This window comes from Tachyglossus aculeatus, chromosome X2 (assembly GCF_015852505.1).
Source record: "Tachyglossus aculeatus isolate mTacAcu1 chromosome X2, mTacAcu1.pri, whole genome shotgun sequence".
Lineage (NCBI taxonomy): Eukaryota > Metazoa > Chordata > Mammalia > Monotremata > Tachyglossidae > Tachyglossus > Tachyglossus aculeatus.
The window spans coordinates 1,582,139-1,718,996 of record NC_052100.1 but is presented as its reverse complement, the minus strand read 5'-3'; the positions used below and the strand labels follow the sequence as shown (position 1 = coordinate 1,718,996).

The 136,858-nt window shown below is 52.0% G+C and overlaps 2 protein-coding genes across 3 annotated transcripts; one reads left to right on the top strand and one right to left on the bottom strand.

The window, feature by feature from the left end:
• The first annotated feature begins 46,022 nt into the window (after positions 1–46,022).
• DELE1 (DAP3 binding cell death enhancer 1) lies at positions 46,023–95,388 on the top strand. Of its 2 annotated transcripts, none has more exons than XM_038771252.1 (12): positions 46,023–46,094; positions 91,197–91,299; positions 91,407–91,500; positions 91,937–92,084; positions 92,287–92,430; positions 92,563–92,651; positions 92,774–92,867; positions 93,505–93,647; positions 93,729–93,887; positions 94,369–94,461; positions 94,708–94,867; positions 95,081–95,388. In XM_038771252.1, the coding sequence occupies exons 1-12, from the start codon at positions 46,085–46,087 to the stop codon at positions 95,299–95,301; spliced, it is 1,458 nt and encodes a 485-aa protein (XP_038627180.1). In that variant the 5' UTR covers positions 46,023–46,084; the 3' UTR covers positions 95,302–95,388. The 2 variants fall into 2 exon arrangements, with proteins under 2 accessions (XP_038627180.1, XP_038627179.1); XM_038771251.1 differs by lacking the exon at positions 46,023–46,094 and adding an exon at positions 89,075–89,148.
• Positions 95,389–99,116: 3,728 nt separating this feature from the next.
• PCDH12 (protocadherin 12) lies at positions 99,117–108,491 on the bottom strand. Its single transcript, XM_038770551.1, has 4 exons — positions 105,602–108,491; positions 103,923–104,020; positions 101,015–101,166; positions 99,117–99,716 (listed from the first exon to the last, which is right to left on the bottom strand). The coding sequence occupies exons 1-4, from the start codon at positions 108,341–108,343 to the stop codon at positions 99,352–99,354; spliced, it is 3,357 nt and encodes a 1,118-aa protein (XP_038626479.1). The 5' UTR covers positions 108,344–108,491; the 3' UTR covers positions 99,117–99,351.
• Positions 108,492–136,858: the final 28,367 nt, after the last annotated feature.

Here is a 136,858-nt window from a genome sequence, read left to right as displayed (position 1 = left end):
GGGGCCGCGGAGAAGGGCGTGCGAGGCCCTCAGAGGAGATTTGGTGGTGGGGGAGAGTGTCCTCCTCGCCCCCCTCCCCACTTCCTTCCCCCCTCTCTCTTTTCCTCCCTCCCATTTAATAATAATAATGGTATTTGTTAAGCGCTTACTATGTGCAAAGCACTGTTCTAAGCGCTGGGGAGGTTACAAAGTGATCAGGTTGCTCTTCCTCCCTCCTCGCAGCCCTAGTCCCTATCCCCTAGGCAGGATATCGAGACCTTCCCCCCCGCCCCCCCCCAAGGCCCCCAGGCCTGCCCTTCCCACAGTCCACACCCAGGCAAGGGAAAGTGAGGCACAAAGAGGGGGAGATGGGAACAGAAAGGGGAAGCAGGAGTCCCAGTTCCCAGCCCCTTAGCCTCGGGGAGGTGGGAACGGGAATAGAGGACGTGGGCTCTAATCCCTGCTCCTTCACCTGTTTGCTGTGTGACCGTAGACAAGCTGCTTGGCTTCTCTGTGCCTCAATTACTTCATCTGTAAAATGGGGATTAAGACTGTGAGCCCCACGTGGGACAACCTGATTACCTCTTATCTATCCCAGCGCTTAGAACGGTGTTTGGCACTTAGTAAGTGCTTAACAAATAGCGCAATTATTATTATTATAATTATTGCCCACGTACAAGGGGGCAAAAGGGAGGACCCGGGAAACAGGGAGCTGTAGGGGACGGGTCAGAGGAGGGCCGGGGTCGTGCTTGGTGGGGACGATCCCTAGCTGTCTCATTCGGTCTGGTCGGGGAGACCTCCACCCTCGGTGGGGTGCAGACAACCGAATGGACATAACCTCCCCCATGGAGATCTCCCGCAGCCTCTACAGGACGGTGCACTTGACGGGGGCGCAGAAGAGCCGGAATGGGTGAGTGGGTAGGGGGCAATTTTTGCTTCGAGGGCATGGGGGAAGCGAAGGCGGGGGCCTTCCTGCACTATCCCCTAACCCCCTCTGCATTTGGGGAATAAGCAGGTGGAGGAAGGCAATTGTGTCTGCATGTTGCACAGATCCTCAGAGTCCAGGTAGCCTTGTAGGCCTGAATTGTGTGCATGTATGGGTGAATGGGGCAAGGTTTGTGCCTGTATGTGAGCATGTCTTTGTATGTTATGTCCCCACATGTGTGTGTCTGGGGGGCTCGGTGTGTATAAGTGTTTCCACAGGGGATCTGCCTTGTTAGGGGTGGGCCTGTGTGTACCTTTGTGCGCATTCGTGTCCTTCACACTAATAGTCTTGTACATGAGTTTCCTTCAATTAATTAACAATCAGTGGTATTTATTGAGCACTTACTGTACACAGAGCCCTGCACTTAAGCGCTCATGCCTCCACCACTTGTCAGCCGTGTGACTTTGGGCAAGTCACTTAACTTCTCTGTGCCTCAGTTCCCTCATCTGTAAAATGGGGATGAAGACTGTGAGCCCACTGTGGGACAACCTGATCACCTTGTAACCTCCCCAGCGCTTAGAACAGTGCTTTGCGCATAGTGAGTGCTTAATAAATGCCGTCATTATTATTATTAATTAGCAGGCATGTTCCCTGCCCATATCCAGTTTACAGTCGAGTTTCCTTGTACACATGCTTCCTTGTATACGATCCCTGCCATGATGAGTTTACAGTCAATAGTTTCCTGGTACAAGGGCCTCCTTATACACATACTTCCTTGTATACAGGGTCCTTGCAGTCAGATCTGATGCTAATCGGACCACGAAGGGTTAAAGCGGCTCCAGCCACGGGGTCGTTGGGGAGGGGGTTGCTTTCCCGCAGGAAGCAGCTTCTCCCAGGAGGATTTTCCCGGGGAGGGGGTGGGGAAGGAGAACTTGGGGAGAGTAGAAGGAATTGGAGGGGCGGGGGTGACAGCAGAGGCTGTTTCTCAGCTCCATTTCCCAGGCTCTCGGGTTCCCCAGGGATCTTCTGCCAGGCCGGCTTCAAGCCAAAGAGACCAGACCTCTGCCCTCCCCCCGAGTCCCACCCACCCCCCAGGCCGGGGGAAGGCCTAGGATGCAGACTCCAAGCTCCATGTGCTGGGGAAGACGGACCCCCCCACCTCCTCTCCTCCCAGTTTCCCACATTGGATTGATTCCTACCCTGCCGCACCCCCTCCAGCGCCCCCAACACCCCTATCCTGGGCCCGCTTCCGTGCAAGCGAGGGCGGAGGAGCAAACGGTTTCAACCCGGTGGCTGATTTGTCTAAAAATAAGAGTGGGATTCGACCGGCGACTCCTGATATGCACAGTTTGGCCTAGGAATTTTCTGGGAGACACTCAAGGACCCTCGCCCCCAGGGAACCCAGCTCCCCTCCCCTGACCCTTCCCACCCCCTAGTTCCCACCCTGCCCACTCTGGATTCCTCTCGGGAGCCGGGACAAGAATCCCAGAGAGTCCGGAGTCAGGAGTTGTGATGTCCTGGAGTGGAGTTGGAGGAGGGATTGCAGGGGAAGGGGATTGAGAGAAACTGGTTGTCCTGTAGGAGGGGGTCTGTACTATCCAGGAAAACGGGTGCTCTCTGTAGATAGTCGATGACCAGATTCCCAAGCCAATTACAGCACCTTTCTCTGATTCGTTCACTCATTGATACTTAACGAGTGCCCTGTCAATCAATTAATCGGTCATTTGTATTTATTGAATGCTTACTGTGTGCAGAGCACTGTACTAAGTGCTTGGTATATAACGGACTTGGTAGACACGTTTCCTGCCCACAATGAGATACTGGTCTTGCCTGCAAGAATGCTCTTCTGGGTGCCTGACTCCACAGAACGTTGTACTGGGGGCCTGAAAGTATATAACTGAAGGGGGAGACATGGTTGAATGGTACTATCTATTCCCTCTGCCTTGCCTTTGCACTTAATAATAATAATAATAGTGGCATTTTTATTAAGCACTTACTATGTGCAAGGCACTGTTCTAAGCACTGGGGAGGTTACAAGGTGATCAGGTTGTCCCACGGGGGGGCTCACAGTCTTAATCCCCATTTTACAGATGAGGTAACTGAGGCACAGAGAAGTGAAGTGACTTGCCCAAAGTCACAGCTGACAGTTGGCGGAGCGGGATTTGAACCCATGACCTGGGACTCCAGAGCCCGGGCTTTTTCCACTGAGCCACGCTGCTTCTCAGACAGTAAAAATTCTAGACGGTAAAACTCGGTAAAACACTAACTCCTCCCACCATGTCCCCTGGCCCCTCAGCAGTGATGATGTGTACTAAGCATCACTCTCCCCACCTTCGAAGCTTTTTTAAAGGTACATCTCCTCCAGGAGGCTGTCCCATTCAGTTCATTCATTCAGTCGTATTTATTGGGCACTTACTGGATGCAGAGCACTGGACTAAGCTCTTGGGAGAATATAACATATGAGTAAGCAGATACTTTCCCTCCCCACATCCAGTTTACAATCTAGAGGGGAAGACAGGCATTAATATAAGTAAATAAACTAAAGATAATAATAATTCACAAATATAATAAATAAATTACAGGAATGCCCTCATTTCCCTAAGCCCTCATTTCCTCTTCTCCCACTTCCTTCTGCCTCACCCTATCACTTGAATTTGCATCCTCTATTCACCCCTCCCTAAGCTCCTCAGCACTTATGTACATATATGTAATTTACTTATTTATATTAATGTCTGTCCCCACCCTCTAGAAGGTAAACAATGTGGGCAGAGAATGTGTCTACCAAGTCTGCTATATTGTACTCTCCCAAGCACTTAGTTCAGTGCTTTGTACTCATTAAGCATTCAATAAATCCAACTGATTGATCAATAGATTGACTGGTATGACCCCGACCCACAAGGAGCTCCTTCTCTAGCCCCTGTCAGTTCGGACCTTCTGCTGGGACCACTCCCACGACTGATCCCACCTCTGCTGCCACTACCATGTTCTTTGCCGAATATCAGTACCCTCTGTTAATGTCCTTCCCCAGCACGGGACCCCGGCCCCCGTGACATCCCCATCCCTGCTGCAGCAGGGAGGGGAGCAGCATTGCATTTGACGTTCAGCTTTTGACCTCCCACCACTGACAGACAATCTGGCAGATCTCCTCCCAAACCACATCCAGTATCATGCCACTGCCCATGATGGAGTGACCACCCACCTCATCCCTATGGATTTCCTATGGCTGATGGGGATGATTTGGGCAGACCAGGAGTCAGCCACTGGTCAGTCCTGCTGATGTGGCACCTTCGGACCCCTGGATCAGGCCCCAGTTCTGACTCGGCATACTCATCTATCTTGGACGGGAGGGGCAAAGAGTCTTCTTCTGTTCTGCAGGGTGAATCACCTCTCACTATCTCTTCCCCCCGAAAGGAACCAAAAGTCCTGCCTCTGCTACTGGGTCAGCTCTGGAACCAAAAAACTCCACCCAGACTAATTCCTGGTTACCCATCGTTTCCTCCAGTTCTTTGCCAGGGGATGCACTGACAGACAAAGAATTGAGATGGAGGAGGGTGGAGAAATTGTCCGGGCAGAGTGTCAGAAGAACTGAGGTGCAGGCAGTGGGAGTGTCTGTCTGTCCCCAGACCCCAGACCGAGGGTGAAGCAGGAGCAGAGAGAGATCAGTTATGCCCATAGGCAATGTCCGCAGGAAGCTGGGTACCCAGATGGCTGGAGTTGGACTGCCGTTAGCGTGAGAAAGGGCAGACGTAGGACACACCCAATTTTCCATTCATCCCTGGCTTCCAGAGTCCAGTCTGTGTTTATCCTTACTGACCCAGCCCTCCTCACTCCAGGAGTTGTCCCCAGTGACCCCCCACCCCCACCCCGCCAACCCAGTGTGGGCATAGTTAACCCCCTATGGGCAGAAACTCCGTTGTGTAGGGACAGGTTGGGTTGGGGGAGCAGGGTCTTGGTTCCCCCCACCCCCCCGGCAATTCTGAAGTTCTAAAATGGCTCCTTAATGATGTTCTGACTCAGGGCTCCCCCAACCCTCTATTCTGGGTCTAGATTAGCTCTTCCAACCCCCAAATCCAGCCTTCGCTGCAGGGATCTGGTCTTTGGACTCCTCGCTGCTCCAGGGAGATCCACGTCACCTCCATCTTTCCAATTTAAAACTGAGTCCCAGGGCTGCTTCTCAATCAGTGGAATTTATTGAGCACTTAATGTGTGCTGAGCACTGTACTGAGCGCTTGGGAAAGTACAGTAACAACAGAGTTGGTGATGCAATCCCTGACCACAAGGAGCTAGCTGTCTCAGGGGGGAGACAGATATTAAAATAAATTACTGAAAGAGGAAATAGAGCATGTATCTAAGTGAGAAGCAGCATGGCCTAGTGGAGAGAGGATGGGGCCCAGGAATCAGAGGGACTTGGGTTCTAATCCTGACCCTGCCACTTGTCTCCTTTGTCACGTTGGGCAAATCACATTTCTTCTCTGGGCCTCAGTTACTTCATTTATAAAATGGGGATTAAGACTGACAGCCCTATGTGGGACAGGGACTGTCTCTGACCTGATTAACTTCTGTTGACCCCAGCACTTAGTACACTGGCTGGCACATAGTAAATGCTTAACAAATATCATAAAAAAATTAAAAAGTGCCTGGACTCCTCTTGAGGGGGGCTTCTCTTCCTCCCCTACTACCAGTGCCCCGGGAGAATTGGGGAGGAGCTCCTTGCTGTGTGTTGCCCTGACCTAAATGTTGTCCATCTGCCTACCTGCCTACTACATGTATTGTACTCTCTCAGGCACTTAGTACATCACTTAGCACAAAAGTAAGTGCTCAGTAAATACTTTGCCTGCAGGTGGTCACAGGTTCTGGCTAGCTCCAGGGAGGAGTTCCTGGTCCAGGACCCATTCGGGGTCGGGGGGCTGGATCCTGACGGTCTGCATATCTGTTCATTCAATCATATTTATTGAGTGCTTACTGTGTGCAGAGCACTGTACTAAGCACTTCAGAGAGTACAGTACAACAGTAAACTCCCCCTGCTCCTCTACCCCGGAGTGGCTTCCCCTGACCCCATCTCTGCTGTGGGATGAACCCCAACTCCAGGGTTGGCCAGCTATTCCTGGTTTCCTCTGGGGCTCCAGGCTTGTGGGTGAGGAAGGGAGGACCAGATCCAATAAGGATATGGATAAAGGTGAAGTGGGAAACCAGATTCCCGGAAGGAGAGAGGCTTAATGAATGCCGCAGTTATTATGATTGTTATTATTAGGGAGGGGCTGAGAGACAGAGGGCAGGGCCCTAGCCCCACCCCTAGTATTGTCCATGAGAGGTGCCCAATCCCCAGACGTCTAGTCTGGAAGCTCCACTTGGCTCCTGGCAGTCAAGGAAGTGGGGGTTGCCCATCTCTTGAGGGCTGCAGTCCTCTAGACTGTAAGCTCATCGTGGGCAGGGAACATGTCTACCAGCTCTGTCATTTCGTACTCTCCCAAGTGCTTAGTACAGTGCTCTGCACACAGTAAGTGCTCAATAAATACCGTTGATGGATTGTTTGAGGAGCTATGGGCATGATGGGAAACACTAGGCTGCCTCCCTCCCACCCTCCCAGCCCTCTGGGGAAGGGGCAGGGACCAAGCCTCCAAGACCAAAGGGTGGATTCTAGCTGCACTGGGGTAACAGAGAGAGGTTTGATAGGTGTCCCCCCTGAGACAAGCCCCCTGGATTTCCCCCCAGACTCCTCCATTGTGCCTCCCGCCTCTCCCTGCCTCCTCTCCTTCCCTGGTCCTGTTTCTTTGTCTGTTTATCCGCCTTTCCCTTCTTCCTGCCCTTAGGTTCTGTGGCTATAATCAAATCATAACTTTTATTAAATTTGAGATTACTTTTTAATGGAATCAATTTCTTGTGTGGAGCCTCTCGTCTTGCCCCAGGGCTCTGGCATTCTCTCCAGTTCAGCATCCACCCCACCCCCACCCCCAACCCTCCACCCCCAGATTGTCTCTTCTTCGCTGTTGGCCAGCAATGCTAGCTGTGCAGTTGTGGAGTGGCGAGGGTGAGGGGACCCTGGGGAAGGAAGGGCCAGGGAGTGGGGAGAGCCCAGCTACTTTCCCTAAACACACACACACACCCCTCTACCCGGACACACACACAGTCACACACAGAATCATACATCATGGACACACACACACCAAGAGTCTCTCATACACACCCATTGTCTCTCTCTGTCTCTCACACACAGATCCTCCCTGACCCCACTCAGAATCATACACTCACACACCCAGTGCCATATACACCAAGGGTCACACACATGGATACACACACATCCAGAATTACACACAAACATATAGTCACACTCTCAGATTCATACACACATACATACAGCCAGTGCCACACATATTCACACACACACACATATAGTGTCTCATGCACACAAACTCAGAGTCACATCCATGGACACACAAACATACAAACACACACACACACATGCACACAATGGAAAAATAGGAGGAAGAGAGGAGGGACAAGGTTCAGACCAGAGGGAGGACTTGGTGCAGAATAGAGAGACACGGTGGTAGGCCCAGAAATAAAAAAGGGTAAATCATAAAGAGACCAGGAAGATGAGAAGCAAAGCCAGAGAGACACACATAAAATGGGAGAGAGAGAGAGAAAGGAAGAGAGAGGAAGAGAAAGGGAGAGGGGGAGAGAGGGGGAGAGGGAAGGAGAGGGAGAGGGAGGGAGGGAGGGAGGGAGAGCGCAAGAGATGGAGAAAGACTAACACATTTATCTCACCATCCTGTTTCCGAGCAGCTGAAACAAGCGTCCTCGGGGCCTCCCCTCCCCCACCTTGCTGCCTGGGAGGGGAGAGACGGGGAGAGGGAGCGGAATCGGAAAGCCATCCAAGGCTCCCACTTCCCCAACCCACCCGCCCAAAGCTCGCAAGGACCATGGCTCGCCCATTTCTCCATCCGATGGGTGGCTGCCTGATGGGCGGGGGTGGCTGCCAGGCTGCACCCAGGCTGCACTTATGTGACTTCATCCAGCAGGCCCTGGCAAGGAAAAGGAGGGAGAGGGAGAGGGACAGGCCTGGAAAAAAGGAAAGTGCCAGGGCCCGGCCTACAGGGGAGAGGGGAAAGACCAAGCCCAGTAGGGAGAAGAGGGACAAGGTCGGGCCTAGGGTGAGAGGGGCCAGGTTGGGGCAAATAGGGAGAAGAGGCCAGAACCAGGCCTCAGGGTAGAGGGGCAGGGCTGAATTGGGAGACACTGCTCTGAAAACTGTTTGATTCACCCAGGGCCCCAGTGCAGATCCTGGAAGTGAAGCGGGAATAAGCCGGCAGCTTGGGGGAGGAGGTGGGGTCTCAGTGCAGGAGGAGCCTGGCCCGTTCCAAGGTCTCCGGTTCTTGGGGCTCTGTCCCCGAGCCGGGCCCCTCTCCCTCTACCCCCCCAGCTTGAGTCAGCAGGTCCTGCCCCAATTCTCCCTCCACCTGTGGCTGCGGCTCCTTGAGCCCAGGCGGCATGACGGTTTTCCCGCAATCAGAGCATAGGTCGGAGCCCAGGCCTGGATGGTCAGCTCCGTGGTGGGTTGGGGAAGGATTATGGTGGTCATTTCTGGAAAGCCTCACACTGTCTAGGGTTCTGGGTTTGGGGACGATGGGGTGGTGTCCCCGGGTTCTGGCTGTGGGAGTGATGGGGTTGAGGTCCCTGGGTCCCAGCTGTGGGAGGGATGGGGATGGTGTCCCTGAGATTCCAGGCGTGGGAACGATGCAACCGGTGTCCCCAGGTTTCAGCTGTGAGGACCAAGAAGAGAAGCTCCATGCCATTTTAATTGATTTTTCTTGGGGCATGCTGGAAAGTGTGAGGTGGCTCTCATTCATTCAATCGTATTTATTGATCGCTTACTGTGTGCAAAGCACTGTAAGGGAGGTGACCCCCCAAACTGCTGGCTGCCCCCCACATGCAGAGACTTCATAAAGATTTAATGAGTAGATGGTGGGGAGTGACTTCCAACTCTAACCTCTTCTCATTCAGGGAGTGTTGATGGGCCCCAGGACAAGATTCTGCTCCTTCCGCTCCCCTTGTCCCCCAGCCCCAGCTCCAGGCTGCTTCCCTCACCCTCCGAAACTGGCTTAGAAACAACTGGGGGACTGGGGACCCAGAAAACCCACTGGCCAGGCCCCTCCTCCATCTCACCTAAAGGCAGCTGCTCCTCCCCATGTTCCCAGATCCCCCCAAATCTGTGGGTACCCAGTCTTCTTTCTGCCCCATTGTGTCTGGCTGTGGTTGGTTTTCTGGGCAGGAGGCCCAGTTCGGTTTAATTTTTGTTTATTTCTATGTACAGATTCTCCTTTTCTGTTTTGAGAAGAGCAATTTGTAAATTATTATTATTTATATAATAAAGAACAAATCATCCCAAACAGGAGAAGAAACAAAACAAAATACCACCGCCCTATCTTTTCTCAGGAAATTTACTGAATTAGTGAATTGGAAGGCATTTCCTGAAACCATCAGGTTCGTGATTGACTGCAAATTTGTGAGGGAAGGCGGTCTTCTCACCCCCACACACCCTCTTCTGGGCCCTGAGGTTGTAGGGAGCAAGGTCGGGGAAGAAGAGCAGTGCTTCCATCCACTCTGGGACTGTCCATCCACTCAGTGGATGGGACTTCCATCCACTCAGAGCCCAGTGGGAGCAGATGATTGATATTCATTGGGGAATAAGCCAAAGGGAGTTGGGTGTGGACTGGTGATCATTTAATTAGTCAATCAATCAATGATATTTATTGACTACGTACTGTAAGCAGAGCACTGTACTAAGTGCTTGGGAGAGTCCAAAACAATAGAATTGGGGGACACGATCCCTACCTGCAAGGAGCTTACGGTCTAGAGGGGGAGGCACTGAAACAAATAATAGACAGCGGAAATGGCAGAGTGTGAGGATGGGGATGTAAGCGCTCTGTGCCTGGGGGTGGGGTGAATATCAAGTGCTTGAAGGGTTACAGATCCAAGTGCATAGGCCATGCAAAAGGGAGAGGGTGGAGGGGAAATGAGGGCTTAGTTGGTGAAGATCTCTTGGTGGAAATATGATTTTAGGAGGGCTTTGAAGATGGGGAGAGCGGTGGACTGTTAAATTCATTCATTCATTCAATCGCATTTATTGAGCACTTACTGTGTACAGAGCACTGTACTAAGCGCTTGGGAAGTACAAGTTGGAAATGTGAAGGGGGTCGGGTGGCGGTGGGGGCAGTTCCAGGACAGAGACAGGGTTCAACAACAAGAGTGAGATCTAGGTACAGGGAGTAGGTTGGTGTTAGCAGATGGACAGCGTGGGCCAAAGAGGGGGCCAGGCCAGAAGCATTGATCTCTCTCCCCTGTCTGGTCATCCTTAGAGGTCTTCTTGGTCCAGTACATTTTCGGCCTTCTGCATATGGTTCACTAAGTGTTCGGCCATGACCGGTTTGGTGGCGGGGGGTGGGATGGAGGTAGAGGAGGGGGAAGTTCCCCGGAAACCCAGCTCTCGGCACCCCGCAGCCCCAACCACACCGATCGATCCAACCCGATCGATCCTTGGGGCCCGTGGACAATTTCCCTCTCATCTTTGATTAAGCCAACAGTCGGCGGGTCCATCTCCGCCATCCACCTCCTGCCAGCGTGGGCATCCCGGTGACCAATCGGACCCCGATATGCAAAATGCTCGGTGGGGAAGGGTATTGATTAGCTAGATTGCTTTTGATGTCACAAAGCCACCGCGCGCCGTGGAGCTGAATTGGGCTTCGGTGGGCTGGCCCTGAAGTGGGAACGGACCATGCAGGGACCGGACCGCTGACCCCTCCCCTAGAGGTCCCGCCTCCAGGCCACAGTCCAGTGGTCTCTGGGGCTGGATACGCCCCCACATTTCTGGTTAAGAAGCAAATCAGATCCCCGGGCATTGCGGGCATTGCCGAGGGTGGTGGTGGTGGTGGCCGGGTGCGGGATGCGGTGGAATGGACGATTACGTGTATTTTATGCAGAAAGTTTGCTGACCAGTCTTTCATCCCTCTGGGAGCAGTGGCGGTGGGAGGGAGAGTGGCGGTGGGACGGAAGGGAGGAAGTTGAAATCCATGACCATTCTGTGAATTCTGAAGGCCGGTTCAGGGCTATTGTGGTTATTGTTCCTGGGAACAATGCTGTTTGCTCGGCTGAACCGCATCCACCCAGACAGGGGCTCCTGGCGGAGATGGGGGTGGGGAAACGGTCCTGGAAAGAAGGGGGACACCTGGTGGGGATGGAGAGGGTGCCCCCCCCCCCCAAAGCTAGCAAGCTGCTAATTTCTTGTCTTGGTGGCGTTGTGGATGGACTGCGAAGCAGCATGGCCTAGTGGAAAGAGCACGGGCCTGCGAGTCCCCTGACTTGGGTTCTAATCCTCTAATCTGGAATGGGCCGGGCCCCTGTCCCACGCAAGGTTCACAATCTAAGATGGAGGGTGAGGAGTCAACTCTGTTTCACGGATGAGGAAGCTGAGGCCCAGAAAGTTTAAATGACTTGCTTAAGATCACAGACCAGGTAGAAAAGGGACTAGATATCTGGGGGAGACTGGACCACAGACCCTGTATGGTTCCCTTAATCCCCCCCCCCCCCAACCCCACCACTGGAGTCCCTGACAAAGGAGCCCCAAGCTGGGGAAGGAGCGTTCCTGACCCCCTACTCTCTCTTACACACACACACACACACACACACACACACACACACACACACACACACACACAGAGAGGAAGCTGTGCTGTGGAAGCCCCCCACCCATCTGCACCAGATCACTGCAGTGTTTCCCCCCAGACCTGAGGGGCGGAGAAGCAAAGTTGAGGAAGCCAAGATCCTATCCCGGCTGAAGGTTAGAGGGTCTGGGGGACTTGGGGGAAGGTGAGGTTGTGAAATTGTGAGGTTGTGAGATGAGGGAGGAAGGCCTGGTGGGGAGGGAGGAGAGAGGGGCCTTGAGGGTCTCTGACCATCTGTAGTGCCAGGGCAATCTGATAACAAGTCTGCAAGCCCAGCAACAATCCTGCTGACCTGGATTTGGGGAGGGGGGCTACCGGCCCCTCCACAGTCCTCCCCACTGAGGAGGAGATGGCTTCTACAGTCCTGCTCATTCCAGAGTCCTTCAGGGGCGAGGCAGAAGGGCAACCCTAGGTAGGAGGGCAGAGGGGCCTTGGCTCAGCTCCTCCCCAGGGTTCCTCTGGGCAGTTGAAAGCTTTGTCTTCTCTAGTTTGGGGAGGGGGCACTCAAGACCCGAGGCTATGACTGCCCCCAGCCACCTAGGTTAACGTGGCCAGGTGGCCCCATCCTGTCACCAGAGAACAGTGTGCCAGCGAGCAGTGGTCTGGACCACTTCCACAATCCAAAAGCGACCCTCCTCCTCTCTCCAAATCCAGCTGCCCCCCAAGACCCTCCTGGGGTAGGGAGAGCCCAAACCCTTTTGGAACTCAGAGTCCTGGAGGTGAAGCATGCACACTGGGCGGGAGGGTGCTCCTTGGGCATCCCAAAGAGTAGGTTCTGAACTTTGGCCACCTGCGCCAGGCAGTGGTCAGTATTGCCCCATGCCTCTTTGCCAGGAAAGAGAGAGAGGAAGAAATGTCTATCCCTCAATGAGGACTCATCCCCAGGAAGGGTGTTTTCTGTTTGTTCCCTGTGCTCTGGGGAAGCTGCAGGCCTGGGGAAGGGGACACCCATGTGCCTACCCTTGCTAAGTGGCTGTCACAGCCCAGCCAGCTTCCGTGCTCCTTGTCCATTTTGGATGCACACCAACTTATATGGGTATGTGCGTGTAAGTGGGAAGGGGAAAGGCAGAGGCCAACGGGGTCCATCCCCTCACCAGGGCAGAAAAGGATTTCAGACTTTATTGAAAGAACCTCCCCTCCTTCAAACCCTGCCCATCGTTCTCTCTCGCCAGCTACTAAGAGTCTTTTTCTGCACCGGGAGACTCCAAGGGGTCCATGGGAAAAGCGGGAGAGAAGGGTCCTCGGTGAGGCTGCCCTTCTCAGGTCCAGAGGTCGGTCTATTCATTCATTCAATCATATTTATTGAGCGCTTATTGTGTGCAGAGCACTGTACTAAGGGCTTGGGAGAGTACAGTACAACAATATACAGACACATTCCCTACCCACAACGAGTTTGCAGTCTAGAGGGGCAGACACCATATAAATAAATTAATTACGGATATGTACATAAGTGTTGTGGAGCTGGGAGGGGGGAGTGAATTAAGGGTGACGCAGAAGGGAGTGGGAGAAGAGGAAAGAAGGGCTTTTCATTCATTCAATCGTATTTATTGAGTGCTTACTGTGTGCAGAGCACTGTGCTAAGCACTTGGGAAGTACAAGTCGGCAACATTAACAAGTCGGCTTTGTCAAGGAAGGCCTCTTGGAGGAGTTAGGCTTTCAGTAAGGCTCCGACGGGGGAGGGAGTCGAATTTGAGGAGGGAGGGCATTCCAGGTCTATGGTCCTCCTGGCTGGAGCTCTCAGGCAGGGTGCATTGGGCCGAAATCTATGGGTTTTCTCCCCCCATCGCCATCCATCCATCCATCCATCCTCCCGCCCCGCTGGAGACGAGATGTCATGTTGGAGCGCGGCTCCACGAGGAGGCTCCAAAGCCCGAGATGCTGCGTGCACACGTCGCTGTCTCCCCGCTGATTGGCCGGGTGCACTGTTTCCATGGTGATTCCAGGCAAAAACCTGTAGTCCTCGCATCCCCCTCTCCCGCCCCCCGGCTCTATTCAGTGGCAGCGGCAACAGGCAGGTTGATAAAAACCGGAGCCAGGGCCCACCGTGCCCGGGGATGGAACCCGCTGTCCTGGACAGAGCCCCCTCGCCTCCCAGATGCCACCCACCCACCCAGCTAGGCAGAGGCTGGGGGTCCTGAGCCAGGGGGAGGGCAATTTCCATTACTGGGGCCAAGCAGAGCCCATGATCAGGACCAATCTGATTGGCTCAGTCCAGGCCGGGCAGGGATTGGGCACACGGGACCGGATCCCTCTCAGCACGGGTCCTGGCCCTCCCACCCGCCCTTGGCTTCTGTCCGGGCCCTGCTTGAAGCCCATTGGACTCTGGGGCCCAAGAGAGGCTGCAACCAGGACCCCGGATTCACCTGAACCAACCGCCAGAGGAATCGGGAAGTCAAAGTGGGTTGAGGGGGCAGAGGAGCAACAGCAGTAGAACAGCTGCTGCTGGTCGCCTCGATGCCGGCCCGGCTCAGCTGGGCCTTGTCATGCTCAGCCTCTGCCCACACTCCTTCCGGGCCTGGGGCTCAGCTGATGGTCGTTCTGGCAGAGTAGGGCTGAGGCAGGGGGAGGAGCTGGACTCCGGATAGAGGAATAGAGGGAGCTGAGGGGGTATCTGGGAGGGGAGCGTGAGTAGGGAGCTGCTCAGGACTACAGGGTGGCTTGGAAAGTCCAGGGTGTAGGCCTAGGATGCCCATCTGTGGAAGTGATCGAGCAGACTTCCTATCCTGTCTCGGAATGAGGCAGGCCCCTTCCCCGCAGGCTCCGGCTCAGCGTTTTTAGAGAAGTGCACCCCAAAGGCCAGGGTGGAGAACCTACTCTTGCCCTTCCTGCTGTCTTGCCGTGGGACCCCGGCCCCATCCCCTCTTCCTCAGGACCTCTGACTTCCCCCCACCCATGGAGTCAGGGGAAAGAACTCGGGCCTGGAATTCAGAGGACCTGGGTTCTAATCCCTGCTCTACCTCTGACCTGCTGAGTGAGACCTTGGGTAAGTCACTTAACTGCTCTGGGCGGGGCAGGGACTGTGACTGACCCAACTGGGCCGGATTTACCCCAGGGCTTAGTACAGCACTCGTCACACAGTAAGTGCTTAACAGAACCACAGTTCTCATCTCTGTGTCTGGGCACCGAACAGGGGTTTGGGAGTAGGGATGGACTCAATCAATCAATCGTATTTGCTGGGTGGTGGGCAGAGCTTTTGGGGTGTCTTTGGGGGTGTCAATAGCCCCTCCAGACCCCTGATTTTGGGCAGAAAAGTCAAGGCTCCGAAGGGGCGCCCCCTGCTGGCGGGCTCGGGGATGTGCGCGAGGAGATCCCTTGGCCCGTTCCCCTCTACTGGCGCCCTCTAGCGGCCCGGCCCGGCGGTCGCCGTTGGAGAGCCGCCACCGGCTGGAGGACCGTGGGAACGCGGCTCTCCGAGGCCCGAGGCCGCCGCAGAAACCGGAGCCCTCTCTAGGCCATTAATTGTTAATAAACGGCAGCCGGTGCATTATTTAAGAATGATGGTGCTTTCTGTTCCATTATAGATTAAAACACAGGCCTGTTCTTATTAATCCTGCATTTCAAAAGCTTGTAACTCCAACCAGGGCCGGGGAGATGAAAGCCGGCGCACAGGAATTCTCTCTGACTCTGACAATCGCACTCCGGCTGGGAGGGAGGCAGGGTGTGTGTGTGTGTGTGTGTGTGTGTGTGTGTTGTGTCGCTTCCCTCCCACCCACCCAATCTCCCAGACATCTCAGCCCTCACCCTGACACTGATGTTGCTAGGGTTTCTGCGGCCACTATTGTGATTCCAACACATACACACACACTTCCGCCCGCAGCAGATGCTCTGACTTTGAATGCGTGTACACGGGGCTCTCTGTCTCTCTTCCCCACCCCCTGCACACATACACATGAGCACACGCCGGTACTGAGGTTCGTAAGACCCTGACACCGGGGTCCCACCCGCCCCAGGACTAAATCTTCAATTCCACCTCTTAGGATCCATCTCTTTCTATCGCTGTGTCTCTCCATTCCTCGAATGTGTCTCCCCAACCGTGTGATGGCTAGTTCCCCAGAGCGCCTCCTAAACTCTGTGAGCAGAGACTCTCCTTCCCAGATTTTAGAGAAGCAGCGTGGCTCAGTGGAAAGAGCCCGGGCTTGGGAATCAGAGGTTATGGGTCCTAATCCCTGCTCTGCCACTTGTCAGCTGTGTGACTTTGGGCAAGTCACTCAACTTCTCTGGGCCTCAGTTCCCTCATCTGTAAAATGGGGATGAAGACTGTGAGCCTCAGGTGGGACAACCTTGATTACTTTGTATCCCCCCCGCCAGCGCTTAGAACAGTGCTTGGCACATAGTAAGCGCCTAACAAATACCACCATTATTATTATTATTATCTTACGGACTGGGATCTGGGACCTTCCATTCTGACGGGGTCGGAAGCCCAGGGGTGGAGAGCAGGGTACGGAATAATAAAAATAATCGTGGTATTTAAGGGCTTACTATGTGCCAAGCACTGTACTTAGCGCTGGGGTGGATACAAGCAAATCGAGCTGGACACGGTCCCTGTCCCTCTTGAGGCTCATGGACTCAATCCCCATTTTATAGATGGGGTAACTGAGGCCCAGTGAAGTGATATTCTCAAGGCCACACAGCAGATGAGTGGTGAGAAGGATTAGAACTCATGGCCTTCTGACATCAGGCCCTGAACTGGCTTCAGAGCTCAGGGGGTGGTGAGAGAGGGTTTTTTTTGTGGTGGGGAGGGGGCTTGCTGGCAAAGCCCTAACGGAAGTGCCTTTCTGAAGCAGGGAGTAGGAGGCCTGTTGATTCATTGCTCATTTATTAGAACAATTGTTTATTTTAGAGAAGCAGCATGGCTTAGTGGAAAGAACACGGGTTTGAGAGTCAGAGGACATGGGTTCCAATTCTGCTTCACCACTTGTCTGCTGTGTGACCTTGGGCAAGTCACTTAACTTCTCTGTGCCTAGGTTACTTAATCTGTAAAATGGGGATTAAAAGTGTGAGCCCCACGTGGGACAACCTGATTACCCTGTATCCACCCCAGCGCTTAGAACAGTGCTTGGCGCGTAGTAAGTGCTTAACAAATACCATCATTTTCATTATTACTTATGCTGTGATTGGGAGAATTACCAGGAATGTGGGCCTTGTCTTTGACCTTTGGTGTGCTTGGCAATTTATCTCACTCTTTAGATGGAAAGCTTCTAGAGGGTAGAGACCTTCTTTTACTCTGCTGTTTCTTTAGTTCAAGGTGCTGCAGACAGTAGAAAAAGAGGGGGTGGGAGAAGGGGCAGCAGAGATGGAAAAAATGGAGTGAAGGGAAGGAGGTGATGGCTGAGGGTTGGTAGTATGGAAGGAGATGGAGGGGATGTTATTGAGGGAAGGGGTAGTGGGAATGGAGGGGGTTTCAGGGAGGGAGGGGTTGGGGTAATGGAAGCTGATGGAGGGGGGTGTCAGTGAGGGAGGGGGTGGTACAGAAGGTATCACCATGCTCATTTCTCAAACATCCATTGTTGGGGAATCGAATCCTTTCTCAAAGACAGATGTCAAGATGGTTTTCTCAGAGAAATTCTTGCTCATTTTTGGCTTTGATAAGCATTTTCTTCACCAGAAAAGTGTCTCTGGTTGGTGCTTAATGAGGATTTCTTTGCCTTGCCTAAAGTAATGCCGGGTAATCTTCCAAAAATATGGGACTAATATTGGCGAGTTTGGGGTGGGTTATTTTTGCATCTTTGTCATTTTGGAGTTCTGGGCTCCCCTGGCCAACAGAATAAAGCAGCAGCTCTCTTGTGTCCTGAGCCATGGCTTTTAATTTGATCAAAGCAAGTTCTTCTTGTGCTTAGTATGCATTATTTAGCTCTTTTAGGTTAAATGTCTCAATAGGAAGACAGAATGACTTTTCAGTGTATTTTCTTCCAGGATTTTAATCTACTCCTGTAAAGTTGTGTCTGTCTCTTGTGTGTCTCTGTCCCTCAACCTCCACCGCCTCCCCCCACCCCTGTCTATCTCAGTCTGCCTGCCTGTCCCTCTCAATTCACTTGGTATTTGCTGATCACCTACTGAACACAGAGCACTGTACTGAACATTTGAAGCTAGCCATATGTTCTCTATCTTCAAGAAGCAGACATTCTAATTGGGGCAAGCAGACAGGCAAAACTTATTTACACAGTGGTATGAGACAGAACCAGGATAAAATAGGCCTTTCACTGTCTCTACCTCTCTGTCCAGTTGTCTCTCTTGCTTTCTTTGCCTGGGGTAGAGCAGAGATGGGTGTGAGAAGAAATCAATTGTAGGTATTGTGCGCTGTGTACAGAAAACAACAGGTTTGGTAGACACATTCCCTGCCCACAACGAGCTTAGGGTCATCATCAATTGTATTTATTGAGCGCTGTGTGCAGAGCACTGTACTAAGCGCTTAGGGTCTGGAGAAAGACATTAACATAAATAAATTACGGGTATTTACATAAGGAGAAAAGAGATTATCAAAGTACTGGGGAACTTCAGCCTTTGCCTGACCCTGTGGAGAGAGGATCTGGCCATCCCAATTCCAAAGATCTCTGGCCTCGCCCCTCTCCCTCTGCCTGGAGGCAGGAGGAAGTCGGGAGATGTAGGGCACAGAGAAGGGCAGACATTTTCCCGACGTCACACAGCCAGCCAAGCTGGAACGTGCCCCCCGTCCCGCCCTAGCATCCTCCACTTACTCCGTTCCTGAGAAAAAGCAGAAACGAAGCGGGTTTGCTCTGGGAGCCTCGTTCCCCATCCCACTGTGTTTACATTGCTTCCAGCCACGCACCCGCTGCAATTCCCGGTGGGAATTGCCTTTCCCCTTACTTTGGTAATATACAGTAATTAACAAACGGCTACGATTAACTGAAACACCTCGGAAATTAAAATACAAACACCGCTGAGCCCTGGAGCCCTCGGTTCAATAAATGATACTCTGCTCGGCACCCCCCGACCAGGCATGTGGCCCCTGGTCACCCTTTCTCCCCACCCTGACCCTCTTCTCCCCCCCTCAGGCCCTGGCCTGGGGAGTCTTGCAAGGAGGTGGGGTTGCCGAGACGGAAACGCCAGCTGTGTATTCAGTTGTACTTCCAGTTATTCAGTTCTTTCATCCTGACTCATGTGTGCTATTTCCTCGTTCCACTATTTGTAAATAATTTGCGTCTGGCCCTCTCCCCGGTTAGATGGTGAGCAGTGAGGGCCTGGGTTCATTCTCTTTGTCTCTGCTAAGCACTGTGTTCTGTGTTTTGCACTGGGCAGGCATTCAGTGCATATTATTGATTGATCGATAAGCACTGACCAACTGTTTCAAGCCTTTGCTATTTCTTCCGAGCTAACCCTCTCCTCCCAGCAGTCTCCTCACTGCCTCCCTTCTCCATTGCTCCCTGAAACTCCTTACTCTCCCCACCTTAGTTTTACCAAACCTTTCTAATAATAATAATTATGGTATTGAGAAGCAGCATGGCCTAGTGGTAAAGCATGGGCTTGGGAATCAGGAGGACCTGGGTTCTAATCCTGACAGCCACTTGTCAGCTGTGTGACCTTGGGCCAATCACTTCGCTTCATCTTTGCCTCAGTGACCTTATCTGCAAGATAGGGATTAATCGTACATATCGATTCTATTTATTTTATTTTGTTACTATGTTTGGTTTTGTTCTCTGTCTCCCCCTTTTAGACTGTGAGCCCACTGTTGGGTAGGGACTGTCTCTATATGTTGCCAATTTGTACTTCCCAAGCGCTTAGTACAGTGCTCTGCACATAGTAAGCGCTCAATAAATACGATTGATTGATTGATTAAGACTATGAGCCCCACTTGGGACCCGAACTGTATCCAACCTGATTAGCTTGAATCTACTCTGTGCTTAGTACAGAGCCTGGCATAAATTAAATGCTTAACAATAATAATAATGGAATTTGTTAAGCGTTTACTATGTGCAAAGCACTGTTCTAAGCGCTGGGGAGGTTACAAGGTGATCAGGTTGTCCCACGGGGGGGCTCACAGTTTTAATCTCCATTTAACAGATGAGGTAACTGAGGCACAGAGAAGTTAAGTGACTTGCCCAAAGTCACACAGCTGATAATTGGTAGTCTTAACAAATCCCATTTAAAAAATCAATTAATCAGTAGCACTCATTGAGTTCTGACTCTGTGCAGAGCACTCTAGTAACTGCTTGGTCCAAGTAAATGTGATTCCTGTCCTCAAGGAGTTTACAGTCTTCAGATGCCACCAATCCTTATGGAAGCACCATTTAGTGGTTTCTCTTAACCTCGTTCCCTTTGATATCACAAAGGATGCTACCAATCCCCCGAAGCCCCACCCCTGAGACATTTCCCCTGCAGAAAAGTGTCCCTTTCACTCTCCCTCCCCAACCCAGGACACTGGTTCTGGTGCTGGTCCGGTGAAGATTCTGGGTCTCGGAGGAGCGGCAGGAAGCTCTAGAAGGCCGTAAGGCCGGGAAGGATTTTTTCTGGTTTGTGCATAATCAAGATTCCAGGCGTTCTCTCAGGACCAGGCCGTTTTGTATCTTTTATTAAAGTATTAAATAATGGAGCCAGTGCGAACACTAAACTATTTATGTTTTTAAAAATTCAACAGTAGAAGCAACTAGGTCAGAAGGGTCTCCCCAAGGCAGTGTGGCACAAGATGTCCCTGCCTCTCTTTTTTTAGGGTACGTCAACTTCCCATTCAGCCACAGTAGACACCCCCTCACCTCTTGGCTGGCCGTCCCGAAGGAGTCAGGGCTCTGTTTCCTAGGGCACTGTGGTGGTGGAGGATTGGGTACATGGTGGTACCCCAGCTGCAGAAAGTGCTAGATTGTAGTAGTAATAATAATAATAATAGTACTTGTTAAGCACTCGCTATGTGCAAGGCACTTTTCTAAGCCCTGGGGGAGATACAGGTTAATCAGGTTGGACACAGTCTCTGTCTTACATGAGGCTCACAGTCTTAACCCCCATTTTACAGACGAAGTAACTGAGGCCCAGTGAAGTGACTTGCCCAAGGTCACAGAGCAGACTAGTGGTGGAGCTGGGATTAGAACCCACATCCTTCTGACGCCCAGGCTCTATCCACTAAGCCAAGTTGCTTCTCCTGGCTTCTTGTAAACTCATCGAGGGCAACCATTTTGTCTACTCAATTGTCTTCTCCCCAAGAGCTTTGAACAATGTTCTGCCCTCAGTTGTGGTTCAATAAATACTACTGATTGGTTAATTGGGGGTTGGTGAGCCCCCTCTTCCTCCTGCTTTTCTTGAGCTGTTTTTTTATGGTATTTAAGTATTTACTATGTTCCAGGCACTGATCTAAGCACTGGGGTAGATACAAGTTAATTAGGTTGGACACAATCCCTGTCCCATGTAGGGCTCACAATAAACCCCATTTTACAGATGAAGCACAGTGAAGTGACTTGCCTAAGGTCACACAGCAGACTAGTGGTGGAGCTGGGATTAGAATCCACGTCCTTCTGACTCCCAGGCCCAAGCTCTAACCATTAGACCACACTGCCTCTCATTTCCTGAGCTGGCCTGAGGAAATCCCAGCTCTGCCACTTGCATGCTGTGCGACCTTGGGAAAGCCACTTTGCTTCTCAGTGTCTTTGATTCCTCATCTGTGAAATGGGGAGAAAATACCTGTTCTCCGTCCCTCTTACAATAAACCCTGTGTGGACTGAGTCTAATCTGTCTTTCCTGGACCTGAGGAGCAGCGTGGCTTAATGGAAAGAGCCCGGGCTTGGGAGTCAGAGGTCATGGGTTCTAGTCCCAGCTCCACCACTTGTCAGCTGTGTGACCTTGGGCAAGTCACTTAATTTCTCTGGGCCTCAGTTACCACATCTGTAAAATGGGGATGAAGACTGTGGGCCCCACGTGGGACAACCTGATTACCTTGTACCTACTCCAGCGCTTAGAACAGTGCTTGGCACATAGTAAGCACTTAACAAATACCAACATTATTATTATTAGTATTACTCCAGTGTTTAGCATCCTGCTTGGCACATAGTAAGTGCTTAACAAGTACTACAGTTTTTTAACTACCGGTCTCCTCCCCAACCGCTGGGTCACAGTGAGCCGCCAGGGATGGTTAGAAACGGAAACCCGCTGTGGTTTTGTGGGCGTCTTTGTGGCCAGGGCCGCGGTGTAGTCGGGGAAGGGGTCCCCGCCCACTCCAAGCCACCCAGTGAGCAGGGAGGTAGCCCGACTCCGTCGAAGGCTTTTATTGCTCACAACAATGAGGTCCTTTGATCCTCCCGAAATCCCTGGGAGGCTGGGAGAAACACTGGCTCTCCTCCCAGTTTACAGAAGCTGTGAGGTTGAGAATTTTTCCACCCCCAGAGGTCACACGGCAGGCCAGAGGCAGAGTCAGGACTCGAACCCAGGGCTCTTCATCCTAGAAGGATGCTCTCTCCACTAGATCACGTTGACTCAGAGAGACAGGGGGAAAGACAGAGCAGAGGTGATGAGAGATAAAAGTGGAGACAGAGATGGAGTGAGAGATAGGAACGGAGAGAAGAGAAGAAAGAGAGAAAGAGGTGGAGACTGACAGAGGAGGGAGAGAAACCAAGATGAAGAAAATGAGAAATGGAAAAAAACGTTAAGAAGGAGATATGGAGATGGAAAGAGAAAGAAAGGGAGAGATGGAGAGATGAAGACAAAGGGAGAGACAGAGCTGTAGCCAGGGAGAGAGGGAAAAAAATAATGAGATGGAGACAGAGGTTGACAGAAAAAGGGAGAAACAAAGGCATGGAGACTGACAGGAAAGGAGAAAAAGATGGAAGCGGAGAAACAGTAAGCTATGAAGATGGAGGTAGAGACAAAGACATGAAGTCTGAAAGAGGAACTGCAGAGAGGGAGAAGGAGGTAAAGTAGAAAGTAGTATGAGTTTCTATGGATAACATCAGGTGAGCCAGAACACCGAGTTGGATGTCAGTGGTAGAGGACAAACGACAGTCTTTATATAATCCATCAGCCAATGGCCTTTACTGAACACTTAGAGGGCTGATTCCTGTGCTAAGCACTTGGGAGGGCATTAGAAGGTCCCCTAAAACACTGGTTGAAGATGGTGGGGGAGGAAAACAAGAAACCCTTGCGCATCTTGGCAAAGATGGATGTTTTAAGGGCCCATCTTACGTCTTTCATCTCAGGAGAAGGATCCTGGCTCTGGTCACTGAAGCTTTCCCAATTAACAAAGGATCTTGGAGCCTTTTTTGGGGGGGTCTCTCTCCCTGCTGGTTTGTGACAAGACTTCCTCCCCTTTGTCAATTTCTCTGGCCCTCCAGGCTCTGTGTTCTCCTTTCTCCCCTGACTCCTTTCCCCGTCTCTCTAACCTTCAGTTAGAGTATGCATTTAGGACTTGCTGAAAGCCAAGCACTGTGCTGAGCATTGGGTTCAGAACTAAATCATCAGACGTGATACTGATCAGGGCATGTACATGGCTGAGCTACAGTGTAGATGTGCAAACCACTTGCCAGCAGGGTGTTTATTCAGTGTTCATAGTACATGTGCAGATCTGAGAAGCAGTGACAGCATGTGTATAGTGTGTGACTGCAGCATGTATGGTTACAGTGCTTGATTGCAGTATGTGTGTAGAACTGAGCTGCAGTGGAGGTGTATACACAGTGCATGACTGCAGTGTTTGTGTAGAGCTGCTGCAATGCAGTCATGTGCACAGTGCTTGACTGCAGTAAATGTGCTGAGCTGCAGTGCAGTCGTGTGCACAGGGCTTGACTGCAGGGTGCAGATGCACAGGGCTTGACTGCAGGGTGTGTGGGCATGGATGACTGAAGCATGCATACAGGGTTGTGACATCACTGTAGTCTGTAGGTGTGTTTGGAGGAGTCAGCTGCCAAGTGTGTGAGTACAGTAGGTGATTGTAGCAGGTGTGAGTACAATGACTGCAGTGTGTGTGAGGTCTGACTGCAATGTGCATTTGTGTGTGTGTGTGTGTGTGTGTGTGTGTGTGTGTGTGTGTAACTCAGGCTGAGAGTCTGGGCCTCTTTGTGTGTCCATGGGGGCAGAGGGCCCTGGGCTGGGATTTCTTTGGTTCAGTCATCTGCCTGGTCTCCAGTCACTCTGGACTCCTGTCCTGGGGGGCTGGGCCCCTTACCCTGACTCAAATGCCCAGAAGCACCCCAACCCCAAGGGTGGGACACCCAAAGGCTCAGACCCCCAGGGGAGCCCAGGTGGGCCAAGATTCTTTCACAGTTTAGGGGGCCCTGTAGGATCCCTTGAGCCTCCTCTCTTTCATGGGGACCCCGTCTGGGTCACAGAGCCAATACCCTCTCAGTCTACAGCAAGACCCACAAGGGACTGACTTCCACCCTAAGGGTGAGGGGTGGGTGAGGGGGTCACCCGGTAGCTGGGTACTGGGGTCCAGGGGAGAGGGGTCGCTAAGTGGGATGAGGTTTACCTGGCAAAAATATTCACCTGTGCTGAGCACAGGACACAGGGACACCAGTTTGGTGCTAACCTTCTTATTATGCCTCGATCTTGCCAATTCAGCACTGACCCCTAGCCCACATCCTGCCCCTAGCCTGGAATGCCCTCCTTCCTCAAATCTGACAGACATTTACTCTCTCCTCCATTCAAAACCTAATTGAAAGCACATCTCCTCCAAGAGGCCTTCCCAAATTAAGCCCTCCCACTTCCTCTTCTCCAACTCTTCTGTGTCACCCTGACTTTTTCTCTTTGCTCTTCATTCATTCAATCATTTATTATTAAATCTTCCCCCTCCCAGCCCCACACCACTTATGTACATACCTGTAATTTATTTATTTGTATTGATATCTGTCGCTCCACCTCTAGACTGTAAGCTCCTTATGGGAAGGGAATGTATGTTTATTGTTGTATTCTACTCTTCCAAGTGCTTAGTACAGCTCTGCACACAGTAAGTGCTCAGTAAGTATAATTGAACCCCAGTGGTCCCCCCGGTCCCCATAGAAGGAGAACCCTGACTCTGCCCCCTCACCCCCCACCCGCCCAGCTTCCCCTTCATTCCCTCTCAGAGGACCCAGGTCCTTTGGTGGCTCCCAATTGAGCACTTAGTACAGTGTTCTGCACACAGTAAGCACTCAATAAATATGATTGAATGAATGAACTAGGGAGGGGTTGGGGGTTGCAGAACAGTGCTTGACACATAGAAGGGCTTAACAAGTACATCATTAATTAATTAACCATCCCCCAAGCTAGTCTGTCTGTTTTGCAAGGTTCCTGGCGTTTGGACCACTGTCCTACCTTGGGCAGTTTCCCTGTTGCCATGGACACCATATGACTTCTCACTGGTCACCAGCCGCTGTGCCATGACCTGGTGTCTGAAGGCAGGGTCTCCTCCAGCCAGTAGGATCTGGTCCCAGGGAGACCCTAATCCTCTTCCTGGTCATCATTTAGTTTCTCCCCACTAGATTGTAAGCTCCGTGAAAGCAGGAGTACTGTCTACTAACTGTACTCTCCCAAGAACTCAATACAGTGCTTTGCACTCAAGACTGTAAGCAGCTTGAGGGCAGGGATTGTGTCTACTAACTAGTATACTCTTCCAAGGGCTCAGTACAGTGATCTGCTCACTGTAGACTGTAAGCTCTCTAAAGGCAGGGATCATGTCTTCTAATATTACTCTACCTTTCCATGTGCTCAGCACAGTGCTCTGCACACAGACTGTAAACTCCTTGAGGCAGGGATCATGTCAACTAACTCCATTGTATTCTCCCCAGGACTCAGTCCAATGCCCTGCAAAGTGTCCAATCAATACTATCGACTGACCAATTAATTGGCAGCGGACAAGCCGCATGTTGAGTTCCAGAGATGGGGAAGCACTGAGACGTTTATTAGTCCTGGCCTTGGAGCTCGAGATCTCATGGTCAGGAGGGTGGACGCCTCGGGAGAGAATCAGGGGCAAACTGGGCAAACGTCGGTGTGGCAGCTGCCCACCGCAGCCAGCAGGGACCAAGCCCTGGGCTCCCCAGTGCCCCGATGCAGGGCTACCCTAGGGTCAGACTTCCCCCTCCTTCCCTTCGACCTGCTGGTTTGTCAGCGTGGCTATTGCCTGGACCCCTGTGGCCGAAGCATGACACGAGCCCGCTCGGTCAGAGATGGTCACCCCATTAGCCGCCCTGTGCCTTTGTGTGTTTATCAGCCTGTTCCTTGTTCTCCATTTGGCATATGTTGACTGGGCTCTGCTTGCCTTTTTTCCTTTGAGTATTACCTGCATTTTCCTCTTGTTCCCACTGAAGGTACAGGAGCTGTGGCTGAGTGTCTTTCCCCCATTAGATGGGAAGCTCCTTGAGGGCCAGGGACCTTACCTTCTACTCTTAGTATAACGTTCAGGGGCGCAATACAGTCTTTTGTCTGCAGTAAGCACCCAGGATAGTGCTCTGCATAAAGCAGGTGCCTAGTTTCAACACTCTCCAGAGAGTGGGCATTCATACAGTGCCATGGCCAAAGTTGGTGTTCAAAAAATACAACCAGTTCTGCTAGAAGGCTAGGTTTGTGTTTTTGTAGAACTTCACTTTCATGAAATCCCTCATGGAGAGCAAATCCAATTGAATGTTTGAACGTATATTCAGATATGGCCATGCGATGTTGAGGATGATGGGGGAGGGTGTGATCCTAACCCTCTGGTTGCCCCTTGAAGACCCCAGAGCCTCAATGGAAAGAGGAACCCAGACTGCACCTGCTGCCCCCTCCCCCCACCATGTATGTGAGCTTGGGCTGAACGCGGGAAGAGTGAATCTTGGAAAATCCTGTGGACCTCTCTTCCCAGACAACAATAATGAATAATAATTGTATTGATTAAGCATTTACTACATGCCAAGGTCAGTTCGATGCCGGGGAATCAGATCAGACATGGCTTCTGTCCCCCATGAGGCTGGCAGTTTAAGTCAGAGGGAGAGTAGGGATCCTATCTCCATTTTATAGATGAGGAAATCGAGGCCCCGAGGAGTAAAGTAACTCTCACGGGGGTCGGGGAGGGGTGTTACACAGAGGGCAAGCAGCAGAGCAGCTAGTTCTCCTGAATCCCAAACTGGCACTCTCTATGTTGTCAGTCAGTCATCCCAGAGCACAGCACACGTTGATCCGGAAGCTGCGCTACATCGTGAGATATTTCCCAGGGTCCGAGGACCTCAGGGAAGACCTGGGATCTGATCCTGGCTCTGTCACCTGTCTGTTGTGTGACCTTGGGCAAGTCACCTCACTTCCCGGTGCCTCAGTTACCTCATCTGTAAAATGAAGATTAGGCCTTTGTACCCCATGCGAAACATGGACACGTGTCCAACCTGATCAGCTTGTGTCTACTCCAGTCTTAGTATAGTGTCTGATGCATAGTAAGAGCTTAACAAATACCATCAAAAAACAAACAAGAAAAGCCTCGGGCTCCAGAAGGGTTTAAATGGCAGCAGGAGCAGAGGTTCCTGAAAGACCTAACCAGGCTTAAGATGGGGTGGGGGGGCGGGAAGTCCACGCCCTGGAGAGGGGGGAATTCAGGGGGAACGGCACCAAGCTGCTTTTTAATTTCGACGCCCACCTGTCTTCACCGGGAGAGAGGAGAAAAGCCTCCAGTTTTTATGAAACAAAATTGCAATTCCATTTTCCTTTTTAATTCTGGGAGAGGGAAATAAGAGACGACGGAGAAACCTTTGGAATCTCATTTTAGGAGTCTCGGCTGTAGATAAATGAGTCTCCTTAGAAAGACTACATCAAAGGGAATTTTCCTAGGCTGAATTTCTCTCTCTTAATAGGGCCATTGAAGGCATTAATATTCCAGGAAGTAATTTTAATTTCTTGTTTATCTTCCACGGGGAAGGAGAATTAGGATCGATATGTAAACGAGAGACAGAAGACAGAGATTTCAGGGAAAGAAGGGAGCGCGTGGAAGGTTTGGTGGGAAAGATAAAACAACCATAAGCAGTTAGAGAGAAGGGAAAGGAGAGGGGAGATGTGGATCTGAAATGAAGCTGGAATTTTATGACCTCCATCCACCTCATGACTGGATGAGGGTCTTAGGAGGCTCGGGATAGACTGAACCTGCTCTGTGCAGAGCTCTATAGTGGATGCCCTTGGTGTGCAGTGCACTGTACTGGGCACCTAGTATGTGCAGAAAACTGCTGTCAATCAATTAGTTGTATTTATTCAGCCTTTACTGTGTGCAGAGCACTGAACTCAGTGCTTGAGAGGGTACAGTCAGTGCTTGAGAAGCAGTGTGGCTCAGTGGAAAGAGCCCAGCCGTTGGAGTCAGAGTTCATGGGTTCAAATCCCGGCTCTGCCAATTGCCAGCTGTGTGACTTTGGGCAAGTCACTTAACTTCTCTAGACCTCGGTTCCCTCATCTGTAAAATGGGGATTAAGACTGTGAGCCCCCCGTGGGACAACCTGATCACCTTGTAACCTCCCCAGCGCTTAGCACAGTGCTTTGCACATTGTAAGCGCTTAATAAATGCCATTATTGTTATTATTATTATTACAGTCCCTCTACACTGTAAGCTTGTTGTAGGCAGGGAATATGTCTATTGTTATACTGTACTCACCCAAGTGCTTAGTACAGTGCTCTGCACACAGTAAGTGCTCAATAATAATAGGATTGAATGAATGAATACAGTAGACATGTTCCTTGCACATAGCAAGCTTATGGTGTAGAGGGAGTCTAGTAGTGGGTCCCTACTGTGTGCAGAGTATTTTGCAGAAAACTGTAGTGGTTGCCTCCTGTGGCAGAACACTGCACTGGGCACTTGGTATATGCAGAGTTCTGCATTGGATGCCAACTGGATGAGAAACAGTGTGACCTAGTGGATAGAGCATGGTCCTGGGAGTCAGAAGGACCTGAGTTCTAATTCTGACTGCCACTTGTCTGCTGTATGACCTTGGGCAAGTCACTTAAGTTCTCTATGCCTCAATTTCTTTAACTCAAAAATGAGGATTGAGACTGTGAGCCCCACATGGGACAGGGACTGTGTCTAATCTGATTTACTTGTATGTACCCTACTGCTTAGTACAGTGCCTGGCACATAGTAAGTGTTTAACAAGTACCATAAAGAAAAAAGAACTCGGTACAGTGTACTGTCCTGGATTCCTAGAGTGTGTAGACGGGACCCGTGGCCAGAGTGGGGGGGATTTTTCAACCCCTTCTCCCCAACTCCTCAGCCCTCCCCGTCCTTCCCAGCTTTTCCTGGTCCAAGCTGGGCCACGGGGGGGAAAGTCTCAGGATCCCAGCCTTCCCAGAGCTCCAGCAATCCACCTCCCACACCCCCAGCCCACCCCCGCCGCCCCGTGTGGGCCCCGATAACAACCCACCTCCCCCCCCCCCCCACAAATTTACTGCCTCCCCCTCGCTCTAATCCGCAAGCACAAAGGCAGCCGAGGCCCCTCGCAGGCTGCATTGAGGAGGAAGCGAGGCCGGGCCTTTGTCCCGAGGATTGCTAAGGGGAGAGGCTCCGGAGGATGATAGGCTTCGGCGAGAAAGGAAATCGCTTTCGGCCGGGGGTGGGGGGAATCGAGGGGGCGGGCGGGGTCCCGGCAGAGAGAGGAGAGCAGGGGGAGTCTAATGCAGAATGCAGGAATCAGCAGCAAACACGGGGACAGGCCCTTCGTCCCTTTTTTCTTCCCTCCGCCACCGTCCTGCTTCCCCCCAACCCCCACTTTTCCTCAGGAAGCTGGGCCGGTGGGGTAGGGCAGGATCTGGGTCTAGGAGCCGGGATTAGGCTTTGGGATTGCTCAGGGGGAGGATGCAGCTTCCATGGGAGGAGAGACCGGAAGGGTTACTGGGATGGGGAGGAGAGGCAAGGATGAAGAGGGGAGAATCAGGGATGTTGGATGGTTCATACTGGGTCACTGCGGGAGAGTCAGGGATGAATAGGGGAGAGTCAGGGATGTTGGGTGGTATGTGTTGCATCAGTGGGGGAAAGTCAGGGATGGAGAGGGGAGAGACAGGAGTGTTAGGTTGTCTGGTTGTCTATGGTGGGTCACTGGTGGAGAGGCAGAAGGTGAGAGAGGGAACTTGTTAACTTTCCTTCCATGGAGATCACCAAGAATGAGCCTCTCTAAAAAGCCACCTCTTCTAGGAAGCTTTCCCTGACTGATTCCCATCTTCTACCTTCCCAGGACTGCCATGCCCTCACCCCACATGGGTTTATCCATCTCTTAGTTATCAATGCATTTAACCACCTGTTTCAGTTATGTATGTCTACTGAATTGGCTTTTTCCTATGATAGATTCAACCTCAAAGGCAGGGATCAAGCCTGCTGTCTGTCCCCCAGTTAGTGGAACTAAAAGTGATTTTGTTAAGCACTTACTATGTTCTGAGCACTGTACTAAGTGCTGGAAAAAAGTACACGGGAGGGAATTTAGACAAGAGCCTAGAACAATGTTCTGCCCTAAGGCAGGGCAAACTGACAATGATGTTCGAAGCTTTAGGATATCTGCTCCATAGGGATAGGGAGGTCGGTCTCTGGCTGGCCGGGGCATCTTTGGGGGTCCCTGGCTGGCTGGGCTGTTTCTGGGGGTCCCATCTGAATCTTCCATGAGGCCCTGCTCTGGCTGACAGGTTGAAGATGCAGCAGCAGAGTGAGAACTTCCAAACTCTCAGATGGTTGGGAAGGTGGTGTCTATGGCTATGTCTGTTATGGTAACTGTGGTTGTGGATGGGATTGAGGTTTTGGCTGTGGGTACTGGACTCTAATCAGCCCTACCTGAGCTGTAAAGATGCTGGAACCCTACTCTTTAGCCATAAAGTTCTGGCACTCTTATTGTATTTATCATTGCTCTTGTCTTTTATACCATTTTTCTGTTTTTACTGTTTCATCTTTCCTTATGTGTTTGCCACTCAGGTTCCCCATTCCCATTTAGTTTGAGATTATGAGCCTTTTGGGATCCAGGGACCAGATCTGATTCTCATGTGGGTACCTTTTCCCAGTGCCTAGCACAGTGTTTTGTACCCTGGAGGCACCCTGTAAATCCTATTGAGTGAATGAATGATGGGGCTGATGAATGAGAGCCCAGTCTGTGAGGGTTTGGGGGCACACTTGCTTGGAGGCAGGGGGATGGGCAGAATGACCTCTGGTGGTCCTCATGGGCCAAATGGTCTCTGATCTGGAGTAATGGCTGCTCAGAGTAAGGGACACCCAAAGGTCATGGTCTCCCCCTCAAAGGAAATTCACAGCACTGGTCTTTCTTTACAGAGCTCTTGCTGGTCTGGATCCTGGTTACCATAGTGACTGTAATAATTGAGATCTGCTGATGTGCTGTTCCCGCTTCTTCCCTCCCTCCCCACTCCCCCCTCTGTGGTTCCAAGATTGAGTCCTGGAACTAATTCAGCCTTGTAGATAAGGCAGAATATTTGCCAGCCCACTGCTTACCAGCCCAGCCCCTCCACCTAACTCTTCTCCTGTGCCGTAGCCTGGGCTCCGAGGACTTTGAAAAGAACAGGCATTAATTATAATAGTGCTAAGCACTGAGGTAGACAAAATCTTATCAAATCAGATGCAGTCCCTTCCTCATATGGGGTTCTCAGTCTGAATAAGGGGGACAACAGGCATTTCATCTCCACCTTATGGATCTCGGTGGGACCTGTAACTTTAAACTTTTTTCTTCTAGACTGGGAGCCCACTGTTGGGTAGGGACCGTTTCTATATGTTGCCAACTTGTACTTCCCAAGTGCTTAGTACAGTGCTCTGCACACAGTAAGCGCTCAATAAATATGATTGAATGAATGAATGAGGAACCTGAACCACAGAGAATTTCCATGACTTCCCTAAGGTCATATAGCAGGCAAATGGTAGATAGAGTGGGGATTAGAACTCAGGTTTCCTGACTACCAGTCCTGTGTGCTATAATAATAATAATAAAAATGATGATGATGACAATAATAATAATGGTATTTGTTAAGCACTTACTATGTGCCAAGCGATGGGGTAGATACAGGATAATCAGGTGCCACATAGGGCTCACAGTCTAAGTAGGAGGGAGAAGAGGTACTGAATCCCCATATTTCAGTTGAGGGAACTGAGGCCCAGAGAAGTGAAGTGACTTGCCCAAGGCCACATAGCAGGTAAGTGGCGGAGCTGGGTTTAGAACCCGGGTCCTCTGACTTCCAGGCCTGGGCTCTAGTCACTAGGCCATGTTGCTTCTAGCCATTCCTCACAGCTTTCTTCTGGTGCTGGGTCCTGGGCAATGGCCCTGGCATTGGCAGAGTAGCTGGGAGTGAAGCAGCAAGCTATATGATGCAGGGAAGGGGTGCCCATCTCTAGAGGGCAGGGACCACCCCCTCATCTGGGAACAGATTTTAGAGTGGGACGAGATGGAGGTTCCCCAGTTCCCTGCTCCTGGAGTCAAGGAGCTTTTCAGTGGGCAAAGATCATCGATCCCAGAAGAGGCCTTCTGCTCTGGAATGGGAGCTGAAGCCCCGCCACTGGTGGACTGCCTGAAAAATATGAAATAACAGTGTGAATAATTCACACCATCTTCAGGTCCCAGGGCCCAGCAGTCACTGCAGGGCACAGCCGCAGCCTCCAGGCTCTCCAACTGTCCTGCTTGAATGCTCCCTGGGTCATGCTGAGGCCTTGCTGACATTCAAGTAGAGAGGCAGTTGGTGTGGGAAGGACCTCTAGAGAAGCAGCATGGCATAGTGGATAGGGCACGGGTGTGGGAGTCAGAAGGAACTGGGTTCTAATCCTGGCTCTGCCACTTGCCTGCTGTGTGACCTAGGGCAAGTCATTTCACTTCTCTGTGCCTGTTACCTCAGCTGGAAAATGGGGATTGAGACTGTGAGCCCCATGTGGACTGGGACTGTGTCCAATCCGATTTGTTTGTATCCATCCCAGCGCTTAGTACAGTGCCTGGCACATAGTAAGCTCTTAAAAAATATGATAATAATAGCAGTTAGCCCAGGGGCAGGGACTGCCCCATGTAGGAGGGTTATCTCAGGGCCCTCATAACAATAAATAACAATAATACTTGAGATATTTGTTAGGAATTCACTATGTGCTAAGTACTGGGGAAGACACAGGATGATCAGATTGTAGTGTCCATGTCCCAAATGGGACTGACAATCTAAGAGGGAGGGAAAAGAGGCATTTAATCTCCATTTTACAGAGGAGGAAACTGAGGCACATGATGATGATGATATTTCTTAAGCGCTTACTGTGTGCCAAGCACTGTTCTAAGCACTGGGGTAGATACAGGGTAATTGGGTTGTCCCACATGGGGCTCAGTCTTAATCTTCAAATTACAGATGTGGTAACTGAGGCACAGAGAAATGAAGTGATTTGCCCAAAGTCACACAGCTGACAAGCAGCGGAGCCTGGATTAGAACCCACGACCTGTGACACTCAAGCCCAGGCTCTTTCCACTAAGACACCCGGTGATGGAACTGGGATTAGAGTCTGGATCTTCTGATGTCCAGGCCTGTGTTCTATCCTCTAGGCCACCCTGCTTCCTCCTCAGATAATCACCTTCTTGGGGAAGGGGAGGGAGTCCCCCAAATCCCACCCAGGGCCCTCCATGGTTCCATGGCAGCAGGTGGTTGTTCTAATACTCTCCCCATTGATAGAGCGCAGGAGACCTGATTCTGAAGGGCCTTTAGTGACTACCCTGCCAGGAGAGAGGAGACCTTCAGGCTGTCACTGGGAAGGAGCTGATTACTTATACCCAGACAGACTGGGCACTTGCTCTCTGCTCATAGATCAGGAACGTTCACTCTGCTTGCATACTGGGTGTGTACACTCACTATGCTCCCAGACCAGGCACATCCACTCCTCTCAAAGCCCAGGCATGTACACCCTGCTCAGATTGGGCACATGCATTCCACTCACAGACCAGGCATGTTCACTCACTCGGCTCACAGATCGGGCACGTGAACTCCGCATAAAGACCAAGCGTGTGCACTCCACTCATGGACTGATCATGTACACTCCTCTAACACACTGAGCATTTGCAGCTGGCTCCCAAATCTCCACTCTAGTACCTGAGCTTCCAACCTCGCCGGAGATCTTACTAACATGCATTGCGTTTTCACGGTGGAGAAGATTCCCAGGGCCTTCCCCAGTAATGATTTAATCACTTGTTTAGAGTTTCCTGTGGCTGCGATGATGTTTTCTAGGTAGAGGGCGGGCGATTGGTTGTGTTTGGCAGGATGCAGCCATTAGAGCAGAGATGTGCATCTTAATATGTAATAATACTCCCGTACCTGAGTCACAGAGGGGCTATGAAGATTGATGGGTTGGTGTTTTTTAAAGTGTGCTGGAGAGAAAAAGCACAGCTGGGTTAAGGTGTGAGGTTGGATTGTTGGTGATCTTATGGAAGGCCTGGAATCCCAGCTGGTGCCTAGATTCCTGCCTCTGCCTCGAGTTTTCTGGGCAATTTTACTAAGGTGGAGAGGTGAATGGCAGATAGAGAGAGAGAAAGAGAGGAAGAGACAGAAAGATGGACAAAGACAGCAAGGCAGAGTCCAGGAAGGAGAAGAAAAGAGAGAAAGGGGGAGAAAGAGAGAGAAGGAATGAGAAACAAAAGATCTAAAAAGAGAAGATGGCAGGGAAAGACCGACAGATACAGAGACCAAGAGGGATAGGGGGAGAAACAAACAGGCACAGAGAGAGAGATGGGGGGGGTGAAGGAGGGGGAGAGACAGAGAGATGTACAAAGAGAGTCAGGTAGATGCCAACAAGGAGAGGGAGAGAGAGAGAGGAAGAGAGGGTGAGAGGGAGGAGAGATGAGGCAGAGAGAGACAGGAGAGAGGGAGGGAGAAAGGAAACTAGGAAAACAGGGAAAGCTAGACATTGACTGACATAGACAAGACCTAGAAAGAGGGAGAGAGCAAAGAAAAGAGGGAGAGAAAGGGATGTAGAAGAGAAGAGATGGAAGGAAGGAGAAAAAAGAGAGTGAAGGAGACTCACATACCCAGAGGAAGAAGTGGAAGGAGGAAGGGTTACAAGAAGGCAGGGACAGAGACAAAAGGAAGCAGTAAGAGGTAGACAGAGAGACGCAGAGCTGGAAAGAGAAGGCATCAAGTAGAGCGAGATAGAGACAGTGAGTCAGAGAAAGATGGCAAGTGAGAAGCATTTAGTGCAGAGAGACAGAAAGAGAGCTAGGGAGGCAGAGAAAGGTGAGAAGAGTGGGATGGAGCAGAAAGAGGCAGACACAGAATATTTTGGGTTCCATTTTGATTTTCCTCTTATTGTCCTTCATTTTCCATGGTGACAGTGAAGTTGACCACAGTGTCGTTGGCTGGAAAGGCCAATAAGTGACCCTCAGGCTTGACCATGCTGGATACATGCAAAGATTGTCCTTTATCAGGTTGGTATGCTTGTCACCTGCAGTGCCTAATCCTGGCTCTGCCACTTGTCAGCTATGTAACTTTGGGCAAGTCACTTCACTTCTCTGGGCCTCAGTTACCTCATCTGTAAAATGGGGATTAAAACTGTGAGCCCATATGGGACAACCCGATCACCTTGTAAACTCCCCAGTGCTTCAAACAGTGCTTTGCACATAGTGCTTAATAAATTCCATTATTATTATTATAATACAGTTGATAGACATGATCCTTGCTTTGACTACTGCATCGGCCTCCTTGCTGGCCTCCCTGTCTCCTGTCTCTCCCCACTCCAGTCCATCCTTCACTCTGCTGCCCATATCACTTTTCTTTTTACCTGCTGTAAGACCTTGGGCAAGTCACTTAGCAACTCTTTGCCCCAGTTTCCTCGATCATCAAATGGGGATTAAATCCTACTCCCTCCCACTTAAACTGTGAGCAGCATGTGGGACAGGGACTGTGTCCAATCTGATTAACTTGTATCTACCCCAGTGCTTAGAACAGTACTTTGTATATAGCAAGAGTTATGTGTCGACAAATGCAATACAATAATACGGTACAAATACAAAGTCAGAAAGACCTGGGTTCTAATTCCCACTCTGCCACTTGTCTGCTGTGTGACCTTGGACAAGTTGTTTAACTTCTCTGTGCCTTATTTGCCTGGTTGGGAATAAGACTGTGAGGCTCATGTGGTAAAGGGACTGTGTCCAATCTGATTAACCTGTATCTACCCCAGTGCTCAGAACAGTGCTTGGCACATAGTAAGAGCTTAACAACTGCCATTGTCGTCATTATTATTATTAATGAATAATAATGAGTTTACAGTCTGAGACTAGAGGCTTTTCTAGAGTCACTCCTGTTGCTATCACAGTCCTCTGCCACCAGCCTTCCATGTGACCCTGGGCCAGTCATTCAACTTCTCCAGGCCACCCCTTCCTCCTGTGAAATGGGGAGCAACAGCTTCTCAGGGGGAGGCTCTAAGGGGTAAAGGAGAACAGGGATGGGGAGGGATTCTGGGAAGAATCCCAACATTCCTGCTAGGAAGGCAGGATCCTAGCAAGAGACTTGTTCCCAGAGCCGGGGGTGTGGGTGGCCAGTGGCCCGTCTGTGAGCAGCTGGCCTGCTCTGAGCAACATGGGGTCTGGCCCCAGGCGGCGGTGGGCTGCCGCTGGCCCCCTTCCCCTCGCCCCCCGCGCCAGTCTGCCGTCGCCGGCTGTGTTGGCTCACTGGCCCGCCTGCTCCCCAGCGCCGGGCTGTTCCCTCTTCCGCACTGACTCATTTGCAACCTCTCCAGAGTTTGGGGGTGTCGCCGCCAGATTGACGCTTTCAGTGCTCTGCTTTTGGGGGGTGGCGAGCTGCAGCCATGGCACTGAGCCACCCTGCCAATACTTGAGAATTTGAGAAGGGGCAGTGGAGGTGAGAGGTCAGAAGGGGGCTGGCTCCCCCAATCTGGGGGCGGAAAACCACCCGCTGCACTAACAACAATGATAGTAATAATGATTGTGGGTTCTGCTAAACTCTGTAAAGTGCTGGGGTAGATGCAATCAATTAAATTGGACACAGTCCCTGTCCCACATGAGGCTCACAGTCCTAGTGGGAGGGACAACAGGTCTCGAACCCCCATTTTACAGGTGAGGAAACTGAGACCCAGAGAAGGGAAGTGACTTGGCCAACATCACACAGCTGGTAAGCAGCAGAGCAGGGATTAGAACCCAGGTCTCCTGATTCCCAGGCCCCTACTCACTCCTCTGGGCCATGCTGTTGTCTTTGAGTTCCCTAGGCAAATTTCCTAGCCATGGCCCAAGGTTCCTCCAAAGGAAAGGTCTCAGAGGTAGAGGGCCTTGCCTCAGTTTCCCTGGGGTCAGAGGCAGCAGGGCTGAGAGAAGATTCCCAATGGATGCAGCCTGTGTTTACGAGAAGAAAACTAAACCTCTCCATGAAAAAACATAGATCCAAATTCATAACAATGGTTTAGAGGGGCCGCCTGCCATGTGCAGAGCACTGTTCTGATTACTGAGTGTTAGAGAGCTGTATTGAGCACCTACTGAGGACCTATTATGTGCTGAGGGCTGTACTGGGTGCCTGCTGTGGGCAGAGAGCTACTGGGAACCTACTCAGTGTCTACTTTCCAGGTGGGAGCCCCTTTCCTCTCCACAAGCCCCCCCCCCCCAAAAAAAAAAAAAAAACTATTGGGGAAAGCTCCTGTCAGACCACCTGTACCTGACTAGCAGAATCCAGGCAACCAGGAGAAGCAGCGTGGCCTAGTGGCTAGCGCCCGGGCCTTGGAGTCAGAAGGACTTGGGTTCTAATCCCAGCTCTGTCACTCATCTAATGTGTGACCTTGGGCAAATCCCTTAATTTGAACCCCAGTTCCCCCATCTGTAAAGTGGTGATCAAGACTGTGAATCCCATGTGGGACATCGACTGTGTCCAAACTGATTAGCTTGTATCTACCCCAGTGCCTAGTACAGTGCCTGGAACATAGTAAGTGCTTAGCAAATGCCATTAAAAAAACCAAAACAACAACCAGCCCTCTCCAGCCGGGATCTGTCTGCCTCTTTAGGGTTTGGGGTCTCCTGCTCCTCGAGGTGGCTTCTAATGGATCCTGGCTGGCAGGGGTGGGGGTGAGACCTCCAGTTTTGTGTCCCCTTTCTGGGATTGAAGGGTACAGGTGGGGATAAATAGGGGATGAGCCCTTTCCCCTAATAATAATGATGGCATTTATTAAGCGCTTACTATGTGCAAAGTACTGTTCTCAGGGCTGGAACCCTAGGGCAGAAGCAAGCAATTTGGGGGTGTGGACATGTTTGTGTGTGGGGTGGGGGGGACTGCTAAAGACTGCTAAAGTGCTAGGCTTGAGGTAAGCGGCCCACTCCCCTTCTCCTTCCCCTCCCCACCACGTCCTTCACGACTCTCCCTTAAGCTCCGTGGTTTGGTGACAGACAAGAAAGTGGAAGTTCAGTGAGTCCCTGGCCCCACAGGGCTCGGGGGCCCCATTAGTGCCCGCACCCGATCCGATGGGGCTCCGGCTTCAGCGGCCGCACCCGAAGGGTCAGCCGAAGCCCAGGACGGAGAGGCGGGAGCTGACAGTCTGACGGTTTAATTCGTGGGGCGTCGCACCCCGCGGCCCCATCTAATGGAGTGTGAAGGAGGGGGTGCCCAGAAGAGGGGCGGGGACTCATCCAGGACCTGGCTAATGGACTGACCCTGTCCGTCCGGGCGGCAGAGAAAAGCTCCCCGGACTTGGAGGGGGCCGTTGACCGCTCGGCCTCCAGTGGGAAGGCGCAGAGGGCGCGTTGTGGGGAGAGCGGTTTGCTGAATTTCCCATCGCAATCCTGAGACCCGGTCCTCCTGGGTTGGGGGGCGGGGGGCGCTGTCTGTCGATTCCGAAGCTCCCCGCTGAAGGGTCAACCTGGCCGGAGCGAGGGGCAGTAGCCGGACCCCGGAGCAGCGTGGCTCAGTGGAAGGAGCCCGGGCTTAGGAGTCAGAGGTCGTGGGTTCTAATCGGGCCCGACTCCGCCGCTTGTCAGCTGTGTGACTTTGGGCAAGTCATTTCACTTCTCTGGGCCTCAGTTACCTCATCTGTAAGATGGGGATTAAAGACTGTGAGCCCCACATGGGACAACCTGTTACCTTATATCTCCTTCAGCGCTTAGAACAGTGCTTGACACATAGTAAGCGCTTAACAAATACCATTTAAGAAAAGCCCCCTCCCCTCTGTCATCATCATTATCAATCGTATTTATTGAGCGCTTACTATGTGCAGAGCACTGTACTAAGCGCTTGGGAAGTACAAATTGGCAACATATAGAGACAGTCCCTACCCAACAGTGGGCTCACAGTCTAAAAGGGGGAGACAGAGAACAAAACCAAACATACTAACAAAATAAACCGAATAGATATGTACAAGTAAAATAAATAGAGTAATAAATATGTACAAACATATATACATATATACAGGTGCTGTGGGGAAGGGAAGGAGGTAAGATGAGGGGGAGAGGAAGGAAGGGGCTCAGTCTGGGTCCCCACGGGGACCGCAGACATAAGCCCCCTCTCCCCGTCCCTGCGGGGAGCACAGACACAAAACCCTCTCCCTGCCCCCGTGGGGGGCGCAGACTCAAGCTCCCCTCCCTCCATCCCCGTGGGGAGAGCAACAAGCCCCCTGCCCCTGAGAGGACAGCAGCCACAAGCCCCTCTCCCCCTGCCCTCTGCGGGGGTGCAGACAAGCCCCTTCTCCCCCTCCCTGTGGGGAGCGCAATAAGACCCCCCCGCCCCCTTGGGGGGCGCAGACTCAAGCCCCCCTCCCTCCATCCCTGTGGGGAGAGCAACAAGCCCCCTCCCCCTGTCCCCACTGGGAAATCAGCCACAGGCCCCCTCCCCGCGAGGCCCCGCGGAAAGCGCAGACAGGCAGCCGGCCCTGAATTGCTGCCACAACCCTAACATTTAGCAGGAACGCGTTCTCCAGCTGAAGGGAGAGATCCGCCTTCTGCCCCCCGCCCCTGCCCACACAGACAGCCTGGGCAGCGTCAGGCGGTGCCATGACGGGTTGGAGGGACGGGGAGGGGGGCGGCTAGCTAACGTAAGGGGCCCGGGCTGAGAGGCCCAAGTGAGTGGGAGTTAGGGTTGGCGTGAAGGGCCCGGGCCTGGTCAATTTGGTGATGGAAACGTACTTTCCCATTTACCCTTATCAGTAAATTGCTTTCATATCTGTCTCCCCCTGTAGACTGTAAGCTCCTTGGTGGCAGGGACCATGTCTTCCGACCCTCCTGAGTTGTACTTTCCCAGGAGCTCAGCACCCAGTAAGCGCTCAGTAAACACCATGATGGATTGATTATAATTCCCCTGTTATTGTCCCTGTGGGGCAAGGAAAATCTCCCACTCTACCTACCTACCTTCTCTCTCTCTCCCTCTCTCCTACCCCTCCCCCTCTCCTGCGCGGGAAAATACGATTGAATGAATGAAAAAATAATTTAAAAAACTCATTGAGAAAACGGTAGCCCAATCAATAGTATTTATTAAGTGCTTCCTGTGCGAAGAGCGCTGTACTAAGCGCTTGGGAGAGTGTAATATAACAGAGAGTTTAAGCAACTTAATCCCCCGGCCTAGGCACCACCCCGTTGCCTTCCACTTCATACCCCTCTCCTCCTCTGCAACCCCCGAAGGAGCCCCCTCTTTTAGCCCCACCCCCCAACCTCATTCCTATCTTTCTGGCCCTACCCTCCCACCCCAACCCCGCCCCGGCCACGACCTCGGCGCACACGCTCTTGGGTTACTCATTATTTATTTATTTACTCACTTGGTCTATTATTTATTCATTCATTTGGTCTATTATTTATATCTATTTGCTCACTCTTAATTATGGTATATTCGTCAATTTATGCCTACTGGCTACCCTGTTGAGTTGTAGGATCGCCTGGGTCAGGAATTTTGTCTACTATACAGCGGTGGTCTGCCACGAGGGTGCAGCCCAGTGGCATTAGGTGCCCAGTATATCATTCAGCATACAGTAGGCACCCAATATGGAGCTCTGCACACAGTATGTGCCCAGTACATCACTCGGCATAAAGACTGGGTAACTAGAATAGTACTCTGCATATAGTAAGCACCCAATTTAACGTTCTACACAAAGCACTCTGTACACAATGGAAGTCACTGCAGAGGTCTGCACACAGTAAATGCCCAGTACAGCACTCCGCCAAGAGAAGTTGCCTAGTGCAGTGCTCCTCACTCATTAAGGATCCAGTTTAGCACTTCACAGAGTGGATGCCAATCCAGTGTTTTGCCTAAAGTAAACACTCTGTCCAGCAATTTGCTTCACATGTTCTGCACACAGAAGATGCCCAGTACAGCGCTGTACACACAGTAGGCACCCAACACAGTGCTCTGCACACAGTAGATGTTCAAAGCAACACTTGGCATATAGGAGGTATTTAGCACCCTAGATCTCAGGCTCCTACATCCCTACACCCCCCTTGTTGGTCTCTTGATTGCTGTCACCGGGTTCTGGACCCCACCAACATCATCTTGGTAACGTCCCCATCTCCCCTGGCCTGCGCCTCCCCCCTCAGCCTGTCTAGGAAGGTCTTCCCTCTTGTTCCCACCTTTTCTACCCCATGTCGATCAATCAATAGTACTTATTAAGCGAACCCAGAGCACTGTGTTAAGCGCTTGGGAAAGTACAACAGAGTTAACAAACATGGTCACCTTTTTTTTTTTTTAATGGTATTTGTTAGATGCTTACTATGTTCCAGGCACTGTACTAAGTTCTGGGGTAGATACAAGGTAAGCAGGTTGGACACAGTCCATGTTCCACATGGGGCTCACAGTCTTAATCCCCATTTTACAGATGAGATAACTCAGGCACAGAGAAGTTGTGACTTTGCCTAAAGTCACACAGCACACAAGTGATGGAGCTGGGATTAGAACCCAGTTCCTTCTGACTCCCAGGCCCCTGCTCTATCTACTTAGTCCACACTGCCCCTCAACCCCTGCCCTCAAGGAGTTTATAATCTAACAGAGATAGGTGAGGCAGTCACTCAAGTGAGTGACAGAGGGGAGCAAGAAAGAATCAGCGTTTTAGGAGTGAATTAGTGCTGAAGAAATTAGGGTTTGAAAGACATATGCGAAAGTGATCTTCGCGGTTGCGGAAGTGCTCAGTGGAAGTATGGGTGGAAGCCTGGCCAACCCCGGGCCAGGCCAGAAAGCTTATTCCTGCTGCCCTGCTTGGACTGGGCTCGTTCCCCTCCCTCTCTTCCCCGGGGGGCACCCCACAGCCTCCTAAATAGACCACGGACCAACCTCTGTGGGCTAGGATGCTTCTTGTATATTTTATTTATTATGCAATTATGTGTGTTTAAAATGCAATTTGGTGTTCGTTTCATGCTCTGCTGCCTATTTCTCCCTAAAAACGCCTCGGGTCGTGGGTGGGCTTGAGGTTGTTGGTGGAGGGGAGATGCCTGGTTTCTTAAACAAGTTGGGCAGGGCTCCTGCCCCCTACCCTGGCACCAGGACTGTCTCAGGGGCTGGAAGGGGGCTTGGGAGAGGAGATGCAGGAAGAAGGGCTGGGGGAAGGAAAGGGGGACACAGTGTTTGGGATATGAACCCCATCTCTCTCTGGGCAGGGGTTAAAGTTTGGTGTTTGTTCTACACCGACTTAGGTGCTCAATATATATCACTGATCAATGGATTGATTGATTGATTGGCTCAGCAGCCTAGACCAAGGTCCCAGGTGGCTGACAGGATCAGGGAGGCTGGATGGGATAGGGGCATGGGACTCCAAGGTAAGGGGATGAGAAATTCCTGAACTAGAGACCAGGGGAAAGGGGTCCCTATTCTGGCTTTTACCCCCTATCCCCATCTTCACTTCCCCCTAACCATGAACCCCAATCCTAACTAGCACTCCTCCTACCTGGACTCCTTCCCCTTAAGGTCGAAGTTCCTGGGTGGGGAATGAGTCCTATGTTCTGTGCTCCCCAGGCTCTTGATGCAGGGCATTCAGTGGGTGCTCAATAAATACCCCAAATACTCCTCTTCCTCCTCCTTAGTCAGCCAAATGAGCTTATAGTCTAGAGGATGAGTTACTACTACTAGTGAATGGAAGAAAGGGGTAGGAAGAGATGGGGTGACTCTGAAAACCTAGTGGTCATGGCAGAGGCCCTCAGACTTTTTTTAATCAATCACGCGGTGGTATTTCTTGAGCATTTCTTTTATGCAGAGCACTATACTAAACGCTTGGGAGAGTCCATTAGTATTTACAGGTTAGGTGGGGAGACTTCACGGGACATATTTTGAAGTCCAGAGGGGTTCTCTGAGAGGGGCTGGCGGTTGGGTGACTCCCATCACAGTAGGCTCCATGGAGAAGGGCAGTGGGGGGCCTCAACTGCGGGTAGCCCAGATGGGGAGCAGGGGCATCCTGAGGTGGGTTCTGTGGCCCCCCATCCCAGCTGACCCAGAACCCCCCAGAATGAGACTGGGGGTTGGGGGGGGCTGCTCCGAGGCGCAGCGACGGCTCCGACAGCGGCCTAGGGCTGCATGAATAATGCAGGAGGAACCCCGGGGAGGCGGAAAACCCGAACCCGGAGAGGGAGGTAATGGGGTCGGTTCCTTCCGACCCAGCGGACACACGCGGCTGGACAGCCAGGCTCCCCGCCGAGACCCAGCAGGGGGGATGGAAAGTTAGGGGAAGTGGGGGAGGGAGGGCAAGAGAGTGGGCTGCAGGGAGGAGGAGGAAGGAGGGAGACAGGATGAAGAGAGGGGAGGAGGGAGGCAGGATGGTGAGGGTTGCAGGAAGGAGAGAGGGGAGGAGGGAGAAGAGAGGCTGGAGGAAGGAAAGGGGAGGGAGGGGTGTGAAGGAAGGAAGAACCAAGGGGGATACAGGAGGAGGAGGTGGCAGAGAGGCAGGAGAAAACCCCTCCTTTCCTCTTCTCCCCTCCCTTCTGCATTGCCCTGGCTTGCTCCCTTGGTTCTTCCCCCCTCCCAACCCCACAGCACTCTTGTACATATCAGTTATTTATTTGTATTGATGTCTGTCTCCCCCTCTCTAGACTGCAAGCTCATTGTGGACAGGGAATGTGTCTGTTTATTGTTGTACTCTCCCAAGCGCTTAGGACAGTGCTCTGCACACAGTCAGTGCTCAATTAAAAACGTTTGAATGAATGAATGGATGAATGAATGAGAGGAGGAGGGAGAAGGGAGGGCAGGAGAGGTTGAAAAGAGGAGGAAGAAAGGGAGTTCCAGGATCTGTTGGATTTCACAGTGGGGATTGGGAGGGGTGGGAGGCTTCGAACAGTTTGGGCCCTTCTTCCCGAACAGTGAGAGTACCCTAAATGTCCCCAGCCCAGACTTTGCACCCTTTATTCACCCCTCCCTCACCCCACAGCACTTAACAGTATTTGTGAAGTGTGTACAATGTGCAGAGCACTGTACATAATAATAATAATAATGGCATTTATTAAGTGCTTACTATGTGCAAAGCACTGTTCTAATCACTGGGGAGGTTACAAAGTGATCAGGTTGTCCCACAGGGGGCTCAAAGTCTTAATCCCCATTTTACAGATGAGGTAACTGAGGCACAGAGAAGTGAAGTGACTTGCCCAGAGTCACACAGCTGACAATTGGCAGAGTCGGGATTTGAACCCGTGACCTCTGACTCCAAAGCCTGTGCCCTTTCCACTAAGCCACGCTGCTTCTCTGATATCCACTGATTATTTATATTAATGGTTGGCTTCCCCATCAGCTGTAAACTCATTGCGGGCAGGGAACGTATCTACTAACTCTGTAATATTGCACTCTCCCAAGCACTAAGTGCGGTGTGCTTGCACCCCATAAGCACTCAATAAATACCAATGATTGATTCAAGAAGCTCCAACTACGTGACATATCCGGTGTGGGGGAGGTGGGTTCCCCTACTCCCAAAGGCAAACAGGCAGCAAGGGGTAGCAGGGTTCAGTGGATTAGAGCCCGGGCCCCCAAATCAGGAGATTTGTCCCAACCTGCTGTTAGACTTCGGGCAGGTCACTTCACCTTTTGGAGCCTCAGTGTCCTCCTCTATACAGTGGGCACAGGACCACAGTAAGGCAATGATTTTGTGGGAGACAGGGGCTGTGTCCGATCTGATTATCATGTAGGCCCGCTGTACTCTTCCAAGCACTTGGTACAGTGTTCTGCACAGAGTACGGGCTCAATCAATACCATTGAATGAATGAATAAATACCCAGTAGTGGCATCTAGTAAGAGGGTAATGAATACCGTGGTTAAGATGATGTTGCTTAGAGGTCTGAAGTGAGACTCTCCGCTGCTGTACTGCTGCCTGTCAGGGCTGTGTTCGCAAAGCTGTACGCTCCTAAATGTCAAGTCATCACCCTGCTTAAGACCGCAGGTTTCAACTGAGAATCTCAGGGCACTTAACTTGATGACTTCCCATCTCCTCCCTGTGAGTTGAAATCCTAATTATCCTCCATTTTACAGATGGAGAAATTGAGTCTCAGAAAGGTTAATGGATCACTTTCCGCTGACTCCCAGGGGGAGTGTTTCTGGATTTTCCCCCCTCCCCCCTCAACCACTTCCTCGGTGTTGGGAAGAGAGCCTCCCGGGCTTCTCCTCCGGAAGAAGCAGCTTGGTCTAGTGGAAAGAACATTGGTCTGGGAATTGGAGGACCTGGGTTCTAATTCTGGCTCCACCACCTGCTTGCTGTTTGACCTTGGACAAGGCAATTCAATCCTATGTGCCTCAGTTTCCTCAATTGTAAAATGGGGATTAAATACCTGTCCTCCCTCCTACTTACATTGTGAGCCCTATGTGGAACAGGGACTGTGTCTGACCTAATTAACTTGTATCTACCCTAGTGTCTAGAACAGTGTTTGACCCCGAGTAAGCCCTAAACAAATAGCATAATAAATAGAAGCATTTCCCAGGAGTGGGGTCACAACCTCCCGGTGCTTCTGTTTCCTCATCTGTAAAATTGGGTTATGATCCTTGCTCTCTTTCCCTCTCAGACCTGTGGGACTGGGACTGCATCTGATCTATCTGTTACCTCTCTTAGCCTCCATTTCCTCATCTGTAAAATGGGGTTCCGATCCTTGCTCTCTCTCTCCCTCTCAGTTTGGGAGGCTCATGTCTGATCTGAATATCCTCTATCTACCCCGGTTCTTAGCACAGTACTTGGTACCTAGTGAGCATTAATGAAGCAGCGTGGCCTAATGGAAAGGGCCTGAGAGTCAGAGGACCTGGGTTCTAATCCTGTATCCATCACTTGGGGATTGAGATTGTGAACCCCATGTGGGACATGGACTGTGTCCAACCTGATTAGTGTGTATCTACCCCAGCACTTAGTACTGTGCCTGGCACATAATAAGCTTAACAAATATCATTAAAAAATCAACTAAACATAATCGTCACGGAAGTTGAAGTCCTCCTCAAAGCCCTCCTCCAGGAGATCTTCCTTGACTCATCGCCATCTCCCAGATTACCTCCCATCAGCCATCCTTAGCCTTTGTGTGGACATTATTTATTTCACATGTTTATTCATTCAGTATTTGTTTACTTTAACTACTTCCAGGTGAGTCTATGTTTCTTCCTCTGGTTCCCATTTTAGGAAGACGGCACTGTCATTCAACAATGAGTCCAGCAGATGTGAGCCCCTCCCTCAACAGCGATGTAAACACAGGATGAGAATGCGGCCGACAGGATGGACACAGGTACACTATTCTCTAGCCGCAAACTGACACCACGCCCTTCTAATCATACTAACATTGGCTTTTGTTAACCTCTTCCTATGTGCCAAATGCCATGTAACCAGATCAGACACAGTCCCTGTCCCACAGGGGGCTCACAATCCAAGTTGGAGGGAGGGACAGGCACCCCCATTTTAGAGATGGGGAAACTGAGGCACAAAGAAGTGAAACGACTCACCCAAGGTCATGCAGCAGGCAAGTGGCAGAGCTGGGATTAGAACACAGTCTCCCGAGCCCCAGGCCCGTGCTCTTTCCTCTAGGACATGCCCTTGCCCAAAGTCACACAGCAGGCAGGGGCCCGGGAGTTGGAGGACTTGGGTTCTAATCCTGCCTCAGTCATTTGTCTTTGTTACATGACTCCCAGAAGTAGCCTTACTGAAGGCCCATCTTCTCCAAGAGCCCTTCCCTAAATAAATCCTCATTTCCTCTTTTCCCACTCCCTTCTGTGTTACTCTGATTTGCTCCCTTTATTCACCTTTCCCTCAGCCCCACAGCACTTATGTACATATATCTAATTTGAAGTAGTGTGGCTCAGTGGAAAGAGCATGGGCTTTGGAGTCAGAGGTCGTGGGTTCAAATCCCATCTCCACCACTTGTCAGCTGTGTGACTTTGGGCAAGTCACTTCACTTCTCTGGGCCTCAGTTCCCTCATCTGTAAAATGGGGATGAAGACTGTGAGCCCCTCGTGGGACAACCTGATTACCTTGTATCTACCCCAGCGCTTAGAACAGTGCTTTGCACATAGTAAGGACTTAACAAATACCAACATTATTATTATTATTATTATTTATCTTAATATCTGTCGCTCCCTCTAGGCTCTGAGCTCAGTGTGGACAGGGAATGTGTCTACCAACTTTATTATACTCTCCCAAGCGCTTAGTACAGTGCTCGGCACACAGTTTAAGTACTCAATAAATATGAGTGACAGATTGACCTTGGTCAAATCATTTCACTTCTTGATGCCTCAATTTCTTCATCTGTATTACAGGGATAAAATACCTGCTCTCCCTCCCTCTTAGACTGGGGTCATGGGACAGGGTCAGTATCCGGTTTGATTTTCTCGTATCCACCACAGGGCTGGGCAGATAGTTAATTCTTAATAAATACCATAGTCATTGAGGATCTGACTCACTCTTCTCAGTCGGAGAGGCCTGCCTCCCCTGGGCTCGAGGCAGCCCACGCTGGCAAATGATTGGTGGGTGGACCTGTCAATCAGTTCATTCATCATCCATTGAATAATGTGTCCTGGGCGCCTGCTGCGTGCAGAGCTGTGGATCACATGCTGTCCCATGTACTCAGGCGAGTCCAATAGAAGCAGAAGGTTCTGGTCTTTGCCTTCAGCCGCCAGCTCTCTGGGGCTGAGGTGAAGATTGGGGTGAAGAGCCGGTGGGAGGGGTAATAATAATAATAATGATGGCTTTTATTAAGCGCTTACTATGTGCAAAGCACTGTTCTAAGTGCTGGGGAGGTACAAGGTGATCAGGTTGTTCCATGGGGGGGCTCAGTCTTAATCCCCATTTTACAGGTAAGGTAACTGAGGCCCAGAGAAGTGAAGTGACTTGCCCAAAGTCACACAGCTGACAATTGGTGGAGCTGGGATTTGAATCCATGACCTCTGACTCTAAAGCCCAGGCTCTTTCCACTGAGCCACGCTGGGGGTCAGAGATCAAGTGGCTGGAGATCCATGTTCTAATTCCAATCCATCAACCATACTTACTGAGTGCTTACTGTGTGCAGACCACTCTACTGAGTGCTTGGGAGTGTACGATAAAACAGAGCTGCTAGAAATAATAATAATGATGGTATTTGTTAAGCGCTTACTATGTGCAAAGCACTGTTCTAAGCTTTGGGGGAATACAAGGTGATCAGGTTGTCCCACGTGGGGCTCACAGTCTTAATCCCCATTTTACAGATGAGGTAACTGAGGCACAGAGAAGTGAAGTGACTTGCCCAAAATCACACAGCTGACAATTGGAGGAGCAGGGATTTGAGCCCCTGACCTCTGACTCCAAAGCCCGTGCTCTTTCCACTGAGCCACGCTGTTCCCTGTCCACAATGAATTTACAGACTAGAGGGTCCAGCTCTACTGTTGGCCCACTATGTGACCTCAAGCCAGTTGCTTAACTTCTCTGGGGCTCAGTTTTCTCACTTGGACCCTGGTTGGAAGCGGAGGGTAGATATTAACCTCCACACCACCCTGTGATAAATCAAAGCAACTCCATCCCCAGGACTGGAATCTCCCGCCCCCAGGCCTCGGGGTGACCTCCCCCCGCCCCCAGAGTTTCAGTATATGCCTTCCTTTGTGAGCTGTCTGGAGTCATTTGGAAGGTAATTAACAACCATCATGTCAGAGTTTGACATCCAGACACGGCGGTTAAATTGAGGCTCACAAAGCCTCCTTGACATCCAATATGTTAGATGCGTTTCCCCTTAATTAGGAGCTAAAGTGGATAAAGATGGCGTTGCCACAGCAACAGCCTCCTGTGTTTGTAGCCGGATGGAGTGCTGGGCGTGAGGATGTGGGGGGCTGGGGGTGCACAGGCCGTCACTGAGTGTCACCTCAGGGGGATGCCCTTCCCAGTATCCTCTGGGAGCCGTAGGAGAGGCTGGACGACTGATACGACCAGGCCCAGCCCATTCAGTCGAAGCAGGCAGAGATTGTCCATTTACACTTCCAGTATACAGCTGGAAGTCAGTGCTGCTTTTTTTTCCTGTTCATTCATTTAATAGTATTTATTGGGCGACTACTCTAAGCAAGGCACTGTACTGGGTCCCAACTGTGTGCAGAGTGCTCTACTGAGCACCTGTTGTACGCAGAGCATTGTACTGGCATCTCCTGCTTGTAGAGTGCTGTGCTGGACACTTTCTGTGTGAAGAGTACTGTACTGAATGCCTGCTGTGTGCAGAGCACAATACGGAGCCCCTGCCTTGTGCAGTATGCTATACCAGGCATACACCCACTGTATGCAGAGCGTTTTCTTGGGGTCTTCTGGCTGTGGAGCAGACTGAGCCCCCTTTTTCCTCTCATCCTCCCCATCCCCCCCCCCCACCTCCTTCCCCTCCCCTCAGCATCTGTATATATATTTGTACAGATTTATTACTCTATTTTACTTGTACATATTTACTATTTATTTTGTTAATGATGTGCATATAGCTTTAATTCTATTTGTTCTGACGATTTTGACACCTGTCTACATGTTTTGTTTTGTTGTCTGTCTCCCCCTTCTAGACTTTGAGCCCGTTGTAGGGACTGTATATGTTGCCGACTTGTACTTCCCAAGCTCTTAGTACAGTGCTCTGCACACAGTAAGCGCACAATAAATACAATTGAATGAATGAATGAATCTGCAGGGGGCAGAGCACTTTACTGAACGTTCGCTATGAGAGCTCTGTAATAGGTGCTTAGAACCGAAGGGGGAGACCAGGGGACCTCCCCTGTCAAGCACACAAAGGGGAAAAAGTCAGCCCCTCCCCCTAAATCAGTCTCCTGCTTTCAGCTGCCCCAAAGAGGGGGTTCCTTCTCCCTCCAGGATTCGGGGGAAGGAGCCCGGTGGAGGGGGTGCAAATGGGGAAAACTGGAGCTGTTCAAGGTGCGGTTACCTCTGAACAGGAGGGGATGCCTCCCCCTCCAAAGTTCCCACAGCAATTTCCCCGGCCCCCCTTCTCCACCGGGGTGTCCGCTGCAGGGGCTCCTCTCCCGCCCCCACCCTGCGTGCCCGGCTTGTGCCACCCAGCCGGTGACACCCACCAGACTCTGCCTGGCACCGGTAGCAAAGGAGCCGGGGGCTGAAATCCTGTCCCGCAGATTGCTTTGCCTTCCAGTTCTTGACTAAAAATAAAGTTGATAATGCCACTCTCCCCGCCAGACTGCAGTGGCACATGCCCAGGCCCAGATATCCCCCACCCCCCGGGGAGAACCATCCCTTCAACAATCTCATCTCCTGGACACCTGCTTCTCTCCCATATCTTCCCAGAGGGAGAGCTCCACCCCAACCTCCCTGTTGCTGTGTCCCCCAAAACTGCCCAGCTTTATTTCTCAGTGGGCAATGGGGTTTAGAGCAGTTCTCATGGGACAGGGGAGTCAGGAGATCTTGGATTCTAATCCCAGCTCTGCCACTGGCCTGCTGGGTGACCTCGGGAAAGTCACTGAACCTCTCTGAGCCTCGGTATCCGTCTCTGGAAAACGGAGAACCTGAGAGTGAATGAATGTTTTCATTCTTATCAATGGGAACAGTGTCACTAATAATAATTGTTCTTGGACTTGTAGGAGGGGGACAGGGGCCACCAGAAGAATGGTGAAAGAGGGTCACAGAAAGTCATAGGTTCTAATCCCAGCTCTGCCACTTGTCTGCTGTGTGACCTTGGGCAAGTCACTTCATTTCTCTGTGCTTCAGTTACCTCATCTGTAAAATGGGGATTGAGATTGGGAACCCCTTGTGGGATAGGGACTGTGTCCAACCCGATTTGCTTGTATCTACCCTAGTGCTTAGTATCATGTACCCTGGCACAAATACCACAATTATTATTATTAAAATATGTAAGTCAATGCACAGAAATCCCTCTCTCCCCAGCCTTCCTCATTCTTCCATTCCCCTCCCCCAAGCATTCCCTGCAACCCTGCTCTGCCCCCTTTACCCATAGGATCACGGGAACCCTGTAGGCTGCCAACACATCTGGTACAATCTGAGCCCAGGAGAAAGGGAGTCAGGGACTATTTGGGGGAGGGGGGCTGCCTGGGGAAGGGCCTGTGGATTTGAACTCGTTATGGGCAGGGAATGTGTTTGCCCATTTTGTGGTCCTCTCCCAAGCACTTAGTACAGTGCTCTGCACATAGTAAGCACTCAATCAATACCACTGATTGACTGACTGATTGTTTGAATGCCCCCGTGTGGGGTGTAGAGACTGGGGAAGCGTTCTCTGCCCCAGTCACGAGTGGGCAACTAGACCTTAAAACCGCCCCTTGCTGACCCTGAAGAGCAGAGGACTAAAGCCGGCTCCCTGAGATTCAGAGGTTAATTATTACGGTATTTATTAATTACGGTGAGTATTAAAGACCCGGGAAAACAGAGCCTCAGGTCACGCTGCATCCCAGCAGAAAAATGGGAGTCAGTTGGTCAGGATAAACTGCAGGGGTGCGCTGCAATCAGGAAGGGAGTGGCTCTCTCTGAGCCAAAGCTTGGCACGGAAAGAGAGGTAAGGAAGCAAAAGAGAAGAGTGTGGCTCAGTGGAAAGAGCACGCGCTTTGGAGTCAGAGGTCATGGATTCAAATTCCGGCTCTGCCACTTGTCAGCTCTGTGACTTTGAACAAGTCACTTCACTTCTCTGGGCCTCAGTGACCTCATCTGGAAAATAGGGATTAAGACTGTGAGGCCCATGTGGGACAACCTGATCACCTTGTATCCTCCCCAGCGCTTAGAACAGTACTTTGCACATAGTAAGTGCTTAATAAATGCCATTATTAAAAGAGAAAACAGAGCCGGCCATTACGAACACTAATCAATCGATCAGTCGTATTTATTGAGAGCTTATGTGCAGAGTACTGTACTAAGTGCTTGGGAAAATACAATAGAACAGAGGTAGAAACGTTCCCTGCCCACAATGCCTTTCCTTCTCAAATCCGACAATGACTCTCCCCCACTTCAAAGCTTTATTGAAGGCCTATCTCTGTTAAGCACCTACAGGACACCATACTAAATGCTTGGGAGAGGACAGTGGAGTTAATAGGCAAAACTTTTTCCCCCAAGGAGCTTACAGACTCCTGTACTAAGTCCTTGGGATGGGCAGTGAACACATTGGCTAATTTTGTTGCACTGTACAATTAGAGAAGCAGCATGACCTAGTGGAAAGGGAATGGGCCTTGGAGTCAGAGGACCTGGATTCTAATCCTGGCTCTGCCACTTGTCTGCTGTGTGACCTTAGACAAGTCACTTCACTTTTCTTGGCCTCAATTACCTCATCTGCAAAATAGGGATTAAAATGGCAAACCCCAAGTGGGACAAGGACTGTGTCCAACCTGATTATATTGTATCTACCCCAGCTCTAGTACAGTGTCTGGCACACAGTAAGCATTTAACTAATACCACAATTATTATTATTGTTGTTGTTGGAATTAGAAGACATGATCCCTGCCTTCAAGGAACCTATATGCAGGGCACTGTACTAAGTGCTCTGGAGATAATATAGAATTTAGAAGACACAGTCCCTTCCCTTAAAGAGCTCACAGTCGAGTTGGGGAGATGGACATTAACATCCATTCTAGATGGAAGAAGGGAGAGGGAAGGGAATCTGTACATAACAAGTGCTTAACTTAGTGTTTCAAATCTGTTGGAGAACTCTTCCAACTCAACAGTCTGCAAGTGTCATGTCTGTGGTTGGGATAATCATCAGGAAAATGCAGGGAATGACGGGAATAATTATTTTAATCACTACTCACATATACAAAGCCCCCAGGTGATTCTGAATTCACTTGTGTCACCCAGGACTCACAACAAACCTCTCTAGTCCTGTTTTGAAGTTCTTATATGTCAAGCACTGTTCTAAGAACTGAGGTAGATACAAGAAAATCAGGTTGGGCACAGACCCTGTCCTACTTAAAACAGTGCTTTGCACATAGTAAGCGCTTAATAAATGCCATCATTATTATTATTTACAGTCTAATAGGAGGGAGGACAGGTATTGAAGCCCCATTTTTACAGTTCAGAGAACTGAGGGACAGAGAAGTTAAATGACTTGCCCAAAGGCACAAAGCAAGAAAGTGGAGGAGCTGGAGTTAGAACCTAGTTCCTCTGACTCCCAGGCTTGTGCTCTAATCACTAGGCAATGCTGTTTCTCTCAAAGTTTGGCCATCAGCAATCAATTCATCAGTCACTAGGTCTGATGGAACATCTACTGTGTGCAGTGTACCATCCTGTACAGAGTAAACTCTTAATAAATGTTATTAGTACTCTATGAGGAGCTTGGGAGAGTTCAAGAGAGTTAGTAGGCATGATCCCTGCCTTCAAAGGTAATAACAATAACGATGATGATATTTTTTAAGTGTTTACTATGTGCCAAGCACTGTTCTAAGCGCTGGGATAGATACGAGGTTATCAGGTTGTCCCACTTGGGGCTCACAGTCTTAATCCCCATTTTACAGCTGAGGTAACTGAGGTGCAGAGAAGTGAAGTGACTTGCCCAAAGTCACACGGCTGACAAGTGGCAGGGCCGGTATTAGAACCCATGACCTCTGACTCCCAAGCCCGTGCTCTTTCCGCTGAGCCATGCTGCTTCTCTAGTATTGCTTGAGTACCTACTATGTGCAGATCACCGCACTAAACCCTTGGGAGAGGATCCCGTTCTCTAGGAGCTAAGTCTATTGTAGGTAGAGCACTGTATTGTGTGCTTGAGAGCATACTATAGTTAGAAGACGGTCCCTTAAGGAGATTATAGTCCATTGAGTGCAGATCACAGTACTGGACACTTGGGAGAGTACAAGAGGAGACATGATCTCTGCCCTCAAGGAGCTTACAAGCTAGTGGGGGAAATAGGCACTAAGATAAATTTCAGTTTGCAAGCAGGAACTTAGCTTTGAGGGAGAAGCGTGGCCTGGTGGAAAGAGCTCAGGACTAGGAATCCTTAGAGACCCGAGATGCCCTTCCTCTCTCCTATCTCACTCGCCCATCCGTCCTCCCTCGGTCCCTGCCTGACAGCCCCCACCCCTGCCACTCGTGGGCTTCATGCTCAGGTAGTGGCTGTGTACTCAGGAGCAGGCCTCAGCTCCATAGGGAAGGAATTCCAGCCCCCTCTCACAGCTCATGTTTAATTAATAATGAGAAATAAGTCAACATGTAATTAGAGGATTAGCCGGTATGTGTGTGCTTGCTGGGCACTAGTCCTGCAGGGAAGGGGGACCTCGAGAAAAGATTCCCCTGGTGTTCCCCAAGTAGGAGCCTTCTGCCAAGTGCTTCCGGCTTCTTCTTGGGAGTCCAGTCCCTAACGCCCTAACCCGGCTCCCAGGTCCCCTGACGCATGGTGAGGTGGTCGTGATGTCCTGAGTGCCTTGGGGACCCTTCCTCATCCACTGCCTTTGATTCAGTTAAAGTGCACGCCCCCGGCAGCCCCTCCCACACCCTTACCCAGCTCCTGGGGGAGACGCAGGCACAGCCGGCCCCAGAAGTTCCAGCCCTCGCCTATCCCTCTCCTGGTACCCTATCCTTCGACTGGCACCCTGTCCCTACTGGCATCTAGTCCCTCAACTGGCACCCCATACCCTGACTGAAAACCCCCCATCAGACCGGGCCAGAATTAATAGCGACTCGCCCCCTCCCCACCGTTGCCCGCTGATTCCTCACACCCAAAGCCTTCGGCTGTGTTGCCCCCGGCTCTCCCTGGGTCCCTACCCCAGGGAGCTGGCCAAAAAGAGTGGGGCAGACGGGGTGAGGGTGCCCTCCCCTCCAGGCTCCGGCCCCCCAGATCCCCAGATGGGATCTTCCCCGAGGCTGGGCCCGAGGATGGCTTCCAGCGGGCCCTAGAGGCCCGGCCAGGCGCGGAGAGAGACACCTGCGTGGGCGAGAGCAGTGCCAACTGACTGGCAGGGAGCGGGGCAGGGCGAAGTTCAGCCTCCCCCCCGCCCATCCATTCCTCTGTCCCAAAGGGCTAATTGGGTCCGCGGTCTCCCCCCGTCCCCTGAGCGTTTGCTAATCCAAACCAGCCTGTGTGATGAGTAGAGACCTCCCGCAGGCCACCCCTGAACGTGGCGAAGGCTGCAGTCCCCTGGAGCCCCCCGAGGCCGGCCGCGGGGTGGGGTGGGGGGCGCGCACTCGGGCGCGCGCGCACAGCTGGACCCGCCGGCGCGCCTGCGGAGCGGGTTCACGTGCACTTTCATGCGTTTATGCACACTCATGCACACATACACACAAAGCAGGTGCACGCGCACCCGCCTCTCTGCAGCCAAGCCCGCCTCACATGCGTGTGCGCGTGATGCCCTCCAGTGGCGGGAGTCCAGGCAGTAGGGAGGGATGCAGTGCCTGGCCGGGGGCTCTGAGGAGTAGATGGGCTAGGAGCAGGACCAGCAGCTGGGCCACGAGTTGGGCCAGGAGCTGGTCAAGAAGCAGGACCAGGAGATGGTCTAGGAGCAGGGCCAGGAGCTGGTCTAGGAGCAGGGCCAGGAGCTGATCAAGGAGCAGGAGCAGGAGCTGGTCAAGGAGCTGGACAAGGAGCAGGACCAGGAGCTGGACCAGGAGCTGGTCCAGGAGCAGGGCCAGGAGTTAGGCCGGGAGCTGGGCCAGGAGCTGGTCTAGGAGCAGGGCCAGGAGCGGATCAAGGAGCAGGAGCAGGAGCTGGTCAAGGAGCTGGACCAGGAGCTGATCAAGGAGCAGGGCCAGGAGCTGGGCCAGGAGCAGGGCCAGGAGCTGGTCCAGGAGCTGGTCCAGGAACAGGGCCAGGAGTTGGGCCGGGAGCTGGCCCAGGAGCTTGTCTAGGAGCTGGGCCAGGAGCTGGTCAAGGAGCAGGGCGAGGAGCTGGACAGGAGCTGGTCAAGGAGCAGGAGCAGGTCTAGGAGCAGGGCCAGAAGCTGGGCCAGGAGCTGAGAGTTGCAGGGCGACCCCCTTCGCTGGGGTGGCTGCGGAAAGGCGGGGAAGGGAAGATGGAGGCCCCGGGGAGCCAGCACTCTCCTGCGGAGACCTATTGGGCGGGAGCGGGCAAAGGAAGAGAGGTAAAGGAGCCTGAAAACGGGGCGTGGGGAGAAGGGGGAGACGAGAGGACTGCCGGTTTCTGCAGAGAAGGGCTTTGGGGATTCGCCCCCCAAGCACTGCGGAAAACCGCTTACTGCAGAAGTTCTCTCTGCCGAGGCCTCCTCTGCCCGCGCCCCCGCCCCATCCTGGGAAGACCCCCTGCGCCCCGGAGGCGAGATCGGGTTCGGTCGAGCCGGCGTTTGTTTCTTCTGCCTGGGTGCCCCAGGGTGAGACGGGGGAGCCCCTAACCCCGTCCCCAATATAGTCTGGAGCCCCGTGAACTTTGTCCCTGCGGGGTCTGAGCGTGCGAGGCGAGGACAGGCTTTCGATGACAATGCAGGCGCCCACAGCCACATTCGGGCGCCCCCGACTGGGTGGGATTTGGGGTGAGGTCTTAGAGGGTCCACAGGCCCAAGACTGGACAAGGTAGCCCTGGCCCAGGGCCCCTAGGTCGCCTCTAACGGTGAGGGAGACGCCTTCGAACAGCCCGGGCCTCCTCTCTCCAAGGGACTTTATCCCGTCAGCACCTGGACAGCAGCAACCCGCTTCTTGCTCCTCATCCTTCTCGTCCTCCTCGTCTCCCCCTTCTTCCCTCCCCTGGCCCCTTCTTCCTTCTCCTTCTCCCTCCCCCACCTCTCTCCTTTTTCCCTCCCCACTCCTTCTTTCTTCTCTTCCCCTTCTTCCTCTTCTCTCCCTTCTTCCCTCCATGTCCCCTTCTTTCTTCTTCTTCTCCTCCTAGGATCAGGGAGGCAGTAGGCCTGGTTGGGCTACAAATGCTCCTCCCTCCTCCTCCTCCTCCTCCCCTTCCTTTCTTTATGGTATTCGTTAAGCGCTTGCTTTGTGCCAGGCACTGCACTAAACCCTGGGATAGATACAAGCTAATCAAGTTAGATACAGTCCATGTCCCACATAAGACCTACCGTCTTAACCTCCATTTTATAGATGTGGTAACTGAGGCCCAGAGGAAGTGAAATGACTTGCCCAAGGTCACACAACAGACATGTTTGGGAGCTAGAATTACAACCCAGTTCCTTCTGATCCCCAGGGCCGTGCTCCATCCACTAAGCCATGCTGCTTCTCCCTTTCTTCCTCCTTCCATTCTTCTTCCCTCCCTCTTCCCTCTAGCCCCCCCTTTCTTCCTTCTTGTCTTTCTCCTGGGATCAGGGAGGCAGTAGTCCTGGATGGGCCAAAAGTGCTCCCTCTCCCTTCCTCCTTCTCCCCTTTTTTCCCTCCTCCTCTCTCCTTCTCCCTCATCTGCCCCCTTTTCTCCCTGGCTTCCTCCTCCTCCTCTTTTCCTCCCCCCCCCTCCATCCACCTCCCCATTCACCTCTCATTACACTCCCATGCACTCAGCCAATAAATCAGAACCGTCTCACGGTTTGGGAACCAGATGGGCCAGTTAACCTTTGTGCTGCTCCTCTTGGGCGATCTTACCATTTCCTTTGAAGCCACGGATGGGTAGGGGCTGCTCCTGCCCAAAAAGTTGTCGAGGCCTGTGAGACCACCCCGAAGAATTAGGAAAGAGGATGGGTGGCGAATGGGCCCCCATCTCCCAAGCTGCAGGTCCTGGGGAAAGATGGGGCGGGACCTCCCCAATCAATCGTATTTATTCAACGCTTACTGCGTGCAGAGTACTGTACTAAGCGCTTGGGAGAGTACAATATCAAAGAGTTGGTGGGCTAATGCTCTGCCCAGGACGAGTTTACAAGCTAGAGGTTTCCCCCTTTGTGAAACGTGGCACAGTGGCAAGAGCCCGGGCTTGGGAGTCAGATGCCGTGGGTTCTAATCCCGGCTCTGCCACTTGTCTGCTTTGTGGCCTTGGGCAAGTCACTTCACTTCTCTGGGCCTTAGTTCCCTCATCTGGAAAACGGGAATTGAGACTGTGATCGACTGTGTTCAACCTGATTGCCTTGTATCTACTCCAGTGCTTAGAACAGTGCTTGGCACATAGTAAGCGCTTAACAAATATGATTATTATTGTTATTGCTATTATTATTATTAAGTTAATCCACTCCTCTTAAAGCAGAGCAGGACTCGGAGGCCAGGAACCGACTGCCCTTTCCGGAACGACCCACGAAGGCCGGGCAACCAATATGATTGATTTACTAGTTGATCCCCTGCAGCTGAGTGGGAAGGTCACTAACAGGTCAGTGGTGGTGGAAGTACCAGGCCTGAAGAAAGACATCCTCTGACAGGGCCAGAGGGGACAAAATGGGCTACCGATAATTCTAATTCATTCATTCAGTCGTATTTGTTGAGCTCTTACTGTGTGCAGAGCACTCTACTAAGTGATGGGAAAAGTACAATACAATGATAAACAGTGATATTCCCTGCCCACAAGGAGCTTACAGTCTAGAGGACGAGCTAAATAACTAGGGTATTTGTTAAGCTCTTATTATGTACCAAGCAATGTAATCAATGAAACGATCATATTTATCGAGTGTTTACTGTATACAGAGCACTGTACTAAGTGCTTGGGAGAGGACAGTATAACAATATAACAGACGCATTCCCTGCCCACAACGAACTTAAAGTCTAAGTGCTGGATAGAAGGTCATCAGGTCCCACTTGGAGTGGAAGAATGCAGATATCCACCAGCTGGAACTCTGGCAGCCTTCCTGGGAAGGTATTTTAGAAACAACTGGTCTGAGTGGATTGTGTGGCTCCCAACAGCACTGATTGGTTGCCCAGGCAACTCCCGGATTGGCTTCTTCCTGGCTGTGGACTGTCTCGCCCACCTGTCAGGCACCATGATGTCAACGCGGACCCCCTAGCAGATATTTATGTCCAAGCTTTGCAGTTGTGGACACGTGCACATTGAATGTTCAGTTTTATGTATTTCATTTCAACTGCCTGTGAATGTGTCTATGTCTGCTCTGTAAGAGTGGAAGCTCTTCGTGGGCAAGGTATGTGTCACTTTTTAAAATGATATTTGCTAAGTGCTTACTGTGTTTCTAGGCGCTGGGGCAGGTATGAGTTATTAGGTTGGAAACAGTCCCTATCGGGCATGGGGCTCACAGTCTAAGTAGGAGTATTTATATTTATCATTTATTTATAGTTGTGTCTGTCTCTCCCTTTAGACTGTAAGCACGTTGGGGAAAGGGATCATGTCTGTTTACTGTATTGTACTCTCCCAAGCGCTTAGTACAGTGCTCTGCACACAGTGAGCACTCAATAAATACGATTGAATGAATTAATATACTGGACTAAGCACGTGGGAGAATATTATGGTATTTTTAAGTGCTTACTATGTGCCAGGCACTGTACTAAGCACTGGGATAGATATAAGGTAATTGGGTTGGGCACAGTACCTGTCCCACATAGGGCTCGCATTCTTAATCCCCATTTTATAGATGAAGTAACTGAGGCTCAAAGAAGTGAAATGACATCTCCAAAGTCACACAGCGGACAAATGGCAGAGCTAGGATTAGAACCCAGGTCCTTCTGATTCCCAGGACCACTAGGCCATTCTGCTTCCTTTATTATATTTGTTAAGATGACTATATGTCAAAGCACTGTTCTACCTCTGGGGTAGATATGAGTTAATCAAATTGAACACAGTCCTTGTCCCACGTGGGGCTCACAATCTAAGTAGGAGAGAAAGCGGTTTTTAGAGGCGAGAGAGCTGGTTGGATTCTTTAAAACTTCCCTGTGCCACAGCTGGGCTAAGTTAAACCCCTTGACTCCTTATAATTACAATACTATTACCATTATTACAATAGTTAGTAGATATGATCTCTGTTCTCAAGGAGCTGTACTAAGTGCGTGGGAGCGGATGGAAGAATCAATCAGGGATGTTTATTGAGAGCTTTATGCACAGCACTGTACTAAGCACTTGGAAAAGTACAATATAATTGGTAGACACGATCTGTGCACACAAGAATCTTTCAGTATAACGGGGGGTTCCTCTTTGAAAATAGGGATCACACAATCTGACGCTTCCCAAGACTAGCGTCTCTGGAGTCCATAGGGGGCATCTCAATCAATTAATCAAACAGTCATATTTATTGAGGGCTTACTGTGTGCAGAGCACAGTACTAAGAGCTTGGAGGGTACAATATAACAGTTGGTAGACAAGTTCCCTGCACACAACGAACTTACATTCTTGAAGACGAGAGAGAGGTGCCCTCTCTCCTTCCCTATTTTCATTTCCATAGAGTACCCACCCCCCTTCCCACCAGGAGACCCCGGATGAACTGCAGAAACTACAGAACTACAAAATCCTCCACGCCTCTATCCAGCCTTTACCCTCTAGACTGTAAACTCGACCTCCAGGCTGTAAGCTTCTTGTAGGCAGGGAATGTATCTGTTATATTGTACTCCCCAAAGCACTTAGTGCAGTGCTCTACACACAGTAAGTGCCCAATAAATACGACTGATTAATCGATTTGCCACCAGATTTGGGAGACGGCTTTAGAAACTGGAGCGAGAGCCCCCACCCCCGCCCTCGTCCTTTCCTCCTCACTATTACTGTTATTATTTATGAATTCATTTATTTTTTATTACGGAGGAGCTCTGTGCCTAATGAGAGGAGAAATCTGAGCCGACCCCCTGGAGAGCCGGGGCTAAAGCCCAGCCCCCAAGCACGCCCCGAATCCGGCTGACTCTCCCCCCGGGCTGCAGGGGATTTTAAGCAGGTTTTCGGAGGCGGGGGTGAGAAAATTGGAACCTCGTCTCCCGAACCCCGGCCCGGAGCTGAGGCCTCGAAGGCATCAGATTTTATCAATTAATGGTCTTTCCTGGAGGCGGGAACAGAACCGAGAGCCTGTGAGGGAGATTGGATTTGAGCCGAAATCTTTCTGTTCCCCCAGTTTGGGGCCAAGCGCCGCCTGGTCGCGGAAGGGTCAGTGGGATGGGGTGGGGGTTAGCACCAGACTGGCGCCCCTCACCCTCGTGGAACCTGGGGGGCTGCTGGAGGAGGCCGGCTAGAGCCCCTGTCATCCCCTAGGATCCCCAGGAGGGCATTTTGATTATTTATTTTTTATTAGTTGTAAATATCGTTTTTATTCGGCCTCTCCCGTTAGAATGGTGGCGCCTTTAGGGCAGGGATCGGAGCTCCCCAAGGGTGCATCCAATGGGAAGGGAGGGAGAGGGGAGAGAGATGGAGAAAAAGGGAAGGAAGGGGGAGAGAAAAAGGGAGGGGAAGGGAAGGAGACAGAGAGGAAGAGGAGGAAGTTAAAGGGAGGAGAGTGAGGGAGAGAAAGGAGAGGGAAGAAGGGGGAGGGAGGGAAAGAGAGGGAGAGAGACAGAGGGCGAGGACAGAGTAAGAGAGGAGAAGGAAGGAGGAGGAATGAGAGAGAAGGGGGGAGGAAGGGAGAAAGAGGGAACGAGAAATAGAGGGGAAGGGGGAAGAAAGGGGGGGAACGAGGAATAAGAAAGGGAAGAAAGGAAGAAGTGAAGAAGGGAAGAAGAGAAGAAAGGAGAGAAAGGGAGGAAAGAAGGGATGAAGGAGGAAGAAGAGGCATGAGGGAAGGAGAGAGGGAGAGAGGGGGAAGAAGAGAGGGAGGGAAGGAGGGGCGGAGAGGAAAGAAGAGGCGGAAGGAAAGAGAAGACGTGAGGGAGTGAGGGGGAAGAAGAAAGGGAGAAGAGAGGAGAGAGAGAGAGAAGGATGGAGGAAGCAGATTCGGTCCACACCCCCTCCTTCTCCTTCACTTATAGGTTCCCTTCCCCCCAAAACGGTTACGTCACCCCTCATCCGGGCAGCCACGTGCCTCCCCACTCCCCCCTCCCCCCCCCAAAAATGGGGTGGGAGCCGCAGCTGTGCCTTTTTCTGTTCCGGACCAGCCCCTCCGGCTCAGCCCCCATTACCCCCGGCCTCCCGCGACCCCAAGCTCAGGGAGGGGGCGACCAGGACTCGCCACCCTGGAATAACGCGGCGTGGGCCCCCGACCCCCCCTTATATGCCACCGAATCAGCCCGCCCCTCACCGCTCCTCTCTTTCCTCACAGCGCCGGACCCGCAACGGGGGTCTCCACGCCGGGCAGGGGGCCGCGCCGCTGTCTTCGCCCTCTCTGAGCCCCCATGTTCCCATAATAATAATAGTAATCATAATGATATTTGTTAAGTGCCTACTATGTGCAAGGCACCGTAATAATAATATAATAATGATGGCATTTGTTAAGCGCTTACTATGTGCAAAGCACTGTTCTAAGCGCTGGGGTAGATACAAGGTAATCAGGTTGTCCCACGTGGGGCTCACAGACTTAATCCCCATTTTACAGATGAGGGAACAGAGACTCAGAGAAGTGAAGTGACTTGCCCAAGGTCACACAGCAGACATGCGGGGGAGCCGCAATTAGAACCAATGACCTCTGACTCCCAAGCCCGGTCTCTTTCCACTGAGCCACGCTGCTTCTCATGTACTAAGGGATGGGGTAGATACAAGGTAATTGGGTTGGACACAGTCCCTGTCCCACATGGGGCTCATAGCCTTAATTCCCATTTTACAGATGAGGTAACTGAGGCACTAAGAAGTGAAGTGGCTTGCCCAGGGTCACACAGCAGACAAGTGGCAGAGCCCGGATTAGAACCCATGACCTTCTGACTCCCGGCCCATTATCTCTCCACTACCCATGATCTCTCCACTATGCCATGCTGCTTCTCTTCTCTTCTTCCATCTTTATAATGGGGGGTTAATAGGTAGTGTGGTCTAGAGGAATGCGCTCAGCCCAGGTTCGGTCCCAGCGATGCTCCGTGAGAGTTTTTCGCGGGAGGGAGAAAGAAGGGCCAATGGCGGGAGTGGGGAGGGTCGGGTAAGGACGGGGCAAGAGACACCTCCGTGCATTATGTGTGCTTTCTCAGTCAATCAATCAACCGATCAGTCAATCACTAGGTACTGCGTTCAGGGCACTGTGATAATTACTATTATTGTGGTATTTATTAAGCGCTTACTATGTGCCAGGCACTGTTCTAAGCGCTGGGATAGATACAAGGTAATCAGGGTGTCCCATGTGGGGCTCACAGTCCTAATCCCCATTTTACAGATGAGGTAACTGAGGCACAGAGAAGTTAAGTGGTTTACCACTAAACCATGCTGCTTCCGTATTGTACCAAGTGCTTGGTAAAGTCTTAATAGACTTACAGTCTTCAATTGGCAGACCACTGTACTGAGCACTTGGGAGAGTACAATAGAGTTCATAGAAATGGTCACTGCCCTCAAGGGTTTTACAGTCTGCTGGAGGAGACAGACGATAAACTAAATACTGTTAGGGAAAGCAACCAAGTAGACAGCAAAGAGCTGGGGCTGAGGGTGGAGGCGGTAAGCGTGAGCCCCCGAGTACTTAGTTGAGAGAGATGTGATAAGATGGCAGTTGGGAAGGGAAATCCGGTGGAGGATTTGCACCCTTTATTCACCCCTCCCTCGGCCCCATAACACTTATGTCCGTATCCATAATTTATTTATTAACGTCCGTCTCCATCTCTAAACTGTAAACTCGTTGTGAGCAGGAAATGTCTACCGATTCTGTTCTGTTGTACTTTCCAAGCATTTAGTACAGTGCTCTGCCTCTAGCAAGTGCTCAATAAATGCGATTGAATGAATGAATTGATGAGTTTGGAATGAAAGGTTAGCCAGGAAGGTTTCCTGGAGGAGATGCAATTTCAGGAGGGTTTTGGAGGTGGGTAGAGCAGCCGTCTGCTGGGTGTAAAGTGGGAGGGAGTACGAGTCAGGATCGCTTGGAAGCAGTGTAGCCTAGTGGAAAGAGCCCGGCCCTGGGTGTCAGAGAACCTGGGTTCTAATCCCTGCTCCACCACTTGTCTGCTGTGTTACCTTGGGTAAGTCACTTAACTTCTCTGAGCCTTAGTTTCCTCATCTATAAAATGGGGATTCAGTACCAGTTCTCTCTCCTTGGACTGTGAGCCCAGTGTGGAACTGTGTCCGACTTGATTATCTTTTATTAACCGCAGTGCTTGGCACAGTTATGATAATGGTATTTGTTAAACACTTACTCTGTGGCAGGCACTGTGCTAAGCGCTGGGGTAGATACAGGATAATTGGATTGAACCTAGGCCTTGTCCCCCATAAGGCCCACAGTCTCATTTCTCATTTTACAGATGAGATAACTGAGTCATAGAAAAGTTAAGTGACTTGCCCAAATTCACACGGCATTCAAGTGGCAGAGCCGGAATTAGAACCCAGGTCCTTTTGACTCCTAGGCCCCTGCTCTGTCCACTAGGCCATGCTGCTTCTCAGAGTAAGTACATAACAAATGTCACTGTGCCTCTTATATTTTTGTTTGGCTGATGAAAGTAGATGGGGACTTGGGCTCAGCGGTTCCCCCCTGTGAGGTGGTCTGTGATCTTGGCTGGACTCGGCAGCCCCCAGTTGCCCTGTTGGCAGGAGAGCCACTGCCCTGACAAGAGGCTGGGACAACCACCTCTCATCGCCACGTTTGTCCACACAAGCCCTGTCTGCCAACAGGACTTGAGGAGACCTCTGGCTCTCTGCAAAGATGGTTTCCATATCTGCATCACCAATAGTGACTGAGTCTCTGCTTTCCGTAGTGACTAGACTGAACGCCCGCTGTGTGCAGAGTACTGAGCTGAACATCTACTGTGTGCAGAGCACTGAACTGAATATCAACTGTGTGCAGAACACTGAAATGAGTCAACTGCAGGCAGACCACCATGCTGAGCCCCTACTGTGTGCAGAACGCTATATTGGTCACCTCCCTAATTCAGAGCACTGTGCTAGCCACTACTGTGTTCAGCGTGCTGCATTGGGCTCCTTATGAACTGGACAATTACTCTGGGAAGAGCATTGTTCTCGGCGCTTGGGGAACAGACAGAAGAAATGAAAGAAATAATTCCTGCCCTTAAGGAATTTAGTCTTCTGGAACAGATGGAAGACAATGAAGATGGATACACAAATAATTTGAGAGCACGTGGAGAGATAGCAATATACTAAATGGAGGTGGGTAAACACATTCATTCCAGTCAATATGCAGGTAAGTATTGGGGCCCTAGGGCGGGATGGTATCGTGGGGAATGTAGTGGGCCTTAATCAGGGGAGGCCTCCTGAAGGAGGTGGCTCTTCTGAGGGCTGTGAGGGAGAGGGAGGGGGATCACAGCTTGGCAAAACTGAGGGGGTGGGAGTTGGGTCAAGGGAGGGGTAGGCAAGAGAGGGGTGATGAGGGATTATTATTTTATTATTATTATTCAATCAATCAATGGCCTTTATTGAGTGCTTACTATGTGCAGAGCACTGTACTAAGCGCTTGGGAAAGTACAGTGAGACAGAATTAGCAGACCAATTCCGTGTCCGTAACGTACTTACAGTTTATTATTATATTTGCTAAGTATTTACTACATGCAAGCACTGTAGTAAGCGCTGGGGTAGATACAAGATAACCAGGCCGCATAAGGGCCTCACAGTTTAAGTAGGAGACAGAATGGGCTTTGAATCTCCATTTTGCAGATGAGGGAACTGAGGCACAAAGAAGTGACGTGACTTCCTTTCCCTTCCCTTCCCTTGTCCCGCCCTGCTCCCCCCTCGTCAAAGCTGGGAATGGGGAAGCCTACATTGCGGGGGATTGGAAGGGGGGAGTTCCTCTCACGGTTCACCCCCATGGCTTCCGCATCCCCCCGGGGGGGTCCCCTGCAAATGGGGAAACTGAGGCTGGGACAGGAGAGTGTCCCAAAGTTCTTTCCTCGCCCAGCGGCAGTTGAGCACGGGGAATCCGTTCTCCAGGGAGCGGGAGGCCCGGGAACACCAGCGGGTCTCAAGAAGGTTGAACGGACCCATGGACGATCCTCCGCCCCAGCCTTCCTCAACCTCCTCCTCCTCTTCCCCCACCCCCCCCTCTCTCCCCCCCTTTCCCTTCCAGGCTCCTCTCTCCTCTTTTTTCCTTCTTCTCCTTCCCCTCCTTCTCCCAGTCTTCCTCGGCCTCCTCGTCTTCCCCCTTCTCCGACTTCTCTCTCTCCCTCCCTTCCCCTCCAGACTCTTCCTCTCCTCTTCTCTCCTTCCCCTCCCCTCCCTCTCCCAATCTTCCTCAGCCTCCCATCGCCGCCTACACACCCTCCTCCCCTTTCCCGCCCGTCCCCGGCTCCAAGATCGGGTCGGCTCGGCTTCTCCTGGGTGCCTGGCTTCCCCTCCAGAGGCAACATTCTCTCTCGGCGAGGCGTTTCCGAGAAGATGGCTCTGGTCCAGGGCGAGCCCGGCTGCTGCCATGGCAACTGCAGTCTCTGCGAGGCGCGGGAGGCCGCCGGGCGGGATCAGGTCCGACAGGGATGCAGGGGCCAAGCTTCCCAGAATGCTCAGGGGCGGGGGTGAGGGGATGGACCCCGGCCATCGGAAACTGAAGGGTCGGCCCAACTCCCGTGCCCAGCAGGGCCACGGCACAAGCAGGCGGCCCCCTACGCTTCACTCACTTCTCTGGGCTCTGAAGGATCTCTCTCTCTCTCCCTCCCGCCTTTTCTCTCATTCTCTTTCTCGCTCTCTTTTTCCCTCTGCCTTCCCTTCCTCGATGCCTTTTTCTATGTCTCACTTTTCTCTGACTCTCTCATTCCCCCTCCCCGTCTCCCTCTGCCTTTCTTTCTCTCGCCCTCTCTGCCCCTTTCTATGTCTCTCTCCTTTCCCTCTCTCCTTTTCCTAGTCTCCCTTTCTGCCTCTTTCTATGTCTCTCTCCTTCCTTCACTCCCTCTCTCTCACCCTTTCCTTCCCTTTCTCTTTCTCTCTCTGCCTCTTTCTGTCTCCTTCCTTCTTTCACTCCCTCTCTCCCTCACCGTTTCCTTTCCCCCCCACTCTATGCCTCTTTCTATGTCTCTCTCCTTCCTTCACTCCCTCTCTCCCTCACCCTTTCTTTCCCGTCCTCTCTCTCTGCCTCCTTCTGTGTCTCTCTCCTTTCTCTCTCTGCCTCTCTCCCACACTCCCTCTCTCTCTCTCTCTCTCTCCTTTCTCTTCTCTCCCTCTCTGCCTCCATGTTTCTCTTCTTCCCTCCCCTCCTCCCCCACTTTGTTCCTCTCCTTATCCTTCTCTCTCTCCCTCTTTCTCAGTCTCCTTCTTTCCTCCTCCTGTGGCCTTCCCCGTTTCTATTTCCCTGAAACGGGAACCGGTCCGAGCCAAGGGAAAGAGCTCGAGGTGAGGAGGGTGTGAGGGGTGGAGAAGAGGAGGAGACAGGGAAATTAGCTGGGGGGGGGGGGGTGACCTGGCTGGGTGGGGGTGGAGATTGGGGCCTGGAGAGGAGGTGTGAGCCTCCCTCGGCCTGGGGGGCGACCCTCGCCCGGTCCTCGGGCCCGCCCCCTGAGCCTCTTTTCCTCCAAAGCCAGCCGGGAGCCCGAAATGCATTTTTAATACGCCAAATGTCCTTTTGATGATGTCTCTAGTGCGGGGCGCCCGGAGCCTTAGCAGATCCCTCCCAGGGCTTTTGGAGATGCGAGGCGGCAGGCGTCATTAGTCTGTTCTTCGGGGGGTAAACACTGGCGCCGGTGAAATGAGCCACTTCGCGTTGCCGGGGAGAGCGCTGTGTGAGGAGGGCTGAGCCACTGTGCGCGCTGCCAGAGCGGTAAGTGGGGAGAGATGCTGGAACAGTACTTCCAAAACAACCCCCTATCCCTTTCTTTTCCAGGCCCGTTGGGACAGAGCTTCCTGGTTATGGTATTGGTTCAAAGCTTCTGATTCTGATTCTCAGACTCTCTCCACTGTGCCATGCTGCTTCCTCTTCTCTTCTCTTCTCTTCTCTTCTCTTCTCTTCTCTTCTCTTCTCTTCTCTTCTCTTCTCTTCTCTTCTCTTCTCTTCTCTTCTCTTCTCTTCTCTTCTCTTCTCTCTCTTCTCTTCTCCCATCTGTATAACAGGGGGTAATAGGCAGTGTGGTCTAGTGGAATGCTCTCGGAGAGGGGATCACTCGGCCCAGGTTCCGTCCCAGCGATGCTCCGTGGGAGTTTCAGTCGCGGGAGGGAGGAGGAAATTCTCCTTCTAAACTCTGGGATAGACGCAAGGTAATCAGGTTGTCCCACGTGGGCTCACATTCTTAATCTCCATTTTACAGATGAGGTAACTGAGGCACAGAGAAGTTAGGTAGCTTGCCCAAAGTCACAAAGCAGGCAAGTGGCGGAGCCTGGATTAGAACTCACGTCCTCCGACTCCCAAGCCCGTGCTCTTTCCACTGAGCCACGCTGCTTCTCTAATATGCCATACGAAGGAGGAGGGGTCTTCGGGGGAGCCCCCATTATGTACAGTGTACTGACGCTGTCTGCACCCTCTCACCATCAAACTTAATGAACTTGTTTAGGGAATTATGGCATATATTCAGCTCTTCGTGTTAAACGCTGTCCTGAGCAGCGGGGTAGGTATAGGTTAATCCGATCAGATACAATCTCTGTCCCACACGGGGAGCATAACAGGGAATTTAGCTCCATTTTATGGAAGGGGAAACTGAGGCCGGCGACAGCGCTGAGACTTCAACCACCATCTATTTCCAGTCCCGTGCCTTCACCGTCTGTGAGTTCGCCTACATCCTTCTCCCCATTTTCAAAGCACTTCCGAAACCCCATCTGCTCCAGGAGGCCTTCCTGATTCATCTTTCATCTCCCCATCCTATTTCCCTCCCAACTGCCACTTCTGCTCTTCCGCATCACATAAGTGCTTGGATGCTCTATCCACTAGGCCACGCTGCTCCCATCTCATTAATTGGAAGAGCGCTTAGTTCAGTGCTCAGCATACCGCAAGCACTCAATAAATACCACTGATGGCGAGGGCATAAAGAAAGCACTGAGGATCTCCCCGGTCCCTCGCTCGACGGAGACAAACGGTCTTCTGCCTCCAGTATGATCTTACAGCTACTCTGTCAGTGACAAAACAGCTTCAAATCCACCCATTCATCAAGCGGCCAATCCTGTTAGCAGCTTAAAAGAGACACAATTTCCTCTGGCCTTTGGTGTGATTCTTTATCCTCCCATACTGCTCTCCCTGGCTGGGGGGGAAGGGGCGGGGGCCTCATGCCCCAGGGGCTAATTCCCGCCCCGCGATGAGAAACTACCCGGAAAACACCGTGGATCCCTCTGGGATGAGGGAGAAGGGAAACGGGGAGGGAAATAAGAGGACGGGGTGTGGAGAAGAGGGACTGAGTGAGGGTTTGTGGGGAGTGAGGGAGAAGAGTGACGAGGGGTAGGGCTCAGGAAAAAGGGTCCAGGCGGGTAGGGGAACAGGGAAGTGGTGGGAGAGGGAAAAGTGCTGGGGGAAAGGGGACTTGGAGGGTAATAAAATAATACATGTTAAGCGCTTATTATGTGCCAAGCACTGTGCTAAGCACTGGAGGTCCCGGGAAAAAGAGGCCGGGGGGTGGGCGGGGGGATGGGGACAGGGTCTGGATCTCATCCTTCCCCAGGAGTCCAGTCAGAGAGTTTCGGGTGAGGAGAATTTAGGGGACGGAGAGTTTTAGGGTAGGGGCCAAGTCACTATGGTGGGCTGGTTTGGGAGTTCAGAGGAGCCCTGGAGAGCGGCGGAACAGAGAGACTTACATAGAGGGCCAGAGACAGAAAGAACAGGAAGAGATAAAGACCCAGAGAAAGCTCTTTTTGGGAAGAGGACGTGTTGACCAATTCTGGTATATTGTATTACCAAGAGCTTAGTAAACGCTCTGCACACAGTAAACGCTCTGTAAATACAATTGATTGATTGAGGGGAGAGAGATACAGAGATAGAGATAGAGACACAGGAAGAGACATTAATATAAATAAATACATTAGGGACATGAACATAAGTGCTGTGGGGCTGAGAGAGGAACGAATAAAGGGTGCAAATCTAAGTCGTAAATGAGGAACAGAAAAAGCTGGAAGAGGAAAAGCACCCACCCCCCCAACACACACACACACACACACACACACACACACACACACACACACACACAGAGGCGCTCTGGCATTTCCCAGCATTCATTAGGGAATCTGTTTTTCCTCACCGACAATGACAGTCGCTGTTTGGCACTCGGTCGATAGGTAACGAATGGGAATGGGCCGACCCCTAGTTCCAGCTATCAATCTGCCTCTTCAGTGGCCGGGGACCAGGGGGACCCAGGAGTCTGGGTTCCCCCCTACCCTCCACCTGGGGGAGGGGAAACCTTGCCCTCTCACCCCCATCCCCACAACCCTCCTGGTGGAGGGGCAGGGCGGTGGGGAGGGCACCTGGTGACTTCTTTATTTTCTTTTACATTAACCTCAGGTCCTGCCTCTATTAAATAATGATCCATAACTGGGCCCCGGAGAAGCTCCCCTGCACAGAGACCTTTGAAACAGGGTAAGAAATCATTTTCCCCAGACCCAGAGTGATTCATCAATTTCAGGCATCAGTGGGTAAGTGAAGGCTGCAGAGTCCTGAATTCTTCTGCCGAAGGGAAAGCCAGGAGAGGATGGAAACGATTTCCTACGGTTTCTCTACATTTTCCCAGCAGTGAACCAATGGACTGAATGCCCTCCACGTGTTCCCACAGATACCCATGGACCCTGCTCTCTTTGCCTCAAATCCGGGTTCCAGCACCCAGGAACACCATTCATTCATACATTCATTCATTCGTATTTATTGAGCGCTTCCTGTGTGCAGAGCACTGTACTAAGCGCTTGGAAGAGTACAATGTAACAATTAACAGACACATTCCCAACCCACAATAAGCTTTCAGTCTAGAGGGACACATCAGCACTAATAATAATAATGGTATTTATTAAGCGCTTACTATGTGCAAAGCACTGTTCTAAGCGCTGGGGAGGTTATAAGGTGATCAGGTTGTCCCATGGGGGGCTCACAGTCTTAATCCCCATTTTACAGATGAGGTAACTGAGGCACAGAGAAGTTAAGTGACTTGCCCAAAGTCATACAGCTAAGTGGCAGAGTTGGGATTTGAACCCATGACCTCTGACTCCAAAGCCCGTGCTCTTCCCACTGAGCACTAGATAAATTAACACCTGCATCAAAGAGGTAACAAAAATATTTTTTTGTTAAGTGCTATGTGCCAGTCACTGTGCTAAGCACTGATAATAATAATAATAATGGTATTTGTTAAGCTCTTACTATGTGCCAAGCACTGATATCAATCAGTGGTATTTATTGAGCGCTTACCATATGCAGAGTGCTGAACTAAGCACTTGGGAGAGTACAATTCAACAGAATTAGCAGACACATTCCCTGCCCATAATGAGCTTATGGTCTAGAGGTAGGGTATATGCAAGTTAATCAGGTTGGACACAGCCAATGTCCCACACTGAGTGAGAGTCATGGTTTTAACCCCCATTTTACAGACGAGGTAACTGAGGCACAGAGAAATTAAAATGACTTACCCAAGTCACACTTCAGACAAGTGGCAGAGCAAGGATTCAAACTCAGATCCTCTGACTCTCAGGCCTGTACTCTCTCCACTAGGCCAAGCTGCTTCTCTTGGTAATTAGTCAGCGCAGAGCCCTGGGGGATGGGTTGGGTGGGTGGGGGGGGGTGAACCCAGGACAATCGGAACGGACCCAATTTCTTTCCCACACAGAATTCACTGCCTAGGAGGCAGGTACCGTTCTTCCTATTCAACGGATAAGGAGACTGAAGCCCAGAGAGGTCCCTTTAGACTGTAAATTCATTGTGGGCAGGGAACGTGTCTGTTTATTCTTATATTGTACTCTCCCTAGTGCTTAAAAATTAAAAAATAAAAACAAATTATGGTATTAGTTAAGCGCTTACTATGTGCCACGCGCTGTTCTAAGCGCTGGGGTAGATACAGGGTAATTAGGTTGTCTCACGTGGGGCTTGCACTTTTAATCCCCATTTTACAGATGAGGTAACTGAGACACAGAGAAGTCAAGCGGCTTGCCCAAGGTCACACAGCAGGCAAGTGGCAGATGGGGGATTAGAACCCACGTCTTCTGACTCCCAAGCCTGTGCTCTTTCCACTAAGCCACGCTGCTTCTCGGTGCTCTTTAGACAGTAAACGCTCAATAAATACACCTGATTGATTGATTGATTGATTGATCGATCAATCAAGTGACCAGCCTGAGGTCACACAGCAGGGCGGTGACCGAGCTGGGAAAGCCCCGTGCTGTTTCCCCAAGGCCTCTGTAAAGTCCGGCCTCTCCGTTGTCAGGGTAACGAGCATCCCTGGAAAGGGATGGGGCACGGCGAGACGCGTCATCCCGGAGCTGAAGCCCAGGGGAGATGATGTCAGGGTGGTGTCTTCCCCTGAAGTGTCCATTTTTTCCCATAAAAGGTACCAGGCATCACCTTGCTCCCTCACGTGGGTTGGATTCTTGGCTTGGAAAACGGCTCAGGTTCGCACGCTGCCCCTTCCTTTCCCTCCCATGTGGAAGGACTTAATAAATACCGTATTTAATCAATTAGACAGCACGTTCTGCCCCCCGGGACCTCGGGCCTTTCGGTTCTGTGGGATTGCAGGGGACAACGGTGTTGCGAGGCTCCCCTAGATACCGACTTCATTCACTCATTCATTCATATTTATTGAGCGCTTACTGTGTGCAGAGCACTGTACTAAACGTTTGGAAAGTACAATTCGGCAACAGAGACAATACGCTCTCAAGCACTTAGTATAGTGCTCTGCACACAGTAAGCTTTTGAATACAACAGTGTTCTGGGTTCCCAGTTTGTGGTCAGTTCAGAGCTCCGTGCAAAGATACAGTTGGCAGCCAGTACAGTGCCCAGCTCACAGTAGGTGTCCAGGGCTACGCTCAGTTCCCTGCAGCCACTCAATCAGTGCTCTTGTTCCCTTTCTTGGTATCCTCTCCCCCGGAATTCAGGTCACACACCTTGGTTCCGAACAGCCGAAGTTTTAATCCAAAACCAAAGAAATCAAGGTGTCCTCCCATTGGGGTCTCTTCTGAGTCAGAGCCTGTGATATGTCTTCTCCCTCAGGAGAGCTTTCCATGCTGGTTTGTTCTATGGTTTTCCCACAGAAAAGCTTGTCTGCTCCAACAAATTGATGGATGTATTTTTATAAATAGAAAAAAAATAATACCCAAAAGTTCACCTCTGCTGGAAAGCCCTTTTCTCAGTTAACTTAAGAGCAGGGTAAAGGTAATATTATCTAGTGTGGGGATCCACATAATCACCTGGTGGCTGACAGAATGGTCTAAACTGCAGGATTTGAATTTTTCCAAAGGAATTTTGGATGTCATCTCAGATTACCATAATATTAACAGTCCGTGAAAAAACAAAAAACAAACCCTCGGTTACTATAACGATGGATGTCTGCTCTTTAAATGTCAGGGCACAATCAGTCAATTAATGGTATTTTTTGAGCACTTACTGTGTGCAGAGTACTGTAGTAAGCTATTGGGGGAGTACAACAGAGTTGGTAGACACATTCCCTGCCCACAAGGAATTTACGCAGATTAAAGAATAAATAAAGATTTGAGTGGTCTAAGCAAAGCTTGCTCTCTCCACAGTCTCTTCCAGTCAGTCTATCAGTCTTCCCGGGATGGTTCCCCAACTCCAAACTTTGCTCCCATCTCCCCCACAACCATTTCCAGCACTTCTACCCAACCTCAGCACTGGTTTATGTCTCTTAAATTTTACATTTTGATTATTGCCCCACCTCCTTCCTCACCTCTTTGCTCTCTTGCTACAACCCAGCCCTCACACTTCACTCCTCTAATGCCGACCTACTCACTCTACCTCTATCTCGTCTAGCTTGCCGCCGACCTCTCGCCCACATCCTGCCTCTGGCATGTAACCCACTCCTTCTTCGTATCCGACAGACAATTACTCTCCCTAGCTTCAAAGCCTTATTGAAGGCATATCTCCTCCAAGAGGCCTTCCCCACTAATCCCTCAGTTCCTCTTCTCCCACGCCCTTCTAAGCCGCCCTGATTTGTGCCCTTTATTCACTCCTCCCTCAGCCCCACAGCACTTTTGTACCTATTCGTAATTTATTTATATTAATGTCAGTCTCCCGCTCTAAATTGTGAGCTCGTTGTGGGCAGGGACTGTGTCTACCAAGTCTGTTATATTGTACTCTCCCAAACGCTTGGTACAGAGTGCTCTGCACACAGTAAGCGCTCAATAAATGCGATTGATTGATTGATTGATTGAAAGCAGTCTTGTGATAGCAGGGCATCGGCCGGAGCTAACCAGGGTCCTGATCTTTGGCTGAATTCCAGGGGCTCCGCACACGTAGGCCTGAGCCGTCAGAGATGATAGGATCAATAGTCAATCAATCAATTAATTAATGGTATTTGTAGAGAGCTTACTATGTGTAGAGAATTGTACTAAGCGCTTGGGAGAGTACAATACAATAGGATTTATTAACACGTTCCCTGACCACAAGGAGCTTACAGTCTAGAGGGTGATGTGGAAAATTAATGTAAATGAATAAATTATGGATATATACGTAAGAGTTGTGGGGCAGAGAGCAGGGCGGATCTAGGCGTTCCTGATCTCCCCTGACTGCCCAGACTTCTGACTTAACCTTATATCCCCCCGGGGGGGGGGGGGGCGTAATTATAATAATAACAGTGATGAAGTTACTAATAACAACTGGCTTTGAGACAATGCTTTTTTATTTTTCCAAAGCGCTCTCACAACACTGATCTCATATTATCCTCAAAACATCCCCGTGAGAGAGAGAGAGGTATTATTATCCTCGCAGCACAGCAGAGAAAAAGGAGGCCCAGAGAGGTTAAACGATTTACTCAAGGTCACACAAGCAGGCCAGGGGAAAGGGTTGGGACTAGAACCCGGGTACACTAGAACCGTCCCCTCCCTAGCCCCGTGCTTTTTCCACTAGGCCGGGCTGCCAGACCGTGGGTGTTCCCACTTGCAGAGATTTCTCCTCTACATCCCACTAACATCTGAGCCCGATGTTGAGAGAGGCAGAGACTTCGAAGCCAGAGAAGGCTTCCGCACATGTTCCCCAGCGCTTCCAGAGGCAGTGGCAGATGGCTTGGTCCAGACACTGGGGAGGGAAATCCTGGATGCTATCCCAAACTCCATCTCTTGCCTCTCCAGGGAGGGCATTTTCCTTTGTGACCTGTTCAGTTCTTCTCACCCTCCCCTCCAGATTCTTCTTTCCCTGTTCCAAACCTCTGGCCCAAGATTCCAAACGCTCACACTCCAGGCCAACCAGTGAGCCTTCATTGCAGCGTCAATGCCCCAGAGAAAGTGCTAGCCCCTGCCCTCTTTTTTTTAATGGTATTTGTTAAGTGCTTACTATGTGCAGGCACTGCACTAAGTGCTGAGTAGATAAAGCCAGTCAGGTTGAACATATTCCCTGTCCCACATGGGGCTCAAAATCTTAATCCCCACTTTACAGATGAGGAAACTGAAGCACAGAGAAGTGACTTGCCCAAGGTAATACATCAGACAAGTGGCAGAGCTGGAATTAGAACCCAGGTCCTTCTGACTCCCAAGGCCATGCTCTATCCATTAGACCATGCTGCTTCCTCCTCAAGGGGCTTCTGTTTTCCTGGAGATCACCAAGTTAGACTGGTGCTTTGGCAACAATATTTCATGAATAATAACGGGCATTGTTATAAATATGTATGCATGCATACACAACACCATTTCATGTACTTTAGCAGGCATTGTTATGCGTATTTATACATCCACAAAAACACTTCATGCATGCATTATAAACCACATTGTTAAAAATATGTATCTATACATGTTTCATGCATTAAAACAGGCATTGTTGTAAATGCTTAACTATATCTCCCTCCTACGTGGACTGTGAGCCCTATGTGGGACGGGACTGCATCCAACCTGATTAACTCGTAGCTACCCCACTGCTTAGAACAGTGCTTGGCACAAAGTAGGTGCTTAATAAGTACCACAATTATGAAATACACAACCATGTTCACACGTCAAAACAGGTATTGCTATGAATCTGTAAATATATATACACACACACACACACACACACACAAACACACAGACCCATTCATCTTTAGTTCACTTTCTCTTGTGATCATACATTCACGTTCATAGGTTATAAATACAAAATGACTCGTGTGTGGGGGAAGTGTTAGTTGATGCTTGATTCGGAGATGATTCCAGCAAGGCAGAACACCTGTTGATAAATAACAAGAGTCCCAGAGATGAGAGGAGAGTCAAAAGGTCATTGGTGTCAGACCCCTGCCTTCAAACAAGACTATAAGTTTAAAAGCATTCAATCTGGCCTGTTCTGTCATCAGTAAAAAACAACTATTAGTCAATCGATCAATCAAATTTACTGACCGCTTACTTTGTGCAGAGCATTGAAATAAGCACTTGGGAGAGTACAATAGAAGTCAACATTTACTGAAGACCCAATAAGTGAAAAGCACTGTGTAAGGAGCTGTGGGGAGATAGAAAGGAGCAGAGAAGATAGCACCTGACTCATGGAGGTTACAGTGTAGTGATCTGTCCAGAGGAGGCACTCAATAAATGCTATTGATAATGATCAGTAATAATAATAATAATAATAATAATAATGGTATTTGTTAAGATCTTAATATTTGCCAGACACTGTACTAAGCGCTGGGGTGAATATGAGCAAATCAAGTTGGACACAGTCCCTGTCCCACATGGGGCTTACAGTCTCAATCCCCATTTTCCAGATGAGGTAACTGAGGCCCACAGAAGTTAAGTGACTTGCCCAAGGTGACACAGCTGACAAGTGGCAGAGTGGGGTTTAGAACCCACGACCTCTGACCCACAAGCCTGTGCTCTTTCCACTAAGCCATGCTGCTTAGTACAATGCCCTGCACACAGTAAGCGCTCAATAAATATGAAATATGATTGAATGAATGCGAGAGAGAGAGAGAGAGAGAGAGAGAGAGAGAGAGAGAGAGAGAGAGAGAGAACGCTGAGATCGGGCTCCCGGGGTTACCCGGAGGCAAAAAGGCAGAACACCACAGTGGGATAGAAGAAGTGAAGAAAAATGGGAGGACGGGGAGAGAAGCTCCTCAGAAAGAGGTGAGTGTGGACAAGGGATCCATGCTGGACCAAAAGGGAGCCAGACTTGGGGAGCGGGATATCGTAGGAAGCCAGAGAGAGAGACTTCCGGTAGTACATTCCAATTGGGTCCCCCACAAATCCCACTTCCGGTCCCATCCCCAACTGACAATTAGTTAATTAATTAATTGTGGTATTTGTGAAGCACTTATCATGTGCAAAGCAATGTTCGAAGTGCTGGGGGGATACAAGGTGATCAGGTTGTCCCACGTGGGGCTCACAGTCTTAATCCCCATTTTACAGATGAGGGAACTGAGGCACAGAGAAGTTAAGTGACTTGCCCAAAGTCACACAGATGACAATTGGTGGAGCCGGGATTTGAACCCATGACCTCCTACTCTTTCCACTGAGCCACGGGGTCCCCCTCTTTCCCATGCGGAGCAGGAATAAGGCCGCAGAGTGCCGTTTTCTTCCCCACACCCTGGATTTACACCATTTATTCTTTCCTCCCTCAGCCCCACCACACTTACGCCCATATCCTTAATTTATTCATATTAACGTCTTCCCGTCAAGATTGTAAGCTCGTTGTGGGCAGGGAACATGGCTACCAACTCATTCATTCAATCGTATTTATTGAGTGCTTACTGTGTGCAGAGCACTGTACTAAGTGCTTGGGAAGTACAATTTGGCAACTCAGTTATAGTGCACTCTCCCCAGTGCTTAGCCTAGTGCTCTGCACATGGTAAGCACTCCAATCAATACGATTGATTGATTGGAAGGGGGGCAGAGCAGGGGGATCAGGGAGGGTCAAAGGCTAGGGGTTAGTAGCCTGGGACAGAAACAGGAGGTCAAAGGGAGGAGGACAGTGGGATGTATCAGCGCTTAGAACAGTGCTTGGCACATGGTAAGCACTTAACAAGTACCAACATTATTATTATTATGAGTTGGAAAGAGAGTTCCCGGGGAAGAGGCCTGAGGCATCTCCTTTCCTCCTTTTCCCCATCCTCCCTAATTTTCCCCGGAACCAAGGGGTCTCCAATGGTGGCCCATGGTTCTAATGAGGTGCTTGTGACCTCTGCAGTGTTTTGGCTAGCATCGGGGGGATGGTCTCAGGTCCTTTCCCCCTGGAAGCTGTGGCACTGAGACTCATCCCTTCCCTTTGACACACCTCCTCTGGTGCCAAAGGACACCTGCTTATCAGCACTTCCTAACTCATCATCTTTCTGCCAACTCCGGGCCTGAGTATCTTCCCCTACCTGTAATTTCTTTTAATTTCTTCACGTCGGTCTCCTCTGCTAGATTATAAGGTCTTTGAAGGCAGGGATTGAGTTCACCAACTCTATTGTGCTCTCCCTAATGCTTAGGACAGTGCTGTGCACAGAGTTAGCGCTCAGTAAATACTACTGATTGATAAATTGTTTGCTGCTGGCCTGTCCAGGGAGTTATCGCAGTCTGAATTCAATGAGTTCTTTTGACTATCAGAATTTAGGCAATTTTGTCTCTAGCTATTTGGCTGTTGTGGTTCCTGGTAAAGCCTCCGTGTTGCGTGTCGGCTAGGAGGGGGTGCTGTGTCGACTTGATTTTGGGGGGGGGCGGGGAGGCGGGTGGTGGTAATTACTAAGCGTTTATTATGTGCTAGGCACTGTACTAAGCACTGAGGTAGCTCCAAGTTAATCAGGCAAATTAATCAGGTTGGACACAGTCCACATCCCACACGGGGCTCACAGTGTTAATCCCCATTTTATAGATGAAATAACGGAGGCCCAGAGAAGTGAAGTGACTTGCCCCAAGTCACACACAGCTGACAAGTGGCAGAGCCGGGATTAGATCCCAGCTTCCTTGACTCTCAGGCCCAGACTTTTTCCATTAGACCACTCTACTTCTCGAGCCGCTAATGAATGCCTACGCGTTAGTGAGGGAAAACCTGAACTGTAAAAACAGAGGTAGAATCTTAAAAAAAAAAAAAAAACAGAAACAAATATCGGAGGGCCCCTTGCAAATAGACAGATCCGGGATACTCAGATGTGTCAGGACCTCCTCCTCCCCCTCTCCCCCAGGACACTTTCAAGTAGGTGTAGTTGGGAAGCAAACAAGATGTCAGGTCTGTGCCCCCAACGTTGTTGGTAACATTCAGAAGCCTCGTGGCTGTGGAAGGCTCTTCCCAGGCTCATTAGCCCAAACTAGCAGCCTTGGCCAGGGTTCATCTCCTTCCCTGTATGCTGTCAGGCCAAGTTGGAGATGACAGTGCTGACTGTCACCGTAAAAGCAGCGGGCATCAATTACTGTCAGCCTGCATTTCCCGCTGCCTCCGGCCTGTACTTCCCAACGCTAGGGCTCGGCTTCCCAAGCAATTAAGGCTGGCCCAGAGGGAGCCTCGTCTGGGTTAATCCCATTCCTTGCCGGGGCCTGCACATCCCGCTGACCGCTGACTGAGGGAGGTGCTTTTGTTAACGCTGATTCTGTGGGCAGCCCACGGCCTGAGAGAAACTGTGATTCGGGATGGATGGTCTTTCCCATTATTTCAATCATTCAATTGTATTTATCGAGTGCTTACTGTGTGCAGAGCACTGTACTAAGCACTTGGGAAAGTACAATACAACAATAAACAGTGACATTCCCTGCCCACAGTGATCTTACAATCTAGAAGGGGGGACCACTTCCTCTGGCACCCATCTTCCCTTATGGTTGAAAACTGAGGAATCTGGGGAGGGGGCTTTTCCCTGTGGTCCATGAAGGGGAGGGAGAGGGGGAGAATTTCCTCCAGTGAAGCTGTGGAGATTACATCCCAGCACAGTGCTTTGTTCACGGTAGGCACCCAATACAGCATTCTGCACACATGAAGTGCCCAGCACAGACCTCTGCACACAGAAAGCACCCAGTACAGAGCTTCACACAGTAATAATAATAATAATGATAGTACTTGTTAAGTGCTTACTATATGCCAGGCACTGTACTAAGCTCTGGGATAGATACAAGATAATCAGGGTGGACACAGTCCGTGTCCTGCATGGGGCTCACAGTCTTAATCCCCATTTTCCAGATGAGGTAAAAATGTCTTGTGTAGGAGCAAGAACAGTGCTCTGAACACAGTAGGTTCTCATTAGAGCATTCTGCAAAAATTAGGTACCCAGTACAGTGTTCTGCACATTGTAGGTGCTCAGTAGAGGGCTCTGCAGACAGAAGGCAGCTCGGTTTACAGTAGGTGCCTAGTACAACACACTGCATACAGTAAGCACTCAGTATATCATATGGCTAGATTGACTGGAAGAAGAGGAAGAGGCTGGGCTGTTTGTGTACCAGTTGGATGTGCCGTACTATTGGAGAAAACCCAGGGCATCTACAGGTCATGAAGTCCAGCCTCTGGCAGGAGAACCAGATAACTTCCCAGGGCCAAAAATAGCTCTCCTGATTGGAAAACATTCTGGTTTTCTTGGGCAAGTAATCCCGAGTGCTCCCAAATCTGTCAGCCAGCTCTTCCCTAGCCCTGAAAGTAGATCCCCCCTCCCCGTGACCTGACCCTGATCCTCAGCTGGCTCCTTGTGGGCAAGAATCATGTCCACCAACTTTATTTAGTCTCCCAAGAATTCAGCACAATGTCTACTAGATTGTAAATCCCTTGAGGGCAAGGTCCATGTTTATCAATTGAATTGTATTCTCCCGAGCCCTCAGTACAGAGCCTGCTAGATTGTAAACTTCTTGTAATAATAATAATAATAATAATAACTGAGGTATTTGTTAAGCGCTTACTATATGCCAGGCACTGTACTAAGCACTGGGGTAAATACGAGATAGTTGGGTTGGACACAGTCCCTGTCCCACATAGGGCTCACAGTCTTAGTCCCCCTTTTACAGATGAGGTAGTTGAGGCCCAGAGAAGTGCAGTGACTTGCCCAAGGTCACACAGCAGACAAGTGGCGGAGCCGGGATTAAAACCCAGATCCTTCTGACTCCCAAGCCCGTGCTAAGCCATGCTGCAGGGGTCATGTCTACAAACTCTATTATCCTTTCCCAAGCACTTAGCACAGTGCTCTGCATACAGTAAGCACTCAATCAATATGATTGATTGAGTCTGGGAGAGTATGATAAATCAGAGTTGGTAGACATGTTCCCGGCCCACAAGGAGCTCACAGTCTAGTGGGGGAGACAGGCATTTAATATAAATAAATCAATTACAACTATTGACATAAATGCTATGGGGTTAAGGGTGAGGTGAATAATGACTGCAAATCCAGGTACAGATCTTTATTGTATTACAAACCTGTCAGAAATTCAGGGCTCTGTGTCATCAATTCACTCTTATGTCACCTAGCTAGTGACAGAATTGTCATAAAGTCTCCGGTGATGATTGTGAAATCTGAAACACCTGTCTACCGTCAGGCCTGGGTGAGCAGTCTAAGCAGGAAATCATTCATTATTCCTCAAAATGAGCGCCTTCTGCCCTCCTCCCAACCGATCACACAAAGGTGAAGGAAATTAAAGGACACCCTTTAAACTTCAAATGCAACAGAGAATTCCCCGATCAAAGGAGCATCGACAGGAGCACATTTGTTTAAATTCGGTATGTGAGGAGATCGACTTTCTTGAAACCCAGCGGCGATAGCGGATGGACCGCCCTCCCGCTGCCCCGGAGAGAGTGAGGTGATGATCTCAAACTCTTTCTGTCTTTGAAATATTCCTTGTTCTCGGTGAGAGTGGAGCTGGAAATGGACACTGGTGTCCGTTGTTTCTGGGGAACAGAAGGGTTTGCTATAGATAGTCTCAGAAGGGAAGGTGAGAATTCATACAACGAAGGGGATGATAATAATGATATTTAATAATAGTAATAATAATGACATTTATTAAGCGCTTACTATGTGCAAAGCACTGTTCTAAGTGCTGGGGAGGTTACAAGGTGATCAGGTTGTCCCACGGGGGCTCACAGTCTTAATCCCCATTTTACAGATGAGGCAACTGAGGCCCAGAGAAGTGAAGTGACTTGCCCAAAGTCACACAGCTGACAATTGGCAGAGCTGTGATTTGAACCCATGACCTCTGACTCCAAAGCCCGTGCTCTTTCCACTGAGCCACGCTGCTTCTTGTTAAGCACTTCATTTGTGTGGAGCGCTGGGGGAGATACACGATAATCAGGTTGGGCACAGTACCTGTCTCACACGGGGCTCCCAGTTTAAGGGGTGGAAGAACAGTTTTTGAATCCGCAGATACTGAAGGAGCATTGCCTAGTGGAAAGAGCATGGTCCTGGGAGTCACAGGACCTGGGTTCTAATCCTGCCTCTGCCCATGCCTATTGTATGGCCTTGGGTGACTCATTTACCTTCTCTGTTCTTCAGTTTCCTCACCTGTAAAATGGGGATTTAATACCTTTCTCCCACCTACTTAGATCGTGAGCCCCACCTGGGACAGGGATTGTCCTGTATCCACCCCAGTGCTTAGCACAGTGTTTGTCACTTAAAGGATTAGTAAATATCATTATCATCATCATCATTTTACAGATGAGGAAACTGAGGCCCAGAGAAGTTAAGTGATTTGCCTCAGGCCACATGGCAAGCAAGTGACGGAGCTGAGATTAGAACCTAGGTCCTCTGACTCCCAGATTTGTGCTCTTTCCATTAAGCCACCCTGATTTAGGTATAAAAGAGCCTATCAACGTAAGTTGGTTAAAAGAGGCATGGGCCTGGGAAACATGGTATCTCATGGTGTCCCAGATTCTGACAGACTTGGACCGTGTGCTGGAGTGGCCAGAACAAGGATCCACCTTCGGACTGAGAATGCCAGAGTAGGGACCACGAGACCTGATCTACAGCTAACCAGGGCTGGGGGCCAGACAGTGAAAATTACCACCAGCTAAGTGAGCTCTAGAGATTCCCAACTGACCGTTAGGGCTGAAAATGGGAGATGTCGGGGGGGAATTGTTAAAAAAAAGTTTTCATCTCCCCGTTGAACTGACTTTATTTCAGTGTCTGGATTGTAAACTCCTTGAGGGCAGAGATCACATCTACTAACTCTGTTGTACTCTCGCTAGTGATTAATACGTTGCTGTGAACACAGAAGACAGTTATAATAATAATAGTTCTGTGTGTTATTCAGCTTTTACTATATGGCATGTACTGTGCTAAGCACTGGGGTAGATTCAAGGTAATCAGATGAGGCACTGTCTCACAGTCTTGGAGGGAGGACAGGTATTTAATCCCCCATTCTATGGAATGATTGATTGATTTTCAGTATGCCACTCAGCCTTCCATCAGCTCAGAGTTTTGTGAAGTCTAATTGCTAATGAACATAGATAAATAATATCAGTAAAACCCTTCTGCCTCCTCTTCACTCGAGTCAGGGTAAATTAATGATCCTTCCGAGGCAGTGATCTCCCTGGAATAATCTTTCCATGGGGGGACCCTTTTCCATCACCCTCTGAGCTCCGGTGGAGTACCCCTAAGTTGTTTAGCTAGAAAGTCAATCACTCAATGCTTTGCGTCGAGCACAGACTGTCAGCATAGTTCTGAACTGAACGTTTGGAAGAGGAATAGAGTGCATATCCCCTGCCTTCCCGGAGCTTACACTTCGATGGATTGTCTTTGGTGAGTTTGCAGGCGGAAGGGAAAGGTAACTCTCCGCGTGAGAGGGCTCTCAAAGAGGACGAGTCCAGTCCAATCCAGGGCTCTGTCCCCCATGGCAAGCACCGGGACACTGGGAGGAATCACAGGCCGTTTGCCATCCTGGATACCCACCCTCATGGTTAGAGATGGTCTATCCAACACCCCTGATTCTCCCCTCTCCATTCCTGACTCTCCCCCAGCAATCCAGCATGGACCATCCCAGATCCCTGACTCTCCCTTCTCTGCTCCAACTCACCCCACAGTGCCCCGACAAAAGCCACCCAACACCCTTGTCTGGAACACCAGTCACAATGCAGGCACTGAAGAAGAAGAGCCTTGCGACCCCAGTTCTGAGTGGGCCACAGAGTGGACAAGTAGCTGGCCTCAGCCCCCAACATCTTACCATCTCCCCCAACAACCTTACATCTTTGTCTGTGTGTGTATATGTGTGTGTGTGTGAGAGAGAAAGTGTGTGTGTGTGTAAAGCACTTAGCTGATCCAGCAATAATTGCTGCATCAATAATAAATGTTTTGGATCGGAGGAGCCCAGTGAGGGAATGGTTGCCTGCCATTTTCATAAAAGCAGAGGCATGAAGCTGTTGGGACTCTGGAAGCTGTTTGTTTCTCAATTCCCACGGGGCCGGGGCGGGCTGGGCTGAGAAAGGCAGCCATGGACGGGAACATCCAAAGTCAGAACTGAAAAGAGGCCGTGAAATGTATGCCCAGCTTTTGCTCGCCTCTCCCATCCACTCAGATCAGTGCCTGCAATCGGTTGTGTTTGCTTTGCTCTTTGTTCTATCCCTTTTTTGTTCGTGTAATATTTCTTAAGCACTTCCTAGGTGCAGGCACTGTACTAAGCCCTGGGATAGATACAAGCCAATCTTCCTTTTTATAATAATAATAATAATTATGGCATTTATTAAGCACTTACTATGTGCAAAGCACTGTTCTAAGCGCTGGGGTGGATACCAGGTGATTAGGTTGTCCCACATGGGGTTCACAGTCTTCATCCTCATTTTACAGATGAGGTAACTGAGGCACAGAGAAGTTAAGTGACTTGCCCAAAGTCACACAGCTGACAATTGGCAGATCCGGGATTTTTTATGGTATTTGTTAAGCACTTACTATGTGCCAGGCACTGTACTGAACCCTGAGATAGATACAAGCTACTCTTTTTAAAAAATGGTATTTTTTAAGCACTTGCTATGCTCCAGGCACTGTACTAAGCTCTGGGGTAGAGACAAACTAATCAGGTTGGACACAGTCCATGTCCCAGATGGGACTCACAGGCTTCATCTCCATTTTACAGATGAGGTAACTGAAGCCCAGAGAAGTGAAGTGACTTCCCTAAGGCTACACAGCAGATAAGTGGCAGAGTCAGGATTAGAACCCAGATCCTTATGACTCGCAAGTCCTTGCTGTTTCCACTACACCACACTGCCTCGCTGTCCTTACCGGACTGTTAGCTCTTTGAGGGCAGGGATCATGTCTACCGACTTTGTCGCATTGAACCCTCCCAAGCGCTTAGTACAGTGCTCTGTCCACAGTAAGCACTCAATAAGTACAATTGATTGATTGTGCTTAGCATAGTGCTCTGTACACATAGGCCTGGGAGTCAGAGGACTTGAGTTCTAATCCTGACTCTGCCACTTGTCTGCTGTGTGACACTGGGCAAGTCACTTCACTTCTCTGGGCCTCAGTTATCTCATCTGTAAAATGGAGATTAAGACTGAAAATTCCACATGGGACATGGACTCTGTCCAGCCCGATTTAGCGTGTTTCCATCCCAGCTTTTAATACAATGCCTGGCACATAATAAGTGTTTTACAAATACCATTGAAAATACCATAATAATAATGATAATAATAGACTGTGAGCCCACTGTTGGGTAGGGACTGTCTCTATATGTTGCCAATTTGTACTTCCCAAGCGCTTAGTACAGTGCTCTGCACATAGTAAGCGCTCAATAAATACGATTGATGATGATGATGATGATGAGAATAATATTACCATCATTCTGTTGACAGACACCTAAGCCACCCAAGACCCTGACGTCCAATCGACTTCTACCATCTTCAGAACGACCCGAAGCAGGACAGGGGGCAGGGTGTCAGAGGCTGAGGGAAGTCCAGGAGCCCCCCAAAATAATGGCTCGGTCCAGGTTCAGGGACACTGCACCCCAATCCCCAGCTCAGATGTGACAAGGAAGCCTGAGGGTGGAACTTGACACACTCAAGTGCAAGAGACACCACCTGTCTCCTTGGGAGGTGTTCTAAAATCCTAAGGGCGGCCTGTAATGGGGATTTTAAGAACCTGTGACAAGCAGGAATCCCTGGTAATGATGCTAATGAAGTGGAAGTAGATTGGCCTCCAGGATCAGAAAGGGGCCAAGGCGGCTAAAATTTCCCACGATTGGTTAGCTGTCGCCCTTAGTTACCATCGTCATGGAAACCAGATGCCCCCCCTTCCCCACATGCTTGGGAGAGTACAGTAGTTAGTGGACAAGATCCCTGCCCTCAAGGAGTTTTTGGTCTAGCAATCAATCAATAGTGTTGATTGAGGGCTGTGTGCAGAGCACTGTACTGAACGCTTGGAGGAGTACAGCATAGTTAGACAGGATCCCCGTCCTCCCAGACTCTTCAGTCAGGGGTCTTGATTGAGTGCTGGCTGAGGGCAGAGCACTGTACTGAGCACCTGGAGATTCATTCATTCATTCGATCCTATTTATTGAGCGCCTACTGTGTGCAGAGCACTGTACTAAACTCTTGGTATACTTCAACAATAGACAGATTCCCTGCCCACAATGAGTTTACAGTCTAGAGGTGGGGAGCCTGACAACAATACAAATAAATCACAGATCATGTGCATAAGTGCTGTGGGGGTGGGAGGGGGAAAGAACCAAGGGAGCAAGTCAGGGCGATGTAGAAGGGAGGGGGGGAAGAGGAAAGGAAGGGCTTAATTTGGGAAGGCCTCTTGGAAGAGGTGTACCTTCAATTCCTCCCCCGATCCTGGCCCCGGCCTCCCCTCCGGCCCCGCCCTTCTGCCCCATCTCTTTTCAGAACCATTCATTCATCCATATTTATTGAGCGATTACTGTGTGCAGAGCACTGTACTAAGCGCTTGGGAAGTACAAGTCGGCAACAAAAAGCAGAAACCAGTTCCCCAAGAAGGGATAAATCTTCCAGCCCAACTGTGCGACTTCTAATCTTTGATGTTAAACCAAGATTACTACAGTAAATTCCCCCTTCCATCGGCACCAGAGAGCAACTACCCTCCGCACACATCTTACCCTGGTCCACTCCCTCCCGCCTCCTCCTCCTCCTCCTCCCCACCTCCTCCTGCTTCCTGGAATTCAATGGTAGTTTCTCGACCCCTCCTGGAGACCGTCTTTGCCAGATAATTAGCATATCCTGACACTTTGACGGAGGAAAAGAAAGGCAAGGGGATGATTCTCTTCTTCTGGGGCCATTAGAGTAAGGAGCAGCCTTTCAATTTGCCGGTTATAAAACCCCGCATCCTTTTAACACCGGAGCGGCTTTTGACATGTGATTTTAGCTGATTCCACAATCTCCAGCCTTCAATCTCGAACAATAGCGCATCCTTGATGGAACAAATTTCAGCTCACCCTTCTCACACCTTTCCATCCCGATCATATTCATCTTTGTGTAAGTTGTGACGGCGGAGTCCGAGGTCTGGGGGTTGAGTGAGTTTCTGTGGGGCCCCGGGGTCTGCACAGAGTGATGCGAAATCCCAAAATCAATCAGTCGTATCAATCGGAAAATCAGCTTGGCCTAGTGGACAGAGCTCGGGCCTCGGATTCAGCAGAACCTGGGTTCTGATCCCAGCTTCTCAACTTGTCTGCTGGATGACCTTGGGCAAGTCACTTAACTCAGCGCTTAGAACAGTGCTTTGCACATAGTAAGCGCTTAATAAATGCCATCATTATTATTCTCTGTTCCTCAGTTACCTCATCTGTCAAATGGGGATGAAGACTGTGAGCCCTCCGTGGGACAATCTGATCACCTTGTAACCTCCCCAGTGCTTAGAAAAGGGCTTTGCACATAGTAAGCGCTTGATAAATGCCATCATTATTAGTCTCTGTTCCTTAGTTACCTCATCTGTAGAATAGGGATGAAGACTGTGAGCCCCCCGTGGGACAACCAGTGTGTCTCAGTGGAAAGAGCCTGGGCTTTGGAGTCAGAGGTCATAGGTTCAAATCCTGGCTCCACCGATTGTCAGCTGTGTGACTTTGGGCAAGTCACTTAACTTCTCTGGGCCTCAGTTCCCTCATCTGTAAAATGGGGATTAAGATGTGAGCCCACTGTGGGACAACCTGATCACCTTGAAACCTCCCCTGCGCTTAGAACAGTGCTTTGCACATAGTAAGTGCTTAATAAATGCCATTATTATTATTATTATTATTATTATTATTATTATTATTATTATTATTATTATCACCTTGTAACCTCCCCAGTGCTTAGAAAAGGGCTTTGCACATAGTAAGCGCTTAATAAATGCCATCATTATTATTCTTCCTCCCCCCAAGCTGTGTGACTTTGGGCAAGTCACTTAACAGGCCGCAGCCCCCCGCCCCCAAATGCGGCCTGTTGCAGACCACCTTCCCTTCCCTCCCCGGTGCGGGCAGCCACATTGGGCAAACAGAGGAAACCCGGCAGATAGGGATGCCCGAAACCCTCCCGGGAGCTACGAGATTGATGCCCCGCATCTGGGCACCGCCGTTGCGGGGACATTGGCCTCCCCTCCCCTTCCCCCCAGCCCTACCTCCTTCCCCTCCCCACAGCACCTGTATATATGTTTGTACAGATTTATTACTCTATCTAATTATACATATTTACTATTCTACTCATTTTATTTTGTTAATATGTTTTGTTTTGTTGTCTGTCTCCCCCTTCTAGACCGTGAGCCCGTTGTTGGGTGGGGACCGTCTCTATATGTTGCCAATTTGTACTTCCCAAGCGCTTAGTACAGTGCTGAGCCCACTGTTGGGTAGGGACCGTCTCTATATGTTGCCAACCTGTACTTCCCAAGCGCTTAGTACAGTGCTCTGCACACAGTAAGCGCTCAATACGATTGAATGAATGAATGAATGAGTAAATACGATTGAATGAATGAATGAACTGGCCCCGCTCCCTCTGCTGGCCTGTAGCGAGCCGAGCCCGGGCGCCCCCTGCCGGACGCTGGTGGCACCGTCCCGCCGCCCGCTCCCTCTGGGGAGCCCAGCCGTGCTCATGCGCAGACAGGCCCCAGCCTGTCCTGGACGCTCGTGCACGCTTGCAACAGATTTGTTTTATTTTGTTGTCTTTCTCCCCCTTCTAGACCGTGAGCCCGCTGTTGGGTAGGGACCGTCTCTATATGTTGCCAACTTGGACTTCCCAAGCGCTTAGTACAGTGCTCTGCACACAGTAAGCGCTCAATAAATACGATTGAATGAATGAATGAATTGATTGATTCCTCCCACCTCCCACTTTTTCGTTTTCTCGGTGTCCTCCGAGCCCCTCTTTCCCCCTCTCCTCTATGGTGAGGCCCTCCTTCAGCCTCTCTTTCCCCCCCTCTCTATGGTGCGGCTCTCCTTCCCGTGGACTGCAGAGACGAGGTCCCGCCAACTCGGGGCGGAAGTGAGACTGGGCGGTCTTTCTCCTTTCTGAAGCACTTGCTGCCCTTCTATCCTCCATTTCCTCTCGGTGGTCTCCAGGCCGGGCGCTCTCTGATTGGGCCTCTGCTCCCGCCATCATTCCGTTTGGCCGCCTCTTCTCTATGATCCCGCCGAGCCGGGCGTTACTGCGGCTGCGCGGTGCCCCAAGCAGGGGGAATCATGTGGCGCCTTCCAGGGCTGCTGGGTCGAGGTGAGAGATCCCCCCAACCCCTCCTCGAGGCTCCCTTAATAATAATAATAATAATAATATTTAATAAGCAATTACTGTGTGCAAATAATAATAATAATGATGGCATTTGTTAAGCGCTTACTATGTGCAAAGCACTGTTCCAAGCACTGGGGAGGTAACAAGGTAATCAGGTTGTCCCACGGGGGGGCACACAGTCTTAATCCCCATTTTACAGATGAGGTAACTGGGGCACAGAGAAGTTTAGTGACTTGCCCAAAGTCACACAGCTGACAATTGGTGGAGCCGGGATTTGAACCCAGGACCTCCGACTCCAAAGCCCGGGCTCTTTCCACCCAACCACGCCGCTTCCCTTCTCCGTCACCCTGACTTGCTCCCTTTATTCATTCCCCCCTTCCAGCCCCACAGCACTTATGTCCATATCTGTAATTTGCTTATTTATATTATATTAGTAGTTATGGTGTTTAAGTGCTTACTGTGTGCCAGGCACTGGGGTAGATACAAGGTAAGTGGGTTGGACCCAGTCCCTTGTCCCACATGGGGCTCACAGTCTTAATCCCCTTATTGGAGAAGCAGCGTGGCTTAGTGGCGAGAGAACAGGCTTGGGAGTCAGAGGTCGTGGGTTCTAATTCCGACTCGGCCGTTTGTCTGCTGTGCGACCTAGGACAAGTCACTTCCCTGTGCCTCAGTTATCTCATCTGTAAAATGGGGATTAAGACTAAGCCCCATCTGGGACAACCTGATGACCTTGTATGCCCCCCAGTGCTTAGAACAGTGCTTGGCACAAAGTAAGTGCTTAACAAATACTATCATCGTTATTACAGATGAGGTAACTGAGGCACAGACTGTGAGCCCACTGTTGGGTAGGGACTGTCTCTATATGTTGCCACCTTGTACTTCCCAAGCGCTCAGTACAGTGCTCTGCACACAGTAAGCGCTCAATAAATACGATTGATTGATTGATTGAAGTGATTTGCCCATGGTTAAACAGCAGACAAGTGGCTAAACCGGAAATAGAACCCATGACCCTCCAACTCCAAGGCCTATGCTCTATCCATTGGGCCACGCTGCTTCAGCATGGCTCAGTGGAAAGAGAGCGGGCTTGGGAGTCAGAGGTCATGGGTTCGAATCCCGGCTCCACTACTTGTCAGCTGTGTCACCTTGGGCAAGCCACTTCACTTCTCTGGGCCTCAGTTACCTCATCTGTAAAATGGGGATTGTCTGTGAGCCCCACGTGGGGCAATCTGATCACCTTGTATCTCCCCAGCGCTTAGAACAGTGCTTTGCACATAGTAAGCGCTTAACAAATACCATTATTATTATTATTCTCCGGTATAATAATGTATGTCCTCCCCTCTAGACTCCAAGCTCCGTGTGGGCAGAGAGTATGTCAGTTATAGTGTACTCTCCCAAGCTCTTAGAACAGTGCTCTGCACACAGTAAGCGCTCAATAAATTTGCTTACTGACTGACTGACTGATTCCCAAACTCCAGAGACTGAATCCGGGTGGGCGGATGGCACAGGGAGAGGGATGGTTTGGGGCTGAGCTAAAGAAGAGAGGGGCCCATGAGTGAGCGTGGCCCTCCTGTCAATCACACTGCACAGGCAGACGAGGGGGCTGTCCCTGGGGGTCCCAGGCACTGGGGACAACTGGTGGCAAAGGAGGGCAATAGAGCCCTGTCCCCTGAGTCAGTCATATTTATTGAACACTTGCCGTGTGCAGAGCACTGTCCTAAACGCTCAGGTGAGTCCAGTGGAGTTGATAGACACGATCCCTGCCGATCTTTCAATCAATTAATAGTATTAATTCAGCACTTACCGTGGGCAGAGCACCGTGCCAAACATCTGGGAGAATACAGTACAACAAATTTGGTAGAAATGTTTTCTGCCCACCTCGCTTACATTCTAGACAGGGAGGAGTCTCCTACAGTGAGGATTCTCCTTTGGTGTGCCGGGACGGGCTCTGGGGGTCTCTCCAGGAGGGTTGGGGGTGGGAAAGGGGCCTAGGGGTGGTTTCCGGATTGATCACCCTGGTGCTCTTCCTCCGCCAGCCTTCCGCTGTCTCCCCGAGCCGGGCCTTAGAGAAGCGACCACCCGGCTGCCCAGCCAAGATGAGCCCGCTTCTGTTTCCAGCCCAAGGCCCGGCCCAGCACGGTGTGTACAGAAACCACGGCTGGGGTGTCTCCCAACCCCCAAATCCTCCTGGGACTCTGCCATCTCCTGGACTGTGACCTCTGACCCCCACCTATCTCTCCCCTCAGGCGGGAGCTGCGCCGGCCCCCAGATCGGGGCTGGACGTGCCGGTGGTTGTCCAGTTGTCACCTGCCGCCTACGGCGTGGGATGCTCTTTCTTGGGTAAGAGCCGGGGGGACGTCTCAGGACTCTGTGACTCGGGGAGGAGGGGGTGTTTGGCCCTGGGGCGAGGACTGGAGACCCTCAGGGGTGCCGTGTCCCTTCCTGCCTTCGCCCCCAAAGTATCCCGGTCTGATCCCACTCCCAGCCAAACTGGGGCCAGACCGGGGACCATGAGGTCTCCCGGCTGTGTCCTGCCCGTTTCCGGCATCTGCCGGAGCCCCCCATGGACCGCCCGCTGTCCCTTGGGGTCGGATCTAGCTCTGGGTCCAGAGAGGCCCAGTGATGAAGCAGAGGGCACGCGGCAGGGAGCTGATGTCCGAGGTTGGGGGCCGGCGGGGAGGGGTCCGGAGTGGATCCCTGGGCCTGAGGGAGTGAGGGCCGGGCTTCAGACCCTCCCCCGCCCAGGGGCCATGCGTGAAGCCTGGAACCCCCGCAGGGAGCCCTGGCTGTGCTGGCGCTGCAGCTGGCCAGGCAGGTCCAGTTCCGGGCCCGGTCGCCCGAGTCCGAGGGCACTGAGTCGGATGGCCAGAGGGCCCATCTGTCCTGTGCCCGCCCCCCAGCCCGCCGGCTGCTGCAGGATTTTGGTAAGTTTCTGGGCGAGAGTTGGAGCGGGTTGGTGGCACCCTTCTGGCATGGGGGGGCGAGGATGGGCAGGGGCTGCGAGGGAGCTGGGCTTCTCCCTGGGGGTGGGGGATTGGACGGCCGTAGCATGGCCGAGGGGAGGTGGGGGCAGTCGGTCAGTGGCCCTGGAGAGGCTCAGTGCCCCTCCCTGGCCCTGTCCTCCAGCGCTGAGGAGAAATGTGCTGCCCGAGGCCCGGGTCCTGCGCCCGTCCCCAACCAGTGCCCAGGGCTCCGGGGCGGAGCCACCCCTGGACCCTCCGGAAAGCGGCCACTCTCGGACTGCAGAGCCTCAAGGGCCACGGGGAGAAGGTGAGTGTCAGCCATGGGGTGGGAGGGCGAGTGGGGCCGGGGTGGGGGTCGCCTGGGACCCTGCCCCATTGTTGAGGGTTGGGGGGATCTGGGGGAGGCCTGGTTCAAGTCTTCCCCTCATCTCCCCTCAAGATCCCGGCGTTGGCTCCTTCCTGGACGTTGACCCCGGCTCAGGTCTTGAGGCTGGGGTGGACCAGGGCCGGGTACCAGATTCAGGGCAGGTATGGCGGGACCCCCTCGGGGGAGAGCTACGGGGGGCAGGTGAGGGGTGAAACTCATCCGGGGAGGGAACTGCATCTCCCCCAAAGGCTGGGCCCCTTGATCCCATCCCTCCTCCCCACAGGAGAGGGCAGGGCCCGAGGGCTCCCTGGAAGAAGCTGCCATGTCTCTACAGAAGCTGTTCCAGCTCAGCATTGCCTTGGTGCTCAACGTCTTGGGTAATCAGTCCATCGCTGGGGTTTATTGAGCTCTTATTGCGTGCGCGGCACTGTACTGAACGGTTGGGAGTGTAAGGTACAACCTAGTTGGTAGACACAGTTCCTACCTGCAAGGAGCTTGCAGTCTGCTCGGGGAGACAGACGTTAAAATAAATGGAGCCCGGACCTGTCTGCCCCTCCTCCCCCACAACTGCTTGTACCCCTCTCCGATCTCCCACGCCCCCCTCCCATCTGCTTGTGCTCTCCCACAGCCACCAGCAGCATGACGGCATGGCCCAGTGGATAGAGCCCAGGCCTGGGAGTCGGAAGGACCTGGGTTCTAATCCTCGCTCTGCCCCTTGTCTATTGTGTGACCTTGGGCAAGTGACTGAACTTCTCTGTGCCTCAGTTCCCTCCTCTGTAAAATGAGGATTAAGACCGTGAGCCCCATGTGGGACGTGGACTGTGTCCAGCCCGATTAGCTTGTATGTACCCCAGCTCTTAGAACATAGTAAGCGCTTAACAAATACCGTTATTGTTACTGTTATTATCTGGGCCCTCCCCATCCTCCCGTCCGCCCAGGGCGGGGAGGGGTCGTTGGGGGTGGCCGTGGTGTGGCGGCGGCCGAGGGTCCAACCCCCCCTGGTTGTCCCCGCAGGGACGGAGAGCATGAGGCAGGGCCGCTGCGGGTCCGCCTTCTCCTGCTTCCGCCAGGCCGCGGCCCGCGGATACGCCAAGGCGCAGTACAACGCCGGGCTGTGCTTGGAGCTCGGGCGGGGCACCGGCCGGGATCTGTCGCAGGTACGGGGGCCGGGGTGCGGATCCGGGCACGGGGACTGGGCGCGGGGGTTTCAACGGACACGGCTTGTCTGTACGGCGCAGGCCCTCCTATACTACCAGCGCGCTGCCAACCGGGGGCACCTCCTGGCCCAGTACCGCTATGCCCGCTGCCTGCTGCAGGAACCGGCCGCGGCCGCAGAGACCGGGCTCCAAGAGGCAGCGTCCACGCTGGAACGCCTGGCTGAAGCAGGCCTGACGGAGGTGATGGGGGCGTGAGAGCTGGCCCGGGGCGCGTCCGGCCTGTGGGGGCCGGCTGGGGATTCCCTGGATTCTGGGGTGGGGAGGTGCAGGAGCCAGCCGGCGGGTACTCGGGCTCTGGGGCGGCTGGGATGACCTGATGGAGGTGACGGGGCCGGCCGGGAGTTCCTTGGGTTCTGGGGGAGAGGTGTGGCCTGATGGGGAGGGGGTACGGACGCTTGGCTGGGTGGATACCCGGGCTCCGGGGGAGCTGGATGGAGGGGAGGTGGGGCAGGATTCCAGCTAGTGGGATAACTGGGCTCTGGAGCGGCCCGACGAATCGCTTACGGTGAGTAGGGCACAGCTGGGGGTTCCCTGAGTCCCGGAGGGCCTGAGGAAGGTGAGGGACGGTGGGGTCCAGCCGTGCGGGTCCCTCCCTGGGCTCCGTCGCAGCGGGGCCTGGGGGTACTGATGGAGCCGCGGTGTCTCTCCCGCGCGGTCTCAGGCCCAAGCTTTCTTAGGGGTGTGGCTGATCCTGGGGCCGGACCGCAATGAGCGGAGAGCCGTCCACTTCTTCCGCCTGGCAGCTGCCAATGGGGTAAGGGGGCCTAGGGTGGAAGGAAGGGCCTGACTACCCACTGCGTGCACAGTGCTGCACTGAGCTCCCGCTGTGTGCAACAACTCTACAGAGCGCTCACTGTGTGCAGATACTGTACTGAGTGCCCAGTGTGTTTACAGTGCTGTACCGAACCCCCACGGTGTATATAGTGGGTGTGGCACGGTGCTGAGCGTCCAGCGCGTGTAGCTCTGTACTGAGCGCCCACACTGTGTCTCCGTCTCTCAGGACCCCCAGAGCCAGTACCACCTGGGTGTGTGTCACGAGCGGGGCCTTGGGGTCCAGCAGGACGTGGGTGCGGCAGTGCGCTGTTACCAGCAGGCAGCCGCTCAGGGCAGCCAACAGGCCCGAGAGAGACTGAGCCTCCTCCTTCCGGCCCCCGGAACCGGTAAGGCAGCAGTAGCAGCAGCCGCCTGCTTCCTGGAGCCCCTTCCTCCCTCCCTTCTTCAGAGTCCTTCCTCCCTCCCTGCCGTGGAAAGAGCCCGCCTCACTGAGAGGCGGGGGTCCCTGCTGCCCCTGAGCCCCCTCCCCTGTCTCCGTCCTGCTGAACTCTCTGCTCCGGGCCCGGGGGGTCCTCCTGCACCGTCTCTCTCCCTTCCAGGCACGGCCTCCGTGGGACGGAGATGCTTTTCCAGCCCCTCCCTCCGCCTGCTGGACCCCAGGCCTGCCTCCGGCCCCTTCCTTCCTGCCCAGCTTCCCCATTCCTGGAGCACCGGTAGCCTGGGGCTCCCCTGCGGGGCCGGGGACTCGGCCGGAGCGGGGACCCTGGCATTTGGCCATCAGGTCCACGAGGGGCTCTTGGTGCGCCTGGGGTTTGGGTAGGCCAGGGCAGCCCAAACCTGGGGATCTGGACGAAGCAACCCCTCCGCGGGGTCCTCTGGACCACCCCGGGCTGCGGGGTGGATGGTGCGGGGGGGTGGGAGGGGCCGGCCATTAGGACTCTGGGAATACCTGGCAACGGTCCCCAAAGCTGGTCTAGCAGTGGTCCCCAGAGCTGGTCCTTGGCAACGGATTCCGGCGATGGTCACTCCAGCAGCATTCTCCGGTGACGGTCCCCTGGCGATGATCTCCAGCTATGGTCCCCTGGGCAGTAATCCCCGGCGATGGGCCCCCCAACAGCAGTCTTCTGCAGTGGTCCTCAGCGATGATCCCCCTGTGATGGTCCCCCATGAGCAGCGGTCTCTGATGGTGGTTCCTAGCAACGGTCCCTGGTAATGGTCTACCCAGCAACTGTCTGGCGTTGATCCCCGGGGGTAATGTGCGACAACTGCCCTCATGATGGTCCCCGGGGATGGTACCTGGCAATAGCCCCTAACAACAGCCCTCCAGTGGGCTTGGAGTGTGCCGGGCATTGGCCTTCATCAGCAGCACCCCAAGGCTCAGTGTCATCCCGAGTGGGCCCCACTGTGGGACTCCCAGGGCCCCCAAGCCCAGCCCCCTAGCCCTAAAAGGGCCCCGGCTGGCTTTTGTTGTGTGAACAAGGGAAAGCCACCTCCTCCTGGAGGTCTTCCCTGATTGACACCCCTCCCAGCCCCACCTCGGTCACGCCTTCTTCTCAGGAACCTTCGCCTGGCGTGTATATATGCTTATTGTTTCGTTTTCTAATCACGAATGTACTTGCCTACTGTTATGTTGTTTTGGCAGTTTATATTACATAGACTTTCATTTTTTATCTGTTGTGTGTTTGGCAATTGTCTGCTCATCTCCTCTGTTGGACTGAAAGCTCCCCGAGGGTTTATTGTTATTATTAATAGTAGTAATAATAACTGTGAGAAGCAGCATGAACTAGTGGAGAGAGCACGGGCCTGGAGTCAGAACGACACGGGTTCTGATGCTGGCTTTGCCACTTGTCGGTTATGTGACCTTGGGGAAGTCACTTATTGTCTCTGTGCCTGTTACCTCATCTAATTATTATGATTAGAATGTTTTTTAAGCTCTTACTATATGCCAAGTGCAATGGTAAGGACAAGACAAGCAGGTCAGACACATCCCTATTCGCATGGAGCTCACGATCTAAATACGAGGAAGAATGGGCACTGACTTGCCATTTTACAGGTGAGGAAACTGAGGCACCGAGAAGTTAAGTGCCTTGCCTAGGGTCTCACAGCAGACAAGTGTCATATCGGGGATTAGAACCCAGGTCCTCTGTTCCTGTGCCAGGCTGCTTCCCTCCTTTTGTACGGTCCCAAATGCTGCATTTAGTACTGTGTCCACAGTAATAATAATAATAATAATCATGATGGCATTTGTTAAGCGCTAATGTGCAAAGCACTGTTCTAAGCGCTGGGGGGATACAAGGTGATCATCATCATCGTCGTCATCAATCGTATTTATTGAGCACTTACTGTGTGCAGAGCACTGTACTAAGCGCTTGGGAAGTACAAATTGGCAACATATAGAGACAGTCCCTACCCAACAGTGGGCTCACAGTCTAAAAACACACATTGTCCCACGTGGGGCTCACAGCCTTAATCCCCATTTTACACATGCGGTAACAGGCTCAGAGAAGTAAAGTGACTTCTTAACTTCTCTGAGCCTGTTACCTCATGTGTAAAATGTTAAGTCACACTACAGACAAGTGTGGGGAGCCGGGATTAGAACCCACGACCTCCGACTCCCAATCCTGGGCTCTTTCCACTGAGCCACGCTGCTTCTCTGTAGGCCTTGGGCACACTGCTGAGTGCCCAAGGAGGCTTTCTGCACAAAATAGGTGCCCAGTACAGCAGTCTGCACACGGGAGGCACCCAGTACAGTACTCTGCACATGGTAGGCGCCCAGTAATTGTAGTTCAGACGCCGACGAGGTAGTAAGAGCAATACAAAGTCCAGCCGGAGAGCTTAGGCTTGCAGTCACCTTGTGTGGGCGCTAGAGGGCAGCTTCGCACCTCACGTTTTCCTGCCAAAGGGCGAGTTTGGGGTCGTCCAGTCCAGCAGTCGCCAGCAGGGGGCAGCGGCGCTCCTCATTCATTCATTCAATCCTATTCATTCATTCATTCATTCAATCGTATTTTTTGAGCGCTTACTGTGTGCAGAGCACTGTCCTCAACCCTCCTGCTTGAGCCGGTGGGGGGTCCCTGCTCCATTCTTTGTGGGCAGCGAGACCCCGTTCAGGGGGTCCCCCGCTACTGAAGGCACGAGACCTGACCGGGACTCTGAGGACCAAGAGATGGCTTTGTGAGGGGGAGAGGTCTGGGTTTGCTGCTGACCGGCCGTCTACACGGCGAGGGGCCCGCTGGGTTCGGCCCCACCTTTAATCAGGGCTGGGAAGCCTGGATCCTCTGCTCATTCCTTGGGCGGCTGACGTCCCCCGCCTCCACAGCCCTCCGTGGGAGCCCAACCCGGCCTTACCCATGTCCCAATCCCGACCCCACAACAATGGTGGTGAGTTTGGACTTCTGAGGTGGGGGAAGATGGACATGGAGGTGCCGAAGGGTCACTAGAGTTGATATCATCCCTCACCTGGTCCCCAGCTCTGCCCGGCTTCAACGAAAACCACCCACCCCCTGCCCCGTGCCTTGGTTTCTGGTGGGTAGCCCCCATGGCTCTGCTGTCCAAATTTCACACTCTCGGGGGAAACTGGGGGGGTAAGGGCAAAGTCAAAGGCCTGGAGATGGGGGCCGGTGGCCCAGGTTCCATCTGTGGGGATGACAGGGACTGTGTCCCCGTGTCCCGACTGTGGGGGTGATAGGGCTGTTGCCCCCCAGGTTCCAGCTGTGGGGGCAATGAGGCGGTGTCCCCAGGTCCCAGCTGTGGGGACAATGGGGCCGGTGTCCCTGGATTCTGGCTGAGAGGGTGAAGCCATCATCTCCCCAACAGCTGTCCGCCTCCTGGACTCCAACCGTGCTCTTTCTACCACTGCACCCCAAGCCGGAGGTTTCTGATCTCTGCCGGAAAGACTTCCCCCACAAGTAGATCTCTGTGACTGTCTGCTCTGCACAGCCCATCATCACCCCACAACCCACCTTCCCTCTCCACACCCCACCTTCACATCTCCCTCCGTCTCCACCCCACTCTGTCTCTGTCTCTGATTGTGTAACTCCCCTTACAGAATCCTTGTTTTTTTCCCCTCCCAGAGGGAGAGCGTTGGGGAGAGCTGTCCCCACCCCCTCACCAGTTTCATTCCCCCACCCAGGTGGGTTGGGGTGTGTGGGGGGGTGGGGCTGGCCCTCAGGCACAGTCTTAATTAAGCCATTTATTAAGCGCTTATTAGGTGCAAAATATTGGAGTGGACTTGAGATAATTCACTCACAGTCCCTGTCCTGCTCGGGGCTCACAGTCTAGAGGGACGGAGAGCAGGGTTCTCATCCCTGGTTTATGGGTGAGGCAGAGGCCCAGAGAGGGTAAGTGTCATTCCACGGTCACACAGCAGATCAGTGGCAGAGTAGGGACTTGAACCCGAGTCTTCTGAGTGGGTTCCAGCAGGCCTCTCTGCCCTGGTAAGTGTTTGCAGGGAATACTGCAAACGACTTGACACCTGTCCACATGTTTTGTTTTGTTGTCTATCTCCCCCTTCTAGACTGTGAGCCTGTTGTTGGTTAGGGACCGTCTCTATATGTCGCCAACTTGTACTTCCCAAGCGCTCAGTACAGTGCTCTGCACACAGTAAGCGCTCAATAAATACAATTGAATGAATGAATGAATACTGCTCCCCCCAAAACCAGCCGCAGGCTGTTGCCCTGCAAGTATCGACCCCCCAGAAGGCACTGGTCCCTCTACAAGGCTGGGAGCCCTCCTGGGGCCCCGGCTCTTTCCCCAAGCCTCAGGGATGCCACCGTTGGCAATTCGGGGAGCCAGACGTGGAGGAAGGTGCCCTCTGGGGACCCGGTCACCCAGAGGCGGGCATCAGCTGAGGCTGGTGGCCCCGGGACGGGCCTCAAACCCCGGCCCCTCCGGGGAAGTCCAGCCCCAGAGTCTTTCCACAGTCGGAGAGCCGCTGCAGCACCCGGGAGCGCGCTTCGTCGGCATCAGCCTCGGTGACCCCACCTTGGTCCCGGGCCAGCAGCGCCTCGAACAGGAAGCTCATCTCCGAGAGGAAGGCGCTGGCGCTGGCCGTCCGCGAGGCCTCGGGACCCGCGCCCGGCCCGGCCGCCTTGCCGAATGTCCGGAAGGTGCGGGGCTGGTCCTCGGGGCCTGCGTCCGGTGCGGAGAACAAGTTGTCGTGGTAGTCGGCGGCGAGGGACAGCGACAGCCGGGCCACCCAGGCCGGGTCCACGGAGGTCCGCCCGTCCAGCGCCAGACCTGTTGGGAAGGCGGGGGTGGGGGTGGGCACACGCAGCTGTGAGGTGACGGAGCCGGGAGGGGCCGGGAAAGGGCAGGGGACAGGCGGAGGAGAGAAGGGAAATGGGCGAGGGAGGAGGAAGGGAAGGGAAGGTCAGGGGTCGTGGGGGAGGGAAAGGAAGAACCGGGAGGGGTTGGAGCTCCGGAGAGGACTAGGAGGAGAGAAGGTTCTGGAAGTTTCGCTGACAGAAGCCCCTCATGTTGGGATTTCATGCTCTAGTTCCTTGTGGATTATAAACTCCCTGAGGGCAGGGATTGTGGTATTTCTTAAATGCTTACTATGTGCCCAGCTCTCTACTAAGCACTGGAGTGGATACAAGATAGGCCCCACATAGGGCTTACAGTGTTAAGTAGGAGGGAGAACAGGTATTAAATCCCCATTTTGCTGATGCGGGAATTGAGGCTCAGAGAAGATAAGTGATTTGTCTGAGGTCACACGGGTGGCTCGTGGGGCAGACGTGTTTGGAACCCAAGCCCGTGCTCTTTCCACTAGGCCATGCTGCGGTTTGTTGATCGCCTACTACATGCCTAGTACTGTACTGAGGGGTGAGGTCATCTAATCGGACACAGTCTCTGTCCCACTAGGGGCTCACAGTTCAAAGGGGAAGGAGGAACAAGAAGGAGATCATGGTTTTAGCCTCTACTGTATTCTCCTCAACCTTGACAGTATGTTGGGAGAGAGGCACATAAGGTCTGTCCCCATGTGGAACTGAGCAGCCGAAAATATCGGCAGGTCCAGGGGTGTTCGGACAGATCTGTGGGCGAGCTTCAGGGATGGATCACGGTCAGGGATGGAGAAAGGAGAGTCAGGGTTGCGGGATGGTCCATGCTGGGTCACTCGGGGAGAGTCAGGGATGGAGAGGGGAGAGTCAGGGGTGTTGGATGGGATGTGCTGGCTCACTGGGGGAGAATCAGGGATGGAAAGGAGACAGTCAAAGGTGTTGGATGGTCCATCCCTAAATAGGAGGTTAGGTGTCCAGGAGGACAACCAGTGTCCAGTCTCTCTCTGTGACACTGAGGGGGAGAAGGGGAAATAGAGCCCTGGGCAGGATGGACCATGGGGCTGATGGGGAGCAGAGGGATCATGCTCCCTCGTGGTCTTGGACAGGTCCCTCCCCCCAAAGTCCAGTTCTGGGGACAGCGGAGCCCCTGCCGGGGCTGAGGACCCCCAGTACCCCCGGGACTGTGAATACCAAGGACCCAATTGTCCCCAGCCACCTCTGGCCCTCGCCCTGGGATGGGCAGGCCCGACGACTCACCGGTCTGGGGGTCCAGCAGGCTCTCCAGTTCTTCCTCGAACATCTGCTTCACAGAGAGCCCCAGGGTGCTCTCCGACCCCTCACCCTCGCCAGTCTGGGCCGGGGCTGCCCCGTCCTTGGGGCCCAGCCCATCAGCCTCCGCTCCTGGGGTCCTGGGAGAGACACAGAGCCCCCAGGGTTCACGCTGCCCCTGAATTCAAGGCCCCCCAACCCCTTCCCCATCATGAAGGCATTCAAAAACAGGACAGGGTATGGAGGGGGGACAGAGCTGGCTTTAGGCCCAGGGAATTGTCCTTCTTGAAGTCAAACTGATTCTTGAGAATCTTAAGCCTCCTCAAGGACGGGGACCATGCAGGATGTGTTCCCCAAGAGCCCAGAACAATGCTCTGCACACAACAGGTGCCCAATTCAGTGCTCTGCACAGAGCAGGCACCCAGTATAGTGATCTGGGCAAAGTAGGTGCCCCATACAGAGCTCCACGCACGGTAGGCATCCAATACAGCACTCTGCACACAGTAATGCTCTGATGACATGATCTCCTCAGGCGTTTTCCCTCTCTCCTCTAGAACTTCCAATCCCAAAAAAGGCGCTGAGAAGTGGCATTTCCTAGTGGAAAGAGCACGGTCCTGGGAGTCAGAGGACTGGGGTTCTAATCCCAGCTCCACCAATTTCTTGCTGTGTGACCTTGGGCAAGTCACTTCTCTGTGCCTCAGTTTCGTCAACTGTAAAATGGGAATCAAATACCTGTTCTCCCCCCTACTTAGACTGTGAGCCCCATGCAGATCAGGGACTGCATCTGACCTAATTAACCTGTACCAACCCCAATGCTTAGAACAGTGTTTGACACATAGTAAGCGCTTAACAAATACCTTAAAAAATGGCAGGGAATGACAGTGGGGGTGGGGTGGGGGTGGGTGGAGTGTGTGTATGTGTTTGTCTTGGATCCTTAGAAGAGACTGGGTAAAGGGCTTTGGAGAGCATTTCATCACAGCATTTTCTGGACTGCATTTTCCTGCAGAGCACTGTATTGGACCCTTACTGTGTGCAGGGCAGCCCTGGGAGCCTACCATGTGCAGAGCACTGAGGAGAGTACAAAAGAGTAGCAGACTCTGTTTCAATCCTGGAGTAGCTCACAAGCTAGTGGAGGAGGCAGGCAGACAGAGAGTGTGTCCACACTGTGTGGGAAAATAAGGAAAATCATAGACCTAAAGTGATGGTAATGGCAACAGTTTAGAGGAGAGAAATTCATTCATTCATTCGTATTTATTGAGCGCTTACTGTGTGCAGAGCACTGTACTAAGCGCTTGGAAATAGATCTTGGGAATCTTCCCACCTCTGGCAGGGTGCTTGTTTTTGTGGTGGTGGGGGGCGACTACTGAGGCAGTGAGCATTAGCTGGGGAAGTCTTCCTGGAGGAGGTGGGATTTCAGGAGGCTTTGAGGATGGGGAGAGTCACAGCCTGGTGGATAATAATAATAATGATGGTATTTGTTAAGCACTTACTATGTGCAAAGCACTGTTCCAAGCGCTGGGGAGGTTACAAGGTGATCAGGTTGTCCCACGGGGGGCTCACAGTTTTAATCCCCATTTTACAGATGAGGTAACTGAGGCACAGAGAAGTGAAGTGGATGTGGATGGGGAGGAAGTTCAGGGCTGGGGGTGACAGCAAGGGATCGGAGCGGGGAGAGGTGAGAACTTGGGGAGGAGTGAAGAGTGTGAGCTGGGGTGAAGCGGGAGAAGGGAGTGGATGTGTGGAAGGGAGAGGCGTGGTAAGGCAATGGGAGGACCGGGACGCAGAGGGGAAAGAGCTGCCATTGGAGGATTTTGAGGAGGGGGTCGGGGTTGGGGGGAGGCACGTGCTGAGTGATGTTTCCAGCTGTGGTGAGGGAGAGGCTGGAGGCAGGGAGGCCGACGGGGGAAGGAGGCTGACACAGCGATTCAGCTGGGAGTGACGAAGACTTGGGCCAGGGAGGTGGCGTTTGGGTGGAGGGGAAGGGGCGGATCCGGGAAATAGGGGGGCAGAGGGCCCAGAGCCCCCGGAAGCAGGATTGAGGGGAGCTGAGGCCATCTGGAAGCTGGCTCTGGGAGAGGCTGCAGGTTGGCTGAGACCCAGAAGCTCCAGCCCTCCATGGTGGGAGGGGAAGGGGGGAACTGAGCTTTCCCCCCGACCCTCCCCTCTTGTCCTCCCTCCACCAGGGGAAGAGCCCAGGTCCCTCTGGACTGGGCGGACACAGCTCCTTGTCCTCGTCTGTTTGTGCTGGGCAGTGGGTAGTGATCTGGGCCCTGGGAGACCCTGAACAGAATTCTGTCTGTGGCTGGGTGTTTATATGTGTGTATATTATTATTCTGGTATTTGTTGGGCGATTACTATGTGCCAGGTATTGTACTAAACACTGGGGTAGATATAAACTAGTGGACACAGTCCATATCTCACATGGGGCTCACAGCATTAAACCCCATTTTACAGATGAGGGAACTGAGGCCCAGAGAAGCGAAATGACTCGTCCAAAGTCACATAGCTGATGAGTGGCTGAAGACTCTGACTCCCAGGATGGTTTCTAGCCACTAGACTACACTGCTTCTCGTGGCTTAGTGGGAAGAGCGCTGGCTTGGGAGTCAGAGGACGTGGGTTCTAATCCTGCATCTACCGCTAGTCAGCTGTGTGATTTGGGGCAAGTCACTTCACTTCTCTATGCCTCAGTTCCCTCGGCTGTACAATGGGGATGAAGACTGTGAGCCCTGATGACCTTGTGTCTCCCCCAGCAATTAGAACAGCGCCTGGCACACAGTAAGCGGTTACCAAATATCATTATTATCATTATAAGGTTGTGTATATGTGCGTGCTTCAGTGCGAAGGCGTGAGTCGACGTCCGAGGGGAAGAGGAGGGGTCCTCGGGGCCGGCGGTTACCTGTCCCCCCCAGCTCGGGCTTGGTACTTGTTCCCACGGTGGTTGGGGCGAGGCTGGAACTGCCCTTCGTGGAGCAAGGACAGCAGCTGCGAGATTTGCTGGCGGAGACAGAGGCGCGGAGATCTGTTGACAACGCACAAATCCCCCCACCCCGCAGCCCTTCCTGGCCGGATGGCGCTCCGGCCTGCGCCGCTTTTTATAGCGCTCCCTCCGGCCTCGGACGTGCGCGGCTGCGGGCGGGGGAGGGGGAGAGGGGAGCGGAAGAGGGGGCGGGGAAGGAGGCGAGAGGCATCACTCCTGCCCCATCGCCCCCCTCTCCCATCCCAGGGGGGCCGGCCTGGGGTGGGCTCAGGGGGTGGCGGTGGAGATGATGCTCTCTCTGCGGACAGGGTGGCCCCAGGATGGGCCGAACCTGGGGAGTGGGAGAGAGAGGGGAAGGGAAAGGTTGCCCATCCCCACCCAGGGACCCCCACCCAGGGACCCCCGCCCCCCAGATCCTGCTGCTTCATGTCGGAGAAGACCCCCGGCGGGGGGAGGCCTGGGCCAGAGGAACGTGGGGGGTCTCGGGGGCTGCAGACCCAGGCCCAGGGAGGGGACGGGGGAGGAGGGGGCCCCAGATCAAGCGGAAGATGGTCATTGAGGAGAGGAAATCGAGACCCGGCTGGGAGCTCGCTGCGACGGAGGGTTGGGGGCAGGGAACCGGGCTGTCCATTTCCCATTTCCTGTTGTGCACAGACCCCCGGCCCAGCCCCCAGGGCGCAGCCCCTCGCCGGGACCGGTCATCCTGCCCTGCCCCCTCTGCCCGGGGGCCCGGAGGCCCGGCTTGCCGCTGGACCTTCGGACTCCCTCCCGCGGGCGGTGGTCCGCGGTAGCGGCTGGGCCGGGGGGCGGGGAGGGGTCGTCGTTCCTCCACCCCGAAACCGCCCTATAGACAGGCAGGCCCTTTCCAGTCTTAATCCCCATTTTACAGATGGAGTAACTGAGGCACAGAAAAGTGATGTGACTCGCTCGAAGTCACACAGCAGACCCCGATCCCTCGCCCCCACCCCCAGTGGACCATCATTTTCCACCACCCGCTGACCCCCAGCCCCCCCCAGCTGACCATCCACTGATGCCTGCCCTCCCACCCCCCCCACCACGGGCTGGTCACTCCCTGACCACCTCGGCTCCCATCCCCAACCCCCCTGGCTTCCACCACCTGCTGATCCCCAGCCCCCAACCATAGCTGTCCACCTGCTGACCACAAGACCCCACCCCAGCCTGACCCTTGGACCCCATCCTAGGCTGACCCTGGACCCCCACCCTCTGATCACCCCCGCTCCAGCTGCCTGGGGACCCCAACCCCAGCGGTCCCCCTTCATATAATAATAATAGTAATAATGGTAAACGTTAAGTGCTTACTGTGTGCTAGGCACTGTACTAAGCGCTGGGGTGATTACAGGTAATCGGGTTGGACACAGTCCCTGTCCCACATGGGGCTCACAGTCTCAATCCCCATTTAACAGATGAAGTAACTGAAGCACAGGGAAGCTAATTGACTTGCCCAAGGTCACAGAGCAGACAAGTGGCAGGGTCAAATGACAAGGCAAATGACCCTAGCTCCCACCATGAGCTGACCCCAGTTTCCTAGGGCCCCCTCCTGTCCCATCCCCGCCCCCCGATGTTCCCCGACCCCTCACCTGCACCTGGAGGGAGTCCACCGTGAGTTCCTCAGTGGGGCTCCGCTCGGCGAGCGCGGCGACCGACAGGCGGACCAAACTGCGGAGGATGTGTTGCGGCCCCGGGGCCGGCTGGATCCGGGTGTCCGTGTTCCTCTGCCTCCTCAGGGTGGGACAGGAGGCCGGGCTGGTCAGCCCTGAGAGCGGGGGGCCACCGGGAGCAGGCGGCAGGCCCGGGGGGCTCAGGTTCTCCCTGGATCCGCTCTTCTGCCGTGGAGGGGAGAAGAGGAGGCCTAGGGGGTCCGGGGCCACCTCTCCACCATTGGGGACGGCCATCAGGTCCCTCTGGTTCCTCAGGGTCCGGTACAGGGTCGGGGTGAGAGGGAATGGGGCTTCCGGGGGTCCGGGCCCAGGCTGGGCCGGCCGCTCGCCCTCCGGCCTTGCGACGGGACTGGCCCGGGCCCCGGGCACCAGGAGGATGTCGGCCTTCTGGATTAGCCTCTGCCGGTGTCGGGGCCGGGGGCTGCAAGTGGTCTCGGCCACACGGCAGTTGTAGGCGCCGGCCACCCGCTTGCGGTCACGCCTGCAGACGGATGCGGCCAGCGCCAGGGCCAGCCCCGAGGACCCCAGCAGGGCCGCCAAGCAGACGGCTGTCAGGGCCGGGGGGCTCAGGGGGACGGCCGCCCCCCTGGCCGGCCGCCTTTGGGCATCGGCGCTGCTGGCGAATGAGACCCGAAGCCGCAGCCGGGTCTCCAGCGGGGGTGACCCCCGGTCAGCCACGGCCACAGTCAGCTCCCGCTCGCTGCCCAGCAGGGCCCCTGCATCACTGGTATTCAGGTAGAGCTGCCCGGACTGGGCATCCAGGACAAACAGGTCCTCTCTGCCGGACTCCAGTAGAGAGAACCGGATCTCCCCGTTGGGGCCGGCGTCGGCGTCGTGGGCCACGATGGTCAGCAGCGGCGCAGGGCCGGCACCCGTGGGCCCCTCCTCCCCAGCGGGGGTTAGCACTCGGCCCGTGGAGGAGTTGACGAGGACAGAGAGGTGGGCGAGCCCATCCCGGGTCTCCGGCAGGAGCACCACGGGGGCATTGTCATTGGCGTCCAGCACACTCACGCTTACAGTGGCGCTGGCCGAGAGTGGTGGCCGGCCTCCATCCTCGGCCACCACGAGGAACTCGAAGCTGGCGGCGTGCTCGCGGTCCAGTTGTTGCAGGGCCGAGACAGCTCCCGTGACCGGGTCCACGGCCACCAGCCCGGCGGCGGGAGGGTCCCGGAGGTGGAAGGTGATCCGGCTGTTGGGGCCCAGGTCGGCATCGCGGGCCCGGACGGTGAGCAGGAGGGTCGGGGGCTCGTTGTTCTCCCGCAGGGCCACGCCATAGGCTGCCCTCTCGAAGGCCGGAGGGTTGTCGTTCATGTCCAGCACGGGCACTGTCAGCTGCTCCAGCACAGAGCGTGGGCCCTCGCCACCGTCCTGAGCCAGCACAGTCAGGCTGTACTCATCCCGGGCCTCCCGGTCCAGCGTGGCGGCCGTCACAAGCAGGTAGCCACGGCCGGGTGTCGGCCGGAGCTGGAAGGGGCCAAGCCCCTGGCGAAGGGAGCAGCGGACCTCCCCATTGACCCCCGAGTCCGCATCGCTGGTCATCACCAGGGCCACAAGGCGGCCCGGGGGCAGCCCCTCGGCCACCCCGGGGGGCCGAGAGGCCCAGGTGACCCGGATGGCTGGGGCATTGTCGTTGACATCCAGGACGTTGACCAGGACCTTGCAGTGGGCGGGGATGGGGCTGGGCCCCCTGTCCCGGGCCTGGACGTCCAGCTCATAGGCAGCCCGTCGCTCGAAGTCCAGAGGCCTGCGCAGCCGGACCTGGCCTGTGCCCGCATCCACGTGGAAGGTGGCCCGGACCTCGGTGGGCACGTGCGGGCCCAGGGCGAACTCCACCTCCCCGTTGGGGCCCTGGTCCGGGTCTGTGGCCGTCAGGTTCAGCAGTAGGGTGCCGGGCGGGGCATCCTCACGGATGGCCACAGCCAGTGCAGTCTCGGCGAAGGTGGGGCTGTTGTCATTGGAGTCGAGGACGCAGACGTGGACCAGCGTGCTCCCGGAGCGGGGTGGGACCCCAGCGTCCGAGGCGCTCAGCACCAGCTGGAAAGCCGCCTGTGACTCCCGGTCCAGTGGCCGGACGACCACCAGCTCGGCGTGGCGCGCCCCGTCGGGCCCACGGACCACCTCCAGTGCGAAGTGGCGGCTGGGCGACAGGCTGTAGGCCTGCAGGGCGTTGGGGCCGGCATCGGGGTCCAGCGCCCGGTCCAGTGGGACGCGGGTGCCCGGGGCGGCACTCTCTGAGATCTCCAGCAGCTGCTCGGCCTTGGGGAAGCGGGGCGCGTGGTCGTTCACGTCGCGGACCAGCACCTCCACGTGGAACAGGGCGCGCCCGGCCGGGGCCAGGACGTCCAAGGTCAGCAGACAGGGGTCACGGCCCGGGCACAGCGCTTCGCGGTCCAGGCGGCCCTCTGTGCGGACGTGGCCGGTGGCAGGCTCCACCCGCACCGGGATGGCTTGCGAGGCCTGAAGTACCCGGAAGCCCCCCACGCCGGCCTCGCGCTCGGCGCCCGGACCCCCAGACAGCTGCCCGATCTCCGTGCCCGACGCCACTTCCTCCACCACGTCGAACCGCACAGGCAGCGCGGTCAGTTCCTGGTCCTCCCTGGCGAGGGCCAGGGCCAGGCACAGGCCGGCCAGCTGGGACAGGAATCGGAGGGCCAGTGCCATGGCTCCCTGCAGAGGTCTGGGCCGGAGCGGTGAGGCCAGGGGTCCGGATCGAAGCCTGCTTTCTGGGCCTGGCACCCAAGGTCAGTGACCCGGGAGCGGGTCCCCCGGCGGATCCATGGTTCGGGCTCCGGAGGGGCCACCAGCCGTGGCTCCCGCTCCCGGGCTCCGTCAGCACCAGCTGTGAGTCCTGGTTATGGGGGCCTTTTCCAAAGGGAAAAACCCCACCTCCAGGAAAAGGGAGGGATAGGGGTGGGCCTCAGACCTGGTGCGAGAAAGCCCGTTTCCCATGGAAGACAGATGCACCATATCCTCCCTCCCCCGGCCTGCTCCTCCCGCCTCTCCAGGCCCTCCCCTACTCCCGCATCTCTTGGTCCCTGGGCCTTGACCCTTCTCTCTCTCTCTCTGTGTCTCTTTATCTGTCTCTGAGTCTCTCTGCCTCTCTGCTAGCCATCTCCCCACCCCACCTCCTGAACCTGCTCTCCAGGCCTTTGGGTGGGCTTCAGGGGGCACCGATCATCCTCCTCCCCACCACCCCCGCCCATCCATGGCCTCCTTTTCGCATCAGCATCCCTTCCGCCCCCCCCCCCCCATCCTCCCGCCCTCCCCTTCATTGTCCTTCATCCGCCTGGGTTTCGAGGATGGGGGATTCCCTGGGCCCCGCCCCCCACCCCTTCCTCCTTTTCTCTCTCCACCTCCCCCTCTTTCCTCCCCATCCTTTCCTCCTCCCAGCTTTCCGGGCGGCCGGCTCCTGCTGAGAGGATAACACAGGGCGCCTTCAACCATCCCCCCTGCCCGATGCCCTCGCCACCTCCCTGAGACTCCCTGTCAAAAGGTGGGCACTGGATGCTGAGCCTGCCACATCCCATAACCCCTCCCCCCCAAACACACACACGGGGATGGAGGCTTAGGAAAGAATGGTGGGGAGCTCCTGGTTCTCTCTGGGCCTGGGACTCATTCATTCATTCATTCAGTCGTATTTACTGAGCACTTATTGTGTGCCGAGCACTGTACTAAGCGCTTGAAAAGTACAATTCAACAACAGATAGAGACAGTCCTTACCCAACAATGGGCTCACAGTCTAGAAGGGGGAGTCAGAAGCATCTTGGTTCATTCTTTCATTCATTCAATCATATTTATTGAGCACTTACTATATGCTATATGAAAGTACAATTCAACAACAGAGACAATTCATTCATTCATTCAATCATATTTATTGAGCACTTACTGTGTGCAGAGCACTGTACTAAACACTTGGAAAGTACAATTCGGCAACAGAGACAATCCCTGCCCAACAATGGGCTCACAGTCTAGAAGACTTGGTTCTAATCCAAGTTCCACCATTTGTCTGCTCTGTAACATTAGGCAAATCACTTTGCTTCTCTGTACCTCAGTTACCCCATCTCTAAAATAGGGATTGATATTGTGAGTTCCTCCCGCCTATCCAGGGCTAAGAGCTGAGGTAGATACAAGCTAATCAGGTTGGTTAGACCTTGTCCCACATGGAGCTCATAGTCTTAATCCCCATTTTACAGATGAGGTAACTGAGGCACAGAAAAGTGAAGTGACTTGCCCAGGGTCCCACAGCAGACAAGCGGTGGAGCCAAGATTAGAAAGCAGGTCCATCTGACTGCCAGGCCCGTGTTCTAGCCAATCAATCAATCGTATTTATTGAACACTTACTGTGTGCAGAGCACTGTACTAAGTGTTTAGGATAATGCATTATAGAAATCTAAGGGAGTTGGTAAACACATTCCCTGCCCACCTCGAGCTTACAGTCTAGAGGGGGAGACAAATGTTACATAAATCAATTACAGATATGTACATAAGTACTGGGGGGTTGGGGGAGGGCAGTGAATTAAGGGAGCATATCAGGGCGATGCAGAAGGGAGTGGGAGAAGAGGAGATGAGGGCTTAATCAGGGAAGGCCTCTAGGAAGAGATGTGCCTTTAATAATAATAATAATGGCATTTTTTAAGCACTTACTATGTGCAAAACACTGTTCTAAGCACTGGGGAGGTTACAAGGTGATCAGGTTGTCCCAGGTGGGGCTCACAGTCTTAATCCCCATTTTACAGCTGAGGGAACTGAGGCACAGAGAAGTTAAGTGACTTACCCAAAGTCCCACAGCTGACAATTGGCAGAGCTGGGATTTGAACTCATGACCTCTGACTCCAAAGCCCGGGCTCTTTCCACTGAGCCACGCTGCTTCTCAATACTAATAATGATAGCATTTGTTAAGCGCTTACTGTGTGCGAAGCACTGTTCTAAGCGCTGGGTAAGGATTTGAAGGTGGGGAGAGTCATTGTCTGTCGGATGGGCACTAGGCAACGTTGTTCTCCACCCTCTTGGACACCCTCCGACTTTCCGGCTGGCGATGCCCACCCCGATGCCCACCCGACGCAGGGCATCTTTGCCCACTGTTGGGTAGGGACCGTCTCTATATGTTGCCAACTTGTACTTCCCAAGCGCTTAGTACAGTGCTCTGCACACAGTAAGCACTCAATAAATACGATTGAATGATTGATTGATTGATCGTTTCGACCTTTAACCTCCAACTTCGTGCCACTCCGGGTCTCCACTGCCCCCTGGTGGCTCAAAGTCGAAACGCTAATGATGATTCCAGCATTTATTAGACGTTATTGCCGGCATGTGCTAAGCGCTGGGGAAAATATAAGGCAAAGAGGTCGGACACAGTCCCTGTCCCACACAGGACGGCCCCACAGCCCCCCGTTCACGGTTTCTCCTCCCCAATCTCCCCCCACATTCCCCGAATTCTTCCCGCTTTCCTTTGCCCAGCTGAGCCGCAGGGAAGCTGGGGTCCTCTTTCACCTCAAAGGAGTCCAGCCGGGTTGACCCCCGCCTCCTTCCCCTGTGCAGGCTCTGGTTGCCAAAACCCCTGACCTTTGACGCCCCTCTCTGTTTTTCCAAACCCCCATTTATCCGCCCTGCTCACACTGTGCAGGGTTCTCAGGCAGAGCACTCTACTGGGCACCTGTAGGGAACATGAATTAGAACAAAAAGACATCGTTTCTGCCTGCCGAAGTGTTTACAACCCAAAGGGGGAGGTGAGTCGAAAAAAGAAAAGACCAGTTACTAGTAATAAGAAGCAGTGTGGCTCAGTGGAAAGAGCAAGGGCTTTGGAGTCAGAGGTCATGGGTTCAAATCCCTGCTCTGCCGACTGTCAGCTGTGTGACTTTGGGCAAGTCACAACTTCTCTGGGCCTCAGTTCCCTCCTCTGTAAAATGGGGACTAAGACTGTGAGCCCCACGTGGGACAACCTGATCACCTTGTAACCTTCCCAGTGCTTAGAACAGTGCTTTGCACATAGTAAGTGCTTAATAAATGCCATCATTATTATTATTAATAGTAATTGTTAACTGCCTGAGGGCAACCCGGTCGAGCTTACATTCTAGAGGGAGAGACAGACATTAGTATAAATGTCTCTTTCAGAGACTGTCCATAAACAGAGACTTTCAGAGATTAGCCCCCGTCTTTCAATACACCCTTGAAGTGTCCCACCCCCTCTCCCAGCTGGCCTCTCCATTGATTGTCACCCCACTCTGAACCAGCATTTTCCTGCCTCTCGCTTGGGAGAGTCTCCATGTCTATCTCTGTCTGTTTCTTCCTGTCTCTCCCTCTCCCTCTTTCTGTCAGACAGTCCAGTCACTCTCGCCCCAATCCTTGAATACACACTAGAAGTGTATCGCCCTTTCTCCCAGCTGGCCACCTATCTCCCTGTCTCTGTCTCTCTGTCACTGTCTCCCTCTCTCTCAGACGGCCTTTTGTCCCCGGTCCCAATTACTGAATGCCCCTGAAAGTGTCCGGCCCTTTTCCCCAGGTGGCCGTGTACCTCCCTGTCTTTATCTCTCTGTCTCACCTCCCTACGAACTCGTGCTATTCCCTGCCCTATCCTTGCCCTTCCTCCTGCTTCCATCACCTCTAAATAATTTGTGTCTGCTTGTCTTCCTGACTAGATGAATACCACTGTTTAGAACGGTGCTTGACACCAAGTAGGCCCCAGTTCAGTGTTCTGTACCCAGCAGGCAGCCAGTATGGTGCTCTGGATCCAGTGGGAAGCTGATACAGGGCTCTGGACACAGTGGATATATGGTAAGTGCTCTGTAGCCATTGGAGAGTCAATAATAATAACAATAATATGGTATTTGTTAAGTACTTTCTACCTGCCAAGCACTATTCTAACCACTGGGGTAGAAACAAGGTAAGCGGGTTGTCCCATGTAGAGCTCACAGTCTTAATTCCCATTTTACAGATGAGGTAACTGAGGCACAGAGAAGTGAAGTGACTTGCCCCAAATCACACAGCTGACAGGTGGTGGAGTGGAATTAGAACCCACCACCTCTGACTCCCAAACCCGTGCTCTGTTGTGGTAGTACAATTCTCCTCATACCAACCAGGCCTTTCTCTGGCAAATCTTGCTCACCTCTTCAATTCCTGGAGCCCACCAGGGACGGGAGTAGTGGATCATCCCCGGCCCCAAATAAAGTGCTTAGTACAGTGCTCTGCACACAGTAAGCGCTCAATAAATACGATTGAATGAATGAATGGCCCCACGAGCCCACCCTCTCCAGCTGTTGCCTCTTGGGCTACCGAGGCCATTAGAGAAGCAGCGTGGCTTAGTGGAAAGAGCACAGGCTTTGGAGTCAGAGGTCATGGGTTCAAATCCCTGCTCTGCCAATTGTTAGCTGTGTGACTTTGGGCAAGTCACAACTTCTCTGGGCCTCAGTTACCTCATCTGTAAAATGGGGATTAAGACTGTGAGCCCCACTTGGGACAACCTGATCACCTTGTATCCTCCCCAGCGCTTAGAACAGTGCTCTGCACATAGTAAGCGCTTAACAAGTGCCATTATTATTACTGTTATTATTGTTCTCTGTGTCTCAGTTACTTCATCTGTAAAATGGGGATTAAGACTGTGAGCCCTCCATGGGGCAACCTGATCACCTTGTAACCTCCCCAGCGCTTAGAACAATGCTTTGCACATAGTAAGCGCTTAATAAATGCCATCATTATTATTAGTCAAGCGCTTAGTACAGTGCTCTGCACACAGTAAGTGCTCAATAAATACGATTGAGTGAATGAATTAGTAGAGGAAAAGGCTGAGGTGTTTTCAGCGATCGGCAGTGCGAATGAGGGCCCGTTAGGTGGCACTGTAAGCCACCGTAATAATAATAATGATAATAATGTTGGTATTTGTTGAGCGCTTACTATGTGCCAAGCACTGTTCTAGGCCCTACGGTAAATGCAAGGTTATCAGGTTGCCCCACGTGAGGCTCACAGTCTTACTCCCCATTTTGCAGATGAGGCACAGAGAAGTGAAGTGACTTGCCCAAAGTCATACAGTTGACACGCGGCGGAGCCGGGATTAGAACCCACGACCTCTGACTCCCAAGCCCGTTCTCTTGCCACTTAGCCACGCTGCTTCTTTTCACTGTACTCACCCAGATTCTCGGGCTCTGAGCACGGGAGGCCGGACGAAATGGGACCAAGTGGACAGTCCTGCCCTTGAGGGGCCTACAGACGGGTATGAGAGACAGTAAGCAGAGACTGGCAAATCAGAAGGAAATAATAATTAGGCTTAGTAAAAGAATGGAGAAATTCAAGACGTTGAGTAAATCACAATTCTGGGCCTCAGATTTCTCACCTGTACAATGGGCATTAAATACCTGTTCTCCTTCCTCCTTAGACTGTGGCCTCCTTGCGGGACAGAGACTGCGTCCAGCCTGCATCTACCATGTCCAATCCAGCGCTCAGTACAGTGCTTTGGACAGGTAAGCGCTTAACAAAAACAATTATAACAATAAATGTTTATTTATATTTATGCATGACTTCCCCTTTAGACTATAAACTTGCTGTGGGTAGGGAACGTATCTACCAATTCCCCCTTGCCCCTCCCACCTGCCCCTTTCTCTTCCCCTTTCCCCCCTCCCTCTCTCCCTTCTGTCCCACTCTCTTCTCTCATTCATTCACTCAATCGTATTTATTGAGTGCTGTGTGCAGAGCACTATACTAAGCGCTTGGAAAGTACAATTTGCAACACCCCTCCCCTTTTCCCTCCCTCTTTTCTTCCCCATCTCCCTTTCTCTCCCCCACTTTGCTCCCCTCCTCCCCTTTCCCCCTCGTTCCCCTTTTCTCCTTCTCCCCGTCCCCTTTTCTCTCTCTCCCTTCCATCGTCCTCAATCGACCCATCAGTCAAGTAACAATATGTATCAAATCCTTATTGGGTGCAGAGCAATGGGATAAACTTTGGAAGAGAACAATACAACTGAGTTGGTGGATTCGATCCACGCCCACGAGGAACTCAGCCTAGGATGGGAGACAGGCATGAGAATAAATCCTTCCTCGTCCCCCCTCATCCCCACCACCCCTCGGTTCCTTCGCCCTCCTCCTGCCCTCTTTCTCCAAGCTCTCTCCCTTCCTCCTTTCCCTCCTCTTCTCCTCTCCTCCCCATCCTAGGCCAGGGGCTTGCTCTCCCTCTCTCGGAGTGTCCAGCCCCCGTCCCCCATCCCCACTGCCAGTTTGCCCCTCCTGCGACCCCTTCCTCGCCCACCCCCTACAGCTCACCTCCGCTTAGAAAAATGTTTGGAGAGCTGGTGGAGGAAGAGATGAAAGAGGGCCGGGGGGCCAGGAGGGGACGATGGAAATAAAGCGGCCGAAGTGATTAATATCAAGACGGAAACCGCCCCCCCTGCGGAGGCCCAGGGCTCTCTGCAGGCTGCTTTCTTGCAGCCGCCAGCTCAGCCCCCGACTGCATCTGGTCATTCATTCATTTAATCGTATTTATTGAGCACTTACTGTGTACAGAGCGCAGTACTAAGCACTTAATAATGGCATTTATTAAGCGCTTACTATGTGCAAAGCACTGTTCTAAGCGCTAGGGAGGTTACAAGGTGATTCATTCATTCATTCATTCAATCATATTTATTGAGCGCTTACTGTGTGCAGAGCACTGTACTGAGCGCTTGGGAAGTACAAGTCGGCAACATATAGAGACGGTCCCTACCCAACAGCGGGCTCACAGTCTAGAAGGGGGAGACAGACAACAAAACAAAACATATTAACACAGAAAACAGAATAAATATGTACAAATTAAAGAAATAAGTAAATAGAGTAATAAATATGTACAAACATATATACATGTGTTGTGGGGAGGGGAAGGAGGTAAGGCTGGGGGATGGGGAGGGGGAGATGGGGGAGAGGAAGGAGGGGGCTCAGTCTGGGATCAGGTGATCAGGTTGTTCCACGGGGGCTCACAGTCTTAATTCCCAGTTTACAGATGAGGTCACTGAGGCACAGAGAAGTTAAGTGACTTGTCCAAAGTCACACAGTTGACAATTGGTGGAGTCGGGATTTGAACCCATGACCTCTGACTCCAAAGCCCGTGCTCTTTCCACTGAGCCACACTGCTTCTCTTCAGGGCCAGGAGCACGGTCATCCCGCTGGACTCAGGAGACCTGACTCGGGACTAGCCCGGGTGCCTTTTCCCGGTGGGGGGCATTTTCCAGGGTGGGAGCAGTGGCGGGGACTTCGTGGGGAGCAACTTTCCAGCAGAACCTTTTTCTGGGGCGCCCGTTCGCAGGCCCTGGGTTCTAGTCTCAGAACAACCGCTGGCATGCTGTGGTTCTGGGGCAAGCCGCTTAACCTCTCTGGGCCTCGATGATCACATCCGTTAGATGGGGGAGGAAGAGGGTTGTTGTTTTTTTTTCCTTCATTTGCTTTGGCAAGAATCATCCGAGGGAAAAAAAAAACGTATTAGAAACGAAGTTTCGTCAGAGCATGGTAACCACAAGCACCGCTTGACCTCATTTTTGATGATTTCTTGACTTTTCCCCTTGGATTCCTCCATAGCCCACCACCAGGGTCACCCCCTCTCCCCATGGCCATCCCAAATGGTCATCACTCATGTCCACCCCCACGACCATCCGCCTGGACTTTCCACCCTACCCCTCCCACAGCGGTTGTCGACCTCTCTTAGTTTTCCCAAGGCACGTTCACATCAGTGATGCCATTTTTATTCTCTCAACATCCTTGACAGAGAGAGGGTTGCAAGTATGATTATCCTTATTTTACAGATGAGGAAAACGAGGCCCAGAGAGGTTAAGTGATTTAAATGAGTTCCCAGAGCAGGATGGGGCAGAGCCGGGGGTAGAACCTGGGAATTGGGAAGAATTAGAGGTGGAGAGGGGAGAGTCGGGGGAGTTGGATGATCTGGGCTGGGCCACTGTGGGGAGAGTCAAGGTTGGAGAAGGGAGAATTAGGAAAATTGAATGGTCCTTACTGGGTCACTGATGGAGAGAGGAGAGGATAAGATGTTGGATGTTCTGTGCTGGAGCGAATCCAGGAAGATTCCCAGAGGAAGTGTGTTTTCAGTAACTTTGCTAGCCGGGAGGGGCCGGGAGGGCTGAAGGGCTGGGAGAGGGCACATGTATCTTCAAGCATCTCCGTGCTCCTGGGGGAGACTTCTGGGTCGGATAGACCTTGTGGCAGACCCAGGGGCCTGGGTGCTGGGGCCTGGCTGGTAGTTTGAAAGGGAAGCAATCAAGAGGGGTCACTGACCGAGATTAAGAAAATCAAGGCCGGGGTTCGAGCCCAGAGTTTGTTTCCAAGATTCCCAGAACCCCAAGCCTTTGGGGAATTGAATTCTGGCGAACGAAATACCCAGTGGGGTAAAAGATCTCAGCAACCCCAACCCCCCTCTCCCCTTCTGCCTGCCCAGATGGATGGCAGATGGGTCCAATTCCCGGTGTGTGTGTTGGAGGGAGGGTAGGCGATGGTTGTCCTGAGCATCGTTATAGCTCTCGGACCTCCGAGCTGAGGTCCCATAGGCGTCCCGGCGTCCCAGGACCCTGGGCTGAGCCTTTTCCCTCCCGCTTTAGAGCCTGGAAGATAGGGCTGGGAATAAGGTATCTTGGCAGATAACTTATTTGTTAGTCTGAGAAAGGATTTGGAGAAAACCTGGGGAGATCGGAGACCTGGGGAGTTAGGAGACCAGGATTCTAGTTCCAACTCTGCCCCCGGCCGCCAATCTTGGCCCGGTCATTTCCCATCCTCTGAGTCCGTTTTCTCACCAGCAAGATGGGAGCAATAATAAGGATCTCCCTACCGTTCAGGGTACTATTCACGGTGTACTTACTGTTCACCATGTACTTAGTAGGCGCTAGGGTGGTTAGAAGATAATCAGATGGAACAGAATCCCTGTCGCATGGCAGCTGCCAAATAAGAGGGAGGGAGAGCAAGCAATCATTTTATCCCCATTTATGGGAAGGCGGATTTATTTGTTTTTTGTTGGCCATCCTGAGAGAGTTGCCCCTCCCGGCTCCTGCTTCCCCAGGGCAGCTTCTCCACGACCCCCATCTCTACCCTTACCCCTTTTCTTCCCTTCCCTGACGCACCCCACCCCCCTAGGCTGCGGAGGCCACAGAGAGATTTCAAAGATGATCCAGTGGAAGTAGGGACACCTGATGGGGAGGGGGGCGTTCTCCCCCCTGGGTAGAGAGGGAGGGGAGCCCCTGACATGTTTGGAGTTGTGGGGTGGGGGGCCTGAAGCCCCCTGGCCTTAAAGTGGGGTTAAGCATCTCTCTATCTCCACCCCGCTTCCCAGCTGTGCTACCCGAGAGGAGGCACCAATTCCCTTGATTCCCCCCCCCCCCCCCAATTTTATCCCACCAACCCCCGGGCTGACCTGCTACCTCGACCCCTGGTTGGCGGCTCCCTCCTCCCCCACCCTCTCTCGGGCTGGCTGGAGACTCAAGAGACCGGGGTGGGGAAGCAGCTTGGTTTAGTGGATAGAATACGGGTTTAGGAGTCAGAAGATCATGGGTTCTAATCCCGGCTCCACCAATGTTCATTCATTCATTCATTCAATCGTATTTATTGAGCGCTTACTAAGCGTTTGGGAACTACAAGGTGGCAACATATAGAGACGGTCCCTACTCAACAACGGGCTCACCTTGGGCAAATCACTTAACTTCTCTGGGCCTCAGTTTCCTCATCTGTAAAATGAGGGATTAAGACCGTGAGCCCCATGTGGGACAGGGACTGTGTCCAACCTAATTACCTTGTATCTACACCAGCGCTTAGAACAGTGTTTGGCATATAGTAAGCGCTTAAGAAATACTATCATTATTATTATTATTACAAGCCCCCACCCTCAAGGGAAGCTCGGCAGCCCCTCCCCTCCCGCCTGGAACTCGGGGGCCTTTGGCCCAGTGTGGACTCCAACTCTCTCTCCTGCGGCTCCCAGGGATCCCAGGACGGCCCCGCTGGGGCATCCACAACTCTCTGGCCGGCTTGGACGCCACCAGGCCAAACAGCTCCGGTCACGTTGTCCCCGTCTCCCCTCCCACCCCCCGGTTCTCTGCTCCGAAGTTTACAGTCCATTTCGGTCAGGAGGAAAGAGAGCCTGGAAAGATAAATGGGTGAGTGGGTGGCTTCTCAGACCCCGAGATAGAAGACGACCTAATTCGCTCTGAACCCAAGCGCTACGGAGGCTGCCCGTAGAACAGCGCTTGGCGCATAGTAAGGGCTTAACAGAGAAGCAGCGTGGCTCAGTGGAAAGAGCACGGGCTTTGGAGTCAGTGGTCATGGGTTCAAATCCCGGCTCTGCCAATTGTCAGCTGTGTGACTTTGGGCAAGTCACTTAACTTCTCTGGGCCTCAGTTCCCTCAGCTGTAAAATGGGGGTTGACTTTGAGCCCCCGTGGGGCAACCTGATCACCTTGTATCCCCCAGCGCTTAGAACAGTGCTTTGCTTGTAGTAAGAGCTTAATAAATGCCATTATTATTATTATTATTAACAAATACCATAATAATAATAATTATTATTACTATAAGGACTCTGGTGCTGGTGGAGGGGAAAAGGGATAAGAGAGATATTGGAAAATGGATTCCCTTTCAGGAGGCTTTTGAAGCCGGGAGGAACCGCACTTTGGAGGGATTGGCCATGAACAATAGCAATAATAATAATAACAATGATAATAATTATTACTGTTAAAGCCGTTACTATGAGCCAATCACTGTGCTAAACACTGCGGGTAGATACAAGGTAATCAGATAAAACACAGTCCGACACGTGGGACTTACAGTCTAAGGGGGTGGGAGCCCGGGTCAGTGGTCATGGGTTCAAATCCCGGCTCTGCCAATTGTCAGCTGTGTGACTTTGGGCAAGTCACTTAACTTCTCTGGGCCTCAGTTACCTCATCTGAAAAATGGGGATTAAGACGGTGAGCCCCATGTGGTACAACCTGATTACCTTGTAACTCCCCCAGCGCTTAGAACAGTGCTTGGCACATAGTAAGCACTTAACAAATACCAAAATTATTATTATTATTATTATTGAATCTCCATTTTGTAGATGAAGAAACTGAATCACAGGGAAAAGAAGTGACTTGCCCAAGGTCACCCAGCAGACAAGTGGCAGAGCCATGATTAAAACCCAGGGCCTCTGATTCGCAGGCCGGGGCCCTCTCCTTGGATGAAGTGAGGGGAGGAACTCCAGACTGAGGGACCAGTGGGAGGGAGGGGTCGAGAATCGAGGGGAGAGGGCGCATGGAGGAGACCTGAGCCAGGGCACCGATGGGGATAGAGTCGAGTGGCAACAGCTGAGACCGGGTGGTACTTCTGGGGTGAGGGGCGTGAGGGCCTCTTCGGGATGATCAGCTAGAGGTTCCAAAGAGTTGAGGGTGATTTGGTCCCATCTGGACCCTGCTTGGTGTCCCCTGAGGGGAGGGAGGACTGCAGGAGGGGAACCGAGGCAGGGAGAGGGACGAGTCTGACATGTTTATCTCGTGTTTACTCCAGCACTGGGCACAGTGCTTGGCACGAGTGACGGGCCCAGAGGTGCCATAAATAAAACCGCTGACCAGGTCAAAAACAGTTGTCAAGGAAGGATGGAGTAGTGAGGTGTGAGAGCTGTGCTGGGCATCTACTGTGCAGAACAGTACTGGGCACCTGCTGGGTGCAAAGCACTGTACTAGATACCTATGGTGTGCAGAACATTGTATTGGGCTCTTGAGCACTGTGCTGGGCACCTGCTGCATTACCCCTGAACTCTAGAGGGAAAGTTCATTATTTTTTAATGGCATTTGTTAAGTGCTTACTATATGCCAGGCACTGTACTAAGCGCTGGGGTAGATACGAGCTAATTGGGCCCTTCTCCAATCTGGGGCTCCCAGTCTTTATCCCCATTCTAAGCGTGGCTGACTGGAAAGAGCACAAGCTTGGGAGTTGAAACAACTTGGATCCACCACTTGTCCGCTGTGTGACCTTGGACAAATCACTTTACTTCTCTCAGCCTCGGTTACCTTATCTGTGATATGGGGATTGAGACTGTGAGCCCCAAATGGGACAGAGACCGTGTCCAGCTCGATTTACTTCTGTCCACCCGAGAGCTTTGTACAGTGCCTGGCACATTGTAAGGGTTTAACAAATACCATCATTATTATTCACTCTCCCTTCCCCCTCCCGGGCCCTCCCACAATTAATTCAGTACGTCCAGTCCAGAAAGCCATTAACCCCTGCTCCAAGGCCTCTCCTTTGGCTTTCCAGGGCCAAGGAGAAGAAGAAGGGCCACCGCCCCTTGTCACATCAGCCGAACCCACCGTTCCCCCCTCCTCGGACCGAACCGGAGGCTCAGAGCCAGTCGTGGACGCCAATTCCGGGCCCCTCGGCTCCCTCCCAAAATAGCCCGGCTGGCGGTTGGAGTTTCGCGGCGGAGATTCTCGCCTGAGGACAACGAAATGATTATTGTGTCGTTCGGGTTTATTTATAGTGCTTGGACGTGAAACCGGGGGCCTGAGCCATGGGAAAGGACTCGTTCCATGGCGTATGTCAGTTGCTTCATCGTCATCTTCATCGCCGTTGCTTTCGTCTCTCATCTTGGTCATCTTTATTGAGGATTTATGACGTGCGGAACACCTCATTGGGGGCCTACACTATGTGCAGAGTGTGGGACTGGAAGCCTACTATGAGAAGCAGCGTGACTCAGTGGAAAGAGCCCGGGCTTTGGAGTCAGAGGGCATAATCCCAGCTCCACCAATTGTCAGCTGTGTAACCTTGGGCAAGTCACTTGACTTCTCTGTGCCTCAGTTACCTCATCTGGAAAAAGTGGATGAAGACTGTGAGCCCCCCGGGGGACAACCTGATCACCTTGTATCCTCCCCAGTGCTTAGAACAGTGCTTTGCACATAGTAAGTGCTTAACAAATGCCATCATTATTATTATTACTATGGACTACTATCTGCAAAGCAGGGTACTGGGAGACTACTGGGTGTACTAGCACTGTACTAGGAACAACTGTTTGCACAGAACTGTACTGGGCACCAACTGGGTGTGGAGCACTGAACTGGGCACCTCTACTTATAATAGTAATATTTGTTAAACGCTTACTATGTTTAAGGCACTGTACTAAGCAATCAATCAATCAATCAATCATATTTATTGAGCGCTTACTCTGTGCAGAGCACTGTACTAAGCGCTTGGGAAGTACAAGTTGGCAACATATAGAGACAGTCCCTACCCAACAGTGGGCTCACAGTCTAAAAGAGGGGGAGTCTAAAGGTGGATACAAGCAAATCAGGTTGGACACAGTCTCTGTCCGACATGGGACTCAGAGTATCAATCCCCATTTTACAGATTAGGCAACTGAGGCACAGAGAAATGAAGTGACTTGCCCAAGGTCACATAGACAAGTGGTGGAGCTGGGATTAGAACTCATGACAGCGTGGCTTAGTGGAAGGAGCCCGGGTTTGGGAGTCAGATACTGTGGGTTCTAATCCAGGCTCTGCCACTTAGCTGGGTGACTTTGGGCAAATCACTTAACTTCTCTGTGTCTCTGTTACCTCATCTGTAAAATGGGGATTGAGACTGTGAGCCCCACGTGGGATAACCCGATTACCTTGTATCTACCCCAGCGCTTAGAACAGTGCATGGCACATAGTAAGTGCTCAACAAATTCATTCATTCATTCATTCAATCATATTTATTGAGCGCTTACTGTGTGCAGAGCACTGTACTAAGCACTTGGGAAGTACAAGTTAGCAACATATAGAGACGGTCACTACCCAACAACGGGCTCAGAGTCTAGAAAGGGGAGACAGACAACAAAACAAAACATGTGGTCAGGTGTCAAGTCATCAGAATAAATAGAAGTAAAGCTAGATGCACATCATTGACAAAATAAATAGAATAGTAAATATGTGCAAGTAAAATAAATAGAGTAATAAATCTGTACAAACATATACAGGTGCTCTGGTGAGGGGAAGGAGGTAGGGCGGGGGGGATGGGGAGGGGGAGAGGAAAAAGGGGGCTCAGTCATCATCATGACCTTCTGGCTCCTAGGCCGGGCTCTGTCCACTACACCATGCTGCTTCTCTATGTGATCGTTCCTTACCAGCTCCTCCCTCTCTGGTATCCCAACTCCAACCCCCCTGTCTAGCGGCCCCCCTCCACTCTACCGGACCTGGAATTCCCTCCCCATCCCTCTAAATGTCTCAGACCACGACCCCCTCCAGCTCCTAAACCTCCTGAAATTCCACCTCTTCCCAAGAGCCTTCTCTGATTCATCTCCTACACGCAGTCATATCTTTGCTTACCAGTCCTCATTCCTCTCCCACTTACCACCCAGCCCTCACGTTTCGCCCCTCCCAAGCCAACCAACTCGTTGCACCTTGCTTCCATCTCTCCCTCACCGCCTACCTCTTGTTCACACCCTCCCTGTTGCCTGAAACGCCCTGCCCCTTCACATCTGGCTGATCCCTACTCTCTCACATCTTCTAAGACCTCCTAAAAAAATCACACCTCCTCCAGGAAACCTTCCCTGATTAGTTTCTCCTCTACCTCCCCCCACGCTGTAGCAATCAAGAGCTCTTACTACGTTGAGCACGATTGGAGAGAGTTGTGCTTGGGAGAGTATAGTACAACAGAATCAGCAGGTACATTCCCTGCCCATAATGAGCTTACAGTCTAGCATTTGTGTACATAACCGTTAAATGAAGTTGCTTTCCCTTAGCCATAATTTATTTTAGCGTAGGAGCAGTGTGACCTAGTGGAAAGCACATGGCCCTGGGAGTCAGAGGACCTGGGTTCTCATCCCGATTCTCCTAGCTTCCTGCTGTGTGATGTGTCACTTAACTTGGATGAATCATTTGGATGAGTCACTTAACTTCTCAGTGCCTCAGTTTACTCACCTGAAAAATGGAGTTTCAATGCCTGTTCTCTCTCCTACCTAGACTATGAGCCCCATGTAGGACCAGGCCCAACCTGATTAACTTGTATTTGCCCCAGTGCTTAGCACGGTGCTTGATTCACAGTAAGCATTTGACAAATACCATAATAACAATAACCATAATAATATCTGTCTGCCCTGCCAAGGACTGTAAGCTTCTTGAAGGTAGAAATCGTGACTACTAAGTCTATTAGTACAGTGCTCTGCACACTGTAGACTGTAAGGTCCTCGAGGGAAGGAATCATGTCTAATAATCTTATTTGTATCGATCAATTCATCAATGGCACATATATTTATTTTGATTGCTCGATTTACCAATATTCACATATCCATCCTCCCCAGCCAGGGAGTGAGCTCCTTATGGGCAAGGTATGGGTCTCCTGCTTTCATTACACTTTCACAAACGCTTAGTACAGTGCACCACCTGCAGTGGGCGCTCAGTAAGTATTATCACTGCTACTATAATTTCTAATAATAATAATAATGGTATTTGTTAAGCACTTACTATGTGCAAAGCACCGTTCTAAGCGCTGGGGAGGATACAAGGCGATCAGGTTGTCCCACGGGGGGCTCACAGTTTTAATCCCCATTTTACAGATGAGGGAACTGAGATTCCCGAGAAGGGATGTGACTTGGCCAAGGTCACCTAGCTGGTAAGTGGCAGAGCCGGGATTAGAACCCATGACCTTCTAACTCCCTGGCCCGTGCTCTAGCCACCACGCCGTGCTGCTTTTCTGCTTCTTCTTTATTATTTGTGGTATTTGTTAAGCGTTTTACTAGGTTCCAGGCACTGTTTTGAGCGCTGGACTACAAGGGCAGCGGGATCTTGCCAGCTAGGGGAAAAAAGCGACGACTATCAGTGATTGGTGGGTGGATAGGGAGGTCCCGGGTCCTCCCCGTCCCTCGTGGCGAGGCCTCCGTGGGCGCACATACCGGCCATGACTCGGTTGGCATGTCCTGGTACCCACATGCCTGCCCCCACATCCCCCCGTTGCCTGGCAACGGCCTCCTCCCTCCTGGCCCAGATCCCCGAGGCGCCCGAGACTTCCGATCATACCAAGCGGGTGCGCTGGGCCGGGACCCGCCCAGGATGTATGGACGCGGTGGGCCGGGCCCAGGGACGGGGAAACCCTGAAATCCCCCTCGTTCACGGCTTGACTCAGCGCCGAGGAGCGCGGATCGGTCACGGTCCCGGGGGAGGCGCCGGAGGGACCCAGGAATCCAGGGAAATCGGGAGGAGGGACGGGCTGACCGCCAGACATCCTAGACGGGACAGTCAAGGGGGTGGCGTGATCCGGCCCTATGGCAGGGTCGTATATATACATATAATAATAATAATGATGGCATTTGTTAAACGCTCACTATGTGCAAAGCACTGTTCTGAGCGCTGGGGGAATACAAGGTGACCAGGTTGTCCCACGTGGGGCTCACAGTCTTAATCCCCATTTTACAGATGGGGAAACTGAGGCTCAGAGAAGTTAAGTGACTTGCCCAATGTCACACAGCAGACATGTGGCGGAGCTGGGACTCGAACCCATGACCTATGACTCCAAAGCCCGTGCTCTTTCCACTGAGCCATGCTGCTTCTCTAATAGTAATAATATTATAATAATTATTACAATAATTATTATAATAATTATATGCGATATATAATATAATAATAATTATAATAATAGTAGTAATAATAGTAACTGTGGTGTTCATTAAGCGTTTACTAGGTGCCAGGCACTGTACTAATCACTGGGGTGGACACCAGAAAACCGAGCTGCACACAGTCCCTGGCCCACGTGGGGCTCACGGTCTCAATCGTTCTGGACTGTGAGCCCACTGTTGGGTAGGGACCGTCTCTATGTGTTGCCAACTTGTACTTCCCAAGCGCTTAGTACAGTGCTCTGCGCACAGTAAGTGCTCGATAAATACGATTGAATGAATGAATGAATCCCCATTTCACAGATGATGCATAGAGAAGTGAAGTGACTTGCCCAAGGTCATACGGCAGATGAGTATATGAGTATATATGTATATAAATATAGGTGTATATCTGAGTATATAAATATACTTGATTATTCATTTTGATCACTCTGATTGTAAATGATTTTCTGTTGGTCTCTGTGGTCAGGGAACGTATCACTTTGTTACTCATTAGATACTTCCCAAAAGTCTAGTACAGCGCACCAAACCAAGTAGGTTTTCAATAAATACTAGCACAACTAGGATTACTCCTCCTCCCTCCTCCTAGTATCTTTGCTCTCAATCAATTAATCAATCAATTGTATTTATTGAGCACTTACTGTGTGTAGAGCAGTGTACTAAGCTCTTGGGAGAGGACGATACAAAAGAGTTGATAGACACGATCCCTGCACACAACTACTATTAGCATTACTATTACTATTATATTAAGGGCTTACTGCATCAAGTACTGTACTAAGCGTTGGGGTATTTACAAGATAGGTCGGATATACTCCCTGTCCCACATCAGGCTTACAAGTAAGAGGGAGAACAGGTATTGAAAACCCATTTTACTAATTCTACTCCTTTTATTTGTACTACTATTGTTAATACTGTTTTGTACTACTCCTGTTTCCAGGTTTGCTACTGTTACTATTGCTGGAGAGTGGCTTAGTGGAAAGAGCAAGGGCTTGGGAGTCAGAGGTCATGGGTTCTAATTCCAGCTCCACCACTTGGCAGCTGTGTGACTTTGGGCAAGTCACTTCACCTCTCTGTGCCTCAATTACCTCATCTGTAAAATGGGGATTAAGACTGTGAGCCCCATGTGGGACAACCTGATTACCTTGTATCTACCCCAGCGCTTAGAACAGTGCTTGGCTCATAGTAAGTGCTAGCAAATACCATCATTATTATTCGACTACACCAACTCCTATTAACCATTACTCTAGTATCACTACGACTACTACTTCTATGAGAAGCAGCATGGGTCAGTGGAAAGAGCATGGGCTTTGGAGTCAGAGGTCATGGGTTCAAATCCCGGCTCCGCTGCTTATCAGCTGTGTGACTTTGGGCAAGTCACTTAACTTCTCTGTGCCTCAGTTCCTTCATCTGTAAAATGGGGATTAAGACTGTGAGCCCCCCATGGGACAACCTGATCACCTTGTAACCTCCCCAGTGTTTAGAACAGTGCTTTGCACATAGTAAGCACTTAATAAACGCCATCATTATAGTACTACTACTGTGGCCTAATGGAAAGAGCCCAGGCCTGGGAGTTAGAGGACCTGGGTTTTAATCCTGATTCTGCCAATTACCTGCTGTGTGACCTTGTGGAAGTCACTTCTCTTCTCTGCGCCTCAGTTGCCTCATCTGTTAAATGGAGATTGAATACATGTTCTCCCTCTTACTTAGGCTGCGAGCCCCATGTAGGAGAGGGATTGTGTCCAACTTGATTAACTTACATCTACCTCAGAGCTCAGAACAGTGCTTGACACAAGGTATGCGCTTAAATACGACTCACATAATTGTTGGGCACACAGTGCGTGCCCAGTACGGTGCTCTGCATACGGTTAGGTGTCCAGTGCAGTACTCTGTGCAGAGTAGGTGCTCAGTACAGAGTTCTGAACACCTTAGGTACTCAGTCAATCCTGGAGCTGGTGAAAGGAAGGTCCAGTCAGCAGGGGTCACTGCAGCCTCTTCTCAACGGTCAGAGCAAGATCCAATTTGAAAGCAGCCTTGACTCCAGGCCAATCCCTCAGCTGTCCAGGAAAAAAAACATAATAGGAGTTCAGCACAGCCCTCAGCCCAAAGATGTGCACCCTGTACAGTATTCTGCTCACAACAGGTTCCCAGTACAGTGCTCTGCGCACAGTAGGTACCCAATACATAGCAATGCACACAGAAAGCATAAAACACAAAGCTTTGCATTCATGCATTCATTCAGCTGTCTTTATTGAGCGCGTACTGTGTGCAAAGCATTGTACTAAGCGCTTGGGAGAGGACAATATAACAACAAACAGACACATTCCGTGCCCACGACGAGCTCACACACAGTAGATGCTTAGTACAGTGTTCCGCACAGGGTATACGCCCAGCACACCATTGTGTACACGGAAGGGGCCCATGACAGCATTCTGCACACAGTAGACGGCCAGCACAGAACTTTGCACACAGTAGATGCCCAGCACAGCAGTAGACGTCCAGCACAGCACTCTACTCACAGTAGGCGCCAGCACAGCGCTCAGCACAGACAGGATGATGATGATGAAGATGGCAGGAGCCCCATCCCTCCACCTGCCCCCTGCCTTGATTCCTCTCTCCTCCTTTAGAGCTTTGGTCTAGTGTCTGGTCCTTTCCCCAGTCTATGCTCAGGCTTCTGTGTCCGGGGTTCAGCCTATGAGGGAGATGGAGTCGGTGTTCTCCGGGGTCCCGGCTGTGGGGGCGACGAGGCCGGGGATCCGCCCCGACCCGGGGGGTGTCCGAGTGCGACAGCATGGCTTAGTGACAAGAGTCCGGGCTCGGGAGTCAGAGGACGGGTTTTCCAATCCCAGCTCCTCCACTCATCTGCTGTGTGACCTTAGGCAAGCCGCTTAACTTCTCTGAGCCTCGGTGACCTCAACTGTAAAATGAGGATTAAGACTGGGAGCCCCGGTGGGACAACCTGCTTACCTTGTATCTACCCCAGTGCTTAGAACAGTGCTTGGCACATAGTAAGCGCTCAGCAAATACCATTATTATTACTAGAGACCACACTCCTTTCTGCTTGACCCGTTCTTTCCAGCTTTTGTCCTCCTCCCACAGCTCCAGTGCCCACCCCAGGGAAAATTTGCCCCAGTCTCTCTCCCCCAGCTGCTGTCCGGCCTGGGGAGGGGGTCTGACGGTGGGGGTCGTTGGGGAGGCGCTCCCGATGGGGGCTCGCCCCCAGGCTGAGGGTGGGGGGGACACGGGCAGCCCCTGGGACTCATAGGTTGTCAGCAAACGCCAGCCAGGGCAGATAGTGACATGCCCCGGGCCCGGTGAGTCACAACCCCGGCCTTAATCCCGCACTCGGCCCGCCTCACCGGGAGGGAGCCGCGGGGAGGAGCGGAGCGGCCTCTCCGTCATGAACCGTCTGCTTGTGTGGTTACCACGACGACCCGACATGAAAGGAGGCGGTTCCCGCCCCACTATTGAATTCGGAGCCGAGACGGGCTCATCCTCCTCGGGGCCTCCCTCCCGTGCCCCTCTTTGTTGTTGTTTTTTAAATGGTATTTGTTAAGCCGTTACTACGTGACAGACACTGAACTAACGGCTGGGGTAGACGTAACACTGATCAGGTTGGACACCGTCCATGTCCCGCATGGGGCTCACGGTCTTCATCCCCATTAATCCTGTGAAAAGACGGCCCGGGTTCCCGCAGGCTGAGTTCTAATCTTCCCGGGAAGCGGCAGCCGGCATTCCCACTGGCTGAGTTCTAATCCCCCAGGGAGCAGCAGCTCAGGTTCCCGCCGACTGAGTTCTAATCCTCCCGGGAGATTTTAGCTGCCAAGACCCAACCTGTTGGCTCGGTGGTGCTGCTGGGACAGGGGGACCCATCCTTCGACCCTGAACCCCGTAAGAGCCTGCCCGCAGACGGGTGTGTGGGTCGGTGGAAGGGTCCTTGCAACTGGGCCCGTGGCGTGGGGCACAGTGGGGTGTGGAGAAGGTGTGTCGTTTCCCACAGTTCAGAAAAACCACACCTGGATCCGTTTCCCACTTTGCTGATGCTCTGAGATCCGCAGAACTGCCAGAGGTAGCACTGCCCAGTGTACACAGCACGGAGATGGGAGACCCGGGTTCTAGTCTGGGCTCTTCCACTGGTCTGCCTGGTGACCCTGGGAGAGTCACTTTTCTTCATCTGTAAAATGGGAATTAAATTTCTATCCCCTCTCCCCTTTTTAAAAAAAATAGTATTTGTTAAGTGCTTACTATGGGTCAAGCAGTAAGTGTTGGGGTAGATATGAGTTAATCAGATCAGACACAATCACTATCCCATAGGGGGCTCACCTCTAAGTAGAAGAGAGACTGGGTATTGAATCCCATTTTACAGCTGAGGAAACTGAGGCCCAGACAAGTGATCTGCCCAAGGTCACACAGCAGACAAGTGGCAGAGCCAGTATTAGAAACAATCAATCAATCAGTGGTATTTAATGAGCATTTACTTATGTGCAGAACACTGTACTAAACGCTTGGGAGAGTACAATACAATGGAATTAGCAGACATGTTCCCTACCCATAATGAGTTTACAGTCCTAGAGGGGGAGACAGACAGTAATATGAATAAGTAATTCATAATACATCATTTAAAGATGTGTACATAAGTGCTGTGGTGTTGGGGTTGGGGCGACTATTAAATGTCCAAAGGTCACAGATTCAAGTGCAAAGACGACGGAGAAGAGGGAGCGAACCAGGGAAAAGACAGCTTAATTGGAGAAGGCCTCTTGGAGAAGATGCAACCTCAATAATGCTTTGAAGGTGGAAAGACTGCTGGTCTGGCTCCCAGGCCAGGGGACTTCCCACTAGACTGTGCTTGTTCTTGATCGTGAGTTCCGTGTGGAACAGGAATTGTGTCCGATTGGTTTATCTCTCCCAGCGCCATTGATAAGTACTTCATAATTGCTGTAATTATTACGATGCAATCCAGCTTCCTCCCCCACCCCCACCCAGGAACAGGGGGCTCCTGGGGGATTGGGCACCCCAGGAATAGGGAACAGACTGGCTAGGACCTTTCTGAGAAGCTACTCACCCAATCCCGAGAAGCAGTGTGGCCTAGTGGATAGAGCCCGGTCCTGGAAGTCAGAAGGACCTGGATTCTAACCCATGCTCCGCCACTCGTCTGCTGTGTAACCTTCTCTGTGCCTCAGTTATCTCATCTGTAAATGAAGATTAAGATGGTGAGCCCCAATTTGGACATGGACTGCGTCCAACCTGTTTTGTTTGTATTTACCTCAGCACTTATCACAGTGCCTGGCACATAGTAAACACTTAGCAAATTCCATAAAAAAAGAACAAGTCCAGGATTCTTGACACTTGGGCAGTGCCAGAGTCCCCAGCTGTGAGCTCCATCTGGTCTCCCAATGTCCGACTCCTCCATAGTGAAAATGGGGAAACTGAGGCCCAGGAAGGTGACGATACAGAGAGATCAGGGAATGAGTCACGGGGGTTCTGGGAATAAACTTGGGGATCCTGAATCACCACTCAGCTCTCAAACCCTGGACTCCACACCCTACGTGTGTCACAAATAACCTCGCGAAACCTAGGGAGAAGGCGGGAGGAGGGCCGGCCCTCTGTTTAGTACATACGGCCTATTTTTGGATGCCCTCTCTGATACTCACCATTAATATCGCGTACACGTAGGTCTTCATTGTCTGCCCAACCTATCAGCCTCTGGCTATGGCTGGGATGCAGGAATTTACGGATCCTGGAGATTATCCAGTTTCTCCAGAGTCCTGCAGTATTGTTCCAGGGCTCCAAACTACTGCTCCAGAATTCCTCAGTGCTGCTCCAGAATCTCACAGTCCTGCTCCAGAATTCCACAGCACTGCTACCAGAATCCCACAGTATTGCACCAGAATTCCACAGCACTGCACCAGGATTCCATAGTGTTGCTCCAAGGCTCCTCGGCACTGTCTCAGAATCCCACAGTGTTACTTCAGGATTCCACAGAATTGCTCTGGAATCCCAAAATATTGCTCCACAGCCCTACTCTGCCGCTCCAGAATCCCACAGGAACGCTCTAGAAATTCCACAGCGTTGCTCTGGAAAAACCTCCACACTGCTCCAGAATCCTGACTTCTTGTTCTAGAAATTTCACAGTATTTGCTCTAGAGTCTCTTAATATGCCCCAAGGGTCAGAGCTGCTGCTGAAGAATTCTACAGCATTGCTCCAGAAACACCTGGAGTTGCTCCAGAATTCCATTGCCCATTTTGTTGCTTCCTGGGTCTCCACCATCATCACCCCAGGGTCCCCAGATGATAGGGAGAGAGTCTGGGGGAGAGATCAGAGAAGGGAAACGGTGTTGCAAAAATCTCAGGTGACCTTGAGGTTATTTGGAGGTACCAACAGGTACTCACTGGGGAAGGACAAAGGGAAGGGAGCTCAAAATCCAGGAATATGGACAGGACCCATTCGCTACCCTTTCGTGAAAAGTGGGTCTTTGTCAGCTCTAGTAAAATTTTATTTCAAAGGCTCTTTCTGGATTTCACAGACTCCTCACTCCCCAAACTCACTCTTCTCCACCTGTTCCAGCTGCCGGAGTCCTGTTTGGAAGAAAAGCCCAACTGGGGAAAACTAAACCCATGGAATTGGCAGCTCCTAGGGTAAAGGGATTGTGTCTACTATATTGTATGATCCCAAGTGTTCAGTAAAGTGCTCTGTACACTGTAAGGGCTCAGTAATTAACATTGATGGATTGATTGCTTGCTTTTTTATGATATTTGTTAAGCACTTACTATGGCCCAGGAATTGTTCTAAATACTGGACTAGATACAAGCTAATCAAGTTGGACAAAGTCCCTGTCACACATGGGGCTCACAGTCTTAATCCCTGTTTTAGAGATGAGGCCCAAAGGCCCAGAGAAGCTAAGGGATTTGCCTAAAGTCACACAGCAGGTATGTGGCAGAGCTGGAATTAAAACTTAGGTGCTTCTGACTCCCCACTATTAACTCTATCTAGTGCTCTATCCACTAAGGCATGCTGTTTCTCTAGGTCATGCTGCTTCTCTTATTTGTTTTTTGACTGCCTCTCGCACTTGGTCAGTCCTCAGGATGCAAGCAAAGAATCACTCTGCCCCTGCCTAGCCAGGGGAACTGGTGGTGGTGGTGGGTGGGGGCACCTCATTCTCCTTGCTTCCATGTTCTCAGTTCTGACAGGACCTCTGGGCTTTGGACATGTGGAAATCAGTGTTTAAGTAATAGATTTCTTTTCTCTCGTTCAGGGGAGGAGAAGGCAGCAGAGAGGGAATGACAAGGAAAAGGAAGAAATAATAGCGGGGAGTTTTGGGCACGGGAGCAGATGCATTGTAGGAGAAAGGAGTGATGGTTGTGGTGGTGGAAGAGGAAGTTAGTTATAGTGTAATCATTGTGTCATATACTGCATTAAACCCTGGGGTAGATTCAATACAAACGAGTTGAGTACAGCATTGACTTCCAGCATCGTAAGGCCTAAAAACCCACCAGCCAACAGAGTTTATTTATAACCATCCTTAGTCTGTTTATATGTATGTTTACTCAACTGTGAATTCAATTATTTATCCTGACTACGCTATCTAAATATTTTTAAGTCTGTCTTCTCCGGTAGAATGGAAGCTCTTTGTGGGCAGGAAATAGATTGCTTCTTTGTTTTGAACTTCCCAAGTGATAAGTGCAATTCACTACAGCCAGTGAGTGCTCAATTCATGCTAACACAACTGCAGAGGACCATAATAATAGTGGTATTTATTGAGTGCTGGCTATATACACCAAGCAATGAATAGATAAGAGATCATTAAATTGGGCTCTGTCCCTGTCCCACGTGGGGATCACAATTTAAGAGGGAAGGAGACTGGAGCGTGCCTCCCCATTTTATCGAGGAGGAAACGGAGGCTTAGAGAGATGAAGTGACTTTTCCAAGATCACTCGGCAGTCCAGGGGCAGAGCTGGGACTTGAACCGTGGTCTTCTGGATCTCAGTTGGGGGGTCTCCTTTCAAGCCACGCTTCATCTCTGTCGCCCCTGTTTTTTCCGCAGCTGTTGGGGGTTCTGCAGCTCCTGATCGTGACTCACTCATTTTCCTCCTGGAACCACACCCCGTTTGGAGGAACACTGGTGTTATGGTTTGTTTATAAAGAAAAGTAAACAGGAGAATCCCCCACAAATAAGCTCCAGGCAGATTCGAAGAATTCTCCTGTTTTCCCCACCCTCACCCGGCCACCTCCCTTCATGCTGAGCAATTCTCTGAAAATAAACAACGCTCGGAGTTTAGGCTTGGACAGAAAACATCTCTGGTGTCTGCATTTTCAGGGTAAACGCTTCGGAGATGTGAGCAGTGCTTGCCGGAAGCTTGAGGACCCAGCTTGATTCGATTAAAGCCCAATTTATTAGGCTCATGGCACAGGGGTAATTTTAAACAGATGTGCACTGGGAAGACTGTTCACCTGCTCTGAAGCTAGGAACCATCCCCACTGCGTTTCCTGCTGGTCATCAACATGGGAGAAGTTCGTGTCACTGATGGAGTGTCAGTACTCTGAATATATTTTACAGATGAGGTAGCTGAGGCGCAGAAAAGTTAAGCAACTTGCCCAAGGTCACACAGCAGGTAAGTGCCAGAGCTGGGATTAGAACCCATATCCTTCTCACTCCCAGGCCCGTGTTCTATCCACCAGGCTATCCTGCTTCTCACCTGTTATACCTGTTATTAGGTGAACCAATGTTTTTCTTCCTGCTCCCACTGAGTGGATGGAGTCTGTGCGATAATTACTAATATTTATTAAGCATTTACTAAGTGTCAAGCACTGGGGTAGATACAGTGGACACTTGATACTAGACAGAAAGATAGGTATATACTGGGGTAAATCAGGCACAGACCCTGTCCCCATGGTGCTCATAGTCTAATGGGAGAATGGGTATTTAATTTCCATTTTACAGATGACAACGAGGCCCAGAGAAGTGAAATGACTTGCCCAATGTCGATCGGCAGTATATATGTATATATGTTTGTACATATTTACTAGTCTATTTATTTATTTATTTATTTATTTTATTTGTACATATCTATTCTATTTATTTTATTTTGTTAGTATGTTTGGTTTTGTTTTCTGTCTCCCCCTTTTAGAATGTGAGCCCACTGTTGGGTAGGGACTGTCTCTATATGTTGGCAATTTGTACTTCCCAAGTGCTTAGTACAGTGCTCTGCACATAGTAAGCGCTCAATAAATACGATTGATGATGATGATGATGATGATCGGCAGGCAAGTAACAGAGCTGTGATTAGAACCCAGGTCCGTGCTCTTTCCATTAGGCCGCGCTGCGCTCTGCGCACAGTGGGTGGTCAGTATAGCACTCTGCTCAGTATAGGAGCTCAGTACCGTGCCCTGGCCACAGTCAGGGTTCAGCCAAGCCTGGAGATGCGGAGGATGGAATGGCTTAGTAGAAAGTGCACGGGCTTGGGAGTCAGAGGTTGTGGGTTCTAATCCCTGCTCTGCCCCTTTTCAGCTGTGTGACTTTGGGCAAGTCACTTAATTTCTCTGTGCCTCAGTGACCTCATCTGTAAAATGAGGATTAAGACTGTGAGCCCCACCAGGGACAACCTGATCACTTTGTATCCCCTCAATGCTTAGATCAGTGCTTCACACATAGTAAGCGCTTAACAAATGCCATTATTATTATTATCATTATTCTCTGTGCTTCGGTGACCTCATCTGTAAAATGGGGATTAAGACTGTGAGCCCCACGAGGGAAAATCTGAGTGTATCTCCTCCAGCACTTAGAACAGTGCTTAACAAATACCACAATAAATTAAAATAAGGCAGAAAGACTTTCTGCTGAGATCTGGCTGTGCTGTTTCCCCAAGTTGCCACTGGTGGAGAATCGGGGTGGGGCCCGAGGAGAAGCAGGGCCTGGAGGGAAGCTGTCCACTGATTCAGGAGGGTCCACTCAGGCCCAGGTAGGGGACAGGGGAAGCTACTGGGGCTAGAGGAAACATTCCAGCTTTCACGACAGAGTGGCTCTCCCTCCATTTTGCTAATGCAGCATGGTGAGAATAGGGACGTATCTTGTAGAGATAGCGTGCCTCGATTTCCTACCCAAATGCCTGAGACATTTCACGTTCTGCTTCCTCAGCACGGGCCTGGGAGCCAGGAGGCCGGGGTTCTAATCCCGGATCCGCCACTTTGTAAAAAATTATATTTGTTAAGCGCTTACTATGTGTCAGGGACTGTGCCAAGCCCTGGATAGACACAAGCTTATCAGGTTAGACACAGTCCCTGTCCCACGTGGGGCACACAGTTCTTAATCCCCATTTTATAGATGAGGGAACTGAGGCCGAGAGAAATTAAGTGACTTGCCCAAAGCCATACAGCAGATAAGTGGAGTAGCTGAGATTAGAAGCCCTTCTCATTCATTCGTATTTATTGAGTGCTTACTGTGTGCAGAGTATTTTACTAAGCACTTGGGAGAGTACAATATAACCATGAGCAGACACAGTCCGTGCCCACAATGAGTTTACAGTCTAGAGGTCCTTCTGATTCCCAGACCCATGCCCTGTCCACTAGACCACGCTGCTATCGTGAGACCTTGGGCAAACCACTTCACTTCTCTGGGCCTCAGTTTCCTCATCTGTAAAATGGGGACTTCCTACTTGTTTTCCCTCCTACTGAGACCACAAACCTCATGTGTGACAGAGACTGTGACCAACCTGATTATCTTGTATCTGTCCAGTGCTTAGCACAGTGCTGACACATAGTAAGTACTTAGCACATACCACAGTGACCATGGTTGATATTTCTGCTCCCATCAACAGGGCTGACAACTGGACAGTGTGTGTTTCTACACTCTCCCCTTCCATCGTGATCTTATTTATTCCATATCTTCGCAAACAGGAAGTTTTCTTTATACAAATTAATTGATTGGGGAGCCGCAATCCCGGGCTAAGTTAAGACACGTATTTAAAGAATCGGGAGTGTGGCAAGGCAAACGCTACGATGGCACCAACACCGTATGCCAGGTCCTAATTCTGAAAGCCACCAAGAAATTGTGGACCTCCTGTCCAAACTCTAGCCTCCGGTTGCCGGGTCTCCGCCTTGCGGTTGGCAAGTAGCCCCTCGCCTACTTGCCCAGGGTAAGGTTTTGTTTTGCGTTGCTTTTTCCTGGAGAGGTAGGGGCAGGGAGGAGGACTCGGGAAGACAGTCGCTTCTATTGATTTGAATTTCGGATCTAATTTTAAACCTCGGTGCTTCCCGAGACCGTTGACGCGGGCGGGGTCGAGCCTGGAGTCTGTTCGAAACGAGGCCACGTGCCTCGTGGAGTTCCGTGGAGTTTCGGAGGCGAGCCAAGGGAGCCCGTGGGTGAAGACTGCTTGTCCTGGCGCCCCGGGGCCACCCCTGCCAACTGCCGTTGGCAAGCGGATCCGACCGTTTGCCCCCTCCCCCTCCCCGTCGCTGCAGGCTTGGCGATGGCCTGGGTTCCCTCGGAGCCCCGGCCGGTGTCCCCGCCGCCCCCCTCGGCCAGGGTGACCCGGCTGGCCGAAGGACCAGACGGGCCCGGCCCGTGCCCCGCCCGAAGCAGGGCCCCCCACGCCCCCCACGCCCCATCCGGGCGGACATCCCAGTCTAAGCGC

Coding starts and splice junctions, on each gene's coding strand:
- DELE1 (XM_038771251.1), top strand. CDS start 89,118: ATGTGGCGCCTTCCAGGGCTGCTGGGTCGAG. Junction 89,149..91,196: donor TCCAGGGCTGCTGGGTCGAG/GTGAGAGATCCC, acceptor TTCCTCCGCCAG/CCTTCCGCTGTCTCCCCGAG. Junction 92,868..93,504: donor CTTGGTGCTCAACGTCTTGG/GTAATCAGTCCA, acceptor TTGTCCCCGCAG/GGACGGAGAGCATGAGGCAG.
- PCDH12 (XM_038770551.1), bottom strand. CDS start 108,343: ATGGCACTGGCCCTCCGATTCCTGTCCCAGCTGGCCGGCCTGTGCCTG. Junction 104,021..105,601: donor TGGACTCCCTCCAGGTGCAG/GTGAGGGGTCGG, acceptor TGTCTCCGCCAG/CAAATCTCGCAGCTGCTGTC. Junction 101,167..103,922: donor GCCCGAGCTGGGGGGGACAG/GTAACCGCCGGC, acceptor TGTCTCTCCCAG/GACCCCAGGAGCGGAGGCTG.